General features: G+C 45.8%; 1 protein-coding gene across 1 annotated transcript; it reads left to right on the forward strand.

Moving 5' to 3' along the window:
- Positions 1 to 47,978: 47,978 nt before the first annotated feature.
- On the forward strand, positions 47,979 to 120,474 carry FAM8A1 (family with sequence similarity 8 member A1). Its single transcript, XM_085607082.1, has 5 exons — positions 47,979 to 48,342; positions 83,335 to 83,455; positions 102,586 to 102,709; positions 111,592 to 111,731; positions 118,483 to 120,474. The coding sequence occupies exons 1-5, from the start codon at positions 48,069 to 48,071 to the stop codon at positions 118,625 to 118,627; spliced, it is 804 nt and encodes a 267-aa protein (XP_085463208.1). The 5' UTR covers positions 47,979 to 48,068; the 3' UTR covers positions 118,628 to 120,474.
- Positions 120,475 to 144,179: the final 23,705 nt, after the last annotated feature.

The following is a 144,179-nucleotide window of genomic DNA, read 5'->3' on the forward strand; positions in this document are numbered from 1 at the left end:
AAGAATAGTTTAAGGGTTTGAGGTTGGACTCAGTAATGCAAATACATTCAGCATCACTAAGGCTGGTTGCCCTTGCTGGAATGTAGGCAGTCACCCAGGTTACACATGTTGGGAAATATAGGCAGAGATTTATTGTGTACTACTCTGGTAATTTTATATTTGCATTAGTAGGAAAAAGGGGGAGCCATTTTTTGGTGCAGAAGCAGACTCTTAGCACACACCCAGCTGCTTTCCATGTAGAATCATGCACAGTATTTACAAGCGAGTGGGGTTTGAGGTTTCAGTCTGTAATGCAAATACATTCAGCATCACTAAGGCTGGTTGCCCTTGCTGGTATGTAGGCAGTCACCCAGGTTACACATGGTGGTGGTCTGAAAAAGCAGTCTGGACATGTGCTTTTTTAAGAATCTGAAAAGTGGATTCATAATGTGTCAGTCTGTAAAAGTGACTATCACTTGTCAAAAAAAAGAGCAGTAAGTGTGCTTTCAAATTGGCAAAGAAATTTCGTTTTGTGACTAATGTGAAAACATGACTCTGTGTGCAAATAGGAATTACAGGCAGAGATTTATTGTGTACTATTCTGGTAATTTTACATTTCCATTAGTAGGAAAAAGGGGGAGCCATTTTTTGGTGCAGAAGCAGACTCTTAGCACACACCCAGCTGCTTTCCATGTGGAATCATGCACAGTATTTACAAGCGAGTGGGGTTTGAGGTTTCAGTCTGTAATGCAAATACATTCAGCATCACTAAGGCTGGTTGCCCTTGCTGGTGTGTAGGCAGTCACCCAGGTTACACATGGTGGTGGTCTGAAAAAGCAGTTTGGACATGTGCTTTTTTAAGAATCTGAAAAGTGGATTCATAATGTGTCAGTCTGTAAAAGTGATTATCACTTGCCAAAAAAAAGAGCAGTAAGTGTGCTTTCAAATTGGCAAAGAAATTTCGTTTTGTGACTAATGTGAAAACATGACTCTGTGTGCATATAGGAATTACAGGTAGAGATTTATTGCAATTTGCTCTGATGATTTCACAGTTGCATTAGTAGGAAAAAGGGGGAGCCATTTTTTGGTGCAGAAGCAGACTCTTAGCACACACCCAGCTGCTTTCCATGTAGAATCATGCACAGTATTTACAAGCGAGTGGGGTTTGAGGTTTCAGTCTGTAATGCAAATACATTCAGCATCACTAAGGCTGGTTGCCCTTGCTGGTATGTAGGCAGTCACCCAGGTTACACATGGTGGTGGTCTGAAAAAGCAGTCTGGACATGTGCTTTTTAAGAATCTGAAAAGTGGATTCATAATGTGTCAGTCTGTAAAAGTGATTGTCACTTCTCAAAAAAAAGAGCACTAAGTGTGCTTTCAAATTGGCAAAGAAATTTCGTTATGTGACTAATGTGAAAACATGACTCTGTGTGCATATAGGAATTACTGGTAGAGATTTATTGCGTTTTGCTCTGGTGATTTCACAGTTGCATTAGTAGGAAAAAGGGGGAGCCATTTTTTGGTGCAGAAGCAGACTCTTAGCACACACCCAGCTGCTTACCATGTGGAATCATGCACAGTATTTACAAGTGAGTGGGGTTTGAGGTTTCAGTCAGTAATGCAAATACATTCAGCATCACTAAGGCTGGTTGCCCTTGCTGGTATGTAGGCAGTCACCCAGGTTACAAATGGTGCTGGTCTGAAAAAGCAGTCTGGACATGTGCTTTTTTAAGAATCTGAAAAGTGGATTCATAATGTGTCAGTCTGTAAAAGTGATTATCACTTGCCAAAAAAAGAGCAGTAAGTGTGCTTTCAAATTGGCAAAGAAATTTCGTTTTGTGACTAATGTGAAAACATGACTCTGTGTGCATATAGGAATTACTGGTAGAGATTTATTGTGTTTTGCTCTGGTGATTTCACAGTTGCATTAGTAGGAAAAAGGGGGAGCCATTTTTTGGTGCAGAAGCAGACTCTTAGCACACACCCAGCTGCTTTCCATGTGGAATCATGCACAGTATTTACAAGCGAGTGGGGTTTGAGATTTCAGTCTGTAATGCAAATACATTCAGCATCACTAAGGCTGGTTGCCCTTGCTGGTATGTAGGCAGTCACCCAGGATACACATGGTGGTGGTCTGAAAAAGCAGTTTGGACATGTGCTTTTTTAAGAATCTGAAAAGTGGATTCATAATGTGTCAGTCTGTAAAAGTGATTATCACTTGCCAAAAAAAGAGCAGTAAGTGTGCTTTCAAATTGGCAAAGAAATTTCGTTTTGTGACTAATGTGAAAATATGACTCTGTGTGCATATAGGAATTACAGGCAGAGATTTATTGTGTACTACTCTGGTGATTTCATAGTTGCATTAGTAGGAAAAAGGGGGAGCCATTTTTTGGTGCAGAAGCAGACTCTTAGCACACACCCAGCTGCTTACCATGTGGAATCATGCACAGTATTTACAAGTGAGTGGGGTTTGAGGTTTCAGTCAGTAATGCAAATACATTCAGCATCACTAAGGCTGGTTGCCCTTGCTGGTATGTAGGCAGTCACCCAGGTTACAAATGGTGCTGGTCTGAAAAAGCAGTCTGGACATGTGCTTTTTAAGAATCTGAAAAGTGGATTCATAATGTGTCAGTCTGTAAAAGTGATTGTCACTTGTCAAAAAAAAGAGCACTAAGTGTGCTTTCAAATTGGCAAAGAAATTTCGTTATGTGACTAATGTGAAAACATGACTCTGTGTGCATATAGGAATTACAGGTAGAGATTTATTGCAATTTGCTCTGATGATTTCACAGTTGCATTAGTAGGAAAAAGGGGGAGCCATTTTTTGGTGCAGAAGCAGACTCTTAGCACACACCCAGCTGCTTTCCATGTAGAATCATGCACAGTATTTACAAGCGAGTGGGGTTTGAGGTTTCAGTCTGTAATGCAAATACATTCAGCATCACTAAGGCTGGTTGCCCTTGCTGGTATGTAGGCAGTCACCCAGGTTACACATGGTGGTGGTCTGAAAAAGCAGTCTGGACATGTGCTTTTTAAGAATCTGAAAAGTGGATTCATAATGTGTCAGTCTGTAAAAGTGATTGTCACTTGTCAAAAAAAAGAGCACTAAGTGTGCTTTCAAATTGGCAAAGAAATTTCGTTATGTGACTAATGTGAAAACATGACTCTGTGTGCATATAGGAATTACTGGTAGAGATTTATTGCGTTTTGCTCTGGTGATTTCACAGTTGCATTAGTAGGAAAAAGGGGGAGCCATTTTTTGGTGCAGAAGCAGACTCTTAGCACACACCCAGCTGCTTACCATGTGAAATCATGCACAGTATTTACAAGTGAGTGGGGTTTGAGGTTTCAGTCAGTAATGCAAATACATTCAGCATCACTAAGGCTGGTTGCCCTTGCTGGTATGTAGGCAGTCACCCAGGTTACAAATGGTGCTGGTCTGAAAAAGCAGTCTGGACATGTGCTTTTTTAAGAATCTGAAAAGTGGATTCATAATGTGTCAGTCTGTAAAAGTGATTATCACTTGCCAAAAAAAAGAGCAGTAAGTGTGCTTTCAAATTGGCAAAGAAATTTTGTTATGTGACTAATGTGAAAACATGACTCTGTGTGCATATAGGAATTACAGGTAGAGATTTATTGCAATTTGCTCTGATGATTTCACAGTTGCATTAGTAGGAAAAAGGGGGAGCCATTTTTTGGTGCAGAAGCAGACTCTTAGCACACACCCAGCTGCTTTCCATGTAGAATCATGCACAGTATTTACAAGCGAGTGGGGTTTGAGGTTTCAGTCTGTAATGCAAATACATTCAGCATCACTAAGGCTGGTTGCCCTTGCTGGTATGTAGGCAGTCACCCAGGTTACACATGGTGGTGGTCTGAAAAAGCAGTCTGGACATGTGCTTTTTAAGAATCTGAAAAGTGGATTCATAATGTGTCAGTCTGTAAAAGTGATTGTCACTTGTCAAAAAAAAGAGCACTAAGTGTGCTTTCAAATTGGCAAAGAAATTTCGTTATGTGACTAATGTGAAAACATGACTCTGTGTGCATATAGGAATTACTGGTAGAGATTTATTGCGTTTTGCTCTGGTGATTTCACAGTTGCATTAGTAGGAAAAAGGGGGAGCCATTTTTTGGTGCAGAAGCAGACTCTTAGCACACACCCAGCTGCTTACCATGTGGAATCATGCACAGTATTTACAAGTGAGTGGGGTTTGAGGTTTCAGTCAGTAATGCAAATACATTCAGCATCACTAAGGCTGGTTGCCCTTGCTGGTATGTAGGCAGTCACCCAGGTTACAAATGGTGCTGGTCTGAAAAAGCAGTCTGGACATGTGCTTTTTTAAGAATCTGAAAAGTGGATTCATAATGTGTCAGTCTGTAAAAGTGATTATCACTTGCCAAAAAAAAGAGCAGTAAGTGTGCTTTCAAATTGGCAAAGAAATTTCGTTTTGTGACTAATGTCAAAACATGACTCTGTGTGCATATAGGAATTACTGGTAGAGATTTATTGTGTTTTGCTCTGGTGATTTCACAGTTGCATTAGTAGGAAAAAGGGGGAGCCATTTTTTGGTGCAGAAGCAGACTCTTAGCACACACCCAGCTGCTTTCCATGTGGAATCATGCACAGTATTTACAAGCGAGTGGGGTTTGAGATTTCAGTCTGTAATGCAAATACATTCAGCATCACTAAGGCTGGTTGCCCTTGCTGGTATGTAGGCAGTCACCCAGGATACACATGGTGGTGGTCTGAAAAAGCAGTTTGGACATGTGCTTTTTTAAGAATCTGAAAAGTGGATTCATAATGTGTCAGTCTGTAAAAGTGATTATCACTTGCCAAAAAAAGAGCAGTAAGTGTGCTTTCAAATTGGCAAAGAAATTTCGTTTTGTGACTAATGTGAAAATATGACTCTGTGTGCATATAGGAATTACAGGCAGAGATTTATTGTGTACTACTCTGGTGATTTCATAGTTGCATTAGTAGGAAAAAGGGGGAGCCATTTTTTGGTGCAGAAGCAGACTCTTAGCACACACCCAGCTGCTTTCCATGTGGAATCATGCACAGTATTTACAAGCGAGTGGGGTTTGAGGTTTCAGTCTGTAATGCAAATACATTCAGCATCACTAAGGCTGGTTGCCCTTGCTGGTATGTAGGCAGTCACCCAGGATACACATGGTGGTGGTCTGAAAAAGCAGTTTGGACATGTGCTTTTTAAGAATCTGAAAAGTGGATTCATAATGTGTCAGTCTGTAAAAGTGATTGTCACTTGACAAAAAAAGAGCAGTAAGTGTGCTTTCAAATTGGGAAAGAAATTTCGTTTTGTGACTAATGTGAAAACATGACTCTGTGTGCATATAGGAATTACAGGCAGAGATTTATTGTGTACTACTCTGGTGATTTCATAGTTGCATTAGTAGGAAAAAGGGGGAGCCATTTTTTGGTGCAGAAGCAGACTCTTAGCACACACCCAGCTGCTTTCCATGTAGAATCATGCACAGTATTTAGAAGCGAGTGGGGTTTGAGGTTTCAGTCTGTAATGCAAATACATTCAGCATCACTAAGGCTGGTTGCCCTTGCTGGTATGTAGGCAGTCACCCAGGTTACACATGGTGGTGGTCTGAAAAAGCAGTCTGGACATGGGCTTTTTAAAAAATCTGAAAAGTGGATTCATAATGTGTCAGTCTGTAAAAGTGATTATCACTTGCCAAAAAAAAGAGCACTAAGTGTGCTTTCAAATTGGCAAAGAAATTTCGTTTTGTGACTAATGTGAAAACATGACTCTGTGTGCATATAGGAATTACAGGTAGAGATTTATTGTGTACTACTCTGGTAATTTTATATTTGCATTAGTAGGAAAAAGGGGGAGCCATTTTTTGGTGCAGAAGCAGACTCTTAGCACACACCCAGCTGCTTTCCATGTGGAATCATGCATAGTATTTACAAGCGAGTGGGGTTTGAGGTTTCAGTCTGTAATGCAAATACATTCAGCATCACTAAGGCTGGTTGCCCTTGCTGGTATGTAGGCAGTCACCCAGGATACACATGGTGGTGGTCTGAAAAAGCAGTTTGGACATGTGCTTTTTTAAGAATCTGAAAAGTGGATTCATAATGTGTCAGTCTGTAAAAGTGATTATCACTTGCCAAAAAAAAGAGTAGTAAGTGTGCTTTCAAATTGGGAAAGAAATTTCGTTTTGTTACTAATGTGAAAACATGACTCTGTGTGCAAATAGGAATAACAGGCAGAGATTTATTGTGTACTACTCTGGTAATTTTACATTTGCATTAGTAGGAAAATGGGGGAGCCATTTTTTGGTGCAGAAGCAGACTCTTAGCACACACCCAACTGCTTACCATGTGGAATCATGCACAGTATTTACAAGTGAGTGGGGTTTGAGGTTTCAGTCAGTAATGCAAATACATTCAGCATCACTAAGGCTGGTTGCCCTTGCTGGAGTGTAGGCAGTCACCCAGGTTACACATGGTGGTGGTCTGAAAAAGCAGTTTGGACATGTGCTTTTAAAAAAATCTGAAAAGTGGATTTATAATGTGTCAGTCTGTAAAAGTGATTATCACTTGCCAAAAAAAAGAGTAGTAAGTGTGTTTTCAAATTGGCAAAGAAATTACGTTTTGTGACTATTGTGAAAAGAAATGTAGTAATATATATAAATAAAATAAAGGATTTTTTTTTTAGTTTTTTTCAGGTATTGCTGAAGAGCAGTGAACAAAATTTAAGATGCCTACAAAATCCAGAGTTAAAAAAGACCACAAAAAAAACCTATATTTGAAGACAACTGGAGGACCTAAGTTAGTAGAAGATGCTCATGTTGGGAAAAAGAAAAAATCTTCTGGTAAGCAGACAAAACAATTTCTAAAAAACATATTCAAAAAAAGGAAAAATGTACAAAATGTCTGTTCTGGAAAGAATGTTTTGAAAAGAAAAGGACAGGAAAAAATTGAGAATTTAGTTAATGCAAATATACCTTCTGCAACTGAAAAGATTTACATAAACAGAAAAACAGCGTTTAAAGAGATACATAGAAAAATGTTTCAGAGAAGAGTTATGTCCAATTTGATAAAGGATGTGAAGAAATATAAGCAAAAGGCAAAATATTACAAGAGAAAAAAAGAAATTAAAGCCATTGCAGCAAAGGCATTAGAATTAAAAAGGAAACTATTCATTTTAATTTTGAATAGGATGCGTATATTAGACAAAATGGTTAATGTACTGAAATCACATAGCAAAAGGAAAAGAGTAGTGAACAGAACAAACTTTTGTAAAGTGTTTTTAGGAAAGTGCATGCATAGTTCAAGTAGTGAACCTTTTTTTAATGAAGAGAGCTATTTTCAAAGTAATAGTTTGCTGCATGCAGTTGACACCAGAGGTCGTGCTTACGAAGTGAAAAATGGTTGCATAATGGAGAAGGAGATAATGGTTCCAAGAGATGAGGTACAAGTGATGGCGGATGAGGCTATGGGGAGACGTCCTAAAGCCCCAGTGTACACTTGGAATTGTAGTAGTATTTGCACTGTGTGTCAGGAATCTATTGATAAATTTCGTGAGTTTCTAAGAGAATATAGTAAAAAAAAAGTATAAAACAGAAGATTAAGGTGCTTCAAAGTCTGGATCCATGCAGAGTGAGAGAGAATACTGGTTTGCAGGGTCATTCTCTGGCTTGTCTATCTAGAAAAGTGTGTAATAGTGTTTTCCATCATTTTAGGATGCTGGCTGTTCATCATACTGAAATGAGAAAGTTTGTGAGACGGTTGTATTTTGCTAAAAGTCCAGCAATAAAGTTAAATGAATTGAATAGGGCTCTGTTCCGAGGAACGGTATCAGATGTAGAGAAGGTTGTTGATGAAATTCAGTTTTGTTACTTTGGTCCTGAACAAAACAGTGCAGAGAAGGACACAGTAAATGAGGAAGAAGTGGAAGAGAATGTAGAACCCTCTGTAAGTAAGACATTTAATGATCACATAACAAAATTTGCAATAATCTCTAATGAAAGACCAAATTTTACTTTTATTTGTTGCCGCAGAACTCATTATAGAAAACAAACTAGGAATGTTGATCTCTACAGAAAGAGTGAAAATGAAGATAATTATAAGTGGAAGGATTTTGCCACATATATATTTCTTGAAAATTGTTTTGAATTGGGTGAAGATCAGCGTATTTGTAAATACTGTTACAACAAGTTAGAGGAAAATAGAATGCCGACCAGAGCTGTACATAATAATTTAGAATTGGATGCTATTCCTGCTGAACTTTCTGAATTAAATACATATGAGTCTATACTCATTCAATGTGTTCATCCGTTCCAGACCATAGTACGTATGGAGCCCAAAACTGGTAAATTACCTCCTTCAGATTTACTGAGAGGTTTAAAAGGTAGAGTGGTGTATTTGCCCTTGGATTTGAAAAAAAATATGGAAACTATTGATGCGGATACTTTGGAAACTGAACCATTAATTATTCTGGTTAATGGTGTACCTACAAAGAATAAGAAGATTTGGCAGGAGCTGGTAGATGTGCGGAAAGTACAAAGAGCAAATTTGTATTTGAAAAGGAATAACAAATGGTATGAATCAATTTATATAGAAGAAGAAGAAGAAGAAGATTTACAAGAAGACTCAGAAACACCAACTGGACAAATTGAAAAAGTGGACAAGTCAAAGGAAGAAGAAATTTATGAACATTTTAGCATACATCCTCTTCATTCAAAAGAAGTTATGGGAGACAATATTGATCTCTTTCAGATGAAGAAAGCAAAAGGAACGCCCGTGAGTGTATGGGAGGAGAGCTTGGAAGCTCGATGTTTTCCCCAGCTGTTTCCTAAAGGAAAAGGAGGACGATACGATGAACGTCCGGAACAGATTCCAGCTTCTGAGTATCGGACTACAAGACTATATGCTGAAGATCCCAGATTTCGACAAAGTATTCCTTATTTGTTCCATCTTTTATTTGAAAGCGATTTGTCTGCACTGTCTTATGCAGTAAATCACATTTTAAAAAGTGGAGTACATTTACAAAATGTGTCTGCTAAGGATTTTATGGAGAAAGTGCAGCACCGAGATGATCATTTGGAAACACAACTGATCAATCTGATGGCTTGTCAGCGTGGGACAAATGAATATTGGTACAGACGCCATGGTGAATTAAAATGCATGTTACGGAATTTAGGAACACCAACATGGTTCGTTACCCTAAGCTGTGCCGAGTACGCTTGGGATGATTTACTGGATTTTCTACGAGAGGCAAATTCAAACATTAAAAACATCGAATACAAGACAGCAGGAGAACTGTGCTCATTGGATCCGGTTAATGTTTGCAGATATTTCAATCATAGATTTGAGGCTATGATGTCCTTCATCTGCAATAAAAAAAATCCACCTCTAGGAGAAGTAGTGGATTTCTTTTGGAGAAAAGAGTACCAGGCAAGAGGTGCTCCTCATATTCATATGCTGTTGTGGATCAAGGATGCCCCAAAGTTTGGAACAGATACTGATGAAGCAGTGTTATCTTACATTGAAGAATATGCAACATGTGCTATGCCAAAAAGCACAGAAGAGAAAAAGTTAAAGGAGCAAGTTTTACGTTTCCAAAGTCATCGGTGTGGAAAATACTGTTGACGGAAATACAAGAGCAAAGATAAATACTACACTAAATGTCGATTTGGATTTCCTAGACCTGTTCTTTCAAATGGAAGAGTAAACAGTTTTATGTCAGCTGTGAGACATACTATCACAAGAAAATCACCTAAGAATACCTACAACCTTAAAAGAAAAGAAGAATCAAAAAATATAAATGACTACAACCCAGTCATTTTATCCATGTGGAACGCTAACATGGATATACAGTATGTAGCTGACAATTCCATTGCTGTTGCTCGATATGTAACGTCTTACATTACGAAATCAGAAAAAACTGAATTGAAGGAAATGTGGGAAGAGATTTCTCACGAGAAGACTGTCAGTAAGAAGCTGTACAGTTTCAGTTTGAAGATGTTATCGCATCGAGAAATTGGATCCTACGAATGTTCGGATAGGTTATCTTCTGCAAGTCTCTACTCGAAATCAAGAAGAAGAATTTGGGCAAGTTTAGGCCTTGCAGCAATGAGAAATCGGGTACTGAAATCTGTTGGAGAAATTGAATATTTGGCCGAGAATGACCCAGAAAGTACAGATATTTTGAAATCAAACAATTGGACACATATTATCCCAAGAGAAGTCATCATCTGGAGAACATGTCTCTCTATGAAGTGCTGCAGAACTACATTTATTCACGGAAAGCCACAGAAGACATCAACAATGGAAAATATAAAGTCATTGGTGAGGAAGGATGTTTGGTGAAGCAAACAAAAGGAAGTTTGATAAATCACAGGAAGCTGAGTTGCGACACTACTGACAAGAAGGAATTTTACTACTTGGCTCTTTTACAGTTGTTTAAACCATGGCGTACAGAGGATGAACTACTGGGAGAATTTCAAAGCTATGAAGATTCTTTTAATGCTTGCAAAGACAGCATACAATGCAGTACATTCTCAAGTTATCTGCAAATGTTAAATGAAGAAATTGAACAGGAAACTACAATTGCAGCAGAAATAGCTAGAGACAGTTCTCAGGACAGCCAAAGTTCAGGAACACTCAGTCAAGATCCCCTAGGACAACCAATCGTTGAAAATGAAGCATCAATAGCCATGAATGAAGTGGAAACGGCTATGAATCAAGCTCAAGAAGAATTTATAGACTTACAAAATTTGGAAAGACAACTGAATGAAGAGCAGCAACAAATTTATGAAGAGATCAGAAACAAAATTGATCACGGATTTCTACATGAAAAAAAAGAGTGCTCATGCACATCATTTCATCCAATCAGGATGTATGTAAGCGGACAAGCTGGAACTGGAAAAAGTTTCTTAATAAAAGTCATCAGAAGCTACCTACAGCAAAAAACGGATTCTACTTTGTCTTGTGTGGTTACTGCTCCAACTGGGTTAGCAGCATATAACATAAAAGGAATCACTTTACATCGTTTGCTAATGTTACCAGTGGAGCATGAGAACAAAATACAATACAACAAGCTAACTGGAGAAGCATCCTTGGAAGTTTCAAGAGTATTGAAGAAGATGCAAGTTCTCATTATTGATGAGGTGAGCATGGTTTCAAACTTAATGCTTGCCTTTGTGCATTTAAGAATGCAGCAAATTCTGAAGACAGACTATGACATGTTATTTGGTGGAAAACACGTCATAGTTTTTGGAGATCTTTTGCAACTTACTCCAGTTAAAGGACAACCAGTGTTTAATACTGTCACACATGAAGACACGAAGAAGTCATTGGGAAGCATCGGAAATACAAATATTTGGTCCTTCTTTGAGTACAAGGAACTTACTACTAATATGAGGCAAGCAAGCGATGAAGAATATGGAAGTATTCTGAAAGATATCAGAATTGGACTACTCACTGAAGTTGGCAAAAAAGCATTACAGAGTCGGCTGCTACATAATTTATTTCCAAAGGAAGAAATAGTTGCAGAGAAGATATACAAGAACATTGCAGAAAACAAAAGTGTCATCTGCTTAATGCCAACTCTACGTGAATGCTCAATATTCAATGAGGAGCTTTTGAAATTGGAAAAGGAAGAGATCAGGAAATTGGAAGCAGTGGACAAAATTGAGGATGGAAGAATTACTATCACATTAACAGGCACACTGAAAAATAAATTGGATTCACTAGAGAAGAACATTTCCAAAACAGCTGGATTAGAAAAAAATCTATATGTTTGCATGAACTGTAGAGTATTTTTAAGGAGAAATTTGGATGTTGAAAAAGGTTTAGTTAATGGAGCTATGGGAAGAGTTGTGGGTTTTATTAATTATCAGAAAAAAGATGGAATTGAATGTTTAAAAATAAAATTTGATCAGATAGAAGAAGTTAAAGACATTTGTCGTTGTACAGTTCGTTTCATGCTTGTGAAAGACTTATATGTACGTAGGAAGCAGTTTCCGTTTTCGCTAGCATATGCTGTAACTATTCACAAGTCTCAAGGATTGACTGTAGATTGTGCATTTGTGAACATTGGTTCAACTGTGTTCAAAGAAGGTATGGCATATGTTGCTTTGTCACGAGTGAAAACATTATCAGGTTTATTCATGATAGACTTTGATGACTCAAAAGTTAGTGCTGATACAAATTGTGTAAAGGAGTATAATAGATTAAGAAGAAGCTATGCTCCTCATTTAGGTCAGTATCCTGTGTTGGAGAAACGTGTAGTTTCTCGTAAAAGGAGAAATGAGAATATCTGTAATGAAGATGTAGAGAGGAGGAAAAAAAAGAGGAGTGATGTAATTGCAAGCAAAAAGAATAAGGAAAAAGAAGAACAGGTTGTAGGATGTCATTTTGAAAATAGCTCTGGTGTCAACTGCTACGCTAATGTAGTGCTGAATGTTGCATTTTATCTGGAAAGTTTGCAAGAGCAGATAATAGTAAATCAGGGAAAAAGATTCTGTTCTGTGCTGAGTCTCCTTTTTGAAAAGCTGAGTATTGATAAAACTAAAATAGAAAGTGCTACTGAAATTAGAAAACTTTTAGATGTATGTTCAGGACGAACACAGTTTTCTCAAAATGAACAGCAAGACGCACAAGAATTTTTGATGTATTTTCTTCAGGTACTGGAAGAAGAAGAAGTTGCCATTGATAATTTATTTGGTCTCTCTTATAAATGGGAACATAGTTGTGAAAACTGTTATAATATATGTGGCTCTAATGTTGATAATGAAAGGTTTATTTATTTGACATTGCCAGAGAGTAAAACAGTCACTTTTGCTAAATTAGTTAAAGATGCTAATCATAGCATGCAATGCGGTGAGTGTAAATCTGACATGTTTTCAACGTTAATTTTAAAGGAATACGGACAGTATGTAATTTTAATGATGCAACGATGTAGAGCTGATGGTTCAAAATTGGATACTTTAATAAAGAAGTTTACAGGACAGCAATTATCAATTTCAGGAAAAACTTTTGTAACTGTTGCAATAATTTTCCATGAAGGACCTACTGTTACTTCTGGACATTACACAGTTTATCTTAAATGTGAAAAAGGCTGGACACTGTGTAATGATTCCCAATTGGTTTTTAAGCAACGTTTGCCTTTTGATTTAGGAAATTCCTATCTAATCTTCCTGAAACCTAAATTTTAGAGAGACTTGGCAAGATCTGGACAAAACAATTTTACCATTTTATTGGATTACCATTGGAATTTTAAAAAAAAAGATTTTTTAAATTATCATTTGGCCTAATGGAAAGATAACCAATTGTAATGTGGACTTTTTTAATTTTTAATGAAACTTTCGAAAACCAAAAATTTAGAGAAAAACGGTAACATCTGCACAATTTAAATTTTGGAATGTTATTGGATTGCCATTGGAAATTTTTTCAAAAAAGATTTTTTAAATTACTATTTGGCCATGCGGAAAGGTAACCAATTCTATTGTGGACTTAATAAATTATTAATAAATCTTTCGGGAACCAAAATGTTACAGAGAATCTGTGAGATCTGTACAAATTAAACTTTAGAATTTTATTGGATTACCATTGGAAATTTAATCAAAAAAGAATTTTAAAATTACTATTTGGCCTAAAGGAAATGGAACCAGATGTATTGTGGAGTTATTTGAGATATAATATTGTGATTATACTTCTGAAACAAAAATATCAGACGGTATTTTAAAGAAATAAGTATTGATATTAGATGATATTTTTTTAGAATATTATGCATTTCTATAATGTTAAGTTTAAGTAAAAAGAGATTCTGGGCTTTTTTAATACAATCTTTGAGATCGTTATTTTTTTTTTGCCCGCTGTTAAATGATGAATGCAATTGCTTTCACAATTTATAGTGAAATGCAATATATTCTGAAAACAGCAAAAATAAGGCAAAAATATTTTTTGATAAATATGTAAATATGTGTACTGTATTATAAAATGTTTTAAAAAATATTAATACTTTTTTCTTTTTTTTCAGATTGATATAGAAAATTTTCGAAACCTAGAACCATTTTTAAAGCAATTTTAAAAAAAAACAAATGAATAAATATTTTTTTGAGTGGGTATGGTAAGCCAATAATATCATGGTTCCTTTTTTTCTACTTCTCTACAATCACATTTTCAGTTTTTAATTGTAGTCTCTCAAGGACCTTGTAATGTGATAATTGATTTTTAGTGTTTTTTAAAAAAAAAAAAAAAAATTACGCGCACCGTACGCGTACGGTAAAAAAATAAAATAAAAAAAGTTTTTAAAAACATATATAAAAAAAAGATGAAAGATAAGGTTGGCTCTTAAAAGAGCCGTTGTGTTCATGCAGGGACAGAGGAAAGAAAGATTGGGAATATTAGTCTCTGCGACAAGTGTGCTGATCTATTTTGTTGTTCACTAGGGAAACACTGGTCTCCCTATGACAAATTAGATCATGACAAGTGGCGCACCGTATATCAACCCTCAGAAACCGAGGGTTAATTTCCAGAGGGCCAGAAAAAGGAGATGCTCCCCCCACAGATGAAGGGCTCACCTGACCTGCAGAAGAAGGACTCGGCCCTGCAGATGATGGTCCAGGCTGAGCTGCTGTGGATGTGCTTGGTTGACTTACTGAAGGGTTACCTCCAGTAAGTCGAGCATGTGTCCTTCTGTGTACATCCTTGAGGTGTCTCATCATGGTATGATTCCCAAAGGAATACTTCCTGTCAGGATTACCTCTTGAAAGTACACGCTTACACAGCTTACAAGTTACTAAGGGTGCATTTACCTTTTGCTGGCCTTCAGGAAAAGTAAAATAATCCCATACATAAGAGGTCTTTTGTTTCCTCGCTCTCTGCCTCAAGGTAGTGCTGCTAGCCTCACTCTCAGAAGAGCTCTGCTGTTCTGCCATCGTATCACAAAGACAACCCAGCTCCTTCTCCTAAGGGATCACAAGCAGAAATGAGGGGTATGGGTGTGGTGTAGGAGAGTTCTAGAACTGAAAGTAGTTTCAACCAATCAAAAGTTGTGTTTCATGATCACATGACCTACCGTACGCTTACGGTACGCTTACGGTACGCTTACGGCAAAAGTACGCATGCGCGTAAACAAGACACGCTCACGCGCCCATGCGCACAACAGGCACGCCCCTCCACTTCCGCGTAACGTGCGCGTGCAGCGTACGCGTTACGCGCTATGCGCGCGTGACGTATGACTACGCAAATTGCGTAAATGAACGCAAACAGCGTAGAAAACTAGCGTAATTACGCCGCGACGTGCGCTTACGGTACGCGCACGGTAAAAAAAAAAATATATTGCTAATAAATTTTACCTGTTTATTTTTAAAAAAATGTAAAATAAAAACATATTGTAGAATTTTTAAATTTTAACCATAGTTTTTTAAAAAAAGATAGAAAATTAAAATAAAAAAATGTAAAAAAAAAAAGTAAAAAAAAGAAAAATTAGCATTTAAAAAACCTTGCAAATTCACTGAAAAAACCATGGGTTTCACTCACGTTATAGTTAGGAATTAGCATTTAAAAAACCTTGCAAATTCACTGAAAAAACCATGGGTTTCACACACGTTATAGTTAGGAATTAGCATTTAAAAAACCTTAGAAATTCAATGAAAAAACCAAAGGTTTCACACATGTTATAGTTAGCTGGACATTTCACTCGTAAAAAACCAATGAAATTCCCCCGTTATAGTTAGTTCACCTAACTATAACTCGCGCGCCCGCAATGCACTACTGATGACGTCACATATTACATCACTCATGACATGGTCACTGACATCACTCATGACATCACTGATGACATCTCAAATGACATCACTGATGACATCATCCTTGTGATAGAGTGGCAGACCTCCTCTCACCCTAATATAACCTTTGATACACACATTCAATAATAGAGACTAAAATTTTCAAAACAATGGACATACCAATACCAGTTACAACAACCTCTTCAGTAATTCTAAGATCCACATACACTTCCACTCATTCACCAACAGTCCTATACAGTCACTCATACATGTACTCACTCATCATATGTACTCATACACCTATACATCCTGTTACACAATGCCACTCATCCATAGAGTTACTCACACACATAGTCACTCATGCTAATAAAGAATCAAACATACATTTACTTGCATATACAGTTATAAACACACAACCACACTTACTTCTATGGAAACTTACACATACTTAGTCTTTTAAACAATCACTTATAGAAACACATACTTATTCATACAGGAACTCTTTCAATCTCTCACTCTCACATATACTCACTTATATACACCAATAGTCACATATACTAGTTTAAAACATATGTAGTTACTCATAAAGACACTATTGAGACAGTCATTCACTCACTAACACACCCATACACACACTCATCCACCCATACAGTCCTGCACACATGCTGTCTTCAACACATACAAACAGTGAGTCACTCATTCATGCACCTATGCACCACGTAATACCCCCCACCGAATCATGCAGACACTCAGACTCATACTCAAAAAAACAACTATTAACCTATATAGACACCCATGTAGCTACTCACCAACCCATGCAGCCACTTATACACAAAGTGAGAGACTGATATAGATATTTACATATTTAAACATTACTCACTAAGCCATGTATTCACTATGATACACTTAATCAGTCAGTTACACAATCAATTTTTCAAAAACAAATCATCCATTTAGACACTTATATACCCATTTATTCTTCCATCGACCTTGAGATATACATATATAAAACATATTTAATTTTCAGAAAAACACACATTCACTGGATGATGTCATCAGTGATGTCATCAGTGATGTCATTTGAGATGTCATCAGTGATGTCATGAGTGATGTCAGTGACCATGTCATGAGTGATGTAATATGTGACGTCATCAGTAGTGCATTGCGGGCGCGCGAGTTATAGTTAGGTGAACTAACTATAACGGGGGAATTTCATTGGTTTTTTACGAGTGAAATGTCCAGCTAACTATAACATGTGTGAAACCTTTGGTTTTTTCATTGAATTTCTAAGGTTTTTTAAATGCTAATTCCTAACTATAACGTGTGTGAAACCCATGTTTTTTTCAGTGAATATATATATGTATAGATATATATAGGCCAAGGTGTATTGAAGAATGAGTGGGTGTATGACTGTCTGAATGGATGATTTAGTAGGTTTGTGACTGACTATATAGGTGAGTGATTAAACGTGTCTTATAGAATGCATAGGCTAGTGACTAAACTGTGTGAATGTCTGTATCAGTTTGTCTGTTGGTGTGTAAGCGGCTGCATGGGTTGGTGAGTAGCTACATGAGTGCCTATATGGGTTATTGATTGCTTGTCTGAGTATCTGCATGAGTACCTGAGTGTCTGTGTGGGTGGGTGGGAGGTATGTGACTTTGTGCATAGATGTGTGAGTGGGTGATTCACTGGGTGTATGGGTTCAAGAATACATCTGTGAAGGGCTGTATGGGTGGGTGAATGTGTGTATGGGTGTGTTGGTGAGTGTTTAGATGTCTCAATGGTACATGTGTGAGTAACTACATATGTGAAAGGCAGTATATGTGAGTGTTGGAGTATATAAATGACAATATGTGAGAATGAGTGATTGTGCCTGTATGGATGAGTGTGTGCTTGTGTCAGTGATTGTATAAGAGAGTAAGTATGTGTTAGTATCTGTATAAATAAGTGAGGTGGTGTGTGTATAATTGTGTAGGTGAGTAAATAAGAGTGTGATTGATTCTTTGCATGACTGATTATGTGTGTGAGTAATTCTATGGGTGAGTGGCGGTGAGTGTCTGTATAGGTGTATGAGTGTATATGATAGTGCTGTATTGATGAGTGATTGCATGTATGAGTGAATGAGTAGATGTGTGTGTGTAGACCTAGGAATCAGTCAGTGGGTATATAGTAACTGGTATTGGTGTGTCTTTGGTTTAACAAATGGTAGTCTATATTTTAGAGTGGGTGTATTAAAGGTTATATTAGGGTGTGAGGAGGTGCGTCAGATTATCATGTGGATGATGTCATCAGTGATGTCATTTGGGATGTCATCAGTGATGTTACTGACCATGTCATGAGTGAGGTAATATGTGACGTCATCAGCAGTGCATTGCGGGGGCGCGAGTTATAGTTACCTCAACTAACTATAACGGCCGAATTTATCATGTTTTGTACGAGTGAAATGTCCAACTAAGTATAACGTCCTTGAAACCTATGTTTTTTTCAATGAATTTCAAAGGGTTTTTAAATGCTAATTTTTAACTATAACGTCCCTGAAACCTATGGTTTTTTTCAGTGGATTTCAAAGGTTTTTTAAATGCTAATTTCTGACTATAACGTCCCTGTAACCTATGGTTTTTTCTGTGAATTTCAAAGGTTTTTTAAATGCTAATTTCTAACTATGCCTACAGAGGTAGAACATGTGCAGAAAGAAGAAGAAAGGCGCAGAAAGAAGCAAGAGAAATGCAGAAAGAGGCAACAGAAGTCCAGAAAGACGAAGAAAGGTGCAGAAGGGCGCAATAGATATGCAGAAAGAACCCACAGAGGTGCAGAAAGAGGCCTTGTTGCAAAGTCATCCTGTGCCCCCAACTTTTTGCTGACTGGTACTGTTGCTAACTGACTGACTTACCAGGCCCGGAGCCAGTGCTATGCTGAAAGACACTTAGAATACAGTGAAAACACCTACATACACTAGGGTACACTATGGGTTGGGGTACCCCTGTGATTGGTATGACCTCTCCTGTAAGGCCCTAGTACATAATAGGACAGGGGGATTCAAACTAGCTCTAAGTCAGAGGTGCAGAAAGAAGCAAGAGCAGTACAGAAAGAACCAACAGAGGCACAGAAAAAGGCAAGAGGGCTACAGAAAGAGGCAAGAAAAGTACATAAAGAAGCAAAAGAGGTGCAGAAAGAGGCAAGAGAACTGCAGAAAACTGCAAGAGGTGCAGGAAGAGGCAGGAGAGGTGCATAAAGAGGCAAAAAGGGTACAGAAAAAGGCAAGAGGGGTGCAGAAAGGAGCAAGAGGAGTGCAGAAAGAAGCAACAGAGGTGCTTAAAGAGGCAAGAGGGTGCAGCAAGAGGCAACAGAGGTGCTGAAACAGGCGAGAGAGGTCCCAAAACAGGCAAGAAAGGTACAGATAGAGGGAACAAGGGTGCAGAAAGAGGTAAGAGGGATACAGAAATTTGAAAAAGAGGTGCTGAAAAAACCAAGAGCAGTTCAGAAAGAAGCAAGAGAAGTGCAGAAAGAAGCAAGAGAGGTGGTGAAATAGGGAAGAGGGGTGCAGACAGAGGCAAGTGAGGTGCAGAAAGAGGCAACAGAGGTGCAGAAAATAATGCAAGAGAATTGCAGAAACAACAAGAGAAGTACAAAAAGAGGCAAGAGAATTGCTGAAATAAGCAATAGAGGTATAGAAAGAATCAAGAGAAGGGCAGAAAGAGGCAAGTAAGGTGCAGAAAGAAGCAAGAGCAGTGCAGAAAGAACCAATAGAGGTACAAAAAGAGGCATGAGGGGTGCAGAAAAAGGTAGGAGAGGTGCACAAAGCGGCAAGACAAGTACAGAAAGAGGCAGGAGGTGTGCAGAAAGAAATAAGAGAAATGCAAACAGAAGCAAAAGAGGTGCGAAGGGTGCAGACAGAAGCAAAAGAAGTGCAGAAAGAAGCAACAAAGGTACAGAAAGAGGTAAGAGAGGTGCAGAAACAGGCAGGAAAGGTGCAGAAAGAGGGAACAGGGGGTGCACAAAGACGCAAGAGAGGTGCAGAAAGAGAAAAGAGGGGTGCAGAAAGAAGCAAGTGAGGTACAGAAAGAAGCAACAGAAGTACAGAAACAGGCAAGAGAGGTGCAGAAACAGGCAAGAGAAGTGCAGAAAGAGGCAAGAGAATTACTGAAAGAAGCAACAGAGGTGTGGAAAGAAACAAGAGAAGTGCAGAAAGAGGCAAGTGAGGTGCAGAAAGAGGCAAGAGAGGTGCAGATAATTTCACGAGAACAGCAGAAAGAGGCAAGAGGGATAACATAAGGAAGAAGGGTGCAGAAAGAAGCAAGAGAGGTGCAGAAAGAGGGAAGACGAGTACAGAAAAAGACAACCGGGGTACAGAAAGAGACAACAGTACAGAAAGAGGCAAGAGAGTTGTAGAAAGAGGGAATAGGGGTACAGAAAGAGGCAAGAGGCATGCAGAAATTTACAAAAGAGGTGCAGAAAGAAGCAAGAGAAGTGCAGAAAGAAGCAAGAGAGGTGGTGAAATAGGGAAGAGGGGTGCAGACAGAGGCAAGTGAGGTGCAGAAAGAGGCAACAGAGGTGCAGAAAATAATGCAAGAGAATTGCAGAAACAAGCAAGAGAAGTACAAAAAGAGGCAAGAGAATTGCTGAAATAAGCAACAGAGGTATAGAAAGAATCAAGAGAAGGGCAGAAAGAACCAATAGAGGTACAAAAAGAGGCATGAGGGGTGCAGAAAAAGGTAGGAGAGGTGCACAAAGCGGCAAGACAAGTACAGAAAGAGGCAGGAGGTGTGCAGAAAGAAATAAGAGAAATGCAAACAGAAGCAAAAGAGGTGCGAAGGGTGCAGACAGAAGCAAAAGAAGTGCAGAAAGAAGCAACAAAGGTACAGAAAGAGGTAAGAGAGGTGCAGAAACAGGCAGGAAAGGTGCAGAAAGAGGGAACAGGGGGTGCACAAAGACGCAAGAGAGGTGCAGAAAGAGAAAAGAGGGGTGCAGAAAGAAGCAAGTGAGGTACAGAAAGAAGCAACAGAAGTACAGAAACAGGCAAGAGAGGTGCAGAAACAGGCAAGAGAAGTGCAGAAAGAGGCAAGAGAATTACTGAAAGAAGCAACAGAGGTGTGGAAAGAAACAAGAGAAGTGCAGAAAGAGGCAAGTGAGGTGCAGAAAGAGGCAAGAGAGGTGCAGATAATTTCACGAGAACAGCAGAAAGAGGCAAGAGGGATAACATAAGGAAGAAGGGTGCAGAAAGAAGCAAGAGAGGTGCAGAAAGAGGGAAGACGAGTACAGAAAAAGACAACCGGGGTACAGAAAGAGACAACAGTACAGAAAGAGGCAAGAGAGTTGTAGAAAGAGGGAATAGGGGTACAGAAAGAGGCAAGAGGCATGCAGAAATTTACAAAAGAGGTGCAGAAAGAAGCAAGAGCAGTGCAGAAAGAACCAACAGAGGTGCAGAAAGAGGCAAGAGGGGTGCATGAAGAGGTAGGAGGGGTGTAGGAAGAGGTAAGAGGGGTACAGAAAGAGGCAAGAGGGGTGCAGAAATAAGGAAGAGAAGTGCAAAAAGAAGCAACAGAGGTACTGAAAGAGACAAGAAGGGTGCAGAAAGAGGCAAGAGAAGTACAGAAAGAAGCAAACAGAGGTGCTGAAAGAGGCAAGTGAGGTACAGAAAGGGACAAGAGAAGTGCAGAAACAGGCAAGTGAAGTGCAGAAAGAAGACAGCGAGGTGCAGAAAGAGGAAGAAAGGTGCAGAAAGATGTAAGAGAAATGAATAAAGAGGCAAGAGAGGCACAGAAATGAGAGGATTGGGCACCATTAGTGCCAATTTAACACCCACATTCCGCAATAAGTAACAAATGACCATTCCAGCTTTGCAAAGGGCCTTTCACCACGCTATAACACGTGAAGCTGCACTTTTGGGAACATTTGAGCCGTTTGAGCTAGAAACAATTAAAGATAATGGGGTAACCCAGTAACCCTCAGAACCTGGGCATTATAGTGAAAGCAAAAAACAGTGGTTCTGTTGGGAAGCATACAAACTTATTTGAGTATGTACTTAATACAAATAACCAATGAGTAAAGACACATTCAATGAGAGACAACGGAGCACACACATAAAACCAGAGTAGCAGAAATTGAATTCGTTTTACTGGACGGTGTGTATCAAAGTTCATATAGATACACCGGAGTATTTACAGGATAAACCAACCAAGAAACATGTACAAAATAGAACAATTAGTGATTCACCGTGCAAATTGACCAACCACAAATTCACATATCACAAATATGTACAATGAACAATACATAAAGATAAACAGACAGATCCAACATCAAACGCATAGACCACAGCAGGATATAATTTCCTAATTCTGTTTGTGGAATTGCATGGAAACATTGGACAAGCAACGTCAAGGTTTCGACCCTATAAGGTGGTGCCAATTAGTGTGCATCAAAGGTGGGTCTTCATCAGGACAAAAGGATGGTTGGTGGCCTGTAAGCGCAAAGAATTTTACGTCAGGACAATGTGTGTGTCACGTACCAAGGAAACACTTAAAATTTCCTTTCGCGGCAAAGTTGCTCACCTGGGAACAGGATTTTGTTCTATTGGATATGAATTCCTGGTGTCACATTAAAGGAATAGTCAGCCGACATCTAATTTGATCATGAATTCTGTAACAATTAAAGAATAAAGGTGTAGAAATAATCGCAAGGACTCCCTATCAAAATGATTAAGATATAACTAGTATGAAAGAGAGGCACATACCTGTACGACGGTAAATTCAATTAATGTAGATGGGTGGTGCCCTCATAACGATCGCCACATACTGTGAACAAAAGGGCAGCATGATTAGGGTCGCTGGGGGGTGCTTAAATAAATTGAAGTTAATTGGCTCAAGGCGTAAGGTTCATGTATTACCGCTCACGAAGTAGCGAAAGATACATGTAAATAACGAACTATTTATGGAGTGTTGCATAAAGGACTGATCTTCCGTCTACAGTGCATAATTCCGAGTGACACGGGGATAATTATATATAGAGTAAGGGCCAACTAGAATTACGGCCAGTATTCAACCGTTTTAAATCTTGACGGGTGATCATATTACTCAAAACGGTATTGGCAATTAAACAGAGCCTTTTTACAAAAAGAAACTAAGTTCTGACGCTCAAATGCATAGATTAAGACAGCCAGTAACGCTGATGCAGAAACTTCATGGTATCCTCAGTCGGGACGTCTATATCCGTCAAAGACCCGGCCACTACTGACAGCGAGGGAGGGGAGAAACTGACTATATGACGTAGTCACAGACACCGTGTACGTGCGGAACGCTGACTAAGCGGGTGATCTCTAAAATCTGGCATGGACTACTCCGGGATATTATTCAAGTGAAACCCTGAGACATCGTCTAGGTATTTGAAACACTAAGAGAGATTCCTAAGTGGAAATAATAATAAAAATAGTAAATCGACCCGATTCCTCTCATGTGTATTGTAAGGGAATACTGGGAGATAAATCAAAGTGTGAGGAGGAAACCACGCGATAGTATCGTAGTGAACTATGTACATCTGACGGGTTCAATTTCAGGGATATCGATGTATATGTACAACAGATGTCAGGTATACTTTTAACAGATCAATTGTAAACAATTTCACAAATCAATTGTAAAACATTTAGAGCACAGTGATGGACAAATATGCATATACGTCCACAATGAGTTTCCCTAATATACGTGACAGGCACATGAGTTTCTACAGTAACGATTGTACCGACTTAGAAAGTGTTAAACAATACACAGTAATTAAGGTGGTATCAGATATCTCATACATAGATAGATTCTCATATAGATATATACATCATAATACAACCACATATTATGTAGAATAGTAACATAGTGTTGCCAGTGCCAATTGGCACAAGATATTTATATCCCAGACTGGACATATTAAAATGATGTAATGTCGCAATATTATAATAATTATGTATGCCAAATAATAGCGTGGTGTATATGCATAATTAAACCACATGAAGGAATCGAACTAACTGTAATTGGAAGCATTATTGTACCTAACACTCACTGCACCCCATAACAGAGAAACCGGATACAGGATTAGGATGTACAGCATTAAGTCGTATTACAGTTTACTCATTTGTAGATGTGTCTCTTCATGCTCATTCAGGCCAAAGATAGTGGCCTCAAGAGTATGGATCCAACGACACTCTTTGTAATTAAGAGAAGTGGCAACACTACCACCCCTCCGGTGTAATGTGATTTTCTCTAGAGCCCACCACTCTAGGTGTTCGTGAGTGTGTCCTGCATTTGTATAGTGTTCGACTAATGGTGCCCCTAACGTCTTACATTTGAGTCTGCTCTGGTGTTGCAGGATCCTATTCTTGACTTTCTGGGTCGTCTGACCCACATAGATCATTTGACAGGGACATCTGATGGCGTAGATCACATTTTGGTTATTACAATTGGTGAAGTGATTAAGAGAATAAGTCTTTCCACGGTGTCTAAAACTGGTTCCAATCATGGTGTACTGACAAGCCTTACAGCGACTACATTTATGGTGTCCTATGATTGGAGGTAAATTTAGCTGTGATCTTGTGTCTGGTATTGGTGATGGTTCTAGATAGGAAGACACTACAAAGTCCTTAATGTTTTTTGCACGTTTGAAAGCAAACAAGGGTGCTTCAGTGAAACCAATATCAGATCCTACCAGATTCCAATACTTCTTGATGACATTTTTTATTTCATTGCTTCTGGTATTGAACGTTGTTACACATATCAGTTTCTCCATTGTTTGATCCTTAGGTTGTACTTCGAGTAAGGTTTCTCGTGTTCTGTACCAGGCCCTTTTTCTAGATCTATTGAGAAGTCCTTTAGGGTATCCTCTTTCTCTTAATTTGCCAATGAGTGTATCTGTTTCTTTGAAGTAATCTTTTCTTCTCGTACAGTTGCGACGCAATCTCAAAAATTGTCCATACGGTAGGTTATCCCTGAGGTTTCTAGGGTGATGGGAATTGTATTGAAGCAAGGTGTTTCGATCCGTAGGTTTTTTATATAGGCTCATCACTATTCTTCCATCTTCTGCTTCTAATGTGAGATCCAAAAAAGGAATGGATTTATCATTGTGTGCCATGGTGAATTGGATATTCATGTTGCGGGAATTCAGCCATGCAACAAATGCCGTCAGTTGATCATCTGAACCTGTCCATAACATAAGGATATCATCAATATATCTCTTCCAAGCTGTGATGTTATCAATGTAAGGATTCTGGTCAGAAAAGATATTCTTGTCTTCAAAATGATCCATATATAGATTCGCTAGGCTCGGCGCGAACCCGGCTCCCATGGCTACTCCTCTACACTGGTAATAGAACGCGTTTTGGAAGATGAAGTAGTTTTTCTCCATTGCAATTTGTAATAATTGTATGAGAAAATCTGTGGAAACCCATTGGGGTGTAGGACGAGTGTTCAGTACATTCCTGATGACTTCTATAGCTTCATTTTGTGGTATACTAGTGTATAATGAGCATAAATCAAGTGTGAAAAACAATTGTGAAGTCCTATCAAAGGGTTGATCCTCAAACAATTGAATAGTGTGCATAGTGTCTCTGATGAACAATCTAGTTTCCAAGACAAATGGCTGTAAAAAACTGTCGAGATATTGATTCAAAGGTTCCAGGACGGAGCCACAACCTGATACAATTGGTCTTCCTGGAGGTTTCTGTAGGTTCTTATGTACTTTTGGGATGGTATAGATCGTGGGGATCCTTGGATTTATTTTATTCAGGAACTTACTTTCAGGTCTGAAAGGAATCCTTGTTCTATGCCAGAAATGGTAAGGTCTCTAATCAACTTAGCAATTTCCTTAGTTGGATCAAATGGGATCCTGGTGTAACTGACTGTGGAACTGAGTTGTTGATTGATCTCATTTATATAGTCTTCTGTGTCTTGCACCACCACCGCTCCACCCTTATCAGCAGTCTTGATTGTAATAGATTTATTATTGTTCAATGTGTACAGAGCTAGTCTTTCTTCTTTGGTGAAGAAACAAGGTTTTTTTTGTTCAAATCTGCAGATTAGGCAGCAGATAATGGAATAGTTGGCAAATGCGGAAAATGTTTAATTATGTGAAAATTACTCTCCAAAACACACAATCCCACTCCACATAATTCCTATACACTAAATACCACATACTTTCTATTCACATAATTTCACTGCACAACATACCACATAATTCTACTACACACAACGTACATCCACTCTACACCAAAAAACATTAGTAAAAAACTTTTACATTTACAACGCCAATAGCTCTAACTCTCGCAAATGCGAAACCTATTACATTGCAAATGCTTCTTTAAATAGTAGTCGCATTTTCAGAGTGGTGGAGAAAGGGTGCTGGGCCACTGACCAGCCCTCAGGAATTCTGCCGTGTAGGACTTACAGGAGGTACCAAGAGGGCTTCTTGGCCCCCAAAGTCCCTCAGGAGTAAAGTGGACTTCATCCCCCATCCCGTAGTCTGCCAGGAGGCACGTTTACAGAGTGGTGGAGAAAGGGAGTGTGGCCTCTGAAGACGTCTTAGCAATCCCACTGAGTGGGACTTACTGGAGGTAACAAGAGGGGTAGTTGGCCCCCAAGGACATCCTTGGGGACCAACTACCCCTCCTATTACCTCCAGTAAGTCCCACACAGCAGGATTGCTAAGTTCTCATAGCAGGCCATGCCCCCTTTGCCTACCACTCTGCAAAAGCGCTCCCTGGCGTGCTCTTGGATGGGGATTGACGTACCCTTCGCTGCTTGGAGTCCTTAGGGGCCAACTAACCTACCTGTTGCCTCCAGTAAGCCGCACACAGTGGGATTGCTGAGAGGTTTACACTGGTCACGCCCCCTTTCTCCACCACTCTGCAAACGCGCCTCCTGGTGCACTGTTGGTTGGGGGATGAAGTCCCCTTTTCCTTTGAGGGTCCCTGGGGGCCAACTATCCCTCCTGTTTCCTCCAGTAAGCCCCATACAGCTGGTTTGCTGACAGTGCTCAAAGGCCACACCCCTTTTTTACATCATTCTGCAAATGCGGCTGCTGGTGCACTGCTGCTCGGGGGATGAAGTCCACTTGTGTCCTGAGGTCCTCAGGACACAAGAGGACCTCATCACCCCACCAGCAGTCCGCCATGAGGCACGTTTGCAAAGTGGTGTAAAAAGTGGCGTGGCCTCGGACCACCTCTCAGCAAAGCCACTGTGTGGAGCTTACTGGAGGTACCTGGTGGGCAAGTTGGACCCCAGAAACCCTCAGGAATGAAGGGGACTTAATCCCCTAACTTAGAACGCGCCAGGGGGCGCATTTGCAGAGTAGTGCAGGGAGGGGGCGGGGCCGCCGGCGAGATGCCGTTTTTTCTTTATTTTTAATATTTTTAGAAGGGGTGCTGTGTGCCCCCCCCCCTTTTTCAAATATTTTTTGGGCCCTAGGAACACAATCCCCTAGGTCCAGAGCATATATATATATATTTTTTTAAACGGGAAAGGGGCTGTGTGGCCTCTATACCCTCGGCCACTATTGACCCCGGGGACCCCATTCCCCAGGGCATTGCCTCTTTTTTTTTTTTTTTGGGAGGGAGGCCATTATTGGCCCCCCTCCTGAGGCCAATAATGTCTCCGGGAACCCCATCCGTGAGGCATTGCCTCTTTTTTTTTTAAAAACATTTAAATGAGTACAGTAGGGGGGCCGCTTGGCCCAGGGGCCTGACCTGCCTGGATTTTTTGTAGGGAAGGGGCTGCATGGCCCCCCTCCTAAGTCCAATTATGGCACCGGGGACACCATCCCCCAGGGCCGGCCTTCCTTTTTTTTAAAAAATTATTATTTTTCCCGGGAGGGGGGGCCGCGTGGCCCCCACCCCAGGGCCACTTATGGCCCCAGGGTCCCCATCCCCCTAGGCTGGCCCTCAAGTTGGGGATCGTGGGGGGAGCCCCAATGGCCCCACGGTCCCTGCCGGCTCCCCGCCTCCTGCGGGAGCCGGCATTGCTATTGGGCAAAGGGAGCTACTAACCTGCCGCTCCCCTTGCCCAAAAGCAATTCTGCTTTGCTTCTTGGAAGCGAGAGCAGGTTTCCTGCTCTCGCTTCCAAGAAGCAAAGCAGTGTTTGCAATGCCCTGCTCCTGCCCGGCCATAGCAAAAGTCAATGTCCCTGGGGTGGCACCCCGAGACATTGCTGGAGCCGGCCCTGGCGGGTGGCGGTCCCAGGGCCATGTAGAACTCCAGGAGGGGGGCCGCGCGACCTCCCTCTCATCATGTTTAAAGCCCCGGGGAGGTGGTGGTCCCCAGAGCTTGGTGGGGCCCACAAGGCCCCCCTCAATAATGAAAAAAAAACAGAGGAGGTGGTGATCTCCAGGGCTTGGGGGGGGGCCTGTGAGGCCCCACAAATATTTAATGAAAACCCAGGGGAGGTGGAGTCCCTGGGTCTTGGGGGGCCTAGGAGGCTCCCCACCCTTAATTAAACAAGCCACGGGGAGGTGGCGGTCCCTGGGGCTGCGGGGGCCTGCGCAGCCCCCGCATATATTTATATATTACCCCCAGGACCTGGCCCACCCTGGCTCATTAAAACAAAGCACAGGAGCCCGTGCTTCATTTTTTAAAATTTCTCAGCAACTACTGAGCTGATTTACACAATTTTTTAAAAAGCACACTTTATGGACCAAGACCTACCTTTTTGCCAAATTTGGTGTAATTCCGTTCAGCAGTTCAGGCTGTAGCTTTGTCTAAAGTTCCTATGCAAATTAACATAGGGAAAATGCGTCTTGGGACTCCCTTTTTTTTCGTACCCCGCTTGATGAATCACCTTGAAACTTTCAGGACAGGAGCTGACCTGAGTGAACCATTAGTTGTGAAACTTTCGCGAAGATGTGTCAAATGGCGCCAAAGATATTGGCAAAAGAAAAAATACTTTTTTAATAGAAACAGGTTCCTAACTATAACTACCAACTGGCAACCGCCAGTAGGTAATAAATATATATATAGCGCAAATAAAATAAGCCACGCCTTTGAAAAAGGAACTTTCCAAAACGCGTCAGGCAGACTCACATGATGTTAAAAGTGCGCTCTGTTGCCTGGTGGTTAATAAAGAAATGTTCTTCTGCTCCTCGAGTGTGCCCTCAAGTTGCTGAGCGACCTGTTTATGATGTATTTCACGTCGCCTTCAGGCCGTGCAGGGCACACCCTCCTAAGGATGTGACAGGGGCCACGGGGCTTTGAATCTTTCAACTTCCGTTGTGGGGAAGCAGATCCTGTGGATTACAGGCGATTTGTGCACTCGGCGACGCATTGAGGACCGATTGTTTTTTTGGGGCTTAATCCAATTCTGGTGTAAATGCAGGCTGCGGGACATACTACAACTCCCAGCAGACACTGGGATGCTCATTTGAGAGCCCATTGGAGGGCAATTATTTGAATGGACATGCCGCACAGCAACTCATATAAAATAAGCCACGCTTTTGAAAAAGAAACTGTCCGAAATGCGTCAGGCGGACTCACAGGATTTTAAAAGTGCGCTCTGTTGCCTGGTGGGTAATAAAGAAATGTTCTTCTGCTCCTCGAGTGTGCCCTCAAGTTGCTGAGCGACCTGTTTATGATATATATCAGAAACATGAGGGGTGCCTCGGTAGGGAAATCACACAAAAAAGGGGTTACAGCACAGGCAGGTTACCACCGCTCCTCCATACCTGATAGCAGCCAAACGCGTTTCGAACATATAATTTGCTTTTCATCAGTGGCAGGTAATGAAGCGGATGTAGCAGTTGTTTGAAATCACCATTTTATTTGTAAAAGTCCAGCCCATATGGGCGCATAGCATCTTGGTACTTATAGTCCATGAAATAGGTGCCAGGACTCCAGATTCCATTCAAGTCCAAGTAGATACCGCTGCTTCGTATACACCAAGTGGAAAAATATAAAAATATATATAACCAATGTCCTTCCCAAGTGGGTGGAGGGGAGTGGACAACACTGTCATGTAACCAATACACCCCGGCTGCGAGGCCCCCTTTCTTCCGAGCGGTGACCGCCTTTGCGGGCATCCAGGATCCACTAATCCTCAGCGGCGGGACTTCCCTGCAGCAGGACCAGCCGCTAAACGTCAGAAAGATGAGTGGTACCTCGGTAGGGAAATCACACAGAAAGGGTTTACAGCACACCACAGCCGGCAGCAACAGTGGCAGGTTACCACCACTCCTCCATACCTGAAAGCAGCCAAACGCGTTTTGAGGATATAATTTGCTCTTTATCAGTGGCAGGTAATGAAGCGGAAGGAGCAGTTGTTTGAAATCACCATTTTATTTGTAAAAGTCCCGCCCATATGGGCGCATAGCATCTTGGTACTTATAGCCAATGAAATAGGTGCCAGGACTCCAGATTCCATTCAAGTCCCAGTGGATACCACTTCTTCGTACACACCAAGTGGAAAAATATAAAAATAGATATAACCAATGTCCTTCCCAAGTGGGTGAAGGGGAGTGGACAACACTGTCATGTAACCAATAAACCCCGGCTGCGAGGCCCCCTTTCTTCCGTGCGGTGACCGCGTTTGCGGGCATCCAGGATCTGCTAATCCTCAGTGGCGGGACTTCCCTGTGGCAGGACCAGCCGCTAAACGTCAGAAAGATGAGGGGTGCCTCGGTAGGGAAATCACACAGAAAGGGGTTACAGCACACCACAGCCGGCAGCAACAGTGGCAGGTTACCACCGCTCCACCATACCTGATTGCAGCCAAACGAGTTTCGGGCATTTAATTTGCTCTTCATCAGTGGCAGGTAATGAAGCAGAAGTAGCAGTTGTTTGAAATCACCATTTTATTTGTAAAAGTTCCGCCCATATGGGCGCATAGCATCTTGGTACTTATAGTCCATGAAATAGGTGCCAGGACTCCAGATTATATATAGATATATACATTTGAATGTTGTTCATTTGACATCTGGAAAAGCCTTTCTGTTAGAGAGCAGTGCATAAATAAAACCCCAAGCCTTTTGCAGAGAAAAGTCTCTGATGTGTTTCATTTTATAAAGTGTTTATTGCTTCGTCGTGTTTGAGCCTCCGTGTGGGAAAGTAATATTCTTTGTTATCTGACTAAGTGCAAAGCAATACAGTTCCCAATTTCAATTATTCTTGTTCCAGGAATTCAAACAGATTCCTTGGGCCAGCTCCATTAACTAGTGTAGGTAGTCCAGCTCCACCTCTTGGAGCCGAGAATTTCTGAGGTCACTAGCAAATGTCAGGGCTTTCAGACTAAGCTGCATTTTACTGAAATAAGCTTGGTCCTGTGGTACTCAGAAACAATATTCTTCATCTTGACCAGATGGGTTCTTTGGTGTGTTGAACAGGGTGTGGATCCCGTGGGGGGAATATGTGTCCCAAGTTTTATATTTCTTGTCTCAATTGGCAGCCAAAGGTTTAGCCTATATAACTTTGAACGCTTTGTTTTTTGCCATTTTAGCATGGCCACTACTAGTAGTTAACAAGCCAACTAGAGAATACCCACTGTTCTGTAAGCTGCTTAAGGGAATTAGGCTGTCACAAAAATGATGCACTGTAGGATGGCAATGTGGTCCTGAGGTTCCTTGAAAGGTTGTTGGCAAATTAAGATTTGTCCTGCAAATAACTTTCAACTAAATTGACAGCTAAACTGTTGTGTTTCATGCCTTGCAGAAGAGTAACAGATGTAAAAGCATTGGCTTTAGCAGGTAATGTATTATCGCCAGAGTTTCGTTTGATATTTGTAAGAGAGCTAAAGTGATAAGAAGTGGAAAGGACGCAGTAGTGGAAACTGAAGTTAATTGAAGGGGTGCACAAGTAGTAACTGCCACTGAAAGAACACTCAGGGCAGGATGCTTGTTAACACTATAGATGACATCACAGTATTCTCGCTGAACTCTGCCAGCATCATATCACCACCCTTTTAACAAAATGATACTGAAACAATGGAAAAAGGAAAAGGATACAGAAAGGAAGAGGGGAAAGAAAACCAAAGGTCAATGTAAGTAACACACATTTAAACTTACACATAATCTCGTAATCTGCTTGGTCTGGCATGGACCCTAGCTACACGAGAGTTGCTCAACCAATTTCCATTGGCCAATTTCACAGCATTCTTGCGAATCTCTACAACCTGCTGAGAATCTAAAAAATCTAAAAACGTTGAGAGGCCTTTTCTTACTAAGACAGGGTTTTTTTTACTCTAACCCAGTCTCCAACACGAATCCTGTGGATTTCTTTCTCGACAGTAGGTTCAATATTTTTAAAACATGTTTCAGATGATTTTTTGTTGGCAAACTCCCACATGCACCTCATGTCACCACCATGGTGAAAAGACTTCATTATCCAAAAGGGATAAACATGTGAAGAAGCTTTTCTCCCTCTCATAAGTTTGAATGGACTGAAATTAGTGGCAACATGAGGCGATGTGCGGTATGACCAAACCAGATCTTTCACAGCTTGGAAAATACAAGACTTGGATCTGAAAGCTGCCTGGACACTCTCTACTACAACTCTATTGAATCTCTCAGTTTGCCACTGCTTTGTAGATGATAAAGAGGAGTTCTGGTGTGTTTAATGCCACAAGAGCGCAGAAAGGAATTCATCTCTTGCTAGACAAATTGGACACCGTTGTCTGTAAGAATTTCCTCAGGATAACCTTCCCTGAGAAAAATCTTATTCAGGCAGTTGATGACACTTTTGGAATTAGGAATACTGATGGGTTCAACTTCAACCCACCTGGACAGATGTTCAACAAGAACCAACAAGTATCTTGAGTTAGTAAGAAGAACATGGAAAGGCCTAAGAAAGTCCATACCCAACTTCTGCCAGGCTCTATCAGGAGGAGGTACGGGAGATTCAACAACACCCTCTAGTACGAGAACTTTGTCACTAGCATTGCATCGTACACATTGTTTTAACAAATCATCAACCTGGGTGTGCATCCTAGGCCACCAGAAATCAGTTCTGACCTTTGTCCTAGTGATGGTTGCACCAAGGTGACCAGAATGAGCAGCTAAAATTATTTTCTCTCTGTAACACATTGGAGGCACGAGTTTGTCGCCTCTGACTACTTTTCTGCCTATGACCGAAAGCTCATTGCTGACCTTCCAGAACATCTGGAGACCTGGAGAAAGACACTTCTCTTTCGGCCAACCTTTCTTGATCAGCAAAGCAACTTTCCTGAGCACAGCATCCTTATCAAGTTAAGTCACCCAATCTTCTTCTGCAAAGGACAAGCAATTGTGATTGGTACATGCTACAAAACATTCCTCAACTTCAATCTCCCAATCTTGCTCGTCTGTGTCAGAAATGAGGAGCCTAGATAAGCAGTCTGCTCTGCTATTCCTTCCTCCAGGGATGTATTCTACACTAAATGTGTACTCTGGTAGTTATGTAGACAACCTGGCCAATCAAGCAGCGGTGCGTTTAACATTTTTCCCGGACAAGATATCAACCAAAGGCTGATGGTCAGTCTTGAGAACAAAAGATCTGCCCCACAAGTATGACTTGAATTACTCGATACTTCAGACATAAGCCAGCAGCTCTTTTTCAATGACATAGTACTTCTGATCAACAGAATGATGAGTCCTGGAGGCAGACCCCACTGTGTACTCTCTTCCTTCAGCATATTGTGAGAGAACAGCACCCAGACTGTACTCGCAGGCATCAACTGTGACAACAGTTTGCCTACCCTCCACAAAGGCTTGAAAGCTGGAGCATTAAGAATGTGATCTTTGATGGATTGGAAACCTTTCTCAAATTCCTCTGACCATGTATAAGTTGCCCCTTTCTTAAGTAGTGCTCTGAAACACTCTGTAGTTTTAGCAAAATCCTTCATGAACTTGGCATAAAACGCACAAAGCCCACGGAAAGACATAAGTTGTTCTTTGTTCTGAGGAGCCGGTGCCTCTACAATACTCTTGATTAAACCTGGTCTGGGTTTTATGCCATGTTCCGAGATGATATGACCTAAGTATTCAATCTCTTTTACTTTGAAAGTGCTCTTGCTTTTGTGTAAAGTCACTCCTCTGCTCTCTAACACACTAAAGACTTGATCAATAACTCAATCATGTTCGGCTTCACTTTAGTGAAGATAAGAATGTTGTCTTGAAAGACCACAACATGAGGATTATGATGAAACATTTCTGTCATAAGTCTCTGAAAAACTGTGGCTGCAGAGGCCAGATTAAAGGGAAGCCGGCAGAACTGAAAAACACCATCAGGGGTAACAAATGCTGTGAGGTGTCGGGACTGAGGATGAAGCTCGACTTAATGATATGCGTCTTTGAAGTCCAGTTTGGTATACCATGAAGAGGACCCTACTTTTGCGATAAAATCCTCAAAGCGTGGGAGGGGAAAACCATCTACCCAGATGGCTTCATTGAGGCTTTTCAAGTCGACACACATCCTCAAGTCCCCAGACCTTTTCTTGGCCAAACAATGGGTGAAAGCCAGAGGGTGGACTCAACTTTTTCAATTATACCTTGATCGCACAATGTTTGTAAATGTTTGGAAAGATCATCTCTAATGCTTAAGGGAACATTACGTAACCGGTTTTTGACAGGATTAGCATTTTCTTTAACTTTAATAGAGTGTTGAAAATTAATAATCTTGCCAAGACGGTCTTCAAAAACTTTGTTGAACTTGTGTTCCCAATCACTGGGCATCTGAGTGCTAGACAGAGAGTTGATATCTTTAGTGGTATTGATGCAATTTTGACCAGGTTGTTTGTCAATGAAAACGGGGTTAGACAGACCAGGTTGATAGTCAACCCAAACTCAGCTTGATGGAGAAGACCAAGAACACTGCCTTTGATGGTTTCCCGTAGAACACTAATGGCAGCCCAAAAATACCCCCAACAACTAAATTCTACTACCTTCAAAGGCTACATTGAGAACATCAGGTGGTAATAAACTCTTTTCATACCAAAACCTAAGATACTTTTCTTGCGACACAATGGTAATGCGTGCTCCTGTATCTACTAGAAGTTGAATTTGATTTTTTTCGAAAGTGACATCAACTTCGGGGTCAGGAATATGTAGTAGGTTTTGGTTTTCATTGCAGTTTTTAACTACTACGACATATTCCTGACTAGTGACATCCTCATCGTAGAAATTGTCACATTCGTTAATTACACACCTTACATTTCTTCTTCTGCCACTCATGCAAACTCTGGCAAAATGGCCCATTTTGTCACATCGGTCACACTGTTGGTTGATGGCTGGACAATTTTTAAAAGATGAGACATGCAAGGATGAGCCACACCTATAACAACAGATTCTAGGATTAGATTGTCTACTTTATGTGAAATTTCTTCCACCTCTAGGCATGCTTGGTCTTCTGATATTGTCACGTGTGGCAGTGGGAGGCTTGGTAGAGACAGTGCCTGAAATGGTAATGTTAGAGCAGTTTCAAGTTGCTTTGCGTCATCCATGGAACTTTCGATACTCTTGGCAATGGCAACTGCTTTATCTAAGGTGGGATCCTTGCAGGTAAGTAGTCTCTCTTGGATCTTTTTACAATAGCATTGTGCGTCAAGTTGATATCTCACGAGTTGAGATGTGAAGTTGTCAAACTCACATTTTGAGGCTAAACCTTTTAAAGCTGTGATAAAAGTATCTATGTTTTCATTGGGTTTCTGTATCAATGTGGAAAATGTGTAACTATGCACTACAATGTTCTTTGTTTTGGTAAAGTACTTGTCTAATTGTGCTACAGCTAGTTCAAACTCGTCGGGGTCTTCGTCTTTGGGCAGATCATACGGAGGTAAATGGTCAAATACATTTTGACCTTCGACCCCTAGATGGTAATACATGAGATTCTTTTTCCTCTCAGGTCTGTACCTTTGACCATCAATTGCGCCTAAGTATGCCCTGAAGGATCTAATCCATAACTTCCATTGTAATGGTGGTTCTCCAGGTTCTTGTAGAAAAGGCGCTGGTGGTGTGACGCTCTGCATGTCAGCAGAATACCTGTGGAATTAAAATAGTTAAAGTGAAGAAGGAAAAATAAAAACAAAAGAGGAAGAAAGATAAAAGAAAAAGAACACAGAAAGAAGAAGAGAAGAGAAAATGAAACAAGATGCACCAATGAAGAAATAGAAGAAAGAAAACAAAATGTCTTGAAGTTAACCAATTCTGCATAATGCTTTGTCTTGTACAGAAGGTCCACTTCTGCATAATGCTTTGTCTTGTACAGAAGATAAAAACCAGATCTCTTGATTGTAGAAGTGAACTCAGTTAATAAAAAGAAAATGGGTGTGTGTATCACAGGTGTGACACACAAGAGAAATTCCACATCAAATATTAATGTTGAACTTGGTCACTAGATGGCAGCCTTTGATAACATTGAGGCAGAGAAAAACATTAAACTTGTTGGTTCCATCCAACCAATGAAGAAATAGCAGGAAGTAGAGGGTGGGATAACCGTGAGAAGTGCTTTCCGGAAGCAAGAGATGCTTTTCCCAAGACTGTTGAAGGAGAATCAACACACAGTGGTAAGAGCTGTGTTTGTCAGCGCGACGAAGCAAAGTTTATTGAATCGTCGTATGTGTTAGTGCGTGCGTGCATACGCAGCTCCATGAATTGACTTGGTTGCCAGGCAACAAAATGTTCAGGAGGCGCAGTGGAAGCTCGGTATAGCTCGTGAATGTGCACAAGCTGTTGGAGCGAGGAGACAAAGACTCTTGCGTGAAGGCAGCTCATGGAGTTGCGCGCGAGTGAAGCCCAGAAACCATACGCAAGCGCAAAGGCTCCTTTCCAAAACACAAAGAAAGTCTAACTGATCCCAAAATATTTACGCTGGATACAATACACAAACAGCAAACTCGAACAGCGTAGACACAGCACAGCAGCAGCGTAGCAAGAAGTCCCTCTCAGCAGGTAGAAACACAGCGCAGAGGAAACGCTTAGTGAGCAAATTAAGAGGGGCATAGCTCTCTGTACCAAGTCGCGCAGGAGTGCCTTGGGTGAAGAAGTGGTAAAAAAAAAATGGTACTCACAGCTGCACTCCCAGATTACAGGCAAAGAATACCTGTGACACAGCCCACGTAGATCATCAGGAAACAAAGGTGGCTGTGGGTAGTGAAATCCCGTCTTCTGTCGCCACCGATAAGAAGTGGAAAGGACGCAGTAGTGGAAACTGAAGTAGTGTTTATTGAAGGGGTACAAAGAGCCATCCCAGCTGGCACAGCCAAGGCACAAGTAGTAACTGCCACTGAAAGAACACTCAGGGCAGTGTTATGATTGTCTTGTGTCCACTACGGACACCGTACCCCTGCTCCATACGTCACCAGCTGTCGTCACTGGAATGTTGACAGTTCACAGCTGGTGACCGGCGGAGCGGAGGCGTTTGTTACACTCCGAATTCCACAGAGCTTGTGTTGGTGCATTGCAATAAAGAAGTAACTAAACCCACATGGTGCGGAGTATCTTTACAAATTATGGCGACGAGCACCAACACGTGAATCTACGCGTGACAATTGACAGTATATATAAAATAAAGTAGAATCGAGGAATAGAAGACAAAGGAAACAAAAAGGTCAGTCAACTTGAAAAATAAATAATATTAATCGGAAACATATACAAGTGGACTAAAGGAAGAAGAAAGAGAAATTTAAGAAAAGGGAGAATGTAAAATAATGATGACGAAAAATGTGAACGATGAAGAAAAGTTGACGCATTAAGGAAAATGAAAAAAATTCTGTACGCGTGAAAGTATCACTGTCAAATGGATGTTGAGATGTAAATCCTGTCACAGAAGTAGTAATTGTGGTGAAATTCAAGGATTAACGTTGTTTTAGTTTAACGGATCTGCAAGCGGCAGGCAACTGACAAAAGTCAACGGAATTTGTGACATAGGTGCCTGACTGATTAGAGTGCAACCAGCTGTTTACCAGGCACGCTAATGAGGTCTACGTAACGCCGACGTGATAGTGGCCATTTTGAAAAATAAAGTCAGCGTTGCAGTCAACTTGTGACACCTCACGCAGCAACGCAACGCTAAAAGGAAATGATAAACACCGATCGGGTGAGGAAGCACGTGTGAGAAAAGGATCGCGCATTCTGTGACAAAGAAACACAAAGAACCGCAAAGGAAGCGGAGCTAGCAGGTATTGTTTCTGGTGCAACAGCATACAGTGAACGCTCAATATTAGAGCATTATGAGGAAGTGAGAAATGGACTTCACAAATAGTAACTCTGAAAGCATTCTTGCAAAAGGAAGTCTGGGTATGAAGTTAATTGTGTGAAAATAAAGCCCACACGCTCTATTATACACGCATCTTAGACTTTGGAGAATAAAAAAAAAAGGGTTATAATACTTGTCAGGAAATAGCAAAAAAAAAATCTAACTAATAGTTAAGCAGATTGGAAAAATTGCTTCAGGGTATCTGTGGAACATGACACCTCCACAAGCCTTCCTCCCAGGTAAGGGTGAACCTGAAATCAAGTTGGAGGAGTGGAGGGAATATTTCATGAACTATATATCCAATTTTGACGACGACAATGACTTTAACCCCTTCAGTGCCACGCCCTTTCCCCCTCCTGTGACGGGCGTTGCACTAGTGGGTGGGGTTCATGACGAGATAGTCTCGTCATGGGCACAGCGCAACCGTGCTCCATGACGAGACTATCTCGTCATGGGCACTGAAGAGGTTAAGGCAGACAAAAACACAAAATATTACTACATAGTCTGGGAGCTGGAGGTATAGAGGTATACAATAGCATTAATAAGAAGACTAGGGGAGATGGTGAAGGAGGTGTATTTGTGAATACTGGAATGTTGACAGTTGACAGCTGGTGACCGGCTGAGCGGAGGCGTTTGTTACGCACCGAATTTCACGGAGCCTGTGTTGGTGCATTGCAATAAAGAAGTAACTAAACCCACATGGTGCGGAGTATCTTTACCGGCAGGATGCTTGTCAACACTCTAGATGACATCACAGTATTCGCGCTGATCTCTGCCAGCATCATATCACCACATAAAGCTAATCCTAAATGTATCACATACCAGAGTTTTCCATATTATCCAAATTTAGGTGGGTTTGTTCCCTCAAAGCATATGAGGATTGTTTTGGAGAGTTCAGATCATGCACTAAAGGCCAACTTGTCATGCCATTCAGAAGCCATTTAAATCAATTTCATCACCACATTTTCCAGGTGGGTAAGATGGCTAATGAGAAAAGCGGGCTTAAATCTGAATGTGTTTGGTGCAATTTCTGCAAACGATGACTTCAAAATCGTTTGTTTTAGGTACCAGGCTGGAAGACATCAAACTGATCTTCCAATTATACATTTAAAATGCTTTACTTTAAACCTATTACTGATGTCGTATCAGTGGTGGTTGCCAAGATTTGAACAAGCATAAACTGAGCCCCCAAATCTACCAGTGCATAAAACAATGCTCTAGCTGATGCAGCAAAGCCTTTTCAAGTCTAAGGACTATGAAGCCATACAATAGATTCAGTTGTATTGCACTTACAATATTGTTATTTATCAAAATGCTTCTTGGTGCAATTGTTATAAAATTCTTCCCAGAGGACTATTTTTCCTCAAACATTTTGTTGATACGTAATAGAGGTTTAATTTCTCTAGAGCATGTCTGCCATACGTTTTTCATTGCAGGATCTGAACAAAAGACTAAAGGCAGAGTTCGGAAAAGGAAGTTGAAAGGATTAGGATAACTTTGTGGATAACGACCTGGCTGGCTAATGTCGAAGCGGAACATACCACCTTAAATACAACTCCTGGGACGCGCAAAAACTAGGAGCGGGAGCGTTGTAGTCCCAATATTGGCTTTGGTGCTCCTACCGGAGCTGTCTTTGCAGCAAAGTAAAAAGGCAGTCAAGATGATGTCAGCTTTGTTTGAATTTATAAGATGTTGTGCTGAATGGCTACATTGCTTTGCAGTTTTTTAGGTCTCGCTGAGCTAGCGCATGCGCTGCTCGGAGACATTTAGTAGGTGAGTATTGAAAGTGCTACTGGCTGGCCTAGCGCTTGCGTTCAAGCGACCGTGCACGCGCGCAGCCGCCATTTGTCTCCTCCGTCATGGTTCATTAAGTTGCTTGTCTTTTTTTATTTCCTGTGCTTTCCCCTCTGCCTCCGTCCGATCACTTCCACGGCTTGGCTGTTACAAGCAGAAATCAAACCAACATGAGTGCATAAGGCCCAACAATATTGTTGAAAATGTCCACATGAGGGCGCTGTTGGGCCTTTTATGGCCACCTTCATAATCATCTACTGCATTTTTTGTTAATTATTATTATTGCTGGTGGTAGCGCAGAAGGGAGGCATCTACACCTCTGTAGCACACACTCCCTCCAGGCAGCAATAAGAATAAAAAGTTAATGTGGCCAGTGCTTTAAAAAAAAAAAAACACTTTTTAAACCACGCTGCTGTGCTGCTTTGCAACATGGCTAAAACACTGAATACTGACAAAGCCAATAGCTAGTATAGGAGGCACAATGGCTTTGCCAATGCTGGTCTGAATTAAGGTTTTAAGAAGTATCGCATTTACGTATTTGTTGATTCTTTTAATGACTGATAAAACCTCCTCTAAACTATAAAACATTGATTTCAAACTGTTTCACCTTCTGAATTCTTAATTAACCCTCACATCCCTTCCCTCTAGCCCCTGCACCTTAAAGTCACTTGCCTCCTTTTACCTCAATACACTGTACACCCCATAATCCACAAATCACCTTTATTGAACATAAAAGTATTTTTTTTTTTTTAGAAAAACAATACTTACCTGAATGGTACTTCGCTACATCGTAAAGACTGCATGGTAAAAGTCCATCATGGTAAATGCGGACACATACCCATACTTTCCTTAAACACTCTCCTGCTTTCACCCCAGTGCCCCTAAATATTATGGACACCCTCTCAGTTGTTTAATACCCATGAGTATGTCTGTAGCAAACTTTCGCCTCTTTGACCTCCCAACACCCCCATACTGTAGGTCTCACTTGAGAGTGCATGCGCGATCGCTTGAGAGACTTTAATTACAGGGTGCGCGATCGCTTGAGAGACTTTAATTACAGGGTGCTTAAAGCCTGACTGACCACCGCTAACCGCAGGTTGGCTTCATCGTCACTCAGATCCTTGCTTCTTTTGGAGATATACGGCTGGCTTTACTTTCTCATTGTCTGTTGGTTCCTACCCTAGACCATGGCCCAAGTACTGCTTCCCTTTCCTAGTAGCCTTCCACCGCTCGCCACTTTCAGGAGCTCAAACTCCCCCCCCCCCCCCCCCCCACCCACCCTCCCGGCTTACTCACACCCTCTTCCTCCAAACCTCTACCTGCATCATTGATTGCCCTGCGACTGCCCCCAGCACCCGGTCATCTCCTTCGTGTTTTGGTCTAATCCCCCCGTTTTGCCACTTGCCCCGTTAACCCATCCCCCACATCCTCCCAGTTGGTTGGTGGTACCCTAATGTCTCACCAGAGAAAAAAAGCCCATAATTCAACAAATGGGTTTTTAAGATGCTACAAAGATGCCAACGGTGCTGCGCTCCCTGCTCTACAGTGTCTTTTTAGCACGGTCTTCATGTGGGGCTAACATAGTGAGCTTCAGCTGGAACTTAAGATAATAAAAAATAACAAGCATTGGCATAGCCAATAGGTCTCGCTTTTGGGACCTAATAAGTATTTAGTTATGCAGCACAATATCCTTGGTGCAACATCAACTGTTGCATGGCTAAACACTTATAAGGTCCCAAAGGCGAGATCTATTGGCTATGCCAATGCTTGTTGGCAGGTCTGGTACCAGAGAGTTGGTCCAGAGAACAAGTAAAACGCAGTTGCTGATCTGCACCCTGCTTAAGGAGAAGGAGGTCAAGCAGGAGTCAAACGGGAGGGGAAAAGTACCCTTTATCAGACCGCTGGCATTTTATAGGATGAAAGTAGTGAGATTATCAGCAGTTGAAGGTGTTTTCGAAAACGGCGTTGAAAACTGGGTCTGAAAATGGTATTTGGTATTATTTTTTCATTTTAGAATTATGTTTGATGTTGGATTTGTTGGTGAAAAAGGAGTTACAGTGTTTACTTTGCATACAGAAAATGGTGCAGTTCAGTTGTGCAAGTACGTGTATACCGGACCTTGATTGTAGGGAAATATAATTGGTATGACTTTCAGAACCTGAAGCCATCTTTGATTGATTTATTTCTTTGTCTATTTGGTCTGTTGAAAAAAATACTTTTAACTTTGAAAATGGCATTGTGTTATTTTGTATTGGCCTATTAAATCCTCTGTGGGTAGTTTGATTCGTTTTCATTGAGAGTATTTGGATTTCCTTCCTGCAGTTTCTGAAAGATTCGTGAGACGTGAACATTTGAAAAATGTCCCAAATGCTGTGGGTACACAAGATGTCAACACCTACACTTACGGCAGTCTGCCACATGGTGAAGCGGTTTGCCTTATTTGGAGACAAGAACAATCTATCTATAGTTTTACGAATTAAGCACGAAGGTAAGCATTTTAAGATATTATTTATTAAGAAAAATAAAAGGTGTGAGTAATTTTAAGGGTTCGGGGATGGGTAAAGGTACAGGGCAGTACAGTTTTCAAGAGTGTTTTAGGGTTCAGGGATAGAGAAGGGGCAAGTAAGGTGCGGTTTAAGGTTCATGGAAAGGTAAGGGCACGGAGTAGTAGGAGGTCTTGGTACTGGCACAGGGTTGTAAGGCATATTTAGGGTTTCAGGGATCGGTAAGGATATAGAGTAGGAAAGGACCTTAGGGTTTAGTAATGGGCAAGGACACAGGGTAGTAGGGGTTTTATGGATCAGGCCGGGGTAAATAGAGTAGAAAGAGTGTGAGCGTGTGCGTAAGTAAAATGGCGATTTGAGCCGAACCAGAAATCTCAGCCTTTACAACAACAAATGCGTAGTAAAGGTACAACGATGTAAACCAACACGTAGTAAGAAAAGGTCAATGCGCTGTAAAGTCTGTTATTCATTTTATAGCAGCACAGAAGGAAGAGTTTTTTCAAGTGCACTCTACCAGCGCATGGGAGTGGGGGGAAAGGAAAGTAAGATCAAAAGAGAGCAGTTGAGTGCTCAGCCAGTAGAAACATGCCCACATCCTAGCATGGAGTGCAGTCGTGCAGTAGCGTGCTCTCTTTCAGCACAGGGGGATAGCTTGCCCGAGTGCATTCCCCCTACTTCAGATCGGGGAGATCAGAGCATGGAGTTTCAGGAGGGAACTAGTTTAAGAACCAGGCGGGGGAGCGGACCCTTTGAAGAATGATGCCGAGGGCGCCAGTGCGCTGAAGCGCTTAAAGTGAAAGCAAATTTGTGACGCGGCGGAGCGTGGCGCGCGTGCTTGGCGGGGGCGGGGGAGCGCATTCCAGGCGGGGGAGCGGACCCTTTGTAGAATGATGCCGAGGGCGCCAGTGGGCTAAAGCGCTTCCCCAAACGGATTGCATGGCGGCACGATGCACGTGATTGTGCGCATGCTCGCCATGCAATCCACTTTTGGGAGCACTTTGAAATGCCCCTTACTAGAGTCTCGCATTGCGATTGCGTAAACGCAATAGCTAGTCGAGACCTAAAAAAATAGTGAAGGCAAAGAACAATCCCATACTAGGAATACGGATCACTGCCCCTAGCAGTCAGTGCTGACGCATCAGAGCACCATTTTATTTCAGGCACACTGTACTGCAGCTGCACGTCTGTACAACATGGGTAAAAGAAATTGACAAAATAAATACCTATCCCATAGGCGAGACTTACAGGACTTGGAGAGACATTTTAAAAACAAGCATTGGCAATTGGCAAAGACCTCCGTTGTTTCGGTTTGAAACAGTGATTAAATATGTACACTATCCAGGTCTTTCAAATATTAACTCACTCTGAGTATTGCCCAAGGCAAGTAGGTGTTTGTTAGCCGTTTTGAAAGTACCCACTTGGACATGCAGCTACAGCAACTTTCTATGACACCAAGTAGCACTCAAACACTGGAAAGACAATGCAAAGCACAAATCCAAACCTCTGCATTGCATTAGAGCTACGATATCCAGTTGGATGGATTTCTTTTTATTGAATAAGGGCTTCCTAAACAGGCCACCCAAAGTGCAGTAGAACTTCTACAGCTGCAAGTATGTTCTTTAATGCTAACTTCACCTACCAAAACACAAATCTGTTCAAAATGTGTTTAAAAACATGTGGACCGAACGAGTTATTGCTTGACTAAATACGTTTAGAACCACCCACGGAGCGGAAATATTATTGGTAACTGCTTCAGGATTAAAAAAAAAACACATCTACACATTACAGGAACCTCTGAATACATAGCCAAGACTGTTGCAGATAAATTGTTACATTATTTAAAAAGACTCCAATATTAAAGCCAGGCTCGGACAAATTAATCTACTTATTACATTTGTATCTTGAAAATCACACTCTCCGGCCAAAGAACATTGCTCAGTTTCACCGAGGTCACACAAGACATCAGATTAATAGTTTGTGAATTTAATTCTCTCATTTTGCATTGAAAAGCATGCCTTCTGAACTCAAATTAAGCCATCGCAGCGGAGATAAATTGACTTAAGTAAACCCATGCACAGTGGCGTCCCAACGTACTAAAAGTGGTAGGGTGGGTGGGGGGGGGGTTAGTAATAATAATATATATATTTTTTTAATATCTTAAGCTGACGGCCACCTCACGCCTCAGTGTTCTAGCAGACTCTGGGACATCAGATACTACCTATGCAATCCCCACGCTGCTCTCATACAGGGGATTGGCCCGAGCAGGTTAGTTTAATGCTCGCTCATGCACAGGGAGTCTGTGCTGTTTCTCCAATACAGCTGGGTTGCAGGAACCTAACTGCGTGTGTCTGTTTGGTCAACCTAAGACAGCCGGCCAAACAAAAACATGCGCACTTAGAAGTGCACTCCACTCCTCCCTCCCACGGCCCAGCACCGCCCTACACACGCTGGCTCAGCCAGAAGCTGAAAAATATGAAACGATAAAATATAATTTTATTTTCCAGCTGCTGGCTCCGAGCCAGTGGGGCACCGCTCCTCCGCCACTGCAGAGGAGCTGCCGCTGCTCATGCTTCCTCGCTACGTCTATGCATGAATAGTGCATAGGCTACTTGCACTAATCTTTTCTGTCAACTTGGAGATTAGTGGACGGTAGTTAATCAGTGTGTCATGTGTTGGCTCTTTAGAGCAGTTCTGGCCAGCGTCTACAGCTTCATCAGATTGGAATGGGAACAGAATGGAGAAACATGCAAGAAGACAGACAGGCTGGTTCAGCGCACACTAGCATGGAAGCCATTACTGCACACAACTGCCTAGAGGAGCAGGAAGTGTTTGAGGCCAAAAGATACAGGCAGGAAGAATTTGAGGCTACCACAGACCGAAAGCTAGTGAAGATTGCTGTACTGAGAAGGGTAGGAGTGGCTTCCTACATTGGTTTTCGTGGTTGCTGAATGAGGCAGATGCAAGCCATTACCACTGATACAGGGGGTTGGAATCCTTCAGAAGAGCTGCACATTTCCCATTGGTGGGTTGCAACAGCTGGCACTTTTTTTTAAATGGGAACATGGGAGAGACAGCCAGACATTCTAGCTTACAAGGAGGAGCTTGGGCCATGGTGCTTGCTGGTGACGGTCGGTACATACCTCAGATTAACCCAACAATAATCACCAAGAAAAAGAACAGAAAACAGTAAAGGCCACAGCTTGCCATCTGATCCCTAGAAGGTGAAGGTAGGACACGAATCAGATACTATTGAATACCAAGCACTTTTGCCAGCAGCTAAGGTATATCCAAGACCTTCTGCCTTGCATTAGTAGGTAAAGTAAAAACAAAACTATGGTCACTTGATCAGCAGCAACAGGTAAGCCACCGGACCCAGATTCTTTCATAATAAAGGGAATCTTTAGCCTGGCTATATGGCAATGTGAAGCTAAATATCAGGCTGGCACTTTATTATTTTTTTATTTTATTTAACATGACAAAAGGTAACAACACCAGATGATTTGTAAAAGGAGTAGAAACAAAATAAGCATTGGCAAAGCCAACAGGTTTCAGCTATGCGAGGCACATTGGGGTGGTCAACGTTTTTAGGTCTCGCATGAGCCAGCGCATGTGCTGCGAGACATTTAGTAGGTGGGTTTTCAAAGAGCTACCCTACGCTTTGGCTGGCCTAGCGTTTGCGTTCACGCGCGCGTGCACGCGCGCAACCACCAGCTTTCAGCGCCCAATCAGGCGCCATCTGTCTTTCCTCTCGCTTGCTCTCTGAACACTCCTCCGCCCCTCCCCCGCTGCGTCTCGCGTTAATTCGCACTGCTTTCACTTTCGCCGCACACAAAACAGAGCCTTGATGACTGCAGTGACTCGCTCAGGCTTTCGACTGGCTTCAACTTTTCAGGTACTTTCTTTCTCAGCATATACCTGTTTAAATTTATTGAGCAAAACTACTTGTTGCTAGGGTTTTTGGAAGTATACGTCTAATGAAGAAGCATAGGGTGATAAACTGTAAATAGTGATTTTCTGATGCTGTCAGAACCCAGATTTGCTTTGGTCTTGGACAACGATTGCTTCCAGTGTTAAGAAACACTCTTTCCCCAACATCAAACTGTGATGTAGAATTAATTTTTTGTATGCTTTTGATTTATATATGTTTGTGTTGAGGTATACAACTCCACACGAGAAAGTGAGATCCTTCCCTAGAAGAATTCGACCTGAATATTAGAAACTCGTTGAATTTCAGACCCAACCAAAGTTAATGCTTCATTATTTTTTTAATCCTACACATGAACGCATGCATTTGTGTGTGCCTAAATCCTCGAACCTCTAATTCTCCAAACCATTAGTGAGAAATCTGTTCACCTTACATGGTTCTTTGATAATACTTTCATCGTCCTTCTGAAGCATACTTGCAACATTTAAAAAAAATATGTGAGCTTCTTCTGATGCCATTTATTTTGTGTGGGTTTTGGAAAAAATGGCCGTGTGCACATTCTTTTCACCACAAGCGTTTAAACAATATCGAGTCTATTTTTACTCTTGTAAACTTTGATTACTTTGAACATCCCGTCAGAACACACTGCACAATGAGCTCTTTTTACGAATCAATCCACAGGTGTTATTGAAAACTTGTGAAAATTGCTCTCTAGGTCTGACTCGAGAGTGAACTTTAATTGAATTTAATCGGATAGACCTCTCCGTTCCTGACGTGTTGCCCTCTACAGTATTCAGCATCCAAAATTGTCCAGCACGCAGCGTGTTTGTTGCACTGCTGTTCTTGAGTTGTTTTTCATTGGCTCAAAGCTTGTTGGAATGACAGTTACATCATTCGTTACGATGTGCTGCTGTGTACCTTTTGTTATTGTCCTCAACGGTTGGTGAACTGTATTTTACGTACTAGTTGCCGAATAGATTTCTTCTCCTTGAATGATTCTGTACTTTTTAGGGCATTAGCATTTGTTGAAAGAGGGGCTGCTTGTGAAAAAAAAGCATTGGCATAGCCAATAGTTCTCGCTTTTGGGACCTTATAAGTATTTAGTTATGCCGCACACTATTCTTGGTGCAACAACATCAACTGTTGCATGGTTAAACACTTAGAAGGTCCCAAAGGCGAGACCTATTGGCTATGCCAATGCTTGTCTTATTAATATCAAAGAAGTTGTGGTATTGATGCACTGTTACTCGCTGCTGTGGAGTTTAAGTAAATGAAGAGAGGCATAATCCTCCCCTGTGGGTCTTGGTAAAATTAGAAAATGTCGCATCAGCTATAGTTTAACAATGCGAAAAAGAACCTGACTAAAAGTTAAACTGGTCTGCAACCAATCAACTGGATCGTCTATTACTGTAGACTTATTCGTTGCTATTGCCTTGCGTCAGAAACCTGACGATTTTATTGTTTGGAAACTAAAGAAGGACGAGGCTAGTACGGGACTGTTCTTGTAAGATAATGCTGTGGCCATTTTGGAATAGACTATTTACAGTTTGATTAAAGACATTTAGAATGTGGATTATAATTATAATACATTTCGATTGCTTTTAGTGTATTGTTATCGGTTGAAGCTTGTACTCAAGAATTAAACACATGATCACATTGGATGATGATATTATAAACTGATGGATGTTTTTCTAAGAATGCACTTACTGATTTGTTATAAATTCGTTTTCTACTAATTCTTCTGATTACTAAAGCAATATGAGGCAAAGTAGCCGCCCTCAAATATCTCCGTCGCTACATATAGTCTTTCTATTGTGTCCATGGCAATCGTTGTGCTGTCACTTTGCCCCTTTTTCCTTTCCATGGCGTGATCCGCGTACTTGGTCTTGTTGTCTTCTGGCAGTGACAGCTGCTGGTGCTATGGGGGATGCGGGTACGGCATCAGGTACCCCAGTAACCGCGCGGGAGTACTCACGGCAGGTGCAGGAGTGGCTATGGCAGTGTTACTGCGGTTCCCTGGGTTGGCCTCCTCAGAGTGGCGCCTTTGGGGCTTCGTACCTTAACCCCTTTTACAGCTTGCACCCCCCACTGCTACTACCGCCCCCACAAACTGCATGGCCGCGCCCGATCCCTGCCGTTCCCCCAACAACATCGCCCGCTCCGGCCAGGGAGCCAGCGCGACCCACATCAGCAGGTAAGAGCATTTTTCAATAACTGATCCATCCCGTATGTGATATGCCCTGTTCTCTTCCTGTCATTTGAACCATCCACTCTTGATTCTTACCTCGCCTTTCTAAAGTTTACCCATATCATTTTAGAAACCGGTCGTTCTTTTAAAAAGAGCTTTATGGAAAATGCCCTCCCTCATGGCTATAAGTGGGATAGAAGAAACTGGTTGGGTTTCCAAAAGTGGCTTGACTATTGTAATTTAGAGAGTGGCGTAAACAGGTAAAATAGAAATCTGTGGATGCCATAGTATGCTGCCCGACATGTATTTTGCTGCCTCTCTGTGCTTTTGATATTGCATATATATATATAAAACAAAGGTTAAAGTGACGTTATAGTTTAGGTGTTATAAAAGGATATTTTTTTTTTTTTACTTTGAAATACAATGAAAAAAGCAAAGATATAGTTAGAGGAATAGGTCAGTGACCACATTAACATTTGAGCCTAAAAAAAAAAAAAGAAATTCACTAGTTATAGTAACTATAACTTCTGCCCCGCCAGGCACTGCTTATGACCTCACCTATTATATCATTCATGACATGTTCTATTACATCATTTGTGACATCACTAATGACATCTCTAATGACATCAATGACAACATCATCCAATGAGTATGTTAGTTTGTTTTATAGTTTACCTAGTGGCGGGTATCTACCATAATACTTTTCTACATAATCAGGGGTGTGGAATTTAATAAAATATCTACTTCTCCGTGGGGCATGTTGTTTCATAAATCTATTTGTCCTGTATCAAAATCCACTTGTCCCCTTTGTGCCATGAAATGCGGCAACAAATTATGGCAGCAATCTCATTATATAAGAGCGCTGATATAGCTTCTCTGATTGTGCCAGGGTTCATACCATAGTAAGGTTTAAATACTAGCAATACCCTCATGTTTCAGCAGATCTACATACTAAGGCTGAAGTTAGTGGTAAGCAATAGTTCCAGGTTTGGAATGCCCTTTTGAGTCTGTGCAAACCTGCTAGCTTCGATGTTTTAAGGGTTTTTACCAACTCTTCTCTAATCTTTTCCCATAGTGAGAAAGGTTGGAAATTTACTCCTGACCATGGTAAATGTAAAACTTCTTCAGGGGTTGGAAAAAAAGTGATTGGATGGAAAGTGAACTTGCAAACACTAAGATTTCCGCATGAGCAAATCTACACATGCATGTTTGTTATTGCTAAAATGCAGTTCACAAATATTGTTTGTTATAATTGTGAGGGCCTGGCAGCTTCCACACCAATAAGGTTTTACAAAAACTATGCCAAAACAAGTCATGCATTGACAAATCCAAAAGGCTGACAACCAAATTCAGACCTACTGGACTATGCCAATACTTGTTCATTTTTATGTTTCCTATAATCTTATTGACCTGATTGCACTGATTTTCCATTATGAATATTTTTGGAATTGCTAGTATACATCAACACATTTTACTAAATGATACTGCAAAGAAATGGTACTTAACTTTTTACAGTAGTTTAACTAAATGTATTTTTCCTACTTTCATTTTTTTGTGAACATTTATTTTTAAAGCAAATAATCCGCAATCTTGCTTTCAAGCTTCAGCAAATATTTGCATCTAATCAGAGCGCATTCTGCGAGCATTATACAATGCCTCATATTGCTAAACTTTGAAAACGTCTGTACACATTTTTATACTGGAACAACTGTCAGTAGTGCAGTGCGAGCTTACAGCATTTACTTAGAGCAAGAGCGCACACCCTACTAATAAAGGCTTTCCAGTGAGGACCATAAATACAAGTTTGAACAGCATTAATACATGGGAAAACATATTATCTTAATTGAGACATTGCACTTCCCTGACCTATAATGTGGTACAGTAAACTGGCAGCCAAAGGGTTTATGCTGTAGAGGGTTGGATCTACTTGTCACAAGGACAAAACATACATGAAAACGTGTTGCCCTTGACCCCAAACAATATGTCCTGGGCGTCAGGCTATATGAATTCCACATCCCTGACTAATTTTGTAAAGCCTGTTTTCAGCTAATCAGTGTAAGTGTTTACAAAACACATGTGCTCCATAGGTGTGTAGAGGTATTAAACACATTATAAATCTTTGTATTTAAGAGTAACTGTGTGCAGGTGACAGTTGAGAACTTGTGTTCATCATGTTCCCTATACGTTTTTTGATACTACAGAAAAAGGTTCTAGTTGGGCAAATATTCTATGTACTGCATACTAACTATTGTAAGCCGCTTCGAGTTATTAGAGAGAATTGTCTTAGCATGAAAGCTTCTGCTTAACATAGAAGACTGTGTGCACTATGTACTAACCTATGTACATGTGCTTGTTTTGCTAACGAAGATGGGTATCTATAAAGTTTGCACCACAGCATGAAGGCTGTAGATATTATGATCTTTAGCACCTTCAGACCTTGGTTATTTTAAGTGAACAGTCGTCCCTTGGACAAGTTTTGCATAGAGCAATCGCTGTTCTCAGTAGACTCTTTTTAATACTCTGTGGCGTATTGGTCATGAGAGTTTCAGTGACTGCAGTGTGGTACAGAGTAAACTCTCTCTGTAGAGTATGCAGTGTTTACAGTACCCACCTTTATACTTATATTCACTTCATTTCTCAATGTAGGTTCAGTGACTGTCAGGGATTTTATACAAGTGGTAGGGCATTAGTTATGTAACAGGGCCTCAGTATCTGGAGGAACTTGGTTTTCCCTGAACATTTGTATACAGATTGAACACTGTGTGCTGGATAGGTTACTCTTTCATTTGTGCTTAATAGTAAACATGAACTCGGTTACCCGTGAAGTGTATGGTATAGGGTTAATTTGGGTTAATGTTGCAAATAACACAAGCTTGTTTTACCTATTGTGGTTGTATGTATGATAGCCGTAAAGACACTTAGTATTTTTCTGAGCTATTGTGCCCTTACTTTAATAGATCTGTTTTTTTCAGTGAATTTATAAGGTTTTGTTATTTTTTTAAACAAAAGCAGATCTTTTTATCATGCCTAACTACAGCGTTACTTTAACATATGTTTTTTTCAGTGAATTTTCTTATTTTTTTTTTTTAACAAAAACAAATCTTTTTATCACACCTAACTATAACGTTACTTTGTCCTTTGTTTTTTCAGTGATATTCTGGGGATTTTTTAAACGCAAAGTAATATTATATTACCATACGTAAAGCCAGCCACCTACCGCTGTGCACAACGCGTTGGCCATAGGGACTTAAGTTTTTTCAAGCGGAGGAGGGCCAGTCTCCTCCCCTTCCCAAGCCTTATTGGCCCTGGGTACCCTACTCATCCATGCCTTTTTGTTTTAAAGGAGAAGGGGGACATGTCTCCTGCCTCCCCGAGCCTCAGTAGGCCCTGGGCACCCCATCCCCCAGGGCATTATGTTTAAAGGGGAGGGTACAAAGTGACCCCTTCCACCAGGAATGTAATTTCTTTTTTTTAAAGAAAGGTTTGATGGCCTGTGCAACCCCTCTCCCGAGCCTTTAGAGGCCATGGGAACCCCATGAGCCAGGGTTGTGAACCCCCCTCCCTGAGTCTTATTAGGCCCTGGGGCACACAGGCCTTTTTTAACAGGAGAGGGGAGCCACAGGGTCCCCATCCAAGCCATTATAGTCCAGAGGAGCCAACACTCTGGGCCAAAACTTACAAAAAAGGATAGGGGGCCACACAGCTCCCCTCCCCGAGTCTCTTTAGGACCTGGGGACCCCATCTCCCAGGGCCTTTTTTTAATTAAAGAGGGGGCCCTACTCTGCAAGCCTTATTAGGCCCTGGGAACCCCTTCCTTCAGTGCCATTTGTTTATGAAAGAGGAGGGGGCCCCATGGCTCCACCTCCCCGAGCCTTATTTGGCCCTCTGGATACCATCCCTCTGCCATTTTTTATGAAAGGTGAGGGGCGTCCGCATGGGCCCCCTCCCCAAGCTTTTTAAGGCCTGGGCCACATCCTCCAGGACAATATTTTTAATTAAAGGGGTGGACGCATGGCCTTGTTAGGCCTTTGGGAAGCCTTCCACCCGGGCCCACTACTAAAATTGAAAGAGAGGAGACCGCACCCCTTCCGAGTCTTTTTCGGTCACAAGGACCCCATCCACAGGGGGCCACATCATTAAAGGCAGGTGCCCTGGTGGGCTCCCCGGGACATTGCTAGTGAGCCAGCCCGGGGCGAAATCCCTAGGTCCATTAATTGCTCATGGAGGGGAGAAGCGCGGCCCCCTCCCTTTTTAATTAGTTTATCTGCACCATAGGATCGGGTCCCCGGGGCCATTCGAGGCTTTGGGACGGGGGACACATGGCCGCCCCATTTTGAGTAATTTTGGTCCTTGGTGTGGGACCCCCAGGGCTTTTAGATGCTCTGGGAGGAGGGCTGCGTGGCTCTCCTCCCCTTTTGATTAATTTTGGCCCCTGTAGGTGGGCTCCCTGTCATGGCCTAGGGAGGGGGCCACACCACTCCCCCATCTTGACTTATTATGGCCCCAGGGGTGGGCTCCCCGAGGCCTGTCATGGTCCCCATATACATTAAGTAAGCTCTGGGAGAGCGCTCCACAGGTCCTGTAAAAGCTAGGGGAGGGGTGCTGGGCCCCCCTCCCATTAATAAAACAAAGCATCTCTGGCCTCCAGTTTGTTTTCTCTTTCCAGTCCCACGGGAGTCTGCAGGATTGCAGCAATTTGTGCAGATTTCTTTGGGGGGGGGGGCTGTCAAGGTATAGTGTGTGTTTTTGTTTGTTTGTTTGGGATAGGGAACTAAGTCCCTGAGTGCTGTGATTGCTGCCAGCAACATTTTCTCATGTTGCTGGCCACCAATCAGAGCGCTCACTCCCACAGGAGTTTGACTTCTGTGGGAACGAATTGGCACAAGGTAAATCATTAAAAAAAAGCTCTCTGGGCCAATCGGAACCATCTCTAATTTTTTTAATTGGGTTCGAGGGACTCTCACGAGTTCTCAATTGGGTGGTTAGCTATAGGTTGAGGGAGTGGTCGGTACAGGTGAGAGGGGTGGGCTTGTCCTCCATGATGTCTGAGAAGTTGGTGCAGGCAGGGCTAGGTGAGGTCCTTCACTCCTTGGGTGGGACCAATTGTGTTCAGGTTTTTCAGGAGGGAGGTTGTGTTTGGGTCTGTCTGGGTGGAAATTGTGGTTACCAAGGTAGATGAACGAGATGGAGTTGGGGTGATGATTCTGTGAAGGTGTTTCTGACGAAGTCGTCTCTTGGTCGAGGGCAGCTGGTTCGTTATGGCTTCTTCTAGAGTGATGTTGTTCGAAATTTCTGAGTTTGAAAGCGAGGAGTTTGAGTTTATCGTAGGAGTTGGCCGAGGTGAGGGAGTATTTTATATTTTCCTTATAAGTGATTGTGATTCCCCCTCTGGGTCTGCTGATTCTGTCATATCTTGTGGTCTTGTTTTGGGATAGAGTGGCTGTCGCAGTGTCCAGAGTATAAGCTGGTGAGAGCCAGGTCTTGGTGAGGAAGAGTAGGTCTGGGGAGAGGTCTTGCCTTTCAAGGGGTTCCAGACTTCGATGCTGTGTTTGGATAGTGGGTTTGTGTTGAGGAGGGTACAGGTCAGCCTGGGGTGGATTGTGTATGTGGTGGTATTGTATGCAGCCGATGAAGTGGCACGCAGCGCAAGCGAATGCACCTTCATTGCAGGTCGGGCAGCTAGGCTACAGTGCAGAGAGAGGCACCTTGGATTCAGGGTGTGGAGAGCTGCAACAAAGTAGCATCTTGGGTAGAGGACCAGTGGTCCTGGTAATGGGTGTAGGTAGGGCCCGAATGGTCTTGCCTTTGGAGCACCCGCCGTGCTCGTCTGCACTGCAGCCCCCATTAAGAAGGTCCTGTAGGGGGAGGAGATCCTAGTGGCAGTGGTCGCGGCTAGGTGGGATGGGGCCAAAGCAAGGGGCAGATGAGAGTGCAGCGTAAGCACGAAGGTGGGAAAAAGGCTACAGAGGTACAAAAAGGAGCAAGAGGAGCCAAGTCTCCGAGAGAAAGAGTGGAAAAAGGGGTCAGAGTGAAAAAACAGATGCAAAAAAGTGGCAAACAAGGCCAATGTGAGAGTGCATGAAACGGGGGCAAAAAGAAGTGGAAAAAGGCAAAGTGCGAGTGAAGAACGAAGAGAGTGAAAAAAGTGGGACGAAAATGAATGGGAAGAGAAACAAAACGTGTCAAACAGTGGCCTAAGGTGACAAAGTAGGCAACAAAAAGGTGGAAAGTGGTGGTAGGTAAAGCAAAAAACGCAGAGAGATAAAGGTGGAAAGAGGTGAAAGAAAGACAAAGCGCAAGAGGCAGTGGTGAAAAGGAAGGCTGAAAGAGGCGTGGCCACAGATTCGATGCAACGGAAGCGGGGCTGGGCTTGGCTGAAGGACCAAGGCACAGATTAGGTGGTCAAACAGGGCCAGGTACCGCATTCTCAGTCTCACACCTCTCCTCTTTCCTCTTCAGCACTGTGTTGTCACTCTCCCCTGCATATACATTCTCACATTTCCTTCACTTCACCACTCGCCTGTAAGCAGTGCATTTTCTTTTACCTACGCCTTGCCTTTATTTCGACCACTACTTATCTCCTTCACACACATCTGCAGAACTTCACAGTTGCAACTTGAAGTCGTGACCATTGATCTGTGCGCTCTGCAAAGAGCCAAATGTCCTGAACACCTTTATGATAGTGGTGGCTCCTCCACTAAGGCGGAGGAGCGTCGCCCCACTGAGCACGTCAAAAAGGAAAAATTAAAATGATAATAACTAATTGTTATTATCATCTTATTTTTTGGTGTTGCTCAGCTGAGTAGGGGTGGGGCGGGGCTGGGCTTTCACAGAGGACTGGAGGAAGAGTGGTTCGCACTCTTGAGTGCGCAAGAAGGTTTGGCCAGCCGTCTCAGGCCAGCCAAACAGTCATGCACACTTTGCATGTTCTCCACCCAGGCTCCATTACAACCTCAGTGAAGAGCATGCCCAGGCTCCCTGTCCCCATCGGAGTGCCAAACCACGGTGCTCAGACCAATCACAACGCTGAGATGTGAATGGCTTAGGGGAGCATGGAAGCCTTGGTGCTTCCTGTTCCTGCTTCCTGTCTTGGAGTCCCGGAAGCAGGCAAAAAGGACCGAGAGGAGGCAGTGGCACACAGGAAAAAATGTAATTTTTTTTCATTCCCTCTTTCTCCCCCCCCCCCCCCCCCCCCCCCAAACCCCTGCCCCCCCTCCCCCCTACCTCCCGCACTGCTGTTAAATAGCAGCCATCACTGACTGTGAGAAACTCGTTCTGCCTTCAGCTGCTGAATTCTCAATTGGAGCCATTAATAAACCCATAGATGCGACTCAGGTCAAAGCATGCAATATACAAGCGTTATATGCTTCACAAAAAATACTTCAGAAACACAACATCCAAGAAATAGCAAACACTCTTAAGGAATGGTAAATGAAGTAAAATGTGAAATATAAACGGGAACTAAATCGCTAACATGGATTAACTTAAAGTGTTTTCCATTTCATTGCTCAGAAATCGATTAGTGTGTTGGTCTGTAACGTTAATGACATGATTATAGGGCCAGATAAAGACCCGTTTCAATGTTAGCTTTTAAATACCACAGAGTCTGAAACCCAGAGGGACCCAGTCCACTGCACTCCCTCTTATTCTGAAATGGGTTGACCCTTCTAGAATTATGTTGTTACTTTTCCAGGATTTGTCTCTTCCCTTTTTAGAAACATTGCCTCCTTCCAGTAGTTTGGTCCAAATTAGAATCTTGCCCATTGCTTTTAGTACCCCTGGCATATCGCTTTGTCAATTAGAAATAAAACCATATTTTGTGTAGCTCCAACCTTCCCATTAAACTAAAGTCGATTTGTTTGTATTTTTCATTTTTGAATTAAATAAAATATTTCCTAATTTAAATATCTGTTTGATGTATATTTGTTTTTGTATTATTATGTATTGTTTTGGAGTCTGATTGTAAACCTTTCTTAGGCCTGAGACCCCAGCTTTCAGTAGTGATTAAGTGGTGGTCCACAGACGTGAAAAGGTTAAGTAAGAACTGCTGATCAAGCTTACCCACTGTAGACTTTGAATATCATAAATGTAACCCTGTTCTCCAGAATACCTGCCCGTTCACACTTATCTTAATTGGGCTATTACTTGAATCGTAAATGTTTTCTTTGTATTTTCTTGCACATTGTGTTTGTTATATCACACGATTTGACATTCCATAGCTCTATAAACCCTTACTGTAGTTCAGACGTCTTCACTGTAGTTAAACATTGAAAGGTTCGACTGTAAAGAAGGGAGACAGAGCAGCCTAAATTTCCAGGACAATAAATTGTATATAAATTGCTGTTTTAGAACCAAAAGGGGCTGGAGAAAAACTATTTTACAATTTACAGTGAAAGGTCTCGGCCTAAGTTTAAGTATGTTTGGGAAAAGTAAACATATGTCCATTGTAAAAAAGCTCCTTAGTGCTATCCCAAAACACACACCTCTGTTTAGGTCTAGCCTAGACAGTGTGCATGCTGTCTGGAAGACATGCTATATTCAGTATGTGGGCATTCATTCGGCCTCTCACTGTTGATTGGTTGAGGAGAGCGTCACTCGCAAAAGCTTGATTCTCAATAGTTTATTTGCCTTCTATGTCCCACCTGCGTGTATCTTGCTCTTCCCCTGGTGTATTGGCCTATTACGGTATCCTTTCACAAAAGGGTTTTCCCTTTGTTTTTGCGCACTCTATGCATGGGGTTTCCTGGCTCAGAGCAGTGCCCCCTTCATGGATGCCACGCTGTATCATTTACAGACGCTCGCTCGCTCTCCCCGTGTTGATCAAAGAATTCTGCGTGGCCGCTTACTCGCACGTGCCATTGTTTCCCATTTCCCCCCCCCTCCGTACCCTTCGTGTTGCTTGCCCACATTATATATTATTTATTTTCATTAAGTGGATTCACTCGCCCGCTCTCCTCCCCATGCGCCGTGTTGATAAATGAAAGCCGTACAGCCTCGTACTCGCATGTGCCATTGTTCCCCCTCCACACCCTTTGTGTTGCTTGCCCTTGTTATTTTCGAATTCGGCACAAAGTATGAGGCGCTTGGGACAAATCCAGAAAATCTCACAACTCACACCCGATGACTTAAAAACTCACACAGACCCCTAACGCAAGGTAAGGGGAGGGGTCTTCCTCGTCCATTCTACTAACTACCTTTTCCCTGTAGCTTTATACTACTTTATACATACTTTTTGGAATACCGGATCCTTAGCAGTGATTTGTATCAATTTATTGAAAACCTGCTATTCATAATTTTCTTTCTTAAAAAATAATCACTTTCCTTATAGGTGACCTTTGTTTAGCATGATCCCACTGTGCTTCAGAGACATGGCTGTCCAGAGAAGAACATGTAAATCATCGCTGCCTTGAGAGCTGTGTTTATAAAGCCCCCTTTCAAAATGGGGACTATTTTGGTCATACAGCCTAACCCCATGGCAGCCTAGCACGTGACGCTTATGTCAACACGCACACATCCTTCATTAAATTGCCCTATTCAGGCTTCGTTCCTTCCCAGTCCAAAACGGCAGGGGAACATAACGGGCTCCTCCTTTTGCCCCTACCTAACTGATAAGGGCCACTCTGCAATCTCCCCGCCCCCACTGCTGTCTTAGTTGGCGATGGACACCCAGTGGCCAGAACGTGTTCATTGCTGGTGCGGGAGGAACATGCAAAATCAGCTTTCCCCCCACCCCCAATCAAGTATGGAAGCTCAGCCAGCCTACACGCTCACATTACAACAAGAAAAGTGTGGTACTTCCAGATATGTAAGTTCAGACTACCAGTTTTACAAGAGTATTTCTCAATGCAGTTCTATAATATGCCTATGTTTCCTTGTGTAATGTAACTGGTGCTCATGTTCAGCGCTCCAATACATTAGAGTCTAGTTCACCCTATATAAAACTGCAAAACAAAAAAAACTTACATGTTAAACAACAGTAGATGTTGCAGCACCCAGGATAATTTTCTGCATAGGTAAAAACTTTTAACGTCCCAAACGCGAGACCAATAGCACTGCAAATGCTTGTTTTATGGTATGGTTTGACAGTGCAGCTGTCGCCGGCCAATTATGCATCACAAGAAAGGCGCTTTCACTTCACCCACATGTTGGGAGTCAGGAGTGCATGTTCTCATTCGGCAGAAGTTGTGTGCTTCCTCAAAAAAAGTGCTTGCCCGCCACACAGCTGTTGTGTGCTTCCTCAAAAAAAGTGCTTGCCCACCACACAGCTGTGTACATAACACATAACATTGTAATGCTATTAAAGTGTCTTTGATAACTATTTAATTTATGATGTTTTTCTCTGACAGCAGCACAGATGGGAGGAGGGCAGTCATTAACTTGCATGGATTTTTAGGTCTGGTTCGACAGCGCATTTATAAGCCAGACCTACTGGCTTTGCCAATGCTTATTATTTTTAAAGTATAAGACAGTCATCCATCACAGCACTGTGTTTACAGATTTTTTGGGGCAAGACAGTGTTTTTATGTTAGATGCCCGTGGAGAAGTAATGAAATAGCACTCATCTAAAGTGCTATGAAATGAGTTCCCAAATCCAGTTTTGTATGGTTTGATGAGGAACGTGTGATGGCAAAGAAGTACATTTTCTGTTCAATTCTATTTGCCTCTGAGGTACGTCCCTTAATAGTTAGTATGAAAGAATGAATGTAGATAAGAAAAATGAGTCTACCGACTATGTGTGGACTGCTTTGAAGAAAACTGCACTGATGTGCACCACTAGGGAGTTAAGTAAATTAGTTGCATGGGGGATAGAGGATGTGTTTCAAGGCAATAACTCCCTAGTCTGTAGTTATAATTGGCATGCTCATTTCAATAAATTGTACCAGACCGACAAGGTAATAATGCTCTTTTGCAGTCCCTCCTTTTACTGTATATGAAGTGATAAAAAAGTATTGAATAAAGCAACAGGCACTGATTGTGTCTATGATTCATGTTTTCAAGGCAGAACCTCAACTTGGGGCCTCTCTATAATGTGCCCTCTTCATTGGAGGTGTATCTGACAGGAACGGGTCAGAAATAATGCCTCTTTCCATGACAAATTGAATAATTACAGATCAGTTTTGCTGATCTGTGCTTCAGTCCCAGTTTTTCAGGAAACAGTTTTTAATCTTATCCAAGGCTAAGGCTGGAATTACAAAGGGGATGCGAACTCTCGAGCAGTTACACTAGCTGTACCTAATAAGCTACAAATATATCAATCATGGGAAAGGAAGCCAGTAAGTTATTTCCGTCGGACATACTTACAAGGGCTGTTGTTGAATAACCATTGATTTGTGGACTGTCCTCATGTGGTATGTACAGCATTATAAAGCATGCAATTACCACCCATGCCTTTACCACACATTTTTTTACAACACAAGCCTTTACCACGCATATGCCTTTACCACACAGATAAGTATAAATACATTAAGTAAAAAACATGAAATCGAAGTATACCCCCAAAAAGAAAGTTTTAAACGGTGGTGACGACCAGATTTTGGAACTCCCTCCCTGTTAGACTTCGATTAATCCAATCTGAATTGGAGTTCAGGAAAGCACTAAAGACATGGCTATTCAGCCATTGCTAATCCCCTCACATTCTATTTGCCCTGCTTGGCTGCGCTAGCGCTGGGACACCTCTGTTTGAGGTAGCTGTTGCGCTTTATAAAATGTATTATTATTATACTTTCTTCATTTACCTGCCCCTCGAGGTTGGCCCCAAATGTAATCACCCTGTAGGAGAGCATGCTATAACATTTGCATTTATTTATTTAGTCCGATTTACCTCAAACAGAATTTGGTGACCCACATCTCCTTTTCTTTGTGGGAGAGGGTGTGGCAGGGAGGGGGGTTTAGGGATCAGAATAATTTACTATAATTGTTAGAGGAGGTTTGTAGAGTCTAGCATATGAGGTAGTTGATGAACAGTATACTTTTTAGATTTTTTCTAAATGGGAGGTGATAATCTTGTTACCTGCTTAGGTCCAGAGGGGAGCTGCTGCTCAGCAGAAAACGTGGGCCACTGCCATGTGGGTCAAGAATTTCTTGGATTAGGTCCAATGAATACTGGGTTCTGATGTCTCTTTCACCTTACATCAATAAATATTCAGTATTGGAAAAAGACAGTCTTAGGTGGCTAGAAACGTATGGATTTGAATGTCAGGCAGGCAAGACTGAAAAGTCCTTGTTTCTAGGCGGATCCAGGGCAAATCTCCCACCGTCGGGTAAATGTTGTTGAATTTCTTCCAGGCACTAGTTTTGCGGCTCTGTGTAAGATGATTTTTAGTGAAGCCATTTGTTTTAGGTTGTTTAACAGTGCTGCTTTTCTCAATACAGAACAAAATGGCCAGCACTTGAACCCTGGCCCAGAAGTACAAGTGTAATAGAAAGGGTTTTACTTTTTCAGCAAGTGTAGAGCAAATTTGACAGCGTGTCTGATGTAGGAATTACGGAAAAGCTAAAAGACCACAATGATTTTGACTGCCTGTTCAAGAGAGAAAGGGAAGTTACCGACTTTGAGTTTATTTAGCAAGCCGGAGTTAAATTTGCATTTGCTTTGAGGGGATGATAGAATTAATTCAGCTCTTTAAGGAGTGAGCATTTTGCAATGTGGTTTTGTATATTATTGTTAGACGAACCCTTTGATAGCAGCATTCTACAGGGCACAGTTCAGGAGCTTTGGGAACTCTGTAGCTGTGGACAGAAAATTACTTTTGAAGAATTAGGCTCCCTTTAGAGTGAGATATCCCACTAATTATGTTAAGATAGAGCTTACTATGAGAAGAATGAATCTGCTTGTGAGGGTGAAACAATGCCATTTTAAATAGGCCTATGGCTAAATGTGTATGGTGAGCTGTTTCATGGTCACGTGCTATAAATGATTTCACTTTCTCAGAGCCAGACGGAGTCATGCTTTCAGGAGATCAAAGCACTGTTCTAGATCTGGGGCAACCGTGTTCTGTGCCAGACCTTGTTTTCAGAGAACCAGTAAAACTCAAACCTTTTGAGCAGTATCTCCTGTTGAGCACCCTTCACCCTTGGGCTACTCATGCAGGGGAGTTGGGGATTGGGGTGAAAAATATACCACCCAATGAAACACGAGCCATCACCAGAGAGAGCCAGTTGGCAATCAACCCCTCACCACATTGGAGTGCACAAGGTGGGATAACTGCACATATATATGGGTGGAAGATTCAAGGTGCTGCAGACTAACATTTCAGAGAAGTTTGGAATATTATTTTACTAATGGCAGCGAAATTCTCCATTTGTACCTGTATTAGGAAGGTGTTTATGAAATAATGCTGATGTCGTTTTTGACTCCAGTGAGGCTAAGAACAATGCTTTGAGTATCAGACATGATTGCAGAGATGCAGACACAGACATGTTTGCGGAGATACAGTCAAACTGCATGTGGTGACTTGTGGTCAGGTTAAAATATTTTGGAAAGATGTCCTGTCCCTCATGAGGGATACTGCCAGTGTACAGATGTCATATAATCCACGGATTGTGCTGCTGGGAGATTCTGATAATTCACGCATTTTCCTAGTAACCAGATCTCAGATAATGGCTGCTAGATTGACAACGTCTCAAAAACGGAAAGCTACTCAATAAAAATCATAACACTCACACACGCACACACCTGCGCGCGCACACACATGCACGAGCGCTCACACACACACATGCGCACACACACATGCGCACACACACACGCACACACACCAAAGTCCACCCACAAGATTTGTTACTCTGACATTACAAATTATTTACACTCACTTGCAATGTGCGTGTCACCAGCATTTCCGTCCTTGAACCTGCTTATGTCAGAGAGTTATAAATGTACACTGTTTTTTCCCCTCCATTTTCTAGTTGTACTGAGGCCTCATTGGCTAGGTCTCTGATTCCTAAAAAGCTCTGCCTGTATTTCTTTTCCCTTTATTGTAATATCGTTTTACTGAAGCGCCCACATTACACCATTCCTTCTGACTCTAAGTATATCTATAATGCAATTTTAAAATGGCGCCCAATTTGAACATCTGGGAACGTAGCTAATGATTTGATTTGCCAGTAATCGCTGCCTTTGGCAATTGCCACAGATCGGCGTAGCACCACACTTAATCTTCGTTACTTCACTGGTAGGCTGGCCCCAATAAGCCTTATCTGCATGGCTTAATGCCGGCCTTTTAAATATGGACTCCAGAGGACTCTACCACAAATGGGTGACAGAGAGCAGCTTTGGGCAATTCAACATTGCAAGCCGCATTTTCAGCACATTCTGTGGCATGGGCACATTTTGCGGCACAAGGAATGGAATGGGCCACATTATGTGGCATTGCGGCACATGATTTGAGATGAAGAAGAGGGGCAGTCGGGTCATAGTGGCCATTCTGATGAACAGAGCACATTCTTCGTATGGGGCCAATTCTGCAGCTCGGAATGCCGCATCCTGCGCATAGAGCACATTTCATGGCATGTCTTTAGAAGCATCTTGGCACCACTGTGGCACTGGGCACATTTTATGTCATGTCTTTGGAAGCATCGTGGCACCACTTTGGCACATGGCACATTCTCCTGCAGGTGGAAAATTGTGTGGCATGAGGCACCTTTCTAGACAGGAAGCACATTCGCTGAGATCATTTTCTGGCATCAGACACATTATTAGCTGACCTTGGGCTCAGTCAGTTATTCGCAGCCAGCATTTATCTCCCTGTGCATCACCAGAAGTGTTGAGCTCTGCACGTGCACGGCTCTCCCAGAAAGCTGATCTGAGTGGTAAATCCCAGTTGCTCTCTGCACCCCTCGATCCCGGAAGCTGGGCAGTGACTACGTAGCATGATTGACAATAGCTGCTCCCCTGTGGTGTTTTGACCTTTCTGTCCCATGAGGACATGCCGGACCTGATCCACGTGTTTTTGCTCGCCTAATTTCAATCCGGATGCCTAATTTCAATCAGGATGTGCAAAAAAGGCATCCGTGGGCCTGAATCCGAACCTCGATTCATTAAATCATAAACTGCTAACTTTATTTATCTCCTTGTACCAGGGAAACTCAGCCATCCATGTAGGCCTTCTGCAGGAATAAGTTTAAAAACAAGCATTGGCATAGCCAATAGGTCTCGCCTTTGAGACCTTATAAGTGTTTAGCCATGCAACAGTTGATGTTGTTGCACCAAGGATATTGTGCTGCATAACTAAATACTTATAAGGTCCCAAAGGCGAGACCTATTGGCTATGCCAATGCTTGTTAATATTCCATGCTGACAAGGTTGTTATGTTGTTTTTTTTATGTAGCGTTTAGTATACCTCTTTTTAAGCGGTTGTTAAATTGACTGAGTCAGATGAGGATTACAATTGAGAGGTGCTTACTGTGCTTGGTTCTGTGATGTCTTTTAATACCTTTTTGTACAAAGCCTCCTGACAGTTACCAGTTCTCTCGCATTATGAACAATCGGAACCTGCTTAAGCATCAGTGATCGCCATTCTATCCAATTTGAGATGTGCATCTGGGTGGCTTGCTTAGTGCGCAAAGTATTATTAGCAGCAGTCCGATAATATGAGCACTTCCTTATTATAATTAGCATTATTGTGGTGTATTTGAGAACCGTACAAGCATTTGTGGAATTACCTGGGCATCTAATAGTGGCACTCTAGCAAACAAACAGTACTGGCCATTTAGATTGTTTAATATTTTGACACAGAAACATTTATTGGCTGACAAAGGAACAGTGATGGCTGTTACAGGGGCAGAAGTTGTTCTACGTGATGATGTATAGTGATGTCTCATTGGCCATTTGTGGCCTAAGGAGGCTCTTTCCCTTGATGACCCAAAGGAATGGTTCAAAGTGTTAAAATTGTTTTCCTAACCATCTTTTGCTGAAATCTTTTCCAAGGAGTCCGGACCCCTGTTTCCTACACATGGGTCCTTAGGCAATACTCCTCACTCCAACTTAAGGAGTTACCCATTAGATCTCCCCATGTTTGCCAGCAGAAATTGGATCTGTGTGGCGCTGGATTAAGATGCAATGGTTGTGGATATGTGTCCCCAACTGAACCTGCCCCTACCCTTAAGGTGTGTGCTGTCTGACTCACTCACAGCTTCCTTCTGCTCTATAAACTGTTGTTCCTTGGCCAAGCACAAAATAGAAACTCATGATTATATATTGGATTATGCACCTGCCGCCATCTTTGTAATGGACACTTGGCTGTCAGAGAATTTGGAACCAGACATTCTCTTAACTTTCCCTTTGGGTAGTGCTATAACTCTGCTTGATAGATGGGGCACAGGTGGGGGACGGTCTTATTTTGTCGTTATTTTTAATCCGTCTTTTCTATGCTCATTTACTGAGTTATCTATAGATCGCTCTTTTCTATGACTTGCTCAAGTAGTGTCACCTTATCGGGGATTCTCATTTATCGCCTGCCAGGTTCTGCCTCTAGCTTTGTTTCATCTTTGACAGAGGTCTTTCCCCCTCTGATCTTGCACAACGCTACTTTTACTTTGGTAGGTGGTCTTAATCTCCATTTTGAAGATATTGGGTGACAAGTGGTAGAGCATTCATTGTAGATTTGGAGGGCCTCCAGCTATTACAACTAGTTTTCTCTCCGACACATAGATGTGGACATACTCTTGATCCCATTTTCTCTAACTTGAATAATATTGTTGTGGATCCTCCCCTACCTCTTATCAGATTATCTGGCGGTGCCGTTCCAGGTTCCTCTGGGTTGGTCCCCTGCAAAGTCTGTCTCTGGTATCCGGGTGAGGTTAAGGAAATGGGCTAAGGTCTCTTCTACTAATTTTAGTAGCCTTAGCTGTTAGACGACCCAATCTTGATAGGTTTATTGACAGTGTGATAATACAGATTGATGAATAGATCAGAGGGACTCTGGGCCAGATTGCACTTATGGTCGATAGGGTAGTTTGTAGAACTAAGTCCACGGTGGACTGGTTCAGTGATGAACTAGTTTCGCGTAAAAAACAATGTAAACACTGTGAATGGGACAAAGTAACATCTTTGTATCACTCCTTTCCAGAGAAGTCTAGATGCGCCCCATGCTTACAGGTCTGGTTTGAACTTTCACGGGATTACTTCCGTCTGCTTCAGTTTAAACCGTCGGAACCTGATGAGCTACAATCCTTGATACACTCTATCAAATCCTGCTCTCCTCTAGATGTGGTCACTCATGCTATTTTAGAGCTGGGAGTTGAGGAGTTTCTCCCTGTGCTGAGAAATCTGATTGATATCTCTCTGGATTCTGCTGAGGTTCCCACTCGTTGGAAACATGGCTCAGTGGTGACACTTTTGAAGAAGCCTTTCTTGGGATGTTCTAAGCTAGTGAATTTCAGGCCTATTTCTTTGCTCCCTTTTTCTGAGAAAGTTGCAAAAAAATGTGTTAACCGCCAACTCTCCATATTTGTGGAGACCAGGGACCTTTTGCACAGCGCTCAGTTGGGTTTCCGCCCCGGTACAATACAGAGTCTGCTCTGTTGCTTGCCTCCGAATCCAAACGCCTGATTCTGGACAGATGTGACACAACAGCTTTATTGCTGCTTAACCTGAGTGCGTGCTTCGACACCGTGTCCCACAACATCCTGTTGGAACAGTTTCATTTTGAGGTCTTGCTACTGTAACAGGGGGCGCCACAGGGCTCATCTTGGAGCCCTACCCTAGTCAATCTTTATATGAGCCCACAGGGCGACGTCATTGAGCGGTATGGTATTGACATCTTATCATATGCCGATGATACTCAGATCATTGTCACCCTGTCTCAGAATTCGGCTGCGGCCACTGCCTCTCTGAGGACTTGCCTTCTGGATGGACCTGAACTGCCTGAATTTAAATACCGGTAAACCTGAGGCCTTCAGCCGGGGTGTCATGTTCCTATCGGGACCCCCGACTGGTGGCCACCATCGCTTGGCTCCCTTCCAGAGCTGAAGCCTGTTGTTAAGAACTTAGGCATACTTGTTGATGCAGGCCTGACTTTTGACTGCCAAATCATGGCCTTAGCCGGTAAGTGTTTTGGGATGTTAAAATGTCTCAAAAAGATTATGGTGCTTCTGCCTGAAGCTGTGAGGAAAACAGAAATCCAGGCCTCAATCATCTGACGGCTAGACTACAGTAATGTCTTTCATCTGGGAGTCCCCCAGTCACGTCTGAGGAGACTCCAACATGTACAGAACTCCGCGGGTCGCCTATTACTGAACCTTCCCAGAAGGGCTTCAATGGGTTCTGCTCTGCATAAATTGCACTGACTTCCGGTTAAGAAGTGCGTGTCTTTCAAGGCCCTTTGTTACTTTTATAAGGCCTTTAATAAAGCTGGTGCAAATTATCTTCATCGCTTTATCAAACCTTATCTCCCTTCAAGGTTTCTGAGATCTCCAGGGTCTCTGTTGGCCGAGGTTCACACTTTGAAGAAAGTAAGAATTGGGGGCAGTTCTTTCAGTCTTCTTGCTTCAAAGTTGTGGAACTCTCTCCCACTGAATCTCCAGCAGGCTAAGACAGAGCTTTCTTTTTGGAAAAATCTCAAAACCTGGCGCTGGGACACCTATGTTTCAATAGCCATGTGCTTTATAAATTGCTTTATTAGTAGTAGTATTAAGTACATATTTACAGAATCCTTGGTTTTTTCCCGACATACTTTATTATAGTGACCATATTTTTTTATAATTTTGTTTGTACCAAGGGATTCATTGTTTGTCTCTTAATCTTACTTATTGGGTAGGGAGTGCAGAGGTGTTGGGAAACCCTGTCCTTTTTACCCAAAGTATCCATCTAGTACACTAAATACACATTCTTTCAAAGGCATACACTTTCCAAGTACTCTGTTTCAAATGTTTTACAATTTTAATAATTCTTTTGCTGTTATGAATTGATTTGTTTTTATTTTGTATTCCCGTTTAAATTAAAAAATGTTACTAAAGATTTATAATGTCTCAAAATACTTTTAATGTTTTATTTTATTTGTAAAGTTTACAAATTATATTCAAAATTGGAAAATCATTCTAACATAAGAAAAAGATATAAGAAACAAACCCAAAACAGGACAAAGGCAGTACCCACTTAAAAGTATAAATACATTACACATCAGAAAACATTTCACTTGCATAAATAAATGTCTCAAAATACTTACAGTATGTTCTTTACTGACAGTTAATAAATCTGACTTTGAATATATGTTCTCAACAAACATTTGTATGGCGAAGTTTGCTTTTTGTGCCATAGAGTGGAAATGTCAATAAAGTGTAAATTGTCATCGAAAAACAAGGTTGTCTTAAAAGATGCTTTTAAAAAGTAACATTAGCAAAAGATTTTTAAGAAAACGATGTTGGGGAGGAGCCTAGCGCGCATCCAAGATGGTCGCGTGAGCACAGGGCTCCCCGGACCCTTTCTGCTCCTCGGAATATATCCTGAGACTATCCTGATTTGGTTTATGGAATCTGGGAGATGAAGACCAGCTGATCATATATCTCTTTTTAAAAATCTAATCGGACCTGGGAATCCTGAGTTGTCGTCGTCGGAACTTTTGGGACCCACCCGACGGAGGTGGCCGGGGTGAAGGTGACCCGTGGGGCCGGGCTGCAATTGAACAACAGCGGCCTCAGCGCGGTGCCAGCTGCCGATTCAGCACTTTCGGTTTCGGTTTTGGCCTTCAGGAGATCGGCTGGCGTGCGTGCTCAGGGTGGCGAGGTGCCTCCTGGGCCTCTGCCCGAGGCTTGCTTCCATCTGCTACTGGTGGGCTTGACGCCTCCGACCCCTACATCGACAGTTTGTGGTCCTTTTGCTGGCGCCCGCACACCTCTTGATCGGAGGTCCCATTGAGAGACTGCGCTTGCATGGCGGGCAAAGGGGGTCCGGAGGGGCGCAAGACCAAGGCTTCTCTGCGCGGGGGAGCGGTCCAGAGCAACAACATGGACCGCTACACCCAGGGCAGGGGGTCCCCTGGCGCTGCTGGCCTCTCCCCGGATGCTGCAGGGGGAGGCACGACCGTCTCTGCGGAACTTTCCCTGCAGGACATTATGGGCGCCATCGAGGGCATCAGGGAAACCATCGCGACGCAATATGAGGCCCTGGCCCGTAAGATCGACACTGTCGCGATCGATGTCACCCTGATTCGGGCCGACCTCTCCAAAACCAACGAGAAGGTCCAGGCCCTTGATACACGGACCTCCACCCTGGGTGCGGAGGTGTCGGATCTGCGGGCCGCGCTTGGGGACATTAGAGTGGTCAACGACCATATGGCCCGGCGGCTTGAGGACTTCGAGGGACGGGCCCGACGCAACAACATCCGCATCATTGGTGTACCGGAGTCCTCCGACGGCCGCCCGGTGGACCTCGTGGTCGAGGAACTTATCCTGCAACAGCTGTCCCCGGTTGGCCTAAGCAAATTCTTCGCCGTGGAGCGGGCCCATCGAGTTCCGGGCGGCCGGCCGCGGCCGGGGGCCCCCCCGAGGCCTATCGTGGCTAAACTGTTCCACTACAGGGACCGCAACGCTATTCTGCAGGCCTCACGGACCCGTGGCCCGGTCCGCTACGAGAACTCGACCATCAATTTTTATCCGGACTTCACGCAACTGGTCCAGAAACAGCGGATGGGATTCCAAGGGGTGAAGCGCCGTCTCCGCGAGCTAGGCCTGAAGTATTCGATGATCTACCCGGCGAAACTCCGAGTGGAGCATGGAGAGCGGACAGCCTTTTTTGACTCTCCTGTGGCCGCAAGTGACTGGCTGGACTCGCTGCCGGACGGGGGTGGCCGGCCCGGGCCCTCTGGGGGCACCGCAGGTGACGGGTCCCCTTAGACTGACATTTGGTCCTTGCTTTTGCGGTTTTGCACTGTGCAGTTGGGTCTTACTTCTTTTGCATACTGTGTCTTACCAGGACCCGTGAGGGGTGCGGGCGGGTTCGGGTCCCTTTCCTCCTCCGGGGTCTTTTTGTAGAATGGGGTTAGGGGGGCGACAGGCACACTGCAAGTTGGGGGGGGTCATTGGCCCGCAGGGGTGCAGGGTGGGGGGAGTTGGACTTGGGGTGGGGTTGGGGGGGAAGAGGGGTTGTTTTGTTGTGTGTTTTTTGTTTACAGGGCGAGGTATTGATTTTTGTCCATATTTGGGAACCGTGCTGCGGGCTGGGGGCCTCTTGATCTATTGGAGGGGATGGGGGGAGACGGGTTGAGGCTTATGTCATGGAACGTCAATGGGTTGGGGGACCGTATTAAGCGGGGTGTTGTACTGCAATATTTGCGTCGTGTGACTCCTGATGTGGTGTTTCTCCAGGAGACGCACTTGGTCGGCAATGTCTGCCATGCGATGAACAGGGGGGGATACCGCCTCGTAGCCCATTCTGGTTTCACAACTGGCTCCAGGGGGGTGGGCATTCTCCTGCGAACCTCCCTTCCGGTGGAGATCACGAGGATAGTCTCGGATGACAGAGGGCGCTATGTGTGTTTGATTGGGAGGTGGGAGGGGCAGCCCCTTACCCTGGTTTCAGTCTACGTCCCCCCGGGCCTCCAGAACTCCACCTTTACTGACTTGGGTCGAATGCTGCTTGACCTTCCGGACGGCCTCCTGCTCATGGGCGGGGACTTTAATTCTGTGGTTTCGGGTGAACTGGATCGTCACCCACCAAGGACCCTCCCCGCTGCCCAGTCATGGCTGGGTGGGATGTTGGAGACCTTCGGCTTGGTGGATAGTTGGAGACTAATGCATCCGACCCAGTGTCAGTTCACCTTTCATTCGGGGGCGCATGGGAGTCTCTCCAGGTTAGACTACTTCCTAATGCCCGCGGCGCAGACTGGTCGGATTCGAGAGGTCAGACACCTGGCGCGTGGTATCTCCGACCATTCTCCGCTGTGGCTTCTCTTTGACACCGGGTCGCGGTCCGCAGGGCGGATAGCTCCTATTAACCCCTGGTACCTGCGGGACCCTGCGACTCGTGACAGCCTGGTTAAGGCCATGGACCAATACTTCAGTGAAAACGAGGGGTCGGTGTCGTCTGCGTTGTCCCTTTGGGAAGCCTTTAAAACTGTGATACGCGGACACGCCCTCGCCCAGATAGTGGTGGCCAAGAAGGTTAGGAGCGAGGCGGTGGTGAAGCTGGAGACTGACATCTCGGGGTTGGAGTCGGCCTTGGAGGCGAATGTTACTCCGGACGGGCTACATGCCCTTAGCCTGAAACAGTTCGAATATAGGTCCCTGGTCACTGACGCGGCCAAAACTATGTATAGGGAGCAGCAGGGCTGATTGTATGACGCGGGGGACAAGGCGGGAAAGTTGATTGCGTGGCTGGACAAAAAGGAGAGAGTGAATCGTGTGGTCCCCGAGTTGCGTGCTGCGGATGGTGTGTGTGTGACTGAGCCGGATGAGATTGTGGAATGTTTCGCTGACCACCTCCGGGCGGTGTACTCCCCGGTGACTAATAGGGATGAGGATGACTCTCGCCTCCTACTGAGAGATATTGCTCTGCCCGGCCTGTCCGTTGAGGACCGGGAGCGGCTGGACGCCCCCTTGTCGTCGGATGAAATAGCGACCGCGATCCGTTCCCTTCGCTCGGGCAAGGCTATGGGTCCTAACGGTCTGCCCATTGAACTATACAAATTGCGTCCTGATAAGCTTGCGCCCTTCCTCAGCCGCATGTTCCGCGACTCTCTTGCGGCGGGTTCCCTTCCGGCCGACCAGCGCTTGGCCACTATAGTCGTTATCCCCAAGGAGGGCAAGCCGCGAGACCGCTGTACTTCTTACCGGCCTATTTCACTGCTCAATGCGGAGCCTAAAATCCTGGCGAAAGTCCTGGCCAATCGATTGTTGAGTGTCGTGTGCGACCTTATTCATCCGGACCAATGCGGCTTTATCCCGCACCGCAACACCGCTCTTAACTTGCGGCGTCTTCACGGTGCCCTTGCCAGGGCGGAGTTCCTCTGCGAACCGGCCGTGCTGGTTTCTTTGGATGCCACGATGGCCTTTGACACTATTGAGTGGCCATTCCTCTGGGCCGTCTTGGATAAATTCGGCTTTGGAGAGGGATTTATTGGCTGGGTGAGGCTCCTTTACACGGGACCCATGGCTCAAGTGGTGGTGAATGGGCGGGTCTCTCGGCCCTTTGCCCTCGGCAGGGGCACGAGGCAGGGGTGCCCGTTGTCCCCGTTGCTTTTTGCTCTCGCCCTGGAGCCACTCGCTGCCTGGCTCCGTTGGGAGCCCTCGCTTAGAGGGATCCGGTGGGGCCCGGGCTTCGAAGATCGGGTCTCGCTGTATGCGGACGACATTCTCCTGTATCTCACCTCACCGCGGCAGTCACTCAACGTCCTCTTTGACGTTCTGACCTCCTTTGGGAACAATTCGGGTCTCACGATCAATTGGTCTAAATCCTGCGTTTATCCCATCTCTGGTGGTCCTCCTCTCCTGCCGCCTCGGCTCCCGATTCAAATATCTCTGAGCGGCTTTAAGTACCTGGGGATATACGTTTCGCTGGACCCGGTGGCTCGCTATGAGCAGAATCTCCTGCGTCCACTTCGGCGACTGCGGGAGGACACGGCCCGGTGGTGCAGGCTCCCCCTGTCCCCGCTGGGTCGGGCCGCGCTGTTTAAAATGATGTCCCTTCCCAGGTTCCTCTATGCACTCCAGAACTCCTTCGACGTTATCCCAGTGGCCTACTTTCGGGAGGTGGAGAGCCTGCAGAGGAGACTGGTGTGGGACGGGCGGGCGCGTATTGCTCTTGCCAAGCTCACTCTCCCCTGGTATGACGGGGGCATCGCGCTTCCTGACATTCGCAGGTACTATTGGGCCTCGCAGCTATCTGCCATTAACCACGCCACGTATGCGCCCGGCTTGAATCCGGCGTATGAGATGGACAAGTTCCTGCTTCCCGGCGGGAACTACAACAGGGCACTTTATTCCCGCCTGGCTGGCCGGACCCTTACGGGTCCTACTAAGATTGCGGTGCGGACCTGGAGGGCTGCCACTGCGGCCATGGGCTGGAGTGAGCGATTAACATGCGCTACTCCCTTGTTTGCCTCCGACCGCCTGGGCAGCTTGTGGACCACGAAGGGGTTTGACCAGTGGGACACGATTGGTATCAGCAAAGTGGGAGACCTGTGGCATAAGGGCGCGGTAAAGACTTTCGCGGTGCTCCAGGCCGAATATGAGCTGACCGACAGGGAGTTCTTCCGCTACGCCCAGGTTCGACACGCCCTGCTCTCGGTCTTCGGGGAGGGGACCAAGATCCCTGTTTCCTCGCCCCTCGAGGACCGCATACTTGACGGACATGTCCCTGATAGTACTATTTCTTTAATTTATAAAAAATTAATTAATCACCGGGCGGACCTTTTTGTGCGCCTTCGGGAGGCTTGGACTGGAGATGGGGTGGAATTGGACGACGAAGATTGGCAGTCTGCACTGTCGTCCCCCAAGGAGGTTGCCATTCCGGCTCGTCTCCGGTTGGTACAGCTCAAGATTCTCCACCGGGTGTATGTGACGGGTCCGCGCTTGGTCTCGATGGGATTTTCCGGCGACGGGCTCTGTAAGCGAGGGTGTGGGCTCAGCGCCACCTTTCTTCATATCCTTTGGGAGTGCCGCGAGGTGGCGGACTACTGGCGCCGGGTCCACACGGTTATGGGACAGGTCACTGGGGTTGTGCTGCTGCCGGAGGTGCGTCGCTGTGTCCTGAATGTGTGGGAGCCCAATGACTACAGCGCGGCTCAGACTCGGTGGGCGGCCCTAGGGAACATGATTGCCAAGAGGGACATAGCGCAACTTTGGGGCGCTCAACGGCCGCCCACCGTGTCAGTATGGAAGGAGAATATGGACTGGTGTATGTTTAGGGAGAAGACTGTGTATGTGGCCCGTGGCAAGCCGGGGGCATGGGGTAGAATTTGGGGGCAATGGAACGCGTATCACGGAGGCATCTGTACGCCCCCCCTGGTAGACACTGATATCGCCATGTCCCCCTGACCCTTGATGGCTCCTGGCGCCTTTTGGAACAACTACATATGGCCGTTCATCTCCCTTGACCCCCTCCCCCCCCCCCCTCCGTCCCCGGCCTCCCGGTACTCCTCTCTTTAGCGGTTTGCTCGATTGTCCTGACTGGAGTTTCCCGGGGGGAGCCTGACCCGCACTGGTTTCCCTCATAACTCGCCTTTTGTTTTTTATTGTTTGTCTTTTTGTTTTTGTGATTGTTGGACTTACACTTCCTGTTCCTCGAGAACTATCTGGAGCCACTGCGGGGCAGTGCCCTGGGAACTGATTGTAGCCTTGATATGTGTAGATTTCCTTCTGTACCTAGCGGCCGGCCCGGGTGGTTGTAGGCCCGTACTTGTAACCGAATTTTTGCTCAATAAAAACTTTTCAAAAAAAAAAAAAAAAAAAAAGAAAACGATGTTATGAGATGCTGCCCAAAGGAATGAGTCAAAGTACAGCTGAACCCACTCTCAATATAAAACGCTATCTACGTGGGCAATTTGGAGTTGCAGAAAGTGAGTGAAATAATGTGTTTTAAGAATATAGTTGATTTGAATGCAAATCTGAAATTGTTGTTTCGACAAGGAACCAAGGTTTAATATTTGATTACATTCAAACTTATTTATATAAAAGCATATTTAAAACTACTTGGATAATTAACTATTTCGATTGTTTCAAATAAAAATAACCCAGACTATAAGGTTGAAAATCGAGCTCCAGTGCTTCTCAAAACTGTTCATCTATAAATTAACCTGTAAAATCAGGAACAACCGTTCTGTATCTTCCAGTAGCTTAGAGACTCTGCTCCTAGGATAGTGCTGTTTGTGTTACCCCAAATTGCATCTTACATAGTGTTACAATGCAGGCACAGATTGTGTTGTTTTGCGGCATTATATAACACTTACTACCCCTATGTCGGGTAATGAAGCGCATGCCTGTATGAGTAGCATCCTGTACCATGTAGGGAGTGTGATTGGAAGGACGTTGTTTTTGTTTTGATCTTATGTGGGAAGTGTTTCCATGTCGTGTTTGATGATCACTAGGATGCAGTTATCGTGTTACGGAACACGTGCATAGCAGTGTGTTGAGTGATGAAGTGTAAGAGACAGATACGCATTTATGGCTTCAGTATGCTGTTGGCTTTGAACATCTCTGCAGGTTCCTTTATGGTATTTCATATGATATAGCCTGCTTAGCTGGTTACTGCACTAGGTTGTCCAATCTGAGGTTCTGTGTATAATTGTGGTCTTGAGCTGGCATTGTTAGGGGGAGAGAGAAATCTGTAGGGATGGGGATTTTTATTATCACCCCATATCTGAGTGTCTATGTGAGATGTAAAGAAGAGGTCAGATTGTATAGTTATTTGGGATCTGCAGTTAATTGACTATATTAAACTCTTCCAAAATTGTCCAGTAATGTGTGGCACATTTTTCAGTTATTCCATGCCTGTTTTTTGGTGATGTTTAGCTTTTTGTCTGTAGAGTGCTGTTGATGGCCAACCCTCATAGCAGATATGTATTCTATTTGTTTAATAGGAATAGGTTGTTGCTGACCGCTGCGTATTATGTTTTTATTATTATTGTGAGCCATAATAGTTATGTATAGAAGTACATAACTATATAATGCCACAACGAATCATAGTATAGCATGAACAATATCTCAAAGGGTATCGTTCTCAAGGCAAATAGTTAAAGAGCAAGATAAATTGCTGTGGGAGAGCATAGGTAAACACAAAAAAGTTGAGTGAGACTGTTTTGTTAAAGGAAAGGAGAGTCGCATTCCTCATATATTTAAGTAGATCAAATACTTAATACAGAAACAAATGAATTCACCTATAAATTGCACTGTTACATAGAATGTCATGTAACCTGTGAGGATGTGCAAACGTGCTCGTGAAAAAGTGAACGCCGAATGTGAGAGGTATGTACACCGAGAAGGAAGGCGCAAACAGGATCATATATACAGTGAGATAGAATGTGATGCCTGTACAGTTAATACATTATATGTAGAAATTATTTTGGGCAATCACAATCAAGGCGCCCTAAATTACGCTGTGGAGGTCGAGGGTGTTTCGGCCTTTATGCAATATTAGGCCATCATCGGGACCAGGTTACCAAATTTCAGTACAGTGAGGGTAGGACAACAACAAACAATAGGTCAGTCCTTTTTTTGCTCACCTGTATAATAAAAGCAGTTTGCTAGTTGAGTTTGCAGTTCGTGGGTTGTAAGCTGAGGCTTGAGCTTGAGTGTGATTGTTTTTTAGGCTCTGTTGCCTGGATGCAGGTGGTACAGTTATCTAGAAAATAGGCAAGTCTTCGGAAGTGTATATGCTTTTGGGTGTTTCTGATGCTGGCTGGTAGTGACTTCCAGAGTCTGGCAGCTTGTACTGAGAAAGCAGTGCCTCCTCGTTATTTCGCATGGTAAGGTGGTATGATAAGTGGTGCAAGCCTGTAGCGCAGTGTTCTGTTTGGTTTGTATTGCTTGAATTTAACTTGTAGGTATAGTGGTCCTTTCCCTTGGAAGGCTCTGTGGACAATGTGGAGTGCCATGAAAGTTGCCCATCTAGCTATAGGTAGCCAGTGGAGCAATTGTAGGACTGGGTTCATGCATTCTTTTCTGTGAAGGCGGAGAAGAAGCCTTGCGGAAGCATTTTGGAAGAGTTGTATTTTGTGTATAATGAATTTGGGAGTGCCAAGGTATAGGCTGTTGGCCCAGTTGAGCTTTGTGATTACAAACGTGAGTATGGCTTGCAGTTTATGTTGGCATGCACGGTATGGGAAGATGCAACTCAGTGTTTTCATTATGTAGAAGGCACTGTTTGTGACCGTATTGGCAAGAGGTATCAACGATCAGTCTGAATCCATGGTTACTCCTATTTTTCTAACTTTTCTTGATGTTATTGGAGGAGCTTCAAACTCCATAGGCAGTATGGAAGTAGGCTAGTAGTTTTGCCATTGTCCACATGTCATAATGGCTGTCTTTGCTGTATTGAGCTTTAAATGTTAGTTCATCATCCATGTGTTTATGGCACAAAGGCAGTCGACAAGTTTTGAATTGTACAAGTCTTCGGGTTTATCCATTTTTATTATGACTTGGGTGTCATCTGCATAGTTGTAACAGGTGAGGTTATATGGTTTAATCTGATTTGCTAAGGGGTTAGGTAGATTTTGAATAATAGAGGGGATGTTATGGACCCCTAAGGAATGCCACAGTGTTGTGGGTGATATGAAAGGGGGTAGGTAGACTACACTTTGTCTATCTGTGTGATAAGAAGCAAGACATTTAGAGCATTTTCATGGATTCCCCTTTTGTTGAAGTCTTTTCAGTAGTTGTGGTGGTGGTCAGTGTCAAATGCAGTATATAAATACAGAAATAGTAAGTTAGCAACTCTGCTTTGCCAACTGCAAGTTTTAGATCATCATCATTCCAGATGGATATGATAGCTGACTCTGTGCCACTGCCTAGTCTGAAACAGGACTGTTGATCTGACAGTGAGCCATAATGTTTTATAAAATTAGAGAGTTGAGTAAACCAAGCTCTCTCGAAAGAATTTTATAAGAATGGTCCATTTGATATAGGTCTGTAGTTTGCTGGATCCAGGTGGGTTGAGGTTTTTCTTTTTGAGAAGAGGTTTGATGTAGGAGGTCATGAGGTCAGGTCAGAATGAACCCTGTACCAAGGACTAGTTAAGCTGGCATCTGGGTGACCCTCCTGTTCAGGTTGAGCGAAGGATAGCTTTAAAGATTTATGGTGGTACTTGGTCTGATTGTGATCCTGATGGTCTGGCTGCAAAGATAAGTTTGAGAAAATCTTTCTGGTTAAGTATATTGAGGGTGTGCATTGATGGATGATTATTGGTGTTTCATTCTGTGGCGGTTAGGTCACATATTGTTGTCTGTGTTCTCCTTCAGGTAATTTTCAATCTTTGTAATTTTTAGATCAACTAATTTGAGGTTTTGTGATCATGGTTGTTCTGTGTTTAATCACTCTGGATTGCGGAATTGTGTTTGAGAGAGTTCTTTGGAAGGGCAGTCTGCTTCAGTTATGCAATGGAGTAGTGATGTCTTTGTGTGGTTCTGATGGCTCTTTTCTAGGCTCTGTTGTAGTGCCAGAGTGTGCTTTTGTCTGTTTCACCTCCTGATTTTCTCAATTTGCATAGTACTATGTTGAGTTGTGTTTTCATTCTATTTTGATGTTGTTATAACCCTTGTTGTGTTCTTTTTGTGGTTAACTCTGGGTGTGGTTTTGTTGGTATCTTTCCAGTGCAGTGGAGATCCAGAAACAATTTGTTGTAGAGTGAAGGCTTCATGTTCTGTTGTGATGTATGTGGTAGCTATTAGATTCTTCTTGTCAAACCATTTGTTGAGGTCTCTTAGAACCTATAGGTTTGGGTGGTCCAGATGTGTGTTGGTTACTGTATCAAGTAGGATAGATTGTAAGTTGGCTTTGCTTCCTGGTGGTCTATCCATTAAGAGGGTGGAATAGGTACTAGTTGAAGCTGGGTGACATCTTATCATCAAGGAGTCCAGCTGGCCATGGTTGGATTTTCATCGATTGTTATTTGTAGTGGGTTTTTTAATGACATCTAGAACTCCAGTTTGTGCAATGTGATTTTTGTCATTGATTTGAAGATCGGGAGGGATGGCTTTGTAGCTTAGGGGTGGACAATCTTTGCTGTGCAATGTTTCTTTGATGAAGGTGAGGTTGACTGTTGTTTCTGAGAGTAGGTCATAGAGGTTAAAGCAATTTTTATTCATGGATCTTGCATTGAACACTAGGGATTTAGTTGTTGTGTTTCATGTCCTGTAATAAGGGTGGAAGGGGGTAGGGTATTTTGATGTTGTTAGTCTGGCAGTGAATTGTGCTTGTAGCTGTTGTTGGAGGCGGAATGGAGGTTGTTTAGTTAGAGAAATGTGCACTTTGAGATATGTGTGTGTATGGGGGGCCTTTTTTGTGGTGGGCCATGATGTAACTTCTGTGTTTGGTGATTTGTGTAGAGTGTGGGGTGTTATGGTGGGAAAGTGTGATCAGGAAACCTTGATTTTTAGTTTCATTCTGGCAAGTGACTTTGTGTTTGCAGGTTTTTAGGATTGTGAAAAATGAATTGTTAAATTGTTTGTGATAGGCTGTGTGGTGTTGGGATTGTTTTAATTTGGAAAAGTTAGAAGGTTGGTGGAGAGGTTTGTTAGTAGTTAAAGGTACTCAGTGTCTGTATACAAGAGGTGTGCTGTAGAATAAGGGGTGTTTTTTATGGTTTCTTATGTAAGAATGAAAATAAGCTGCACATTTATAATACCAAAATGTTAGTGATGATTTATGAGGGAGAGTTTAAAACCAGAGTTAATGTTCAATTAAATAGTCAACCTATATTTCTGTTCTGCTTTTTATAGCAATACCACTGCAAACAGTTCAGCAGTTGTTGCAAACTCAAACAGAATGTCACCTTTACTTCTGTAAAGTGGAACCAAAAAGCGAAGTTTCGGCTTTCAACTATTAGTCTCTGACGTAATAAATACAAAATAGCAGTTCTTGGGATTCACAATGGGAGAGCTTTTCAGGTCCAAAGTTAGCATAACCAGAAGCAAATTGGCATTCAGAAGCCATCAGTTTCAAAGCCTGGTCTAAACTGGGGTGGCATGGTGAGCAAAAGAATGATGGATTTAACCCAGATCTCTTGACAGGGGGTGAATGTTTTGATTTGTTCTGCATTCCGTCCATCAATTGTGTGTCTTTTGCTTTCTCGCCCTAAGTGCGCCAGGTATGCACAGACGTGACTCCTGGGCTCACTGTGCCACTGGAATCCAGCTATCCTGGCTGAAGAGGGGTGAAACCCCGAAACCGGTCCTAGGATGCTTGTTTCCGGTCCAGGGAGGACCTGGCTTGGCAGTTCGGGCTGGACTGTTCCCATGAGGCACAGGGTCAAGACTGATTTGTATGTAGCCAGGTCTAAACTGGGGTGGCATAATGAGCAACAGAATGATGGATTTAACCCAGATCTTATGACTGGGGGTGAATGTTTTGATTTGTTCTGCATTCCGTCCATCAATTGTGTGTCTTTTGCTTTCTCGCCCTAAGTGCGCCAGGTATGCTCAGACGTGAGTCCTGGGCTCACTGTGCCACTGGAATCAAGCTATCCTGGCTGAAGAGGGGTGAAACCCCGAAACCAGTCCTAGGATGCTTGTTTCCGGTCCAGGGAGGACCTGGCTTGGCAGTTCGGGCTGGACTGTTCCCATGAGGCAAAGGGTCAAGACTGATTTGCATATAGCCAGGTCTAAACTGGGGTGTCATGGTGAGCAAAGAATGATGGATTTAACCCAGGTCTCTTGACTGGGGGTGAATGTTTTGATTTGTTCTGCATTCCGTCCATCAATTGTGTGTCTTTTGGTTTATGTCATGACATGGTTTATAAAATTGGTTGAACTTGGTGTTGGATTTTCGAAGGCCATTTCCCTGGTGGAGAAGACTGTGGCTTCTCTTGTGGCACAAATATTTGCTTACTGTGCATCAAGTGCTTTGTGTCTGGAACGTAACTAAATCAAATGCACATATGGTTTTCTGCTACCTTGAAATATTGCCCCTCAGTGGCCTTTTCGAGAACAAATAGAATATTTTCACTTAATACCTGTTTGCTTTAGAACCAACACATTTTGAAATGTTTGTGATGGGGCTCACCGTTTGAAAGGATTTCAGGTCAGAATGCAGGCAAATTACCCATATCGCCATGAAGGCAGACTCTCCTTGTAGAGAAAACATGCTTAATTTCTTATCTTGACCACTATGTATTAGTGCCTACTTAGAAGCACGTTTACCATGCAGCACCTTCTCTGAATATGCCAGGAATAATTGCGAACATGCTGCAGACTTCACTATGTTGTTCTTAGCTGGTTGTTGCTACTGACTAATCGTAATCTATCGATCCTACAATCCTCGCATTTTGACTGCTGATGGTAGAGACGTGAGGCACAATCGTCTGACATGTGGATTTGTATTGGCTTGAGTTGCCTGAACCTTACATCCTTTAATTTGAGCTTAGTTTCCAGTTGAATTTCCTCAAGGCTGTTCCCAAGAATAGAAAGAAAACTGTGGCCAGGCTTTTAACTGAACTAATTGAATTCAACGCTTAAAGCTAGCCATGTGCATGTCTTTGTCTAGCACCTGTGTGCTCTTGCAAAACTCTAATGTTCACTATGCACCATACAACAGCCCAAGCTTTTTTCTCCAAAGTATCCCTCTCCTCCTCGTCGTTTGTATAAATGGCACTGTACTGTGCATGAATCAGAGAGGACCTCTCTCACTCTGCTTTCCAAGGTAAAGTAGTCATTATCCTTCTTACAATATTGCTGGTAGTTGTGGATTCATGTATTTTCCAACTCACAAATTCTGTAGTTAAATAGTAAACGCTTCCGCTCTCAGGTAAGTAGGTGCTTAATAGAGCTGTCCCCGGAAAATGTGAATATACAGTATTATTGTCAGCTAAAGAAAATGTGTCAAAGCAATTAACCTTGAGTCGAGTAGATATTCTTCTGAATACTCGGTGTCAGAAAAACCTCTCAAAATGGACAAACCTCTCAAAATGGACATTTTTCAATGTAATTTTTATTAGCATTTTGGAAAAATGATAGCCGACTTAAAATCCACAACAATCATCAGCATTATGTATCAAGCACACAGAAAAAAACAATAGAGCAGCTAGACTTTCGAACAGTTGCTATGCCATCTGAAGAAGTGTAAGCTAGAAACACGGCCCTCCCATGAATTTTACCTCGCCACACATGGTAACACCCATCCCAGGTGTATCATGTCAAGTGCAAGTTTTGCCAGCGCAGCTCCAGATCTTCTGTGGGCAGCCCTTGCATTATAGACAGGTTTTTCAATTAACGACCATCTATTTAACCTCGCAGGTACTCTGCCCATCACTGTTGTGTAGTGTCGTCTACAGCCAGCCCTAAGTGCTGTAGCGATTTTATGTATCGGGCTGCATTTATATCCTCAATGGCAAGCAAAAATGCTAACTTTGTGGGATCTGCCGGCTGCAAGTCCATGATAAGATGTTGTACCCCTCCCCTGCAGTCAATCTGGACATACTGGCAGTTCCAAGCTGTGTGAAAGAATGTGCTGATATATTGATACATCGATGGCATGTTGGAAAGGAGTTCCTGCCATTTTGTATAGTTGAGGATAGGTATAATAGACCCTCTGAAGGTATTTAAATTAGCGCAAGTGGTATAGATGAAGATGGCCACTTCATGAAGTGATATAAAGGTTTCCTAACAAGCTTCCTTGGGCATACCTCCCACATCTTCTGTCAAGTCCTCCCTCAAAGAGACAAAAGGTTCCACTAAAGACTTATAGGGCAGTGAAACTCCTCTATCACCAAATGCACTCATTGTGAGCTTGACTTCCAGTGGAATAAATCCTACAGTATCACCTTAATTCCTTGGGAGATGACATGCCACATTTGTAGGCAACAAAACAATTTTGATCTTTCCAAATCATTTTCTAATTCAGAGGATCAAAGATGGGATTGGAAGATGGCCTCCCTCAACTGAGCTATACCAAAGAAATCCCAAGCAAAGAATCCCTAGAGGAAAAACTGCGTCCTCTACAAAATGAAGTCTCACTATTCCGCTTCACTCACATTGTGTTGCTCTAAATGAGTTACGCCATAGACTACAGATCTTTTGGCATTGAGTGGTAAGCAGAAGGAGAGTTGTCCTCCAAAAAGTTGGAACGTTTACCGCTATCCCATAACCCACCTCTCATCAAATAGGGAGTGTGACCTTGAGGTCCAAAAAGCCAGTTATTACTGATGCATTGGTGCCAGGCACAGTAATAGGAGTACAGTGTCCAGGCATACCAAGACTTGTTGCATTTATCCAGCAAGACTTTTGGTCCAACATCCCTGTAAGACGCTTCACAGAAGTAAATTGAGTTTAAGAAAATAAGGAAGGAGAAATGTGTTATGGATAGTTTTGAAAGACAAAGAGCAGTTTCAGTTTTTATTCTAGCCATACTCCTATTTGCATCTTAATAACCACATTTAATTTCAATTATGCATAATATGCATATGAAATGTGTTCAGTTAGCTTGTTCAAAACGGTCTATCTTCTTTGTATACATGACTTTTCCAGATATAGCACTCCAGTATACACGTTTAAAAGTGTGCAATGCTTTCCAAAAATCGAATTAGAAAATGTAACACTCAGTATGGGTCCATAATCTCTAAGCATGCTTTGAGGAGGTTGACCCCTAAAAATCATAATTCGTCGATAGCACAAAAGGAAAGTAGTAAACAGAGAATACTGTGCCTTCAGTTCAATCCAAAAATATACTTGCTAATCACTGTGGGGGTCATTGAGACCCTGGCTAGCGGCCCAGTAGGTTAGAGAGGCGTTTGCTTCCATTTGCCACCATGTTGGAGATCTCCACCTTTTGGATCTCTGTGGTGATGAAAATGTATCCGCTGCTGCGCAGCTGCATTTCTATCACTATTAAATAAATCCGTATTTGTAAAGCGCGAACTACACACCTTTACGGGTCTCAAGGCGCTGGGGGCCGTTGTGGAAATTAAGTGAGCTATTGCCCAGAGTCACATGATGCTGAGCTGAGCTGCCGCCAGAGCCGGGGATCGAACTGTGAGCCCTGTGCTCCAAAGTCAGCTGCCCTGGCCGCTGCACCACACCTCTCTTGAATTTGTTTTGTGCCCTCGTTATTCATTTTTGCTTTTCAGAAAACAGTCCTCATAGTGTGTGTTTATTTTCAAAAAGAAAAAAAAATCAATGGTCATGGCATGCAGGATGCTTTTTCCGTGTGCGTGAGTACCTCTAATTGTTGTCTGTGCCATGCGTGCAAGGGGGTCTTGTGTCCCATAATTTGTTCGTATATAACCTCTTAGAGTCTGACACAGAAAATGTGTTTTTTCTTTACTGGGCAACATTTTTAGAGCTTATTCTGTTGAGTGTGATTGACCAGACTTTCAGTGTTCACTTCTCTGAAGCTGTCAGTGATTGTCTTCTTCTGTTGCAGGTCGTGAATATGTGATCCCATCCCTGGTGCAAAGGTTTATTGCAGAACTGGTGGATTTCTTCATCCTCTTCTTCATAAAAGCTGCTGTTATTTTAAGCATCATGCATTTCAGTGGGATAAGGTAAATAGAATAAATTTGTATGAAGCAGTCCGTGGTCTTTGCTAAGTAGAGCACTGCATGATGTTGTATTTTATTGTCTTAAAATACATCTGAGTGGAACTTCATGCGGGGACAAAGACTATGTGATAGGTGTGTTCGCCATGGTAGCTATTTAGTGATATGAATTAGAGGATTGAAATAAATCCTTATATTTGTTTAACTCTGCCAAAATGACTATGTTCTACATTTAAGGTCTTAGTGACAGTCATTAAAAAGTGGCAGCTATATGTAAACGAAGGGATCCGCATTCTCTGTTCGATACTTTTTCTGTTTGTCTCTGCGACTGCACAAGCACGTCATTAAACTTGTGCAGTGCATGGAAAAAGTAAGTTGACAAACATTTGCAGGAGCTTGTAAATTTTGCCATTTATTTTGTGTCTGGCTAACATGAAAGACACTTATTTTGAAATGCCTGAAGCGCCCAAGCAAAAAAGCATAATGTTTGTTGCTTGTTTGCCACTCCAACAAGCATTTGCAATGCAATAGGTCTCGCATTTACGCGAGTTCGAGCTACTGAGGTTGCAAATAACAATGCCTTTCATTTTTGTTTTCGTTTTTAAATCCTAAATAAAACCCAGTCATTTACAATGCCAATAGCTTAAACTTGCGTAAATGCTAGACCTATTGCATTGCAAATGCTTGTTTGTAAATGATTTTAGGTAATCATACAATAAAGATTTTACACACATTCGCCACCAAAAATTAAATAAAAAATAAAATTAAATAATCATCAGTAAGGGACATTCATTTAGATAGAATGTCGGCCAAAAGGATCTATCTTGCTGTGTGGGAGCATATATATTGATAATATTTTGATAATTGTAATTTTATTGATAGTAATGGAAACTCTGAGTTGAAAACAAAAACAAATGGTGAGTGTGCCACCGTGTTTAGTCATGAAAAAACATGACATTTTTAAGGGATACCTTGTGAAACCACCATCCGGGTCAGCAGAGAGTCTCCGTTGAGAGACAGTCAGACGTAGAGCAAAACATGGCCATGAGCGTTTCACTGTCCGATGTTTCCCCCGAACCGTGACGGAGCCTCACATAGCCACAGTCATTACGCTATGGCATCAAGCCGCGCAACCCAGATTTATTTACTTTTACCTGACTTCTAATTTGTAATAAACCTACTTAATTATAGTGATTCCTGGTACTGATATTGCATGGCCAAATGGGTTGCACTGCTAATTACATTTATTGATTAAACACTAACTCACTTTATTTCTCAGTTGGTGAAAAAAGATCCATCGGATAATTATGGTAAGAGGGCCAGGCCAGAGTTGCATCAACTTTTATTTCAATAGAAGCCAGTGATGGAAATACATTTGATTCTCTCAATTATTTTTTTTTTAAATCTCCCACTTTCATCTTTTAAAATGTTGGCATGTGTGTATTATACACTGTATGCGTCATTTAAAGTGTTGCAAGTTTGGCAGTCGAATGTCACTCATAAGTACACTGAAACCATGAAGATGTCACACATAGGCAATCGAAAAACTTGACAGCTCTACCCAAACACACAAAAAAGAGGGCTTAGCTATATTGGTGCATTAGCGTGCTAGACATCTGGTGTAGTTGAAGCTTATGAAACGTGCATTCATTTTTACTGCACAACGTGGTTTTAATTTTTTGATCGGGATTATATAACAGTTCCACGTGAAAAATATAATTTTCAGCGATAAAAAAACGGCCATGCAAGTACTCTTTTCACTTTACTTTTGTGTAAATGGCATGTTCAAGATGGCTACTTCGTTTACATTAATTCTCAGTTGTCTTTGTCGCGTAAAAAAGGCAGAAATCAAATCACTTGTTTTTGAGGTTATTCCCTCCAGTTTTTAGTCTGTCTTTTGTGTTTAGCTCAATGATTAATGAAATCAGTGGAAGCATCGTGACAGAAATGCAATAGAAGAGGCGTAGTAGGAGACGTCACTATTCTGAAAAGTTTCCTTAACGCTTATTGGTTGTTAGCCGGCGGTGCTCTCTGTATAGAGAAAGTTGCAAAAAGGTGGAGGACAAAGAACTTTACTCGTTGCTGGCTTCCTTAAGGTGACCCAGAGTGGAATCTGCGTAGTTGTTCAGCCGGTAAGAAAAGGGTGATTGTGTGCTGCCACGGACACTTTTTGGTGTATGAGCAGCTTGGTGTGAAGCTGATAGTATCTATACGGTGATTGGCAGATCTGCTCCAGATACTCTTTAATAACCTCGTCATGACCGCGAATGCAGCCTTTTTGTAAAATTGTCAATCTGATGGTGACATCAGTGACATGGAGCAACTCGCCCCTGGATGTTAACAGAACAATATTTAAAATGTAACCAAAGATTTTAAGTGCTGGCCTGAAAAGCATACGTGAATGATTAATCATTAGGTTTTTATCTGTGTATACTTGTAACACTGACGCATCCCGGTGAAACGTACAGCGAGCGCACTGATGCCTTGTGGTTGAGTGCGCTTATAAAACAGCAAAATTATTTAAATAGTTGCTACGTGAGTGACTGCCTTATGACTCTAAATTCCCTATTTAAATATGTACAGACAGCACAGCTGAAATGAGCATAGCAGCATTGTTTAAATTTACTTAGTTATATTGTGCACGCTTTGCTGCAGCAGTGTGTGATAATATAGTTGTCAAGGACAAAAGTAAAAGCCCGCGAGTGGTGCGCGCGCGCCACAGCGAGACATGTGGTTTCAGTTATCGCGCCCGTGTCTGAGCACGATAATTGAAACCTCATGGCGGCAGTGCGGGTAACCGACACCAATAGGCCATGGGCGGAGCAATGCGCCCCTCCCTTGGCCAATTGCGTGCTGTCTTTGTTAAAAAGACGCACGCAAAGGCCAATAGCGTGGGGAAAAACGAACAGCACACGCACGAGCATGTGCGATTCCTAGGTCAGTTTTGAAACCCCCTACAAGAAGTCTCTCGCTGCGCGAGCAGTGCTACACACTGCAACGCTAGGCGCAAGACCTAAAAAGGGAACAGTCAGTTGACCAAAATGTAAGAAGCAGAGGTCCAGCAGATTAGTAATATCAAAAAGTACTTTGTAGAACATATACTCACCTAAAAGAGCAATATTTAGGTTATGCCCCACAGCCTATATAAGGTGTCTCTATAATACATGAAGATTCTTAGAGTAAAAATGCTGAGACACGAGGGAATGCTTGACCCATTGCAGGGTTGGTTAACAAGCGTCAAAGTTCACGAGCCCTGTGAAAATTGAACAATGAAGTAATTTCAAATATTCTGTTCTTGGAGGAGCCTAGCGCGCAACCAAGATGGCCGCGTAGGTGCGAGGCTCCCGAGGACCTCCGCGACCTCCTGAATTAATCCTGGCGATATCCTGTCCTTGTTGAGGGGACTGGGTTGGGGAACCCGAGCTGAGGCGCCACCCGTTTTTCGGGCTCGAATTGGACCCCGGACGCCGGTGGGAGCACCGATCGAAGGTTGCGGCCTTCTCCTCGCCGGCCCCCCGGATTGGAGTAGTGGGGCGATCCGGGGACAAAGTGAACAACAGCGGCGGGCAAGGCTGGGCGACTCGCGTACCCCGCACTTTCACTTTCGCTTTTGCGCCCCTCCTTGCCCTCCAGCGAGGTGGGGTTGCGGAGCGGGGTGCGGTGGTGTGGTCTTGTCCACGTGCCCGGCTGACCTGCCGGCTGTGGGTTGACCTGCTGCTCGGTGGTCGCCCCCGCCCCCCCCCCGGAGCCCGTGAATTGGTATAGCGGCCCGCTCGAGGAGATTGGCACGACGGTGGGAGAGCAAGCATGTCCACCAAACAAGATGGCGACCGGGCGAAGGTGAAGACGACCCGCCGTGGCACGGCGCACCAAGCTAACAGTATGGACCGCTACACTCTCCAGAAGGGTTCTCCGGAGACATCGCGCACTTCCCCGGCGGGCCCGACGGAGGCATCTGCTCAGCCTGTGGATCTGACCCTCCGGGACGTCATGGGCGCCATCGCAGAGATGAAGGCCTCGGTGGACCAGCGTTTCGATACCCTAGCGCAAAAAATAGACTCGGTCCTGGTGGATGTGAGCCTTGTGAGGGCAGACTTGTCCAAAACGAACGACCGGGTCGATTCCCTGGCTCACACCGCAACGAGCCTCACGACGGACGTGGTGGCCCTCCAAAAGGAGGTGCGCCGGCTTGGCCAGGCGAGCGCCCTGATGGACCGGCGACTGGAGGATTCCGAGGGTCGGGCCCGGAGGAATAATGTCCGTATTGTGGGGGTGCCGGAGGGACGAGAGGCGGAGGCGGCAGATCTTTTTGTGGAAGAATTGATCCTTACCCATCTCCAGCCCCGGGGGCTGAGTAAGCTTTTTGCGGTGAAGCGTGCTCACCGGGTTCCTGGGGGCAGACCTAAGACCGGTGCCCCGCCGCGGCCTCTCATTGCCCGGATTTTTAACATTCGGGACAGAGATGCTATCCTCCAGACCTCCAGGCAACAGGGACCGGTCAAGCTTGACAACATGGACGTGCATTTCTACCCAGACTTTACTCCGGCGGTTCAGAAGCAGAGACAGAGCTTTCTTGGTGTTAAGCGTCGCCTACGGGACCTGAACCTTAAGTACTCAATGCTTTTTCCAGCTAAGCTTAGGGTGGAGGTGGATGGTCGCACGCACTTCTTTGACCGGCCCGAGGCGGCTGGGGACTGGTTGGACACTTTGCCTGGAGATCGGGGCCGGGGGGGCGGGGGGGGCGCGGCTGGCGAGGAGGGCCCGCCGGATCAGAATTGAGGGGTGACTGAATAGGCCTTGCTCTGGACGATGTTCCTTCCCCATTTATTGATTGCATATGTTCCCCTCCTATGGAGGTCGTGCGGGGTCTGTTGGGGGCTTCCCTCCTCCTCTGGGGGACTAGTTAGTTTTTAGCTATGGGGCGACAGGCACACTGCACTTTGGGGGGGCTGTCTGGGCTCATGCAGGGGTGCAGGGAGGGGGGAGTTCTGTTGGGATGGGGGGGTGGGGGGGGTGTGTTGTTTGTTTGCACCGCAAGGCAGACCCGCTACTGTATTGTTGTTTTTAAGATGCTCTGTGGGGGACGACCGATTGTTTCGACGTATGATGGGGGGTAGGGATTTGACTGTGTTGTCATGGAATGTTAACGGCCTGGGGGATAGGATCAAGCGTGGTGTGGTCCTGCAGTACTTGAAACGTATTTCACCAGATGTTGTCTTCCTGCAGGAGACACACCTTATAGGTAACTCCTTTCAGGCAATGAATCGGCGGGGCTATCGTTTGGCGGCCCATTCTGGCTTCACTTCGGGCTCGCGGGGGGTGGGTATTATGATCAAGAACTCGCTCCCGTTGGAGGTCGATGAGGTGCGCCATGATGAGAGGGGACGCTACACTGTCCTGGTGGGAAGAATGGAGGGTAGAGTGTTTATTTTGATATCAGTGTACGTCCCGCCTGGGTTGCAAGCCACCACATTCGCGGACCTGGGGCACCTCCTCCTGGACCTTCCGAGTGGCCTGCTGGTGGTTGGAGGGGACTTTAATGCGGTAGCTTCTGGGTCTATGGATCGCCATCCCCCCAGGGACCTCCCCCGGGCACAGGCGTGGCTGCCCGGCCTTTTAGACACGCTGGGCTTGGTGGATTGCTGGCGACTGAAGCATCCCGCACAGCGGCAATACACCTTCCACTCGGGTGCCCATGGTAGCCTCTCGCGGATTGATTACATCCTTGTCCCGGCGGCCCATGCAGGGAGGGTGGGGGAGGTGCGCCATCTGGCGCGGGGTATCTCAGACCACTCCCCATTGCTGTTACAGTTTGATGTCTTCCCGAGGGGGGATGGCAGGGTGGCTCCAATCAATGCATGGTATTTGCGCGACCCCACCATTCGTGCCGATTTGATCAAATCCTTACAGCGCTACTTCGACGAGAATGTGGGGTCGGTCCCTTCGGCCATCTCCCTGTGGGAGGCTTTTAAGGTAGTTCTTAGAGGGGAGGCCCTCTCCTTTATCTCCCATGCCCGGCGGCGCGAGCGGGAGGAGGTGACCCGGGTAGAGGCCGAGATTGCAGAACTGGAGGGTGACCTGGGGAGCGGGGTGACAGATGCCAAGCTGCATGTTCTACACCTAAAGCAGGCGGCCTATCGGGCCCTCGTCACGGAGGCGGCCAGGGGCCTCAGTCGAGAGCAGCAGGGGCGATTGTATGATGTGGGTGATAAGGCTGGCAAATTGATTGCGTGGTTGGACAAGAGGGAGAGAGCGAGTCGCGTGGTTCCTTTGATTGAGAGTGTGGATGGTGCGTGTGTCACCGAGCCGGAAGCCATTGTCTCCTGCTTTGCGGATCATTTCCGCGAAGTCTACTCCCCGGTTTCCCCCTGCTCGGAGGAAGATTCCCATGCCCTGCTTCGGGACATCGCACTGCCCTCCCTTACGGTGGAGGACAGGGATTTGCTGGACGCTCCTCCCACCTCGGACGAAATTGCCTTGGCTATTCGCTCGGTTGCGTCCGGCAAGGCCATGGGCCCCAATGGTATCCCCATCGAACTATACAAGCTACGCCCGGATGTGTTGGCTCCCCACCTGCGCGCGATGTTCCTGGCGGCACACTCGCAGGGTTCCCTCCCGCCGGACCAGCGTCTGGCCACAATCGTGGTGATCCACAAGGAGGGGAAGCCCCGTGAACGGGTCGCATCCTATAGGCCGATCTCGCTCTTGAACGCGGAGCCCAAAATCCTCGCCAAGGTGTTGGCCAACCGGTTGGTTGGCGTGGTGGGCGATTTGGTCCACCAAGACCAATCTGGCTTTATACCACACCGCAACACGGCACTCAATCTGCGGCGCTTGCACGGTGTGCTCGCGCGTGTCCCATTTGTGCGGGAGCCGGCCATCTTGGCGTCCTTGGACGCCACCATGGCGTTTGACACGCTTGAGTGGCCATACATCTGGGCGATGCTGGCGAAATTTGGATTTGGACCGGGCTTTATTAGCTGGGTCAAATTGTTGTACTCGGGCCCCTTGGCGCAGGTGGTGGTGAATGGGCGAGTCTCGGCCCCATTCGCGCTGGGGCGGGGCACGCGACAGGGTTGCCCCTTGTCACCTCTCCTGTTTGCACTGGCCCTGGAGCCCCTGGCGGAGTGGCTGCGGTGGCACCCTTCCATCCGTGGTCTCCGCTGGACCCCCGAGCATGAGGACCGTGTGTCCCTCTATGCTGATGATATCCTCCTGTATCTCGCCTCCCCGCGTAAATCACTGATAGTCCTGGTTGATGTTTTGCGCTCCTTCGGTCGCAACTCAGGCCTTGTCATCAACTGGGCGAAATCCTGTGTATATGTGCTTTCCGGGGAGGCTCCGGTCCTACCACGGGACTGTCCGATCCAGATTGCCTCCCAGGGGTTTCGGTACCTGGGTATATATATCACCCTTGACCCGGAGGCCCGCTATGAGCGGAATTTGCTGCCCCCCCTCCAGCGCTTGAAGGAGGACGTGGTGCGCTGGCGGCGTCTGCCGCTTTCGCCGCTCGGCCGAGCGGCCTTGTTTAAAATGATGTCCTTGCCGCGCTTCCTCTACGCCCTCCAGAATACTATGGACTTGGTTCCGGCACGCTACTTCCGTGAGGTGGAGGGCCTCCAGCGGCGCCTGTTCTGGGACGGGAGGCCGCGCATTGCTCTGGCTAAATTGACGCTCCCGTGGTACGATGGGGGGGTCGCCCTCCCGGACATTAAACGGTATTACTGGGCCACCCAACTGGCTGCAATTAATCATGGCCTTTACGGGCCCGCCTTGAACCCGGCGTTTGAGATGGACAAGATGCTCCTGCCTGGTGGCGACTACAATCGAGCGCTTTACTCTGCCGCGCCCGACCCCCGTCTGACGGGACCGACGCGTGTCATGGTGCGTGTCTGGCACGCGGCTAATGCAGCTATGGGGTGGAGGGACCGTTTGACCCGGGCGTCACCGCTATATGCGTCTGAGAGGTTGGGCTCCCTGTGGACATCGAAGGGCTTTGAGAAGTGGGACACGATCGGAATTAGCACTGTGGGAGATCTCTGGACGAGGGGGGGATTCAAGACTTTTGCGACGCTGCAGACGGAGTTTCAGCTGCAGGGCAGTGAGTACTTTCGGTACCTACAAGTCCGCCATGCGCTGGGCTCCGTCTTCCCGGATGTCGCGTCCATTCCGGAGTCTTCCCCCCTGGAGGACAGAGTGCTGGATGGCCATGTCCCAGACAGCACGATCTCCCTCATATATAAAAAACTGATCAACGACAGATCGTGCCTGCTGACTAGTCTCCGCGAGGCCTGGGTTGCCGACGGGCTAGAGCTGGACGACGAGGATTGGATTTCCGCGGTGGCCTCTCCAAAAGAGGTGGCCATCCCGGCTCGCCTTCGTTTCGTCCAGCTTAAGATCCTTCACCGGGTTTACGTGACGGGGCCAAGGCTTCTACGTATGGGCTTTGCTGGTGACGGAATGTGTAAGCGTGGCTGTGGCGCGTTGGCAACTTTCATGCATATACTGTGGGAGTGCCCAAAGGTGGAGCGATTCTGGCGTGGTGTGCATGAGGTCCTGCGTGTGGTTACGAGTGTCGCACTGTTGCCTGAAGCGAGGAGATGCTTGCTGAATGTGTGGGAACCAAATGATTATTCGGTCCCGCAGACGCGGTGGGTGACTCTGGGATACATGATAGCTAAGCGTGACATTGCTCAATTGTGGGGATCCCAGAGGCCCCCTGCGGTGTTGGCCTGGAAAGAACATATGGATTGGTGTATGTTTCGTGAAAAGGTGGTGTATGTGGCGAGGGGTAAGCCTGGGGCGTGGGTGAAAATCTGGGGCCCCTGGAACGCCTACCGCGGGGGTATCTGTGAGCCGCCACTGCTACCGGCTGCCTCGCCTGCTCCGTCTCCCTAGATGGCCCCCCTCCCTCGGCCTTGGGCATGCGGTCCCCCAGTCCCTGATCTATTCCCATTCCCCTCTCCAGAGTTCTGCTGCTGGTTGGGATCCCCCACTTATGGAGCACGTGCTGTCGCTTTGGATCGCGGGTTGCCTTGCGGGTGTGGTTTTTTGTGTTGTTCTGTTTTGATAAAAGGGAACCGTACTGTGGGCATGGAGCTATGCGGCCTGCAACATTGATTTCTCCTGTTTTGCTAATCTGTACTGCCAAGAGACTCTTACCGTATGTATGCAATATGCTTTTGTCACTCTAGCGGCCGGCCGAGTGGTTGTAGGCCCATACCTGTAACTTTTTCAAACTGCAATAAACGGTTTCAAAAAAAAAAAAAAAAAAAAAAATCTGTTCTTGTTCCCATTCCTGTTTGACGTTTTATGTTTTGGCGCAAACAAATTTACATAAAGTGACAACAAAATAAGCCATTTTTATTGTGCTCGTCAACCAGAGGTAGTGAGGTTGTTTTCTCACCAAAATGAATTGACTGAGTTAAAAATCAAGTTTTCTCAGATTCCATTATGCAACCCTGATGGATGGGCTACTCTCTGTAGATTCTAAACTAGATTTATAAAAATAAATGAGTAGTGCAAAAACACACATTGTATGAGAGTAATTTGCGAGTCATAAACTTTTTTGTATCTGGATGACATAATACAAGTTGTTTAGGGGTTCAACTCCATGTTCCACATACATTGTGACATATGCAATCCTGCTCTAAAGAATTAAAGCTATCCTAAAACTCCGCCTTTCTTAAGACTTCATTCTTCTACTATTATTGGGATCAATTCACAAAATCATTTATGAGTACGTTGTGAATACCGGAAGTAGTACTACACAAGTACTCTTTCTATAGTCTTATATGCCTTTGTCAGTCAGCCCCAAAACGTCCAACTTGCTGTTTGTAAAACGACAGAGTGCCCTTTCTGTTTATACTTAAATATTCCCATTTCAGATGTTTTGGACCATTTCACAAGAGCATGTAAAAGTACTACTTTACATACTCAGGAATGCCTTTGTGATTAGGCTGCTGTGAGTAACTTTTTGGGCTTTCAAGGTTACTGGGACTGGATTGATCGTCAGTAGTAGAAGGATGACCCTTGCTCGGTTGCCGTAACAAAACCAGTACAAATTATACCTCCGAACATTGTACTGTTTAGAGAGCTCTACACACGTCTTGCTGTAGTACAAGATTTTTGTCCTTTAAAAAGTCCCAGAGTGTGGGACGAAATGTGTTGGCACTACTGTCTTGTTCTTTAATCAGGCTGCTTCATTTGGAAACTGCAAAAGTTTCACAGGACTTTTGATATTTTCCACCAATCACAAAGAATTACTTAACAGATAAAGTGTGTGTGTGTTCTGCCCATTCACGTTTCATAACATTCAGCTGACTTCCATGGAAGCCAAAGACGTACTCCCTTTTTTAGAAAGGGATATGGGTTTAGTACCACTGTACTTAAATGTGTTTGGATCTACAAATCTAAGGAGGCAAAATGTAGGATTTGCTGGTGCTCTGCCTTGTTGTTCTCCCCTAACCAGATTTCTATTTGAATTGAATTCTTATAATGTGTTAAATGTTGCTTTTCTCCTTTTCAGTGACCTTTTTATTCTTGGATCAGCAATGTCTTATTGGTTTATGCTAATTATGTTATTGTTGTCATTGTTTTGATTGCTTGTACCCTTATATCAGGAACACCTAATTTGATTTAGGTGTTGGAAACACTAATTTTGATTGTCTTTCTTGCTTGTTATAGCTCAGAGAATACCATACACTCATGTTACACCATTGCTCACTCTCCAGTAGGTATTCTTTTGCTGTTTTCTTATTGGTCGTCCAAGGAGAATGTGAATAGCCATGACGTTTGTTGCAAAAAGATAAGCACAAGTTTGTTAAACATGTTTTATAGTGAGCATTGCAGCTCTTCTAAGTGCATTGTGAGTAAGGAAACCATAACTGGTGAAGACCCGGTAGAAGTGGTTAACATCTTAGAAGAAATTTGACAGATCAAACAAGATATGGTGTGCAGAAACCACTAAAATCTGGAGGTAATCCAGAATAGTACACCATACACACTCTGTGACTGACAGGAAACACAAACCCGATTAAGGAGTTCATATAATTCACCACAGATTTGAAATAGCTTGATCGGTGAAGGTTTATGTAGCTTTGTTGTGTGTAGATGTTGGGAGATGGCACCGTACTGCCACTGTAGGAGAGTAGTATGCACTTATGTTGCCCCACTTTTTTTCTGATGTATACACTGGTTTCTGGCTATAGTCTAGCTGGGTCCCTGCTAATCAGGGCCCCAGTCTCTCTGTTCTCTCTAAACGACTTGGTGTGCATATTAGATGCACTAGTGATTGGATACTGTGGTACCTTATGAGCCCCTAGTATATGGTACCTTAGGTACCAAGGGCATAGGTACTTTACAGGCCTACCAGGAGCTGCAGCATGTATTATGCCACTCCTGGGAAGCATTCTCAATCTGACACCACAGGCCTGCTACTGCAGCCTGTGTGAGGTAGTGTTAGCACTCCTCACAGAGATATAGGTTTCTATATCTCACCCTACGCACACATATATCAGCCACCCCTATGGCAAGCCCTATCAATCCTGAGGGCAGGGTGCTTGGTTTACAATGTGAGGGGGTGCCTCTGTCTGAGCTGGGCCCCTCTGCAGCTACCAGAGTCTATTCTCTATGGCTGTTTGTTGATGCGGTTAAACCATATACTCTTAAGTGCATTAAAATGCTAACTTTGGAATGACTGCATCAAAACATGTCGTGTTTGGTGTCAAACAACTTGGAATCATACCCCCACATCAGTCCATGATGTGGGAGCATGATCCCACCCTTCTAGAGGGGACGACATGTAAAACGATAGAAATCCTATAGAGCCCTGACATTACAAAATGGATGCCACCAGCACAGACACTGGGCTGCCCTCCTGCTGCTGACTGAAACTTGCAGTGGAGGAAGCCCAACAAAAGGCATCCTGTCACAGGGAGGTGTTACCACCTTCCAGACAGGATTTAGTGTATTGGAGCTGGGTGGGTGCACTCCTAGAGTGCTTTGAAGTCCTGCACTGGGGGAGCAGTAGGCTCCTCTGTGCATATGCCAGCTCAAACCGGTTCAGGGGCTACCTGTCCCTGCTCTGGCGTGAAACTGGACAAAGGGAAGTGGGTGTAACCACCCCCTACCCTGACCCTCCCAGAGGAGTGGTCATAGAGCTAGTCCCTCCCCTATCTTCAGTATAAGATACCAAACTTTGCCATTGCAAAGCAGATAACCCTGGACGACGCTCTACAAAGAAGAATCCTGGCCCTTCGACGTTCCACTACCTTTGGAAGACAGAAGAATCTCCCTTGGAGTCAAGCAGTGACTCCCCTGCTTGGCAGGCACCAAAAACCTTAATTAACGGTCGCAACCTTTGCCGCTCCCGCTGGAGTTCGAAGTCCCTGCAGCCCCGGAAGTGGATTTCCTGACTTCTCGACGGCCATTGTGAGTCCCCAGCAAAGCTGTGGCAAGTGGACCCCACGAGTGACGAGGAACAGCAATACCCGGGGACCGTGCACTATTGTCGAGTGCAACCCCTTCACGACGTTCTACGAACTTGTGCATTGGACCATCTGTGGCCCAAGCCTCCAGCAGGTTTTGCAGCGAAAATCAGCGGCCTACCCCGTCCCGAGTGACCGTGGGCTCCTGTGAAGCATTTCCTGAAGAGGCTTCTTCGCGATCCCTTGCCTGTTGGCTTGTGGGTCCCCCGAAGACTTTCTTATCGGCTCAAAGGGCTCCCCTGGTTGCTCCAGGCCTGCCCTCACTTACCCTCGCTGGGTGAGTCCCTCAGACCTTGCTGGTCTGCACCATCGACTTTCTTCACTCTACATGAGACTTGCAGTTGCCAAGGCTTGTTGGCTCCAATCCGGTTGCCGACACCGCAGTCAGCTGCAGACGTCGTGGGACCCTCCGAATCCAGCTGCTGGTCATCGTCGATTTCTACTGGACCTCGTGAGCGAAGAGTCAAAAGACCATAGACGACCTGAAATCACCCAACATCTGTGGTCATCCATTTTCCTGGCCATCGGTCACTGGCAAGTGACTTTGAACACTGTCCCTTCAATTTTCAGGTCATCTGCATCTTGAATCCACCCTTGGATTCCACGGACACTTCTTCAGTTGACGCAAGCAGCAAGTCTTCTTTGGTCTCCATAGAAAACAGCGACGCGACCCGACACCAAAAGACACCTATGCACCCGGCTTCCCTGGGTGAGGTAACTCGTGCACTCCGGTGCCCTAGTGTGTGTTGGCCCTCGAATTACTTACTTTGTAAGTGGCTTGCTTGTAGACTTCCTCGAAGTACCCTAAAACTTTAAAAATCATACCGCGACTTGCACCATTATAATCAATAGGGAACCCGCGGCTGTGTTCACACACTGCACGCGTCTCCCGTGGGCCTGTTACTTACCTGCTAACACTGCAGTAGTGAAGCCCCAGCGATTCCCCAGGCCCTAGGCCTTGTCATTTTGCAAGTCGACATTCTTATACTATTTTTTTAGTATATGGTCTGGTACGCCCCTAGGGCCCCAGCCATATTTGTTCTTAACTTATTGAGAAACGTTGAATTTTGAATGTGTATCTGGCTTCTAATCTCATAAAGAGATTAGTAGAGTGTGTCTAGTAATAAATACATATATATTTGATATATATACCTGTGTGGTGTCCTTTCATTTGGTAATTCAAGAGATTATAAGGTAAAACAAGCTGCTTTACATTCCTCTGAGACTTAGCCTGAAGGCTTCTCTCCACAGCTACCACTAGGATAGCTTTCTTTAAAAGGTTGTCTTAAACCTATCTACCATAAGAGTCGAATTGGACTGGTGCAAGGTGGCCACTATAACTAGTGACCAGCATATGCCAGGCCAACTTCTCACAGCCACCATCCCAGATGCACATTTAGGCAGCTCTGTTCTTTCACAAAGTGCATTGCTTTTCTATTCTTTAACATTTAAAAAAAAAAACATTTTTGGGGACTGGATAAAAAAATTAAAAGTCAATCTTATCTTGGTTGTTATAGCTGCATCTCTGTAGGTGGTGGGGTGTGTGTGTGTGTGTGTTTATAGTTCGCCAAACGGCTGCTTCTGCTTCGTACTCCTGATACTCTTCTCTGGTTGATCAACCTACTGCCCACCCTGAAACCTTCCCACTTAAAAAAGCAATACTTGTGTCAAAATCGAATCCAGTATTTAATAATCTCATTATCACCTGTGTCCTACAACACAACAAAGTGACAGAAAAAAGAAGTGTGGGATAAAGAAATGAATCTCCCCTGGGCCCACAGGAACATGCAGCTGTTATACTTGAAACTGGAATCTTCAGTGTTTTAAATAAGCGTAGTAGCTCATGGACTTGGGCACGGTATGGGAACTGACCCTTTTAGTGTCCTACTGAAGTGATGTGCAACACACTCAAAATTAGCTTCCCACTTCTTGGAGGATATTCAGTACTTGGTGCCTCCATCCTGGAGTGCCCATTGTAGGAAATCTGCCCTTTCTGCATGGTCACCCCAGATTTATTTTTCGCCTCTTGCTGGACCCTATATTTTTGGCTGGTTTTATAAATCTGAGCATTTTTCCTCTGTGAATCAGCAGTAAAGGGCCTAGGCCCCCTTTAAACATGGTCCAATTTGAATATTCCTAATTGGTATATTTAACATAACTATAAGACCCTAGTATATGAAAGAAGATGTACCCAGGGCTTGGACTTTAAATGCCATCAGTGGACTGTAGCACCTATTGTGCTATCCACTACAGCAGCAGTACAAACATGGCTTCAGCCTACCGTGTGTAGTCAGACTGTAGTAGTGTTAAATCTTCAATTCGACCTCTCAAAATAAATCAAAACCTCCTTTTTAAATATCAATAAGACACCCCTTGTTGTCCACAAGACAGGTGCATGGTATTTAAAAGCAGGACATGAAGAAATGTAATGTTAACATGTCCTTACAGTGACTAGCACCCAAAAGCTGTTTTTACTCTGGCAGGCCTAGCAGTCCTATATAGAAAACTAGGGTAAAGATTAAAGCCATAATATTGTAGCTCCAGAATGGGATTAGCTTGAAAAATATTTTAACAACAATTTTTAAGTTATTAAAAATCAAATATAGCGGTGAAGTCCGACTTTTAATAAATAGTAAGGAAAATGCATCTTAGAAAGTTACCTTTTGCCTGCTTAAAGTTCAAGTTCATGGAGGCTAAATTTGCATTTTCTCCTCTCACTTTTGCCAGCTAGTAATAAGCATTTGAATAGGTATGAAAAAGGTCTGAAATGTTTCCCAGGAGTTCCTCTGAACTTAACTGAATATGTAGGGTAGGGGTCGTGAGCATCCTTTTCGAGATTAGTGTTAAATCCTACTTGAATGTCAAAGTCTGCTTGACAGGTCTACTGGGTTTACAAATACTTCGGGTGCAGAGAACTGGATACCAAGGTAATTCTTGTGTATCAACTGTCTGGTTGCTGAAGGACCTGCTTTATCCCACCAGACTTCTGTCTCTAGGCCGTACATATAACACTTGGGGTGCACTTGGTCGAAAGAGAAACAGGATAATAAAACAATTCTTCTGTATCCACTGTCTGCCTGCTTCTGTCTCTGTGTTTATTGAGGGCACTATGGCTGTCCAAAACTGGAGTTTAGTGTTAAACGTGGGAGGATTACCATAGGACACTTCCCACATACCTCACCATCCCTCAAAACCCAAGTTGAATGTGGCAGAAGACTTTTGCCATCTTGAAAATGCCAAAACTGGGTAGGGTTGGCTCCAAGAACTTTTGTTTAGGGCAGGTCCAGGAGTCCCACCCACTAGATCGTGCCAGGCGTAAATTTGACCTCTCCAGGCACCCACTACAGAACAATTCTGGACCTGAGGAAGAGCAGAAGAGGACTAGACCTGCTTTCTGTGACTGGTGAGGAGCCCTGAACGACTGGACCTGCTCTCTCTTGTACCCAGGCCAAATAATTGGGCTTCAAGGGTCATAAGGCTGACCTCCTTGTTCACAATACAGTTATACAACATTCTACAAGAGGCCTTTCCAGCAACTGGCCAGCTGACCAGTTGACCTGGACAGCACCTGCTGTTGGCCTCTACCTAAGAACCTATGAGTCGCTAATTGACTCCCTGAGGTCCTGGGAGGCTTTAGAACTGTATTCCTGTGGTGGATTGGGACTTAAAGGACTACCTGGTTAGTGTACCCGACCAATGCTTCTTTGTGGTTAGCCTTATATTGCTCATAGGTTATGGTTTACCATGACCATTGACTATCATTGGCACTTTGTGCTTTTTGGGTCTGTTGCTACTTACAACTTTAAACATTTATATCTCCGGTTCGCCTTATTGGCTTTTTGAAATGTGTTTTTTTATTTTTTTTATTTATTTAATATAACCCTGTATTTCTAATTCATTTGGTATTTCTATTGTTTTACATTTTGACTTTATTACTGTTTTTGTTCTGCATAAATAATTTACATTATTGCCCTAAGTTAAGATGTCTGCTGTATGCCAAAGCCACCAGGGGGTGGAGATCTTCGCCCAGGCCCTAAGTGGTATGATTTGACTCAAACGTTGCTTTAGAACTGGATCACCAACATCCTGCTTTATCTGGGTTATGGTAACCCTTGTGGAATTCACCCGGACACTATAAAGGAGCTAGGAAAGAAAAAGCAGTGGACAGGCCTTCCGTAAGTAGTAAAAATTAATCAGATAACATTGTGGCAGGATAGTCCATATACATTCACTCTGAGTTTTGTAGCAGTATGCCAATAAAAACACATTAAGTACTTGGCGTATATGATTATTCCGTGAAATGTACGCACAGCAGTGCCATTCTGATGTGCGAGAAAGGGCTAACGTCAAACAGAAGAACCAATGCTAAGAAAGATGAACTGCGTGAGAGATCGGCACCCACAAAAGATGGGGGAAAAGGAGTTCAATTGATTTACCCCAGGAGTATTGAAGCAGAACCGGAGGCCTGCAGGGCAGCATGCCTCTTGACTGCTGGAGCTTGGAAGACAGTTCTTGTAGCAGTTAAAAGCAAAACGGTCTTGGACATTGCGCAACACAGGATATGTCTCTTTGCAGAAACGATGAAGAGCGGGTTTAATGCTATCAAAAGAATGTGGACTTCCAAGACTGGCTTTGATTGGTGGATAACGGAATGCGGACAGTTTTGCTTAGGTTTAGCTTGCCTATAATTGTTTCTCTGTTAGGCATTTCTTTCTCTATTCTTTGCAATTATTGTAGGTGAAAATGCACATGAGATATAGTTAACAAAGTAACATCAAAAAGTACATTGTTGAGAGCCATCATTCATGTTCATGGGTAGTTAGTTCACTGACCGAGGCTAGATTATTTGTGGTGTTTTTCTTATGTGGACTCGCCAAACAAGTAGAAGAAAATATACATGCAACCCTTCTTTCCCTTTCCCCGGTCTTGCTTGGGTATCTGCTGTTAACCAAAAGAGGAAACACTTGACATGTTTTATAAAAGTAGTTCAGCACTTCATTAATTACACTGCCAGGGATTGGTAGTGTGTAGAATAGTCCACCTTATTTAAAGGGATATATTGGTGCAAGAGCACAAGAGGCCCTTACTTTTCCTAAGCAAATGGCCAGTTTGTGGCTTAAAGTGTACTGTTATACTTATGCGATTCTGGATTTTCGGGCGTTAGGTGGGAGCTTGTAGGGTTGTTTGGTGTCTAAGGATGGCCACAGAAAGCCTGAATGAACCAGTTTTTATATTTAGTAATCAATATTAGTGGGGTTGTGCTTGGTGCAGTGCAAGCAGTTTTAAAGGGTCTGCTGTACAAGACAATATATGTTTGAGGGACAGCAATACCATACCACCTACACCATACTATGTACCCATGTGCAGGATTACAATGTTTTATATATCAATTCAAAAAGTCCTAGAGGAAGGGACTGGATCGCCCGTTACCATGGAAGGGAAATTGTTGTTGCTGAGGTGACTCCGGCCTAAATACTCTAAACTCTTGTGGATAGGTGGGATTGTAGTGGGGATACACAACTTAACTTCTCCTTTGGAGAAATGATGATCCAAACAAATTTGATGCCTGGTGTAGCAACATGGACAGGTGCATCGGGGTGAAAATGGTAGTGTATGAAGCCAGAGGCTGCCCAAAGAAGTTAAATAGGATTTGGGATCCTTGGATCCAATATATTGGACCTGCGAAAACTGAGATAGTGTTACACTTTTCTGTTCACAAGCATCAGCAGGATTTGTTGATAATATCCGTCATTGAGAAAATAGTTTAATCTCTGGACTAAACGACAGATGTCTCCAATGTTTTGTCTGATGTTTGGGTTGACCCAATTATTTTCTTTTTATTTCATTATAAGAGAAAATCAAGTGCCGGATGAAGACCCAAAAGGCATATAAATAACCTGAATGTTCCATTCTGGGATAACACTTGACTGCTTAGTGATCAAGGTACACATGCATTACTTCTGTTAGTAACATGTAGCCATTTGGGGAAAGCTGTGGATAGACTTAAGCAGGTCAAAGTCTGACAGGCAGTGACTTGCATCTGATGGTATATGGAAATGGGGAACCTGAATCTCTGTTAAAAAGAGTTTATCTTCCTTGTCGAGGGCTACCCTCTATATGTAAGCTAGATCTTAAACGTTGGTGTCAATATTTTCAGGTATCCAGTACAACTGGTTTCCTTTCCCAACATGAGGTTGGGCATGAGAATGCTGTTTTGGAACTTTAAGTATTCTTGGAACGAGGATCTCATACTAAAGAAGGTCAGGAGATGTTTGGAAACACATTCTGTAGTATGTACTATGAATGTTTGTTATTTATGCTGCCACTATGCAGTGGTGGTGGCAGCTTCAAAGATGTGCAGGCTTCTACTTTAGTGGGCAATATAAGGGAATTGGTCCTGTGACAGTGGAACATGTAAACTAAAATGGTCACTTGGTGTTAGAGTTTATGTTAAGAATTTACAAGTTAAGTAACTGTTTGTGGTCTGTATGTAATCTAAAGCCAGTGTGGAAAGACATAGTACAATGTATAAGCGTCCAATAAATGAAACCACATTCTGAGCTGAACACTGTACTGGAATATAGAATGATTCAAAACAGCATAATTGTGAGTGAATATATTAAAGCCTTCAGTGTGTTTCCTCTGCAGGGACATTTCAAAGTTTGCGATGCATTATATAATCGAAGAGATAGACGAAGACACATCAATGGAAGACTTACAGAAGATGATGGTTGTTGCCCTTATCTACAGATTGTTGGTCTGTTTCTACGAGGTAAATTACTTGAATATGTAAATAAAATGCAGAGAAATGGCACTGTTGTACTTTTAACTTGCAAAAGCACCTTAGTGGTTGCTGACTAAGAAGAACGTGGATCTTGATTTACAAAGCCCTTCATTGTAAAAACTGCGAATCCACTTCTGTCGTTTAACTCCTACATTTGAAAGAGATTACAGTCTTTAATGGGATCCAAAGGAATTCCAGGAGGGGTTTAAGAAATTTGTGACAGCTGTAGGTTTCGAAGAGTTCTCCAGTTCTCACAGTTAGGAGGAATTGTGTATTTGCCCTATTAACAATGTTTGCTTTCCATGGGAGGCAATTATTCTGTTTGGAGAAAACCCTTTCCCTACACCTCCTTTAAATACATGGTTGTTCTCTTCACTTTTCCGGTCTGATCTTGTTTATCAGAGAAATAAATATGCATGCATTGCTAGAGTGGGAAACTACTAGCTAGAGGTAAGTGAATACCAACAAATATATGGTTTTATGGTAAGGTTATAATAAATGGAAAAGCCACCAGGCTGGTGTTTTCCACTGTCATAAAAACGCTTTCTGATCCTTTATTTATTTTAAAAGTTTTATATAGTGCGAACATGACCGCCGAGGGTATCAGAGCGCTTTACAGATTATGCATCAAAGGGTATAATACAGATTACGCATCACAAGGGTATAAGCATACAAAACAGAATAAACAAAGCAACAAAATCAAAGTCTAAATTTGTCCAACAATCTTGTGAGGGAAAAGTAAACACACCAACAGGCAAAATCACAGTCTAGAATTGTCCGACCTAATCGTGAACCGTGTGGCTGGGCTAGAGTCAACGAGTATGGATTCAGAATCCGATGAAGGTGCCAGGCTAAGGCAGAGATTTCTTCATCAGGAGACCTTTGACCTCTTTTTTGAAGAAGACAGTAGAAGGGTTTACCCTGACTTCGAGATGGAAGGGAGCTCCAGATCCTCGGAGCCATGGTGCACAAGGGTATGTGTGTTTTGCATTTTTCTAAAATTCACACATGGTTACCATCAACTTGGAGTTGATGGTAATTAGCATTTCCTAAAGCACAGTTCGCATTTAGGAAAGGCTTCTTACATGTGCATTAGGGATTCGCAAATTGTGATTCCCTATTTGCGTTCGCAATTTAGGTAATCGTAAAAATTTGCGGTTACCTAAATTGCTATTACAAAGCCTTTCATACATAACGAAATGCCTTGGGGGGCGTGGCTAAGATGGCCGCCGAGACGGACGCGTCTTGCTGAGGCTCCGAGATCGGGCTTTCACCTCGCCTGCTCTCGTTGAGCCTGGGGGCGCCTTATCAACCTGTGAGTATGCCCTGAGGCGCGGGGAGTCCGGCGCTGGCGACCCGGTAGCGGAACGGACCTTGGGTGCCAGGAATTCGACGAAAGCGGGAGCTGTTCGGATGCGGAGGTGCCGATCGTAAAATGGCGCCCGCCCGGCTCAGCCACAACCGCTGACAAACTACGGGCAAGGGATCGGCGCGCTGGAGGTGGAGATTCCGAGCCCCCGCAGGGGTTGTCTGAATGCCTCGGGAGCGGACTGCCTGGAGAGGGGGCAATACTGTGACGGACCACGGATCCCAATGCTTCAGGAGTGCCGGTGAGCCCCCCATACCCCCCCCCCCCGGGTGGCGGACATTGGCGGTGAGTCGGGGCGCCTGTGGAGCAGAGGCGTGATACGAAGAGCCCGACGAATGGTGTAGCGGATGCAGGCATCGGCCGGCGGGGACTGCCGCCACAGTCGACCAACGCGGCTGGGAGGCGATCTGAAGGAGACCAGGAGGCGGTCGCGCTGTGAGACACTGGAGGCCGAGGTACAGGTGGGCCCGCGCAGTGGTGCACAGGACTGAATGCGGCGCCGGGGGTGGTGACTCCAGCGTGAGGAGGCCTCCGGTGGCTGCGAAGACGTTTGCCTGACCTCAAAATGGCGGCCTGTGGCATCCCGGTGAAGTGACCTGGGAGGAGGAGCGGCGAGGCCGTGGAGTGTTGCGCACCAGTTCCTAGGACCCAGGGGTGCTGCCCGGACCCCGCATTAACAGCGGCGATCTCCCGGGGGTCGGACCGGAGTGCGGGGCTGAAGGCGGGGGACCCGCGAGGCACTGACGCCGACTCAGTCTCCCTGAAGGAGCATAGCTGACCCGGTGGCGGAGTCTGTCCTGGGAACACACGGAGGAGGGACCTTGCCGCAGACGAGAGGGGACTGGCGACGGCCCGGTGGGAGTCCTCTGCCGCTCGAGCGGCTCCTTTGCCCTCCTCACAAGCGATACGGCCCAGCAGCAGCGCCTGGTGACGGCGAATCACAGCGGAGCGCCGGAGGGCCCAGGGCCGGTCACGACCACACCTAGCTCGGATACTGCGCCCGCTCCGCGCCTGCGGTAGCCCTCCCGGTGGACGTCATGGGCAAGTCTAGGGCGGTGCAGTCGACCCCGGGGGCAGCGTCAGGTGTCCCGGCCGGCGCGCGAGGAGGGGCCCCGGTGGCAGCAGGACCGAATGGAGAGCCATCCTTGTCGACCAAGCTGGATCAGGTCCTGGCGGCGATTGAGCAGTCGCGACTCTCCCTGGAGCAGCAGCTGGGCACCCTAACTACGGACATCAGTCTCCTCCGTGATGACCACCGTAAACTAGCGGATAGAGTCACGGACAACGCAAAAGCGGTCGCCGACATCCAACCTATGGTGGACACACACCGGGACTCGATGCAGGCCTTGCTGGGTCGCATGTCCACCATGGAAGACCGCGTTGATGACCTGGAGGGGCGGTCTCGACGCTGCAACATTCGCGTCCTCGGGCTGCCGGAGGGAATTGAACGAGCAGATGCGGTGGAGTACGTTGAGACCTGGACTAAATCGTTCACCCCTGGTGACGACCGCACGGCCTACTTCTCTGTTGAGAGGGCGCACCGCGTACCGGCTCGCCGGCCACAGCCGGGAGCCCCACCTCGCCCAATGCTGGCCAAATTCCTCCACTTCAGGGACCAGGATGCGGTACTGCGAGCGGCCCGGCAGGCAGGCCCGCTACGCATCGAGAATAAAACTGTCATGATCTTTCCCGACTACTCACGTGCAGTCCAACGCCAAAGGGCGTCCTTTCTGGAGGTGAAACGGCGCCTTAGGGAAGAAAAAATACAGTACTCTCTCCTATTCCCGGCCCGCCTGAAGATCATCCACGGCGGTGTCACCCACTTCTTTACAACACCTGAGGAGGCATACGACTGGGCGGACCAGAACTGTACTGTGAGCCGGCGGACAGGGCGCCCTCAAGAACAATGAGCGAACGCGGGGGGACCCAGGAGGCAGCGCTCACGGAGACGACACCGCCCAGGTACCCCCGGGGGGCCGTCACACACTTCGGGGTCACCGGACTTGGAGCAGATCGTCCAGGAACGGCGCCAGGCCCTAAAAGCGGCGGCGGGCCTTTGCCCGGCTTCCCCGGCAACGGACTTGGAGCGTGCCCCCCATGTCTTCACGTCGGAGGAGGAGGAGGAGGACAGTGAGGCGACACAGTCCGGAGTGGACTCGGGGGCTCTGCCTTCAGTCACCCCGCGAACGGCGGACGACCTGATATGACTGGCTCCGTATAGTGGGCCGCACATCCGCAGAATGGGGTGATACTCCCCGCCCCGTACATTTGCCGGCCCAGCGCTCCTAGCGTTCCCCCCCGTTGCCTCGGGCACTTTCATCCCCAGAAGCGCTTAAATTGCCCAGCGGTTATACATAGATATCGCGCATAGCCTGTGCGTAGAGCCCTCAGCAGACGCCAGCCGACCCCCCTTCACTAATAGGTTCATGCTCTCATGTAATTCGGGAGTCAGTTTGGACGTATCGTGCTTGGCGATATGTCCCCCGCGTTGGGGCAAGTTGCTTTCGCCTCACCCTAGTTTCCCTTTCCCTTCCCACGCACACCTTCTGCACTATGTCCCTACCCACGAGCCGCTGGACCCGCGGGGGTGGGACGGATGGATTGGGGCCGGGGGCCCCTGGGGGACCCGACTGATTCGTCCTGCGACGTGCACTAGACACATGCACTGATGGCACAAGCCGGTAAAACCACAATTCTTACACTGAATGTGCGAGGTATGCATACGGCGCGCAAGCAATACTCCATATACGCATACATGAAGCGTCACCAGGCACAAATTGCAATCCTGCAGGAGACACACCTAACGGCGGGGGAGGTGACGAAATTGCGTAGACGCTGGCGGGGGGCCCTTTATGCCACACTTATTCCGCATTCGCCCGCGGTGCCCTCATATGGGTGCGCCCGGAAGTCCCTTTTCAGGAACTGTCACACATAATAGATCCGGAGGGTCGCTATGTACTATTACTCGGTCGATTAGACAGCCAGACTGTATTACTAGGCAGCATCTATGGACCGAACATCGATCAATCCAAATTCTGGGACACGCTATCCAACCCCTTAAGCACATACACACAGGTGCCGTGGATCTTGGGGGGCGATTACAATTGCGTACAAGACATAACCTTAGACAGATACCACCCGCCTCTCCCCACCTCCCCCATTGTAACGCAGGCAAAACGGTTTACAACCTGGATGGCCATTGGTCTCTGGCGGATGCTTGGCGGACTCGGAACTCCACCGCTAAACTTTATTCATTCCACTCCAGACCGCATAATCTTAGAGTGCGTCTGGACTGTTTCCTTTGTTTCCCCACCATCCTCTCTACCGTTCTAGACGCTGACTACTTAGGTAGAACTATTACAGACCATGACGCCCACACGATAACACTGCAATGGCGCCCGCCGCATCCCCCCGTCCCCGCTTGGCGCCTCCCTCGGGACAGTCTTGAAGACCCGGTCTTCCGACAAACCTTGGCGGATCACATAAGTCACTATTTCAGGGAGAATGCCAGCACGGCCAGTACGCGAGCGTCGGAATGGAATGCTTTTAAGGTTGTAATGCGTGGCAATTGCATTCGTCATATTGCGGGAGTCCGGCGGGTTCTGGAAGGGGACATTCAGCGTGCAGAAGGGGCACTGGCCGCGCTTACTAAGGAGACGGACCCAGCTAAAGCCACACCAGCAGCGATAGCTAGTGCCGAGACTGCGTACTCCGCAGCGTTGGCAAGCATGCGCCGGTTTAATTTCGTGGCACACGCTGCTAGGGCCCACACAGAAGGCGATCGCGCGGGCACACTATTGGCGTGGCTCATAAAGCCGGATTCGAGCCTCCCGACCATCACGGCCATTTGTGACGCCCAAGGCACCTTGGTGTATTCGCAGGGTCAGATACTCAAGGCCTTTCAAGAGCATTACACGCACCTGTACACTAGCCCCCATCCCCCGGTGTCGGATGAAGTCCTGGCTGAATTCCTGGATCGTATTCGGCTTCCCCGCATAGACCGTGATACGCATCTGGACCTAGATCGCCCTCTCAAGGCGGCCGAGATTCGGCACGCTATGAAGACGCTAGCCACTCACAAGGCCCCTGGCCTGGATGGCTTCCCACTTGAATTTTACCAGACTTTTGCGTCCCAGTTAGTCCCTCAACTAGAATTGCAGTTCCAGGCAGCTGTAGACGCGGGGGTCCTACCTCACTCCATGCGCGAATCTGTTATAGTATCCCTCCTTAAACCGGATAGAGACCCGCATCAGCTAGGCTCCTACCGACCCATAACTCTATTGTCGGCGGATTACAAAATCTACGGGAAGGCCCTGGCGGACAGGTACACCACAATCCTCCCACGGCTTGTCCACCCAGATCAGAGTGGATTCGTGCCTGGTAGGCACACCTCTTCTAACATCCGACGGTTGTTTCACGTCCAAGACCAGGTGCGGGAACGGTTCCCCCGGTGCTGGACCTCGAAAAAGCATTTGACACTCTCCTGGGCCCACATGTTTCAGGTCCTGCACCGCAAGGGCTTAGGGCCCAAACTGCAGGCCTACACTCGGCTCAGCTACTCCTCGCCCAGTTCCAGAGCACGTATAGGCCCCCTCATTTCAGACTCCTTCCCGATCCGGTGTGGTACCAGGCAGGGGTGTCCTCTCTCCCCCCTACTATTCGCGTTAGCGATGGAGCCGCTGGCGACCCTGTTGCGCGGGGCGGGCGAGGAGTGGGGCATCCCGATAGGCGCTTCTACCCACGCAGTATCACTGTACGCTGATGACGTACTCGTATATGTCCGGGACATTACGATCGACTTGACCCCTATATCACGCATCCTGCATGATTTTGCGGAGGTGACGGGCCTTAGGGTGAATTGGGCCAAGTCCACCGTCTATCCCTTAACACAAGTCATGCCCCAGGGTCCGATACGAATAGGAGATGTTGATATCTCGTGGAGTCCCCAAGCGGTTCGATATCTCGGCGTTAAGCTATATCATACGCCGCAAGATATCTATGAGGGGAATTACCGCACACTGATGGACAGCATCCGATCCTTGGTTGTCACGGGAAAGATAGCCGTTGCGAAGATGATCCTGGTCCCGCGCCTGCTTTACCTCTTCTCCAATCTTCTGGTGGTGCCCCTCGATCCCTGTTCCGTGAGCTGGATACCCTGCTTGGGACCCTCATATGGGGCAATGGCCGCCGGCGTATAGCCCTGGCAAAACTGCAATTACCCCTTGACCAGTGTGGGTTGGCGGCTCCCTCATTCGAGGCGTATTTCCTTGCCGCCCAATTACAGTGGGTGTCGCGTTGGACGGCAGGCCGGGCACAAGAGGAACTGATCACTGAGATGGGGCGGATTCAAACCCCCGCGGTCCATCGCATGCTGCTGCCGGGTGCAGCACCGCCGCTATCCCGGCCCCTCCAGGTCATGACAGCGCGCGCCTGCTTGGCGCGTGTTCACCGACTTAGTCGGGATACTCCCCTGTACTCTCCGCTGCTGCCGTTGGTGGGGCTCCCTAGGGGTCGGGCATATTACATAGAGCAAATGATGCAGGTGTGGACGGATCATGCTGTGACGGAGGTGGGGATGCTGTTCTCCAGGGAGAGCTTGCAGAACTTCGATGCACTGGTCGGGGACTTCGAGCTTCCCGGGGGGCAGTTCCTACGGCATAGGCAACTTCTCACGGACGGCCGCAGGCAGTGGCGTGGAATCGATACGGAGCCCCCCACCCACCCGGTTATCCATGCGATACTGCAGATGGGGTCAGGTCGCCATCTTGTCACTTGGATCTACAAAGCGGTACGGACCCTGCGGAGTCCTACGCTGGCGCCCCTTAGAGAATGCTGGGAAGATGACTTCCAAAGGCCTCAACATGACAGGGAGTGGGCCAGGGCCCTGGAATACACTAAAAAAGTGTCCCGCAATTATCGGTTTAAGAACATACAGTTGCATATACTACACAGGGCGTATCTCACCCCCGAAAAGCTGCAGAAATATTTCCCTGACGGTGAGTTCGGTTGCCCCAGATGCCTGGAGCCTGCTGCCTCGTTTAAGCACATGTTTTGGGATTTTCCGACGCTCTACAGTTACTGGCACACGATTCACACTGCCCTTACAACGGTTACGGGGTTCCAGGACCTGGACACATGGGAAGCGTGTGCACTGGGTATTCATGGGTGACATAAACATCAGAAGGTGGAGAGGAGGTTTGCTTTCCTGGTGTTGCTCCTAGCCAAACGATGAATTGCTATGCACTGGAAGACGCCGGGGAGGCCCCCTCTAGCGGCATGGGTGGGAGCAGTCAAGAAGTGGGGCAAGGCGGAGGAAACCACACTCAGAACAGAGGAGGCCCGGGGGATGTGCAAACACCCGATCTCCATGCCCTGGGCCATGTTAATGCACGCTTTCGCGCAGGAAACAGCGACTGTGGCGAGTTCAAGACTGATTGACCCCCCCGGGAGCGCCCACGACTCCGTAGCCCACCCCGGGTAATGCGCCGGCAGTCCAAGCACCCGGTGACTCGCAGAGGCAGACACCACAGGTCCCACCGCCAGGTCCCTCATAGGCTATGATCGGTGCTCCCGCCTCCCTTGCCCCCCTTCCCTCCTCCGCATCCGTGACCACCCCGACTTTATCCCACACGATGGTCCAGCTCTCAAGCGCACAGCTACAAGTATTCCTGATAGGCGACATAGTGCACCCCTTTTCCCTAGTTCTCTGTCCCCGGTTAGTTAACGGCTGCAACCCTATAGCCCCTACGACGCCCCTTGCAGGGGTTCACTCACATTGCACGGCACCCAAGCGGCGAGGCGATCACTGCGCGCTCCAGTAGGGCATACCCAGAGGCTGGCCCGGACACATACCTGCAGCCCCACTCAGGGTAGAGGCGAGTGGCCTGAGGGCCCACGAGACTGAGAGACCGAAAGGGCTGTGACTGGGCGCTCCTGATATGTAAGCCTCTATGATAATGGCGCTATCGCCTGTGCTTGCGTGTATAATTTTTTATAAATGCCAATAAAAAAATGTTTTACAAAAAAAACATAACTAAATGCCTTTTTGCGTTCGTAAACAGTTTGTGACCTCAAAAAGGCTGGATACACGTGTGCACAAAGAAAGTTTGTAAATTGCGTCTATAGTTTGTTTTGCTGGCAATTTTGCAAGTCAGTGGTCCAAATGTGCAGAGACTAGATGTAGCCCTACATCAGGCAGAGTTGCCGCTGGCTTTGTTCTGAAGAGCTCAATGAAAGATCTAAAATGATGATTGTTGACTTTCGCTATGAACTTGATGCCCTATCCCCTCAACAACTAGTTTAATGATATACTTTGTCACCATGTTCTCACTTGTTTCACCCCCTCTTGTCCCAAAACCATACAATGATCCAATCTTTGTAACTTAAACAGCAGCAATATTAATGCTTACCTGCAGTACTGGCTATTCTAGATATTCCAAAGAATGAAAATATTAACCATGTGGCCTATATTTTGACTAATATTGAATTTTTCAATTTGAAGGTTATCTGCATTTGGGGCGCAGGCGGTGCCACACCAGGAAAATTTCTGCTTGGCCTTCGAGTTGTGACCTGTGATACATCAGTGCTCTTGGCACCCAATCGCGTCTTGGTTATTCCTTCCACAAATGTTAGTCTGACAGGGTATGTACTCAATTTTTGTGGCACTTCTGTAGTAAGAATGCACAGCTTATGTTTATTAGTGTCTTCTACCCATAATGTGTTTTGCCTGTGAATATGCTACTATAGGAGTAAATTATCTTCTTTATTGTAGAATCGCACATCATTTTTCAGGTAAATTTCTTTACAGTTGGAGACATTCAAGACATTAGAATTGACTGTGGAGCCAGTGTTTAAGGTTGTTGTCCCCCTAGAATGCACTTTTTGTCCCTCAGTTTCCAGCAAAAGATGTCTGTGATTACCGAGGTGGAAAATGCCTGTTTGCTGAAATCATTTAAACAATTAAATATGACACTGTGGGAGACACTGCAAATGCATGCCATTGTTTGTTCTCTTTTTCAGTACTTGTTTCTGCTTTAGAGCAAGCTTGAGAGGGCACTCAATGATGTCCTGCGTAACCCTGCCTTGTTTATGATCTGTTGTACTTTTTCCTAATATTCTGTTATTATGACAGAAACCCACTGTGGAGAAGGGCAGCCTGACAAAGCTAAGTTGAAGAATTTCCATGTTGGGATAATGTCAGAATTAGCAAATACCTTTTCCTCAAAAATCGTTGGCTTTTCATGGAAAAGGTAGACTTGACCATGGTTTGAATCCCAGGTCCGATATATAAAAAAAAAATGAAATATGTTTGTTCTTACAATTCATAGTATCTTACATATATGTAAAAAGGGAAAGACGTTAAATAGAAAATAGAGTTGCAGTTTTTAGGTCTCGGCTGCGAAGGCTGCGCTTGCGCAGTCTCGCTCCGAGATTTAATGACTTTGAGAAGAGGGGCTTGCACCCGCCCCTCTTCTCTCCTGTTCTCCATTGGCTGGCCTCTTAAATGCTGGCCAGCCACTGGAGAAGAGGTCCAGTCACTCCGTTGAAGCCCCGTCCTTTTCGGATCGGGGGGCGTGTTTTTTGCGAGAAGTCTCAGGGAGGAGACAACAGCAAAACACGCCCCCAAATCCGAAAAGGACGTGGCGTTTCTCCGAGGCATTTTCTGCTTCGCCTCGGAGAAAGGCGGCGGGGTTAGGCTGCTGCTCTGGTCTCCCCCCCCCCCCCGTGTTGGTATACCAATCTCAGGCCGGGGTCCTCCGCAGCCCGCGCGAGCCTCCCGAGGGACAGCCGCTAACCGTGGCAACAAAGACGTCACGGAAGTTATTGAGTGCTTTGCAGTGCGACCCTTGATTTCCTGTGTGCGCAGAAAGGGGGAGAGATGTGCGCTTGGGTTTTGCCAGTCGCGTAAAGTAACTTGCAGGCGGAGCCCTGCAAAGTGCATGTAGTAGGGCCCCCACGCTCAGGACCCGGTCAGTTCTCAGCCCACGCGCACAGTGCTAGTGTGGGTCCCCTGGATCTCTCCGTACCCAGCCTCGCACTGCGGGGCTATTGTTACGCCTCCGGGTTTGCATGCCATCGATCAGCTTGCCTCACACAGCCCTCACTGCAATTAGTGCAAATTCTGCAGCGAGGGCTGGTTAACATTTTCTCTATTTAGCAGAACGCTGTTCTGATGTAAGCGGCACTAACCGATAGTCCGTTTTTTCTATCTAGTACCCCAGACATACCTCGGAAAGCGTCGCCCATGTGGATCGTTGGCTTTGTTGGCGTGCGGACCAATGAATCACTGGGTTGTACATCCGACCAATCGCCTGCAGCCTTGGATATTCGGCCAATTCAGACCCTCCCACACACTCTCACAGAGTGCTATTCAAGGAAGCCGGGTTTCCATATTCACCTGTCTCATCATTTGCATGCCCGACAGGAGGCTTGCATCTACCCTGTGATGCCACATACGTGGATTGTACCCCCGGACACCCACTCCCGCCATTCCAAGTCATTCATAAACGGAGTCGGCAGTGACTAGCTGTGCCTCGGGCAAAGTCCGGAATTAAATTCAGTACCATGACCAGCTCAAGCTAAAGGCCAGTGCTGGGACCCGCGCTACTCTTCCTCGGCCTGTCCCAAGATCACAACGTGAGCACTGCTGATCCCAGCACTGCCTCCCCTGCAAGCATCGGCGATACGAAGCCTCTGCTGCAGGCACTGCAGAACCCAGCAGCACCTCCCACCCAGGCACTGCAGACAGGTCCGAGCAGTGCTTTTGTTGCAAGCAGTGCTGGTGCCCCTGCACTGCGATCACTGCAGATGCCATTACTACCTTAACTGTAAGCACCGCCGCTCCAAACAGTTCATTTACAGAAAGAAATGCAGGTCTCGGCGGTGCATCTACTGCTAGCGCTGCAGACAGATCCCAGCACTGCAACCAGCGTTAACGATACAGAAAACAAGAAAGTAGTTCTATGGCAGTAGACATCCTTTGTAAGGGGCCACCGGAAACATTAATACCGAGTTCTGTAGGCCTCATCTGAATTCTTGAGTCCAGCTGATTTCCGGCAGCAACGCCAGGGTCACCATTTCATCATTGGGCCGAAGGACGAAAGGTTGTCGGCCCCTTAAGTGACCATTATGTGGCCCTTCTATTTAAATGCATTAACTCTGTTTACTATCGCCAGGTCGGCATACAGCGTCGGCTCGTTTTGAGTGATAATTTCAATCTCATAATGGCACCGGTGACTAGCTGGGACTTCTTAACCCCTTCAGTGCCACGCCCTTTCCCCCTCCTGTGCCGGGCGTTGCACTAGTGGGTGGGGTTCATGACGAGATAGTCTCGTCATGGGCACAGCGCAACCGTGCTCCATGACGAGACTATCTCGTCATGGGCACTGAAGAGGTTAAGAAGATGTTAGTTTGTATAGTAAGCATTTTGGACAGGCTTGTGATCCGCCCCTAAATCATTGGCTTTCTTCGACCATCCTTTTTCTGCTCCTACTTGCTTCTTAAATCATTAAACCGAGACCTATTGCCTTTACCAATGATTGTTTTCAGTTCACTCACCATTCATTTAACCAATGCAAAACGTCTTAATAACTAAGCTTTAGCGATTTGCTGCTGAAGTGGGTGTATTAAGCAGACTGTGTTTCCTTCCTTGGTACTTCTACTAAAAATGAATGAGGAATTTATAAAGCGCTGGAATCACCCCGGCAGGGGTATCTCCGTGCTAGCAGCGGATAGAAGCGAGGAAGTCGTGAGGGCGCTCAATCGTTAATAAGCTCCGTTTTTAATAGTTTTCTGATTTTAAGCAAGTTAGGTCACTTACGTAAGGCACAGGGGAGCGAGTTCCAGAGACGTGGGGCAACATAGAAACGAGCATTTACAATGCAACGGTCTCGGCATTGTTAAAGTTAGAGCTATTGGCATTGCTCATGACATTATTTTTGTTTATGTTTTTGTTTTTAAAACATGTAGAGAAGCAGCATTGTTATTTACAATGTCAATAGCTTAATCAGTGTGTGTGTAGGTGGCTGTGTGTGGGTGCAAATGCAATAGGTCTCGCATTTGAGAGTGATTAAGCTATTGACATTGTAAATAACAATGCCGTTTCTTTAAATGTTTTAAAAACATAAACAAAAATAATGTCATGAGCAATGCCAATAGCTCTAACTTTACCAATGCCGAGACCATTGCATTGTAAATGCTTGTTAAAAAAATGTCTACAGCGACCCAGAGAGGGAAGAAAAGCTAAGAGCCTAAAAGATAAGGTAAATACAAAGAAAAGGATAGGGGAAAGAATAAAGTTAATGTACGGGGAAGGGAAAAATACCTGCCTTTTTAGAGTAGGAGAAAATTGCAGCAGGAGTAAAATATTTTGGTTAAAGTCCTTTTAGGTACAGATTTTTTAATTTGTCAAAATTAAATTATGCGGTAAGCTGGCAAACTGGGGTTGGTGGCTCACACTGCTAATGCTCGCAAGGACCTGTGATTAAAGCTATGGTCGCAGAGCCAAATCAGAGCGGGTCCATTTTGCCGTTGGTCCTTTTCAGGTTGATTAAAAAAACGTCATTCAAGTTGGACAACAATAAACAAATGATATCTACCAATATTGCCAAATGACCCTCAGGTAACCGCGTGCTTCTCAAATGCTCGTGTTCTGTTTTTTTATGTTTTACATAATTTTCGTCATGTGATGCGGTAGTGATTGGGTAGAGTTAATCAGAAGCTTAGGGCATGACTCTGCTCCAAACCTATCACCCTTTCCGATGCAGTACTGACATAGTACTGATTCAGCGCACAGCGCAGTCTGCTTTTCTGATTTGATTGGATGCCCGGGAATACTACTACTGAATCAGTCAGTGGTCTGACATGGGACTGAATCTGAAAACAATCTGTTAGTATTTCACAAAGTAACATGACTGACTTTGATCAGCTCTTCTGTACTTGGTCATCTGATTCTAACACTTTATCCACTGTCGCTAACTCCAGGCAGTGGTAAGGCTGACATCATAGTCTCCACTGCAAGTTTGACCGACTTTCAGACCGCTCAGTTGATTTCGCTGTTGCCAAGTTGCCCCATGTCATGAGTTACGCCTTCAGGCAGTCTGTGCTTTTTAACCAGCAACACTTTGCCTTCCGCGATTTGTGTGTAGATCGACTTACTTCCATAATAAGTGTGAGCTCCATGATCCCGCAGACTTCCTGCACATGGTGTGGGCCTGCCCCCTCCTAACAGGATTTTGGGAGGGCAATGAGGTTGAGCTTTCGGAGATTATGGGGTGGGAGGTCCCGCATGACCCTAAGCACACGATCCTGGGCATTACGGATGGATTGGATGGGTCACGAAATGACAAACTGTTCTTTAATACGGCCATGGTGGTTGGTAAGAGAGACATTGCGGCCTTGTGGAAGAGTCCTGACCCCCCCCCCCCCCCCCCCCCCCCCACCGTGGAACATTGGCGGAGTGGGGTGGACTGGTGTGCCACCCAAGAGAAGGTTATGTACGCAGCACATGGCTGCCCCAAGAGATACCATAGAATTTGGGGGAAGTGGTTGGGGGGGGTGGCCTAACCATGAGGAGCTTGATTGGTTCCATCGTTTCTTTGTCTCATATCTGTATGCTGGGGTTGGGGGGTTCTGTGACTGTCATTCTTGATCGCTGAATTATGGTGTGATATGGCTGGTGCTTGTCTTTTGTAAAATGAATAAATTGTTTATCAAAAAAATAAGTGTGAGCTCCAAAGTCTCTGCATGTGATCCATCTCTCTCTCTCTCTCTCTCTCTCTCTCTCTCTCTCTCTCTCTCTCTCTCTCTCTCTCTCTCTCTCTCTCTCTCTCTCTCTCTCTCTCTCCCCTCTCTCTCTCTCTCCCCCCTCTCTCTCTCTCTCCCCCCCCTCTCTCTCTCTCTCTCTCTCTCTCTCCCCCCTCTCTCTCTCTATCTCTCTCTCTCTCCCCCCTCTCTCTCTCTCTCTCTCTCGCTCTCTCTCCCCCTCTCTCTCTCTCTCTCTCTCTCTCTCTCGCTCTCTCTCCCCCTCTCTCTCTCTCTCTCTCTCTCCCCCCTCTCTCTCTCTCTCTCTCCCCCCCTCTCTCTCTCTCTCTCTCTCCCCCTCTCTCTCTCTCTCTCTCCCCCTCTCTCTCTCCCCCCCTCTCTCTCTCTCTCTCTCTCTCTCTCTCTCTCTCTCTCTCTCTCCCCCTCTCTCTCTCTCTCTCTCCCCTCTCTCTCTCTCTCCCCCTCTCTCTCTCTCTCTCTCTCTCCCCCTCTCCCCCTCTCTCTCTCTCTCTCTCTCTCTCTCTCTCCCCCTCTCTCTCTCTCTCTCTCTCTCTCCCCCTCTCTCTCTCTCTCTCTCCCCCTCCCTCCCTCTCTCCCCCTCTCTCTCTCTCTCTCTCTCCCCCTCCCTCCCTCTCTCCCCCACTCTCCCTCCCTCTCTCCCTCTCTCTCTCTCTCTCTTCTCCCCTTTAGACATCTCCTCACAATATAGTCTGCTACCAGGTTGCTTTCACTCTCCATTAACTTATACCAAGCACAAGCATTCATCAGAGGACGCCAGACACGCATACCTCATACAACCGTATATCTTAAAGATAGCACAAAGCCAGCAACACCCGCCCTAGGCTACTCTACATAAATGCACCAGGCAAAGGGCACGTTGCCTCCCTCAGACATGGCATAATGTGTTGTATTTACAAATCGGCGTTCATGTCGAAGCTTGTAACAAGAAGACTGGTCATGGTTGTTTACGCTCCCCCATTTGTTTTGGTGGGAATATGTTCAAATTAGAGCTACTTTATCATAAGAAGCCAATTGTTTTTATTATTAAGCGGAGGGGAATACATCTGATTTAAATTAAAGAATTACCGCAAAGGTTTAACAGAGTGAAAAATCGTGTTGCCCTTTTACGGCAGCCCTCCATTTATATTGATTGGGTAGTATTGCAGAACTGCGTAGATCTCAGAAAAGTCAACAAAAGTAAATTAACTGCCATAAAATGCAATCGTTAATAGCTTATCTTTTTAGAAACCTAATGCCATACTGTGGATCTCTGTAGAGACCAGAAGAATGGAAACTTCAAACGTTCTTTTTGGTGTAAAGGAACAAAACCAAATAGATTTCAATTTCAAATACAGGTTGCATTTGAGAGGTATGGGTTGGGATGTTCTCCGTTAATATAAATTTGTTTAATTTGTAAAAATAAATACTGATTGAAGACTGTTTTATAGATGAGTACCTTTGTTGTTCTTTTTCTGTGCCTTGTGGCGAAGGTTGGATTTGGAAGACAATTGTTATATTTTATATGTAAAATGAGGAAGATACCAGGTGATGTCTTTGATATGGAATGTAAGTATGATGATACTGTAAATGCCAAGTGTTTTAAAAGCTGTGTTTTTTTCTTCGATTTCAGGTCGACGATTCGTGCATTGATCAAGAATTTTTCCATTGCTTTCTTCTTCCCTGCTTTCATCACGTTACTGTTCTTTCAGCACAACCGAACAGCTTATGACATTGTCGCAGGCACCATTGTAGTGAAAAGAAACCGGACAAGATGACGTCCTGGAGATGCCTTTCCTCCATTTCATGCTTTGTTTTGAAACCACAACAAATGAAATCTGGAAGCAAGACATTCAGTATTTTGCATGATAAATTTACTGACACCAAAGGGATTAGGAGAGGGGTAGCCCTGTGTGTCGGTCCCTTACAGTATTGGTGTATATCGTGCGTCAAATGTTGATACTGCTTGAACATGCCAAAGACTTTTTTCCATAGGAGATCTACAGTACTCTGTTATTATTTCTAATTGTTGGATTTGCCAGGAATGAATGATCTCATAATGTTTTAGATGTCGTTATAGGATTCTCAACTCTCCCCTTTCAGGAGAGAGCTATGTAATGGGATTGGCGATGGGGATTGATCCTATACATAAAACCACATCGAGCGAAACTTACAAAATCCAGCTTCAATTCTCGTTGAATCTGCACTTGAGCAGCCTTTGGGTTCTCCCTCAGAGTCCATTGCTCTTAAACTAGTTTTTGACTGCCAATCTTTTTCTCTCTGCTTTTTCCTGGAGCGAATGATCATTAATGTGTCCCTCTGGCTGAGAGAGTAAGGCTACAGTCTCAGTCGAAGATCCTTTCTTGTAGTCCTTACAGTAGCCTTGAGGTGCTAAATGACACAGTTCTAGCAATTTGTTTGGCCAGTGCTCATAAGCACCAGCCAATGTCCAATCTAATGGATGTGAGGTTCAGACATCAAATGCATATCGCCTACCAGTGAGCCACAGGACTGGCTGGCCAGGCTGTTTTAAAAGCACCCTGACTGGGTGCAATGCAACTAAGAATCCTTAGCTACTTTATTTCTTAGTAAAATTGAACACGTTTAGTAATTGTATTTAAAATCAAGAAACGTTTTATAGAATCCAGAGGGGAGAAAGAGCCTTCTCCAGGACAGCAGTGCAAAATGTGTCATTGGTTGCTTACCTTTATAACACTTGAAGCCTTTTCAAAGGTATATTTGATCAGTTTTCTGTTCCATCAACTAACCACTATTTAATTGTGATTAATTCAAGTGCTATTGGTCTGTGATATTTTATGTCATGACTATTAATGTCCACAGTAGCCTTTCTTATGCTATGTATCAACAAATTCAAGTCTTCATTTCTCCCCTCATTCAAAGTACTTGCCATTGCATTGTGGGTCTCTGCTTGAAGTGGGGAAGAAGAGATCACTGTAGAATACAATTCAGTTTCTGTTGAGTTTCCTGAAAGACGTTTCAAGAAGGCAAACTACAGCATGAAGTGTTGTTGATGTGGGTAATCCTGTTTAAAGGAAAAGTTAGGTCTGTTGAGTTTCGGTTCTAGGCTAGTTGCTGTCTTCCGAATGAGAGGTCTGCGCCCATCAGGCTTAGAGTGATTCTTTTCAGCCATGTCTTCTTTGGTCTCAGTGTAGACTAAGCATTTTTATAAACTTTGATGGCTCTTTTATTGTTAAGTACAGAGTCTTAAGTTTAGGCACAGATTTCTGAGTGTTTGATGAAGTGTGCTAGTAGAGAAGTACCAAGAAAACTCCAAAAGATGGTCTCCATGTTTTAACGTCCTTATTAGATTTGAAACAGTGACCATTCGTTATTCGCACTCATGGCACTACAGCAGAATGTTTTCATATTTACAAAATGGAAGTATATTTTTTTGGCCCATAATTTCTCCTGATTAATCAAATGATGTACACAGTAGTATTAAATTGTGCGCAGTGCACAACAGTGTTAAAGATTTTTATATCAATCTTGTTCGCATATCAGTAAATGTTTTTGTAAACGTCTGTGAAATCAACAGAGGTTTGATTAAACTTAAGTTATTAAACACACATATACATGCAATAAAATAAATGTAGCTATTTTCCAACGTTGTGTTTTTTTGCATGGATTTTATACAGCACATTAACATTTATGGCATGATCAACATAATGCCTTATGAACAGCAATGTAGAACTCCACACTCCGCTGCTATTCGCGTTTGTGAGACTACCAACAAAATACGGTGTGGGGCAGAAATATTTTTCCAGCTCTTTAACACCATAGGTTGGACCAGAGAACTAAGCATGTTTCTGGCAAGCTCTGATCCAACCAGTCGGAATGCCTCACCGTTTTTAGGTCTCGCCTGACGTAGCGCATGCGCTGGTCTGGCGAGACTTTTTGAGAGGGCTCCAAAAAGTGCTACCAGGCCAGCCTAGAGCTACAGTGCATGTGCGCGGGCACGCGCGCAGCACTTTCCCGCAGTTACTTTCACTTTCGCTTTGATGTTTGATTGCGATCACTTTCACGGCCGCTTGTTTAGGTCTCGCCTGACCCAGCGCATGCGCTGGTCTGGCGAGACTTATTGAGAGGGCTCCAAAAAGTGCTACCAGGCCAGCCTAGAGCTACAGTGCATGTGCACGGGCGCACGCGCCGTGCTTTACCGCGATTACTTTCGGTTTCGCGGCCGCTTTGATGGTTGATCGTGATCGCGATCAATTTCACTTTCGCGGCCGCTTTGCATAGCCAATAGGTCTCGCTTTTGGGACTTTATAAGTATTTAGTTATGCAACTGATGCATGGCTAAACATTTATAAGGTCCCAAAGGCGAGACCTATTGACTATGCCAATGCTTGTTTTTTTGTTTTAAATGCAGCCTCCTTACATTTCGATCCTTATAATGTAGATACATTAGCAAAGTTGGCACATAGTCAACCTAGCCCTCTTGAAAGCAGCAGCGCCACCTAGCTCTTTCTGCTGCTACGTGTCTCTCCAGTATTACCATGTGTGTGCGCACCTTCTCTTCACTAAACCGGTTTCCCTGTTTGCTTAATGCTCTTTTCTCCTCCCCAGATTGTTTCCCAAGTGTTAGCCTCCCCCCTCCCCTCTGGGATGCTGGATCCTCCTTCAAACCAAGGTACACCACATGTTCTCTGCGTTTTGGCCACAACCTCTTTTAATAGTGTTCGCCCTGGACAGCGACAAATTTTAGCCATGTTGGAACATGGGTGTTGACATTTCATGATATTTATTGTATCTGTCATATGACCAACCTATAGGCTGACTTTGGCCCTTTACAACATTTGCACCAACCTTCTAAATAGTGAACTCTCTCACCACCGGTGCCCACTCAGTTTTAATTGTATTGTTCAGTTTCGTATTGAAGTACATTTTTTAGGTCTCGGCTAGCGAAGGCTACACTTGCGCAGTCTCGCTCGCGAGATTTAATGATTTCAGAAGTGGGGCTTGAACCAGCCACTCTTCTTCCCTCTTCTCCGTTGGCTGGCCTCTTAAATGCTGGTCAGCCATTGGAGAAGAGCTTTGTCTCTCCAAACAAGCCCCGTCTTTTTCGGATTTGGGGGCGTGTTTTTTACTTTCTTTCTCTTTTCTGGAATGTAAACATTCCAGCCAATGGCAAGAGGAGAGAAAGAAAAAACACGCCCCCGAATCTGAAAATGCCGCTGCGTTTCTCCGAGGCATTTCTGCTTGACCTCGGAGAAAGGCGGCGGTGTTCAGATGTTTCCTCTACTGCTGTGGAACAGGCCTTGTTACTACTGGTGTTGCGTTACCTTCACTGGATCGACCCCGCCGATGGACCTGCCCTGCTAGCGCTGGACCGCTCTTCTTGGCGCCGGACCGGCTTCCTAATGCAGGAGCCCTCACCGGATGTGCACTGTTCGGGCACCGTTTCTCCCCACTCTTTGGCAGGAGCTCAAACCTGAAGTGGTTTCTAGGGCTCTGCCGAACAATGAGCTATCCTGCCTGAAGTTGACCACAGACCACAAACCTGGCCTCTCGGGCAGTGCTTTCTGTTCCGTGGACACTCGTCTGAATCTAAATTTTGGTACAACGACCCATTGTGCCGAAGAATTTATGAACGCCTTCTCGTTCTCGAGCCTGGCCGGGAATTTGCACATCTTGTGACTGAAGTGCGTCGGAGCCTTATGACCGCCTCTCGGCAGGAACAATGTAGTGCTTCACTGTTAGACCTTCACAAAACGATAAACCTACCACGGCCTCTGCCGGGTAGGCGTGGGGGTTGCTTCGACTCGCTAAATAGTTTCTGAAAGGCCTGTCCTCAGACTTCAGCGTGCTGTAAACAAGCCCGACCCTGTTCAAAAACTGGCATACAAACGCGTAGCTGCCAACTTGCCCCGTGACCGTTTCAGACAGTCTTGGGATTTTAACAAGCAGCGCGATGTCTTCTGGGAATTGGAGTTCTAATTTTAAATTCTATGTAATTGGCACTACATGACTACCTATGTATACAACCAAGCGTTACAATTCCACAAACAGTTCAAAGGACATGACCCCAATAGTTTCGGAGCCACAGAGAGAATTTTGGGTCCTAGGGGGCGAGCAATACCCACCCTGTAATGTTGAAGTCATTCATTTCTATGGCAGTGCCGCTGTGTAGTGTCCAAGTTACTGAAATAGAGCTCTGAACCCCGAACTGCCAGAGGGGTAAAACACTTGCTCATCTTTGTAGCATCACATTAAGTATATTCCTCCTTCAGGCGCTAGCAGGCTCAGCGCTCAGTCGTCACTCCAGGACACCCCTTTATGTGTCACCTTTTAGAGAAGCACTAGTGCTGGCTGTTCGAGGAGAGACCTCGAGGCACTAAATCTAGCTAAAAGTCGGGGTTGGCTAGATTATGCCACAAGAAGTTGCAGTTATACTAAACAATAATACCACAGAATTCTTCTATAGCATTATTTCACTATTTTGTCATTTTTAACGCGGACATGCCCAGGCAAACATTTCACCGCATTAGATCCTGTTTAACACCTGAATACAGCATTTAGCATCTGAAAGGTGACCAATTAACCCTTGCAAAGGGTCTGCTGTCGCATCGCACTGCACCAATTTTGTCACCTTTTAGAAACTTTTGATGGGTTTGAGCAACAAACAACCGTTTTGAGCTGAACCCTTCAAATTATACAGCAGACGGTTGAATTTGAAGCAGGGGTGGTAAACTCCTGTAATGTGAAATGTTATGTGAACACTAATTTACATTTAAAACTGTCTGCAAGGAAAGCAACTTCTGGCTCATAGTGTGCAACGTGTAAGATCGTACATCATAACCTCAATGCATTACATAGTTATTGGCATTCCTTGGTGCCTTTACTGCGAGAACTAGGTAACCATTTAAATTCAGTGCACCCTGCAACATTCCCATCCTGTAAAGCGTCTGGATTTGACTGAGAGGTTTCTTATGCGGGATTGCCACCATTTAACTGCTCAAAAGGCACATCATTAGGCTGAAACCAACATAATAATAAATCGTATTTGTAAAGCGTGAACATATCACCACCCAAGGGTTTCAAGGCGCCGAGGACCATCAGAGAGATTAAGTGAGCTATTGCCCAGAGTCACATGATGCTGAGCTGAGCTGCTGCCAGGGATCGAGCCACCAGTCCGCGCTCCAGAATCAGCCGCTTTGGCCCCTGATCCACAGGTTTGCCTCCAAGCATAGATTTGGGACTTTTGAAGCAGCCAGTCACTCAAACACTGGTAACCAATGAGGTAGGAATAGACATATTCTAGTGCTGGCGGGAAAGAATGATGGCCTTGAATTGGTTGAAATTACTGTTGTGCTGCGATTGGCTAGTAGAGTTTGTTTATCGGTTGCTCATTGGCTATGTTGCTCCATAGACTGTACCTAGGATTGAGTAGAGAGGTTTGGGGGATAGCACGCGAGAGCAATCTTTACAGTACCTGTTGTATTTATGGCCCAGGATTTTGCTACTGTGCATCCTGATTTCCGGCTATTTGACTATTCACTATGTGATTTCGCCTGTCTGTCTGCAGTTCGTGTTTGAGGCAGCTAGAAGACCTCTGTTAATCTTGTGAACGTACCGGAAATTAGTGAGTATGTTGGTTTTAGTCGACTACAGCCTTCTAGCCTGCAGCAGAGCGTCAGCAGCCCCCCACCCTAAACTTTTAGGGGACCGCGTATCCCTAAACTTATATAAATGTGATTCCAACCCCCCATTGTACGTTTTGACTAAAGCCTGCATAATAGGCAGTGCTGGAAATAAAAAAAATATATTCCGGGAACCCATAAATTGGGGATCAGTTCCTGGCAGCGAAACGGTGGTGGGGTTACTCTGTGTGGGTGGCTTTGTGTGTGTGGCTCTGTGTGCGGGTGCAAATGCAATAGGTCTCGCATTTGAGAGTGATTAAGCTATTGACATTGTAAATAACAATGCCGTTTCTTTAAATGTTTTAAAAACATAAACAAAAATGTCATGAGCAATGCCAATAACTCTAACTTTAACAATGCCGAGACCATTTCATTGTAAATGCTTGTTTAAAGAAGATTTTGCATCTTAATGAAATTATAAAAATGCAAAATTTGTTTACTAAAATGTCGACGAGCATAATCTCGTGATTATCTTGTTTCCACTCTAGTCGCCACGGCTTTTCACAGATAGGGAAGCTGGTGCGCATTGTATGCAACTGGTGTCATCCAGATTGCCCTCTTGTGTTTCATCCGGGAAACTAAGCCCCTGTTGCAAACGGGCCTGGGGTTTCGCTCAGAGCTGGTTTGCCTGCGGTGCTACCACACCTGCGCAACCCGAGCCCCGCACCTTCCTGACTCACCTGCTCGACTCACTGGTTCAGGGCGGTTTTGTTATTGCGAGCAGGCACTCAGTTGTTCCCAGATGAAGCATCTGTGCACTAGGTATTTCAGACCAAGTTTGCCTGCTCACTGAGTACGCCAAGCCTTGGATGGGGACACTTGCCACCGCCCTTAAGGCATCCAGTCCAACTTTCTAGAGTCTTAAGAACATCAAAAAGTTACCACGGCCATCCGGCGCTGTATTTTGGATTTTAAATCGGCACATTACTCAGTGGCTCCATAAGAACCCTGGAACCGTTTGTTGAAAGGTAGCCAAGAGTCCTTTGGGTCTAGTGATTTCGCATGACCAATAACAAACCATAATAACTCTCTCTCATTTTAAGAGAACTGACTATTGGCCATTACACTATTTTGTATTCCGCTCTTTAGGTGGGGGAAAATAAGTGAAGATACTCCCCAAATTCACGCTTGAACTAGGGGCTGAGCCATTCATTTAATGGAATTCTGATTTTCCAATTGTACAGATGTGTTAAGATGCAGTGATATTTCTGCCAGGCGTACAGTATTCCTTTTGTCCTTGCATTTAAATATTGAGTAACACTTGGTCTGCAGTGACAACCAGAATTTATGATTCAGATTGAAAAATCCTAATATTATCCTTGTGGTGCCATTGACTACTTTTCTGATAATCAGGTAACATACTTCAATCAGTAGCCAGCAAGAGGAAAACACAGCTGGTGTTTGACCAGCCCGCATGTTTAATAAATATTACTTGCTTTAGGCACTCTGTCTACCAGCCATGTAAGTAGGTTACCTCACCCTACTTATTGCATTTTGCTACTAGATAGTGTTATAGGGAACTATATTGACTGTCAAAATATCTGGCAGTTTATTCCTATGTGCATAAACCTAACAGCCCATGCGTCCTAATGTCTCTGCACTATACATCAGTTGCTGCTATAAAGTAAACGACTCTGCTAATGTATTCGTAAATATTTGTGATGTGTTGTAGTTATGAAAGTGCATGCTAAGTGGAGCCATGTGTGTCAGTTTTCTTCAGATAAACTATTCTTTTTGCCTTTTTTGACACAACTGTAATAAAAAACATGCAAGCGCAACAATATTTTAAAGATAAATGTAAAGAATACATTTAGAAAAAAGAAAAACGCCTGGAGTCTAAACACTACTAGCATATGCTTGAAACTGAATATAGCAATGGGTGTCTGTTTCGTGAGGGATAGCACACAGTCTGTTGTTGTCTTAAAATTCCAGCATGGTTGCAACATTAAGGATCAACTATTTTTGACATCTTGGAATGGTAAAAGGATATATTATGGACAACAGCGTTACAGAATGGTCCCTTGGTTTGGATGAACAGGCAACTTGTGATCCTGTGCACTGCAGATGAAATAAGCAGCAAGCGACCTGTCCGTACTCCTTTGAGGTTGTAGTATCCTCTTAAGAAAAATTAAGATAAAAAAGAGAAGCAAATAAATGAGAGGAATTATAAAAGGAGACCATTAAAAACTAAAGGAGCAACTAGCACCGACACCAAAGAGCACCCATTTTACTGTGGATATATGTATGTGATGAGAAAATACTGTCACTCCCAGGGCAGGAGAGCCAGTCACTGATGTGAACTGAACCATTATCCCATGCAGTACACGGTCATGGATGGAAGAAGAGTGTAGATGACATTCAGACAGACCATTGGCAGAAGAGAGCTCACCCAAAGACCCTCTATGTATTTGTATGGCTATATTTATTATATAATGATTTGTTTATTACAAGTTTTGTGCCAGACAGCTGAGCTTGTCAGGGCCTCAGAAGAGATGCTAGCAAGAACTGTTACAGTGCAAATCTTATAGCCGTAGGGTTTTATGAGGCAGTAACCAAAACCAAAATCCTCCATACAAATGTAGTCTGTAACATTTCATGTTACAAAATATCGGTGGTCTGATTTTAATACAAAGAAATAGCAATCCACTCCTAAATGCCTGTAGATGTTTTAATATATTATTCTCACAATCAATATATCTGAAAGAAACACGTTAGTTAGATTCCTCACCTTAGAATATCCCCAGGCGTCAGGCTGGATCCGGAAAGATTTTTCGTCAGCAATACCCCTTGCGCGTCGCTAGGCGTCGTCTGCGGCTCCGCGTCCGTCGTCGGTGTCGTGCACCAGAATGACGTCATCGGAGTACAAAAACGCCGCACTCGCGCGCTGACGTCAGTTCTTCTTTTTTCCGCGCCAGACAGCGCCGATCCGGGAAGAGCTTACCCCTTAGTAATTTTTTGACTACATTTTTTTGACTCTTTTTGGTCTACTTGTCGACTCGACTCTGGTGCCGGTAGGATGCCTGGGTTTAAAGCCTGTGACTCCTGTCACCGACTGATGTCGGTGACGGATCACCTTCGCCGATGCCTTTACTGTCTGGGGCCCGACCACGATGCAGAATCGTGCCTCGACTGTCAGGCCTTGACCTCGAAGGCTAGGCGGGTGCGGTCCTGTAGGCTTCTCGAGCTTCGACACTCGCCTCCGCGCCGTTCAAGGTCCCGGTCCAGGAGGAGGTCGAAGGACCGGTCGCGGAGCCACAGCCACCATCACTGCTCATCGGGTTCGAAGTCTTCAGGTAAGTTGAAGCACTCAAAGAAGTCCAAGAGGCGACACCGCTCTTCGGACTCCCTTCACCACTCGGTTGAGGGTCAGGGTGGTCCCACCCTTGCGGCTCCGTCGGAGCCGCTGGAGCCGCGTCCGTCCCCATTCCCGCCGGTCCCTGGGACTGACGCGACTCCGGCGGAGATCAGTGCCTTCCTCTCGGCCATGAGGGGCCTGGCTCTGCCGTCGACGCCTGCGGGCCCCGCGGGCTCGACTGGGCGACCTCGCGAGCCAGCGGCTCCGGCGGCTTCGGTCCCGACGCCACAGGTCCCTGAGGGATCCAGGCCTGGATCTCTGCCGGCGCCGGTCGACCTCACGACGCCTCCTCCGCCAGCGCCGACACCGGTTCCACCTCCGGCGCCGTCTCTGGATGACGCTGTTACCCTGTTCAGCCCTGGTCTGGGGCCGGTGCGGCGCCGCCCGACGCCGCATCTGACGCCGATGGATGAACATTTCATCTACCGCCCGGCTCCGGTTATTCCCCCTGTTTATCAGGAATCGGATGACGGGGGCGACTGGGAGGGGTCTGAGGACCCTATAGGCAGGCAGGCCCATTTATCACAGGACTGGGCAGACTAACTGGGGGATGCCAGTGGTCTGGACACCTCCCCGGACACTGGTTTCATCTCTCCTCTGACTGCGGCCTCGGACGAAGTTGCAGCTTGTTCAGTGGTGCTGCGCAAGGCGGCCGACGCCCTTGGGCTGGAGTTGCCTGCTGTGGCCGTTTGGACTAACCTCCTCACTGAAGTGCTTCAACCGTCAGCAAGCTCCTCGGAGCCTCTGCTGCAGTTCAATGAGGGACTAGTGGACGTTCTGCAGGGCACCTGGTCCAAGCCCTCCACAGTACCTCCTGTGGATCGGAACGTGGGCTGGCGCCACCGCCCTGCTCCGGGCGACCCTAGTTTTCTGTCCCAACACCACACTCCCGAGAGTCTGGTTATCCAGGCCTCTACTTCCCAATCCTCCTTCCCGTCCGCTCCTCCGGATCGGGAATCCAAGAAGCTGGAACAGTTCGGAAAGAAGCTGTTCTCTTCCCTTAGTTTGGGCCTGCGGTCCTTGAATACCGCTTGCCTCTTGGACCGTTATTCCCACTCTCTGTGGGATACGGTGGAGGAAGTGCTGCCCCTGTGTCCGGAGGTGGCCCGGACACGTCTCGCCCAGGCTCTCGCCGACGGGCAAGATGCAGCACGACCTGCTATACGATGTGGACTAGACACTACGGACTCGCTGGGTAGGGCGATGTCAACCACGGTGGCGCTCTGTCGCCACACCTGGCTGCTGTCCACGTCTTTCTCGGGGGATGTCCAGAGTACCCTCATGGATATGCCCTTTGATGGCACTTGCCTTTTTGGCGAGAAGGCGGATAGTGCGCTGGGGCGCTTCAAGGACTCCCGAGCTACGGCCAAGTCCTTGGGCCTCTTGGCCCCGCGACTGCAAACTTCTGCCTTTCGCCACTTTCGTGGCCAAGGAAGGGGCGCCCCCTCACGTCCGCCTAGCCACCGGCCGCGGACTCAACCTGCACGCGGACGTGGATTCCGCCGAGGCGGTACCGGGGGACAACGTGCCGGTAAGTCCACATCCACCCTGGCAGCATCCGCAAACCTCAAAGCCCTCCTAGTCCGAGCTTTCAGGCCCATTCCACGCCAGTGGGCGGCAGAGTTCGCCATCACCGGCTCCACTGGCGTTCCATCACGTAGGACAGGTGGGTGCTGCAAATCGTCCGAAGGGGCTACTCCCTCCCCTTTCGAGACGACACCTCCAGCCATGCCACCGCAGTACCACCGTATGTCGGGGGATCGCTTGAATCTTCTGCGGGAGGAAGTTGCGGCCCTCTTGGCCAAAGGGGCCGTCGAGCGTGTTCCTTGTCCAGAAGTTGGTCGTGGTTGCTATTCCCACTACTTTCTGATTCCCAAGAAGGGCAAAGGGAGCCTACGCCCTATCTTGGACCTCAGGAGCGTCAACGCCTTCCTCCGGAAGGAGAGGTTCAAGATGCTCACCTTAGCTCAGGTTCTGGCTGCCCTAGACCCTGGAGACTGGATGGTAGCGTTGGACTTGCAGGATGCTTATTTCCACATCCCTGTCCTGCCGGCCCACCGGCGTTACCTGTGATTCACGGTGGGTCAGGAGCATTTTCAGTTCACCGTGCTCCCCTTCAGCCTCACCAGTGCCCCTCGGGTGTCACGAAAGTGATGGCGGTGGTCGCAGCTCATCTGCGCAGATTAGGGGTTCCAGTCTTCCCCTATCTTGACAACTGGCTGTAGAAGGCGGGTTTGCCCCAGCAAGTCGACTCCCACCTCCAGACTACGGCCGACCTCCAGCATTTGCTGGGGTTCTCCGTCAATGTGCCGAAGTCGCATCTGAGTCCCTCCCAGAAGCTCCTCTTCATCGCAGCGGTTCTGTGCTGGGAGCGGCTCTGGACTCGGCGCAGTTCCGGGCCTATCCGCCGGAACAGCGGGTCCGGGATATTCAGTCTCTGATTCCCATTTTTCAGCCTCTATCACGGGTTTCGGTCAGGTTGGTGCTGCGGCTTCTGGGTCTGATAGCCTCCTGCATCCTATTAGTGCATTACGCCAGGTGGTGAATGTGGGCTCTGCAGTGGGACCTGAAGTTTCAGTGAGCCCAGCATCGGGGCAACCTGTCTGACCATGTCTTGATCTCGGAGGGCACTGCGAAGCAGTTGCAGTGGTGGCTTACGAACTGCGATTGGGTCAGCGGCAGATCCCTCTCCCTACCCCAACCGGAGCACGTAGTAGTGACGGATGCGTCCCTCCTGGGATGGGGGGGGGGGGGCATTTGGGGGAGGCGGAGATCAGAGGCCTCTGGTCTCCGGCAGAGTCTCAGCTCCATATCAACCTTTTGGAGCTGAGAGCGATCCGACTTGCACTGAAGGCATTCCTTCCCGTTATCCGGGGAAGTGTGGTGCAGGTTGTGAGAAGTTGGCCTGATATGTAGTGCTCACTATTCTAGTGATCACTGTGTATCATTCCAAACGACCCTTATTGTTGATTGGTTGTAAGTCAACCTTATAGACCAGCTATCCTAGTAGCGTGGACAAGAGCAGTCTTCAGGCTAAACTCTAGAGGGCGTGTTAAGCCAGCTGTTTACCATCACATATACCCCTTGAACGCCAAGTGAAAGGACACCACACAAGTTGTTATGAAAATAAAGGATATTTATTTATAACAAGACTACCCTGGCTCTTTATGAGTCAGGGAGCTAAGCACAATACAAAACTCTTAGGAAAATACTTCTGGTTGCACAATTTACACAAATGCCCGAAGGGCACGAAACCATTTACACTGCAAGTGGAATGGGAGAGGTTAGAAAGTTTAAAGTTACTGATTCCGAAGGAATCCGATCAGTGGGACTAAACGAAAAAGGAACTGGACACTTGTAGAGTGAACCTACGATGGAGCACCGAGATGCTCGAGTTACCTAGCCCAGAGGCTGCGGCTGCGTGGGGTTCAGCAAGATGTCGGGAGTCCTCGTAGTCTCAGGAGCCTGAAAGAAGAAGTTGCTGGCAGGCGACCAGTGTCGATGTTCAGCGAGATCCAAGCCTGGATCGGTGATGAAGGAAACCTGAAAGCAGAGGGGACTCAGTTCTCAACCGCTAGCCAGCGATCGTGTGGGTACCAGGAAGGTACCGGATGAAGTCACCTCGACCAGGTGAGTGGATGACGTCGGACTCGGCTGTTCCTCGGACCAGGAGGCGCGGCGGGGACCAGGATGGAGGGCGAGCTGTCCCACGAAGGTGTCTGCTGTCGATGATGCTGGGCCCAGGAGTGGGGCAGCAGGTCTTGGCAGTGGCAAACCCACGCTGTGGAGTCAAGATGGCGTCTGGAGTGGACCAGGAGGGTCCGAGGTACTCCTCTGTTGAAGGGGAGCAAGAGCCAGTCTGGAGCAACCAGACCAGTGATGAAAGACTGTCGTGGTGCGTCGTGAAGAGGGCCACAAGCCGGTCGGCGAGTGGTCGGACAACGCGGTGAGTAGCAAGGAGCAGAAGGGCCCCCACGCAGATCTCGTGGATGCTGGGGAGGCAGACTTCGGTGCTGGAGCCGCTCAGGGTTAGGGCTTCTCAAACCCTAGGTGCACTCACTCGAGGGTCCCTCGGTGGGCGTGCTAGATAAGCGTCGTGCAGGTTCTGAAGAGGGCCGGCCCCGCAGGTCTCGTCACACCTACGAATCTCAGCTGGGCTGACGATGTAGGTAGAGGTCAGAGATGGCAGGGAACCCGGGTCTCGTCGAGCTGGGCAGTCTTGATCCGTGGGAGAGACGTACAGCAAACCGCAAGCGCTTAGGTGGTGCCTGCTGGTGCAGGGTGGCTACTCCTTAGCCACAAGGGAGAGTCTTCAGAAATAGTCAAGAGTTCCTTTCGTGGAAAGTAGTTCAAGATTCAGAATTATCCAATTTGGGAAGGGGACTCGCTCCTACCTTTATTCTAGGAAAAGGGGCTGGCCCGTGACTAGGTCCTACCTATGGGTGGGGCCAGGAGGGGGGTGGTTACACCCCTATCCTTTGTCCGGCTTTGCCCCAGCTCAGGGGCAGGGTTGCCCCCGAAACTGGTTTGAGCCGGGCTATGCACAGTGAGCACCGGGGTGCCACTTGCAATCACCTTCCTTTCAGCCCTGCCTACCTGGGATACACAAACCCTGTCTGGGATGGTGCTAACACCGCCCTCGACAGGAAACCCTTTGTCCAAGCTCCCCTCGCTGGAAGGTCTCCCAGCAGCAGGAGGTCAGACTTGTGTCTGGTGGCAGCATCCATTTTGTGATGCTGAGGCTTGAGTCAACTTTAACTGGGGTTCAAGGTTACTTCCATGTCGTGCCCCTCTAAAAGGGGGGAATGCTAACCCCGTCGCCAGAATTGGCGAGGGGTTCGTATTCCAATTCGTATGACACCTTACTCGACATGTGTGGGTGATGCGATGCCAGAGTTAGCAAATAACCGCGAGGATTATAATGCATTTTAAGGTAGATGGAACGGCTATTAGGACTTGGTTCCGCAAGCCGTCGACGGGCTCAGCTCGCGCCAGAGCACCATCCCACATGATTCCCCGCACTCTGCCTTCAGGATTGATAAGGCCTGCCATAGGAGTGACTGATAGGAATCCATGTGTCCATTCTAGGGTTAGGTATAGGAATACTACACCTACAGCAACGGGTGATTACACCACCTTGCCCCAGCTGTCGTGCAGCCAGTTGTGTCAGATTTGGGCGGCCATCCAGGGGTGGCATAATACATGCTGCAGCCCCTGGTAGGCCCTGGGTACACCGATGCCCTGGATACCTGTGGTATGCTGATACAGGGACTGATAAGGCGGCCCAGTTCCAATTAGTGGATGCACCTAATGTACATGTGTGTTAATTTCGAGAGAGAACAGCTAGGCTGTGGGTCTGATTGGCAGGCCCACAGCCAGGGAAAGTCGTAAACCAATGAAGCAAAAAGCAAAAAATCTGGGTGATCATAGGATTGCAGACCCTACTCTCGTACATGACCCCCCCCCCCCCCCCAAACTTTGGGACAATAAGCTAACCTTGACCAGGTGAGTCTTCTTGCTCTAAGTGGAAATACCTGGAGAGCCCATCTGCATTGCCATGATCAGTGCCAGGTCTATGCTCCACTGTGAAGTCCATCCCCTGTAGGGAAATGGACCACCTAAGTAGTTTGGGGTTTTCACCCTTCATTTGATTTAGCCACAAGAGGGGCTTATGGTCGGTCTGAATCTTGAAGTGAGTGCCAAACAAGTATGGCCTCAACTTCTTCAGGGCCCAAACCACAGCAAAGGCCTCCCTCTCAATAGCTGACCAATTCTTCTCTCTGGGGGTCAGCCTCCTGCTAATAAAAGCTATGGGCTGGTCATGACCATCAAAATTCAGCTGAGATAGAACAGCTCCCACACCCAACTCCGAAGCGTCTGTTTGGACAATGAATGTTTTGGAGTAGTCTGGACTCTTTAGGATAGGCGCTGTGCACATGGCCTGCTTTAGGTCATCGAATGCCTTTTGACAGCTTGCTGTCCACTGAACTTTTTTTGGCATCTTTTTACTTGTCAGATCGTTTAGCGGGGTCACAATGGATCCATAATTTCTGACAAATTTCCAGTAATAACCAGTCAGGCCCATAAAAGCTCGAACCTGAGTCTGGGTGGTTGGAGGAGCCCAGTCCTGGATGGCCTGTATTTTGCTCTCCAATGGCTGAACCTGGCCTCCACCTACAAGGTGGCCCAGGTATACAACCTGTGTCTGCCCTATCTGGCACTTAGTGGCCTTGATAGTGAGGCCTGCCTTTTGCAGGGCCTCTAACACTTTCCTCAGGTGGACCAGGTGATCCTCCCAGGTGGAGCTAAAGACAGCGATATCGTCCAGATACGCCACACAGAAGTCGTCCAACCCAGTGAGAACTCGATTCACCAGCCTTTGGAAGGTGGCAGGTGCATTTTTCAAACCAAAGGGCATTACCACGAACTGATAATGCCCACCCGGGGTAGAAAATGCTGTTTTGGGCTTGGCCTCCTCAGCTAACCTGATTTGCCAATACCCAGCTGTCAGGTCAAATGTACTTAAGTAGTTGGCCGAAGCCAACCGGTCTATAAGTTCACCTGCTCTTGGTATCGGGTGGGCGTCAGTCTTAGTGACTGCATTGAGGCCTCTGTAGTCCACGCAAAACCTCATCTCTTTCGTACCGCCCTGGGTGTGAGGTTTTGGCACCAGAACTACTGGACTAGCCCAGGGGCTGTCCGAGGGCTCAATGACTCCCAGCTCCAACATTTTCTGCACCTCTGTCTTGATGCAGTCTCTGACATGATCAGGCTGTCGATAGATTTTACTCTTTACGGGCAGACTGTCCCCAGTGTCGACCTCATGGGTACACCAATTGGTCTGACTGGGTGTCAGAGAGAACATATGTCGAAAGGATTGAAGAACCTGTTTACAATCCTGTTGTTGATGTCCAGAGAGGCTGCCACAAAAGACAACACCATCTACTGACCCATCGTCAGGGTTCTGAGATAGCAGGTCCGGGAGAGGGTCACTCTCCTCCTCCTGTCCCTCATCTGTGGCCATGAGCAAGCCCATTCCCCCCTGTCGACATATGCCTTGAGCCTGTTTACATGGAGCACCCGGTGGGGGCTCCGGGGAGTTCCCAGGTCTACCAAGTAGGTGACCTCTCCCTTTTGCTCAATGATTGTGTGGGGCCCAGACAATTTGTCTTTGAGTGCTGCTGGGGCCACTGGCTCCAGCACCCACACCTTCTGTCCAGGCTGAAACACAGTCAGGACAGCCTTTTGGTCGTGCCAAGCTTTTTGTAATTCTTGGCTCGCCTCAAGGTTTTTAGATGCCTTTTCCATGTACTCAGCCATCCGCGAGCGGAGACCGAGCACATAGTCCACAATGTTTGATGCCGGCTTTTTGAGAGGTCTCTCCCATCCTTCCTTTACCAAACAAAGGGGTCCCCTTACAGGATGTCCGAACAGAAGTTCAAAAGGGCTGTAGCCAACCCCCTTCTGCGGGACCTCTCTGTAGGCGAACAAGAGGCAGGGTATCAGGACATCCCATCTCCGCCGAAGCTTTTCAGGTAGTCCATGAATCATCCCTTTTAGGGTCCTGTTGAATCTCTCAACAAGCCCATTGCATTGTGGGTGATAGGGTGTGGTGAATTTGTAGTTGACACCACACTCCTTCCACATAGCAGTCAGATATCCCGACATGAAGTTTGCACCTCTGTCAGAGACAACCTCCTTAGGGAAGCCCACTCTGGAGAACACTCCAACTAGGGCTCGTGCCTCAACAGGTGCTGTAGTGGTCCTAAGGGGAATAGCTTCAGGATACCTGGTGGCGTGGTCCACCACCACCAGTATAAACTTGTGCCCTGATGCTGTCTGGGGTTCCATTGGTCCGACAATGTCGATCCCCACCCGTTCAAAGGGTACCCCCACCACCAGCAGTGGTATGAGGGGGGCCTTTGTCGTGCCACCTGACTTACCACTGGCTTGGCAAGTGACACAGGAGCGACAAAACTCCTTCGTATCTTCGGACATGTGGGGCCAGTGAACGTGTGGAACAATTCTGTCCCAAGTCTTATTCTGGCCTAAGTGACCTGCAAGGGGAATCTCGTGGGCCAAGGTAAGAAGGAAACCTCTCAGAGACAAGGGGACGACCAGCCTCCTGGTCGCGCCAGGCTTGGGGTCTCTTGCCTCGGAGTACAGGAGTCCATCGTCCCAGTACACTTTGTGCGTACCTGTGGCGTTCCCTGCAGCCTCAGCAGCAGCCTGCTGTCTGAGGGGTTCAAGTGAGGGGCAGTCTAACTGTGCCTTATCCCAGGTCTTCCCTAGAGGGTCCCCCTGAGCCCAGAAACTCAACCTGACCAGGTTCAAGCTCTTTTGGCTCAGTTTCCCTTAGTTCTTTAAGGTCAGCCTCCTCAGAGACTTGATCCACGACCTGGGGCAAGGGGGAAGGCGAGGCCTTACCCTTACTGCTCTTTTTCTTGGATGGTGTCTGGTCCGTTCTTCCAGGATCCAGCACCTGTTCAGTAGGGCATCTTTTGGCCTGTGACCTGGTCACAGCAAGGACATGTGCTGGCAAGCCTAACATTTCTATGTGAGTCCTCTGCTCCCCTTCTGACCATTGTGACGTTTCCAAATCATTGCCCAACAGACATTCTACGGGGAGGTCTGAACTAACCACAACTTTCTTCGGGCCACTTACCCCTCCCCAGGAGAAATCAACAACTGCCACACTGTGATTGGTAGTGACATTGCTGGCATTGGTCACTAGGTAATCGGTACCTAGCATGATCTGTCCAGGGTCCACAAAGTTTGGTGTCACCGTGGTGACACTGGCACAAGTGTCCCTGTAGGCCTGAGCCACTTTTCCATTGATCAAAGGCGTCTGCCTGTATTTGCCCAAAGTATTGGGACTGGCATCAGGGGACATATCCATATCCCCTGTACAGACCAGGACGGCCTGAGTGAGCGTGCCAACTAAGTCGTCACTCCCCTCAGTTCCGAGGGTTAACCCAACTAATGCCTTGGGAGGCGCACTACCACTGCTGACTGTACTAGGGGGTGCAGGTGCCATAGGGGCTGCAGTGGCAGGAGTTTGCCCTCCTTTCTTGGTGCACTCACTAAACCAGTGAGTCTTACTTTTACAGTATTGGCACCACCTTTTTGACTGGCCTTCTGGAGTCTTCTTTTTCTGCTGTGAAGCCTGACCCCCACCCTCTTTGGTTTGTTGGGGGCCTGTCGAAGACTTCTGGTCATTTTGTTCGTTCTTGTTACTTCCCTTTTGGTCTGCTTTCTTCTGACCACCCTGGTTCTGAGTCTGGTTCTGCTTGACCCTTGTTCTGACCCATCTGTCTGCCTTCTTTCCCAATTCTTGGGGAGAGGTCAGCTCCGAGTCGACAAGGTGCTGATGCAACAATTGGTTCTGACAGTTGTTTAAAATCTGTTCTCTTATGATAAGATTGTACAATCCTGTGTAATCAGTAACCTTGCTACCCAGCAACCAACCTTCTAAAGCCTTAGTGGCACAATCGACAAAGTCAGTCCAATCCTGAGACTGAATTTTCTGGGTGTCCCTGAACAGCACCCGGTACTGCTCGGTGGTTATGCCGAACCCATCAATCAGTGTATTCTTCAGGACTTGGTAGTTGTTAGCATCCTCAGCTCTCGTAGTGAGGAGCTTGTCTCGTCCTTTACCTTCAAAGGAGAGCCACAGTATAGCTGCCCACTGACTTGGGGGGACGCACTGGACAGTGCAGGCCCTCTCCAAAGCAGTTATCCACTTGTGGATGTCGTCTCCTTGTTTAAAGGGGGGCACTATTTTACTCAGGTGTCTAGTATCTATACCCCTGTCTTTCTCTCTAATGAGAATGCTGCCACCAGTGGGATCTAACCCACTCAATTTCTGCTCTCGGGCCAAGGCAAGTCTTTCTTCGGCGAGGGCAAGTTCTTCCCGCTCGATCCTCAGATTGACTTCCCTCATCTTCGCTTCGTGCTCCCTTCTCTGAGGGGACGTCATTCCTCTCTGAGAAGATTCCTGAGAAACATGTGTTCGAACAGATCTGTTAGAGCCTCTCGAGAGAGAGACCTAGCTCGTCCGTTCCCAAGGTTACGCCTGCTTGAGCGTGGGCCCGGGGCTCCCCCAGTTCCATTCTCATGCCTGCTTAAGATGGTCCTTGTGAGCCTACTGACTACTACGGGACCTCCGTCTGCCTCGTCTCCTGCTAACTCTTCTTCCTCTTCCTCCTCACCATGGAGGTCGAGGTCAGGGTCACCAAGGGTTCCCTCTAAGGGAGGCATGTTCCCATCAGCATTAGGGGGGCCTGTGTTAGAGGACCTCCTAGCATCGTAAGTCTCTAAGAGACCTATCAGAAATGTGATGGTAGGGTTAGAACCCTGGTTTAGCTTCCTGGAGGCACACAGCTGTCTCATCTCCGTGAAGCTAAGAGCTGCATATCGTGACATGACCTGTGGAGGGTCAATGACCACTAAGGGAGTCTCTGCAGACTCTCCGTGGACCGACATGCTTTCTAGTGAGGTGTAAGTGATGCACCTACCTACACTATGTGTTTACCTACTGATCCCTTGCTAAGAGTTGTAGTCAGGGTGTGCTAAGCCCTGTTACACTACAACAGCTGGTTCAGTAGAACTCAGAGTATTCTAAGTTAAGTTATATGTACCTGGGTACTTATGTGATCTTTCAACTTGATGTTCTTAGGATACGTGTGTGGTAAAACAACAGCAAGCTCAAATCCCAACCGCTGCTCACCAATGTGAGAAGTTGGCCTGATATGTAGTGCTCACTATTCTAGTGATCACTGTGTATCATTCCAAACGACCCTTATTGATGATTGGTTGTAAGTCAACCTTATAGACCAGCTATCCTAGTAGCGTGGACAAGAGCAGTCTTCAGGCTAAACTCTAGAGGGCGTGTTAAGCCAGCTGTTTACCATCACATATACCCCTTGAACGCCAAGTGAAAGGACACCACACAAGTTGTTATGAAAATAAAGGATATTTATTTATAACAAGACTACCCTGGCTCTTTATGAGTCAGGGAGCTAAGCACAATACAAAACTCTTAGGAAAATACTTCTGGTTGCACAATTTACACAAATGCCCGAAGGGCACAAAACCATTTACACTGCAAGTGGAATGGGAGAGGTTATAAAGTTTAAAGTTACTGATTCCGGAGGAATCCGATCAGTGGGACTAAACGAAAAAGGAACTGGACACTTGTAGAGTGAACCTACGATGGAGCACCGAGATGCTCGAGTTACCTAGCCCAGAGGCTGCGGCTGCGTGGGGTTCAGCAAGATGTCGGGAGTCCTCGTTGTAGTCTCAGGAGCCTGAAAGAAGAAGTTGCTGGCAGGCGACCAGTGTCGATGTTCAGCGAGATCCAAGCCTGGATCGGTGATGAAGGAAACCTGAAAGCAGAGGGGACCCAGTTCTTAACCGCTAGCCAGCGATCGTGTGGGTACCAGGAAGGTACCGGATGAAGTCACCTCGACCAGGTGAGTGGGTGACGTCGGACTCGGCTGTTCCTCGGACCAGGAGGCGCGGCGGCGACCAGGATGGAGGGCGAGCTGTCCCACGAAGGTGTCTGCTGTCGATGATGCTGGGCCCAGGAGTGGGGCAGCAGGTCTTGGCAGTGGCAAACCCACGCGGTGGAGTCAAGATGGCATCTGGAGTGGACCAGGAGGGTCCGAGGTACTCCTCTGTTGAAGGGGAGCAAGAGCCAGTCTGGAGCAACCAGACCAGTGATGAAAGACTGTCGTAGTGCGTCGTGAAGAGGGCCACAAGCCGGTCGGCGAGTGGTCGGACAACGCGGTGAGTAGCAAGGAGCAGAAGGGCCCCCACGCAGATCTCGTGGATGCTGGGGAGGCAGACTTCGGTGCTGGAGCCGCTCAGGGTTAGGGCTTCTCAAACCCTAGGTGCACTCACTCGAGGGTCCCTCGGTGGGCGTGCTAGATAAGCGTGGTGCAGGTTCTGAAGAGGGCCGGTCCCGCAGGTCTCGTCACACCTACGAATCTCAGCTGGGCTGACGATGTAGGTAGAGGTCAGAGATGGCAGGGAACCCGGGTCTCGTCGAGCTGGGCAGTCTTGATCCGTGGGTGAGACGTACAGCAAACCGCAAGCGCTTAGGTGGTGCCTGCTGGTGCAGGGTGGCTACTCCTTAGCCACAAGGGAGAGTCTTCAGAAATAGTCAAGAGTTCCTTTCGTGGAAAGTAGTTCAAGATTCAGAATTATCCAATTTGGGAAGGGGACTCGCTCCTACCTTTATTCTAGGAAAAGGGGCTGGCCCGTGACTAGGTCCTACCTATGGGTGGGGCCAGGAGGGGGGTGGTTACACCCCTATCCTTTGTCTGGCTTCGCCCCAGCTCAGGGGCAGGGTTGCCCCCGAAACTGGTTTGAGCCGGGCTATGCACAGTGAGCACCGGGGTGCCACTTGCAATCACCTTCCTTTCAGCCCTGCCTACCTGGGATACACAAACCCTGTCTGGGATGGTGCTAACACCGCCCTCGACAGGAAACCCTTTGTCCAAGCTCCCCTCGCTGGAAGGTCTCCCAGCAGCAGGAGGTCAGACTTGTGTCTGGTGGCAGCATCCATTTTGTGATGCTGAGGCTTGAGTCAACTTTAACCGGGGTTCAAGGTTACTTCCATGTCGTGCCCCTCTAAAGGGGGGAATGCTAACCCCGTCGCCAGAATTGGCGAGGGGTTCGTATTCCAATTCGTATGACACCTTACTCGACATGTGTGGGTGATGCGATGCCAGAGTTAGCAAATAACCGCGAGGATTATAATGCATTTTAAGGTAGTTGGCACGCGTCACCATGGAACGGCTATTAGGACTTGGTTCCGCAAGCCGTCGACGGGCTCAGCTCGCGCCAGAGCACCATCCCACTTGATTCCCCGCACTCTGCCTTCAGGATTGATAAGGCCTGCCATAGGAGTGACTGATAGGAATCCATGTGTCCATTCTAGGGTTAGGTATAGGAATACTACACCTACAGCAACGGGTGATTACACCACCTTGCCCCAGCTGTCGTGCAGCCAGTTGTGTCAGATTTGGGCGGCCATCCAGGGGTGGCATAATACATGCTGCAGCCCCTGGTAGGCCCTGGGTACACCGATGCCCTGGATACCTGTGGTATGCTGATACAGGGACTGATAAGGCGGCCCAGTTCCAATTAGTGGATGCACCTAATGTACATGTGTGTTAATTTCGAGAGAGAACAGCTAGGCTGTGGGTCTGATTGGCAGGCCCACAGCCAGGGAAAGTCGTAAACCAATGAAGGAAAAAATCTGGGTGATCATAGGATGGCAGACCCTACTCTCCTACACAGGTGTTCACGGACAACACCACCGCCATGTGGTATTGCAACAAACAGGGCGGGGTGGGGACGTGGACCCTTTGTCAGGAGGCTCTGCGCCTCTGGACGTGGCTGGACTATCAGGGCATCACCCTGGTGGTTCAACATCTGGCGGGCTCTCTGAACGCCAGAGCAGACAAACTCAGCCGCCGGTGCATGATGGATCACGAATGGCGTCTACACTCGGACGTGGCGCAAGGCCTCTTTCGGCAGTGGGGAGAGCCTTGGTTGGATCTATTCGCCACCGAAGAGAACGCGCAATGTCGGCAGTTCTGCGCGTTGGAGTTTCCAAGGCGGCACTCGCTCGGGGACGCCCTTCGTCGCGAGTGGAGTTGCGGTCTGTTGTACGCCTTTCCGCCTATACCACTTCTGCCCAGAGTGCTGAAGATGATGAGGCGCGACCGGGCCCAAGTCATCTTGGTGGCTCCGGATTGGGCACGAAGGTACTGGTATCCCAAGCTACTCAGTATGTCAATCCATCCCCCGTTACACTGCCTCTTCAGGAGGACCTTCTGTCGCAGCAGCAGGGGACGGTCCTCCACCCGAACCTGTCCAGTCTCCACCTCCATGCGTGGAGATTGAGCGGCGACAGTTGATGCCATTTGACTTGCCTCCTCAAGTCTGTGATGTCATTCTGGCAGCCAGGCGTCCCTCCACAAAATCGGTATACGCCTGCCGGTGGAACGAATTTGTGGCATGGTGCACAGCAAAGGCTGTGGATCTCCTTTCCGCCACTCTTGCTGAGGTTCTCCTCTTACTATGGCCCAGCAGGGCTCTGCTCTGGGCACCCTAAAAGGTTATCTTTCTGCTATCTCTGCTTTCTTACGTCTTCCTGATCAGCCTTCTCTTTTCAAATCCCCCGTTGTTTCTAGTTTCTTCAAGGGCATTACTCACATGTTTCCCCCTGTCCCCTTCGTAATGCCTCAGTGGGATTTGAATCTAGTCTTGACTTTTCTGATGTGCGCTCCCTTTGAGCCTCTTCACAATTGTCCCATTCGTCTTCTGACTCTTAAGACTGCTTTCCTGGTATCCATCACCTCGGCTAGACGGGTGAGTGAGCTCCAGGCTCTATCTTCTAAGCCTCCTTTTCTGTCTATCCATCCAGACAAGGTTGTTCTCCGGACTCGTCCTTCCTTTCTTCCGAAAGTGGTGACTTCCTTTCACATCGGGCAAACTGTCACTTTGCCCACCTTCTTTCCACCTCCGCATCCTTCGAAAGAGGAAGAGAGGCTCCACCGTCTGGACCCAAAACGGGCGCTGTCCTTTTATTTGGACCGCACCAAACAGTTCCGGGTGGACGACCAGCTTTTTGTTGGATATGTGGGTGCTAAGAAGGGGAGGGCAGTACACAAGTGGACCATCTCGCGGTGGGTCTTCCTGTGTATAAAGGCTTGTTACTCCTTGGCTAAAAAGGACCCTCCTGTAGGGCTGAGAGCCCATTCCACCCGGGCCACAGCGGTGACTACTGCCCTGGGCCGAGGGGTCCCCTTGCAGGACATCTGTCAGGCAGCTACGTGGGCCTCGCTGCACACGTTTGCCAAACATTATTGCCTGGACAGCCAAGTCCGGAGAGACGGCTTCTTTGGCCGTTCTGTTCTCCAGGACTTTTTGGTGTGATCTTGGTTCGCAGACCCACCACCGGGGTTGGTATTGCTGGGGTATCTATTCTAAGGTGAGGAATCTAACTAACATGTTTCTTTCAGATGAACAAGTTACTTACCTTCGGTAACAATGTATCTGTAAGAAACATTAGTTAGTTAGATTCCTCACCGACCCACCCATCCTCCCCGTTCTGCGAACCGACATCTAGGGTTAAGGCTATCCTTTTCAGGGCACTAGATTTTTTGGCACCAGTGTCGGTCTCTTGCATGACACTGCGTTCCTGGCGCGGAAAGCTATGTACAAGAACTGACGTCAGCGCGCGAGGGCAGCGTCTAAGTACTCCAACGACGTCATTCTGGTGCACGGCGACGGACGCGGAGCCGCAGACGACACCTAGCGACGCGCACGGGGTGTTGCTGACGAAAAATCTTTCCGGATCCAGCCTGACGCCTGGGGATATTCTAAGGTGAGGAATCTAACTAATGTTTCTTACAGATACATCGTTACCGAAGGTAAGTAACTTGTTCGTCAGTCCTACTGCCTTTATCATAAACAGCGCCACTGGAATTAGGCAGCTGCACAGGCCCAAATTATGGGGCAGGGTTGGTTAAATTATGCCGCATAATGCAGCACATTTTGCGACAGTAGTACTTCATTATTTTCTAGTTAGGTCAGACTGGGCAGCACATGCGCTGCTCTGGGGCATGCTGTATTGGAGTATGGAATAGAAGCCCCGCCCACTCTCCGCCCATATTTGTCATTGGCTTGTGTCATTCCCCTTCGAAAATGCTGACTTCTAATTTGTTAAGAGGTTTTTTTAGTCCCTCCTAAGTACCGCCTTGTCTTAATGTGTAACCTCCCAGGAGGACAGGCCCTTTTACTTCGGTTGTTACACGGTACGTCTTTTTGAGTCTGTAAGCACTATTTTCTTTAATGAGTTTCTCCTACTGCAGGCAAGACATGCTTCCCTGCAATATTCAGCTCGCCATGCGTGATTTCACTTTACGAGCAGCCCGGGACAATGACGGCCGCTTCTTTGAATAGGTCTCGCAGTTACAAGTTTGACTTATTGGCACTGTAAATTACTGTCTTTTATTTATGTGTTAATTAGCAAAACAGAAAAATAAGGCATTGTCCTATACAATGCCAATTGCTCAAACTCTCGCAAACCTGAGGTGCTATTGCATTGCAAATGCTTGTTTTTAACACTGTCTGGGCATTCGTTGCACTTCATTACTAGCAGTTTAACAATCAAGTATAGCTATAAGCAACAGAAAGGTAGCCAGTCAGCCTTTGCAAAGGGCTTTCCACTGTGTGGCAATACGTGTCACAGCGTTTAGTAACTTTTGAACTGGAAACATTGTTTTTTGTTGAAAT

The sequence above is a fragment of the Triturus cristatus genome, chromosome 5_2, assembly GCF_964204655.1.
Source record: "Triturus cristatus chromosome 5_2, aTriCri1.1, whole genome shotgun sequence".
In the NCBI taxonomy this organism is placed as follows: Eukaryota; Metazoa; Chordata; class Amphibia; order Caudata; family Salamandridae; genus Triturus; species Triturus cristatus.

Excerpts from the sequence above, each read along its gene's own strand:
- FAM8A1 (XM_085607082.1), top strand. The coding sequence starts at position 48,069 with ATGGGGGATGCGGGTACGGCATCAGGTACCCCAGTAACCGCGCGGGAG. Across the intron at positions 83,456-102,585 it reads ATGCATTTCAGTGGGATAAG|GGACATTTCAAAGTTTGCGA; the intron begins GTAAATAGAATA and ends TTTCCTCTGCAG. Across the intron at positions 111,732-118,482 it reads ACAAATGTTAGTCTGACAGG|GTCGACGATTCGTGCATTGA; the intron begins GTATGTACTCAA and ends CTTCGATTTCAG.